General features: G+C 39.7%; 7 protein-coding genes across 10 annotated transcripts; 4 read left to right on the forward strand and 3 right to left on the reverse strand.

The window, feature by feature from the left end:
* The first annotated feature begins 855 nt into the window (after positions 1-855).
* Positions 856-53,474, forward strand: LOC134315272 (phospholipid-transporting ATPase VD-like). The gene is made up of 21 exons (XM_062996358.1): positions 856-1,217; positions 11,521-11,725; positions 11,838-11,923; positions 13,612-13,718; positions 14,067-14,198; positions 15,768-15,880; positions 17,482-17,734; positions 23,848-24,065; positions 25,463-25,639; positions 27,862-28,438; positions 29,850-29,947; positions 30,071-30,197; positions 30,355-30,539; positions 35,247-35,535; positions 37,012-37,088; positions 38,303-38,428; positions 40,016-40,216; positions 41,060-41,140; positions 41,278-41,382; positions 44,305-44,492; positions 52,292-53,474. The coding sequence occupies exons 1-21, from the start codon at positions 856-858 to the stop codon at positions 52,518-52,520; spliced, it is 3,936 nt and encodes a 1,311-aa protein (XP_062852428.1). The 3' UTR covers positions 52,521-53,474.
* A 4,294-nt stretch (positions 53,475-57,768) lies between these two features.
* dapp1 (dual adaptor of phosphotyrosine and 3-phosphoinositides) lies at positions 57,769-73,835 on the forward strand. Of its 2 annotated transcripts, XR_010012464.1 has the most exons (10): positions 57,769-57,848; positions 64,259-64,381; positions 66,730-66,863; positions 67,803-67,933; positions 68,942-68,989; positions 69,800-69,862; positions 69,948-70,033; positions 70,326-70,413; positions 73,001-73,119; positions 73,743-73,835. XR_010012464.1 is itself a non-coding variant. In XM_062996029.1 (9 exons), the coding sequence occupies exons 1-9, from the start codon at positions 57,787-57,789 to the stop codon at positions 73,022-73,024; spliced, it is 759 nt and encodes a 252-aa protein (XP_062852099.1). In that variant the 5' UTR covers positions 57,769-57,786; the 3' UTR covers positions 73,025-73,835. The 2 variants fall into 2 exon arrangements, 1 of the variants encoding a protein (XP_062852099.1); XM_062996029.1 differs by having other exon boundaries at positions 73,001-73,835.
* Positions 73,836-74,643: 808 nt separating this feature from the next.
* lamtor3 (late endosomal/lysosomal adaptor, MAPK and MTOR activator 3) lies at positions 74,644-82,585 on the reverse strand. Of its 2 annotated transcripts, none has more exons than XM_062996032.1 (7): positions 82,563-82,585; positions 78,791-78,837; positions 78,659-78,693; positions 76,756-76,814; positions 76,529-76,662; positions 76,376-76,439; positions 74,644-75,525 (listed from the first exon to the last, which is right to left on the reverse strand). In XM_062996032.1, exons 2-7 carry the CDS (start codon positions 78,797-78,799, stop codon positions 75,452-75,454), a joined length of 375 nt encoding a protein of 124 aa, XP_062852102.1. In that variant the 5' UTR covers positions 78,800-78,837; positions 82,563-82,585; the 3' UTR covers positions 74,644-75,451. The 2 variants fall into 2 exon arrangements, with proteins under 2 accessions (XP_062852102.1, XP_062852100.1); XM_062996030.1 differs by lacking the exon at positions 82,563-82,585 and adding an exon at positions 79,037-79,117.
* Positions 82,325-87,661, forward strand: rrh (retinal pigment epithelium-derived rhodopsin homolog). Its single transcript, XM_062996359.1, has 8 exons — positions 82,325-82,433; positions 83,815-83,877; positions 84,781-84,962; positions 85,478-85,577; positions 85,676-85,829; positions 86,261-86,429; positions 86,954-87,132; positions 87,340-87,661. The coding sequence occupies exons 1-8, from the start codon at positions 82,325-82,327 to the stop codon at positions 87,443-87,445; spliced, it is 1,062 nt and encodes a 353-aa protein (XP_062852429.1). The 3' UTR covers positions 87,446-87,661.
* Positions 87,662-89,579: 1,918 nt separating this feature from the next.
* On the reverse strand, positions 89,580-112,981 carry enpep (glutamyl aminopeptidase). The gene is made up of 20 exons (XM_062995070.1): positions 112,392-112,981; positions 108,031-108,172; positions 106,837-106,968; positions 106,620-106,740; positions 104,458-104,612; positions 103,528-103,641; positions 100,886-101,020; positions 100,626-100,691; positions 99,132-99,197; positions 98,891-99,051; positions 98,608-98,690; positions 97,353-97,489; positions 97,208-97,263; positions 96,869-97,019; positions 95,856-95,929; positions 95,655-95,759; positions 95,238-95,411; positions 93,718-93,858; positions 93,448-93,529; positions 89,580-89,787 (listed from the first exon to the last, which is right to left on the reverse strand). Exons 1-20 carry the CDS (start codon positions 112,979-112,981, stop codon positions 89,641-89,643), a joined length of 2,832 nt encoding a protein of 943 aa, XP_062851140.1. The 3' UTR covers positions 89,580-89,640.
* Positions 112,982-115,168: 2,187 nt separating this feature from the next.
* On the forward strand, positions 115,169-126,363 carry metap1 (methionyl aminopeptidase 1). 2 transcript variants are annotated; one of them, XM_062996033.1, is made up of 12 exons: positions 115,169-115,301; positions 119,020-119,071; positions 119,162-119,271; positions 119,360-119,420; positions 120,691-120,714; positions 121,062-121,153; positions 121,912-121,995; positions 122,642-122,780; positions 123,207-123,338; positions 123,483-123,626; positions 123,797-123,862; positions 125,682-126,363. In XM_062996033.1, the coding sequence occupies exons 1-12, from the start codon at positions 115,176-115,178 to the stop codon at positions 125,846-125,848; spliced, it is 1,197 nt and encodes a 398-aa protein (XP_062852103.1). In that variant the 5' UTR covers positions 115,169-115,175; the 3' UTR covers positions 125,849-126,363. The 2 variants fall into 2 exon arrangements, with proteins under 2 accessions (XP_062852103.1, XP_062852104.1); XM_062996034.1 differs by having other exon boundaries at positions 120,694-120,714.
* Positions 126,364-134,247: 7,884 nt separating this feature from the next.
* Positions 134,248-143,743, reverse strand: LOC134315094 (alcohol dehydrogenase 1-like). Its single transcript, XM_062996035.1, has 9 exons — positions 143,669-143,743; positions 141,426-141,527; positions 140,477-140,618; positions 140,277-140,364; positions 139,630-139,849; positions 136,452-136,712; positions 136,237-136,369; positions 134,814-134,952; positions 134,248-134,727 (listed from the first exon to the last, which is right to left on the reverse strand). Exons 1-9 carry the CDS (start codon positions 143,684-143,686, stop codon positions 134,697-134,699), a joined length of 1,134 nt encoding a protein of 377 aa, XP_062852105.1. The 5' UTR covers positions 143,687-143,743; the 3' UTR covers positions 134,248-134,696.
* Positions 143,744-144,179: the final 436 nt, after the last annotated feature.

The raw sequence follows: 144,179 nt of genomic DNA on the forward strand, positions 1-144,179 counted from the left end.
CTGGAGTAGTGCCACATGTTTGTGGGGTCTGTGTTCATACACTTTCTACCACCATGCTGAAAAAAAAATTAAGAAAAAAAAAAAGAAATAAGTATATGGTGAAAGGTACAGCATTGCAAAATGTGAGTTGTTGGCGAACCAGTCGTGGACCAGAACGAAAAATCTCATCTAAAAACAACACCAGTCGAGGAAGAAACAGGTATATCGTGTTTCATTTGAACGCAGCTCTGACTGTGAAGGAGCAAAGATTCCAAAACTCTTTTATGCTCTGACAAATGATTGAAGTGTTCTTCCAGTAAAGTTTGCAAAGTTGCAACATGAGACTGGTTGGTAATCAGCGTGTTGCATTTTGAAGGCCAGTGTTTCTAGGTGACAAGTGTGCTTAATAATACTGTACAGATTTGCAAAACTGTCAATTAGAATGATATTTAAGTGGGAACAAACGGACCTGGTTTGGAGTCATGTTGTTAATACATGAACTTGAGGTTCATAATTGTGTGCATAGTTGTATTTTTGTGTGTGTGTATATATAATGGGAGAAAACCAGTGCTTACCCTGATAACTCAGGTGAGAGGTGAAATTGTTTCACGTCATGATGAATTACTTCCTCGTTGCTATTAGCAAGCATGCCGTGTACACGTCTAATCAGGGTGTCACCACCTGTTTTTTATGACTGAATGATTTCCTGAATGAGGAACAGTCTTGTGTGTGACCGCTCTAAGCACAGACGAGCACACTTGTAGAAATGAAGACGGACAAACCTGACATGCGGACCAAAAGCTACATGTTTAAAGTAGCTTTATAGATATATATTTTTTATTTTATTTTTTGCATGACAAAACAAAGGAATCTACCATGAAGAGATCCAAGCCGGTGATGAAGAGGAGGGTGGTCATTCCGAACTGGATTTACAGTGAGGAGTTCCAGGTCCTGGCAAGGACATACTTAGGGAATAAAATCAGGACAAATAAGTATACATTTCTCTCCTTTATTCCCAAGAACCTGTTCGAGCAACTTCATCGTTTTGCCAATGTTTATTTTGTTTTTCTGGCTTTGCTTAATTTTGTCCCTATTGTGAACGCGTTCCAGCCAGAGATTGGAATTATACCCATTGTAACGGTAATGGCTTTTACTGCAATAAAAGATTTGTGGGAAGATCAGAGACGAAGAAAATCTGACCGGCAAGTCAACTTGCGGCTGTGTGACTTATATGACAGGTAAACAAATGTGTAAATAAAGCCACTTTATTAAGTAAACAAGAAGAATGTTACACATTTTCTTTTACGTTTAGGCGAATTCTTTAAGTTTAGAGAGTTACAGATTATTTATGGTATGTTTACAATGTGCAACTTTGGATGTAAAAGAAAAACAAATACTGCATGGAGCACCTTTAAGACTGATATGGATATATGCTTTTGTGGCACACATTGTTACTACAGCTGGTTGCAGACCTGACCTGAAATGTAGCCAATATTTGTTTTAGTAGTGTTGAATGGGATAGGGACGAAGTTCTGGTCAGGTCTGTCTTAGTACTTTTTATTATTTTCTTTTCATTTTTTTTTTATTTATTAATTTATTTTAGACCAAACTTAACAATCACATTCCATTATTAAACCTTGTGTGTGCTTAGGGGTCATTGTTAGATTAGATTAGATTAGATTAGATTCAACTTTATTGTCATTGTGCAGAGTAAGCAAGTACAAAGCCAACGAAATGCTGTAGCATCTAACCAGAAGTGCAAGATAGAGATTATATACATAGAATACAGTTACAGTGCAGAAGTTACCAGATAAGTGAAATGAGGAGACAATTGTATGCTGAGCATTAAGATTTTTCTTCCTTTCGCAATGTTTAGCTCTTGACAATACACCGATCAACCATAACATTAAAACCACCTTCTTGTTTCTACACTCACTGTCCATTTTATCAGCTCCACTTACCATATAGAATCACTTTGTAGTTCTACAGTTACTGAATGTAGTCCATCTGTTTCTCTGCATGCTTTGTTAGCCCCCTTTTATGCTGTTCTTCAATGGTCAGGACTCTCCCAGGATCACTACAGAGTAGGTATTATTTGGGTGGTGGATCATTCTCAGCACTGCAGTGACACTGACATGGTGGTGGTGTGTTAGTTTGTGTTTTGCTGGTATGAGTGGATCAGACACAGCAGCCCTGCTGGAGTTTTTAAAACACCTCACTGTCACTGCTGGACTGAGAATTGTCTACCAACCAAAAATATCCAGCCAACAGCGCCCCATGGGCAGCATCCTGTGACCACTGATGAACGTCTAGAAAATAAGAAAAATGACAGGTAAAGAAATGCGTAAATAAAGCCACTTTATTAAGTAAACAAGAAGAATGTTACACATTTTCTTTTACGTTTAGACGAATTCTAGAGAGTTACAGAGCATTGTTTACAATGTGCAACTTTGGATGTAAAAGAAAAACAAATACTGCATGGAGGACCTTTAAGACTGATATGGATATATGCTTTTGTGGCACACATTGTTACTACAGCTGGTTGCAGACATGACCAGAAATGTGAGGAAAGGTCTTCGCAAAGGACCCACTCCATATTAATGCTTCAAAATGAGATGTTTAACAAGAACGTACACACGGAATGTGTGGGTGGCGATGTGCTATAATTGTGTGGTAAAGACACTTGCTCCACAGGTCTCATGTGGCATAGTGTGCCATACACAAACACAGTTTCTTAAGAAGACTAGTCTTGCTGGTCTCATTTTTACCCAGTCAGGTATAACAATATCTTGTTTGTCATGATGTATCGCATTCCTAGCATGTATCACTTGGCATTTCACTCCTGAATAAGTAACAGGTATGCATGTGAGAGTTTGCTAAGCTTCAGCAGAAGTTTATTTTAGTGTTCACAACATATTCAGTTTGCTAAACTGTTCAGACATAGTGCCTGGCTTGTTTTAAATAACATAATGTTATTTCATGTCTGCTAACAGTGAAAGTACATGACAGGCTTTGTGCTGAATCAGAATTAATGGTTAACTTGCTGTACAGTCACTTTAAATGAATGATTGATCGATAGTTTGCGTGTGACCAGAGCTACAACACACCCTGTGTGCTATGTAATTCCTTGTGCTACTATGAGGAATGTCTCACTGTATTCTTAAAGCCAGACTGTATTGATGTATGATTTGGGAGTGTGCATGTGTGTACTGTGTATGCTGTATATACAAGACTTAGCTCAGCAGTCTGTGTTCAACACTGATTTTCCTATTCATCATGCTCCATACATTTTCAATAGGTCAATGTGAAAGACACACTTTGTGTCTATAAAGCCAGGCTGTTGTAGTTCATACAGAATGAGACCTGGCATCATCTTACTAAAAAAAATACCTTGATGGCAGTGCATGTCTCTCTAAAATCCGAATATACGCTTCAGCATCTGTGATACCTTCCCACATGCAGGTCACCCATGCTGTGTTTTTGCATGAACAACGATTGGCCTGTTGTTCAGATAGGGGCGGGATTAAGCCGGATGGGGACTCTCTCTCAGACTAGTGCGATTACGACCTTTGCGGGCTGGTTGGTGGCGCCTGCAGGGAGATGGGAAAGGAGTGCGGTAGAGGGTGTGGCTCTCCGTACACAGCGCTGTACTGCACTGCACTCGTCAAGTGTAGGTGATAAGATGTTCGATTCCTGTGCAAATGTCGGAGGGGGCGTGGAGCAGCCTCATCCTCCCCAATCAGGAGCAGGGACCAGCATTAGTGAGAGGATGATTGATGGGCAGAAATTGGATGCGCTAAAGTGGGAGAAAAGGTTTTAATTTTACCACGTATATAATGATGGTTTTGAGTACTGTAAGCTTTGCTTGACCCCAAAAAATGACACAATATATGATGGTATCAGTTCGCGTGAAAGAGTTAATATTTAAGTATTGTACAATTACCCTTAGCTCTCCCTTTAACAATTAAATGACGTTTGCAATCTCCACTGTACAACTTGACCACAGGTGGACGACTTTATACATCTCTGGAATCCATATCCAATGTTTTAATTACTGCTCTGAAAGCTTCTTTCTCGACTGTCTATAGAGGAATCGTGTCCTTGCATATGTGGATTGTTACTGCATCGTGATTGTTGTTTGCAACAGTCGTGGCTCGCATTAAGATTTTCCTCCTTCCGCAATGTTTAGGTCTTGGCAATATGATATACAGTCAGATGATGAGGAAAACATGTTTACAAATAGATGTTTAACTCAAGCATTGAAAATGCCACATAGGTTAAATATTAAAGCCGTTCAGTAAACTGGCGTAAACATTAATTGTTACAGTCATGGTGATCCTAGCCGTATATGCAACTGCTGAGTCATTAAGTTCAAGAGGTTTCTTTTAAACGTCAACTGAGGACACACTATTGTGCTGCAGGCGTTAACACTTCAGTGTGATTGGCCCAGTGCATTGTTACTGAGCTGTTGCTGCTCCTAGATGTTTTCATCTTACTCTAACATTACATACAGTTGATGGGACAGTTCTGGTCTGGCAGAACGTTAATGAACTGACGTTGTACTGCTGACGTTCGTCTATGGAGATTGCAGGCCGTGTGCTTGATTTTATGCACCTGTTAGCAAACCTGCTCATGGAAATAGCTGAACCCAAAATGACTGGAGAGAACCTGTTTTATCCAATTTTTACAGCTTACCTCAATCAGATATATTTGCCCTTGTTTGACATTTGAGCTGCACTAATGTTTAGTGCTAGTCACATGTAGTGCTTATAGATTAAACTAGATTTAGGTTACTGTTTGCCTTTCAGGGCCTTTTCCCTTTAGCAATCATTTGTTTGTAAAAGCAGCCACTGCATTTAGAGTAGTGCTGAAATGTGCGTCATTGTGAATGTCGTATGTTTGTGTTCTAAGCAGAAATAGATAAAGTAGCGATGTACTGGATTTTTAAGGTCTTTTTTTGGTGGTTTCCTTAGTCACTAGAGAATTTTTAATGCTGGAGTGGTGAGGCTAAAGTTTAGAAGCCATAAATAGCTTTTTTGATTGTGGTTGTGTAGCTGTTTACTCTATAAGATTTTATCTATATTTTTTCAATTCTAAACTGCTATTCTTAAAATTTTTCTTATTGGAATTAGCTCTTTAAATGAATAAAAACAAACGTTTCCTGGTTACAACCGTCCATAAAAACTAGCATTAAGCAGCACTGAGCGAAGGCTTCATGCAAATAACGGTCGAACCAGACGAACATTTTTGTTTACTGGAACAGAAAAGCATTGTGTTGACATGAAAGACTTTACCATGATGTTTTTAAGCTTCAAGTATCCAACACCATTTCATTTTTTAATGTTGTTGTGGATCGCCAGTTCTTTAATTTTCACAAACACATGCTAAACAATTCAAAGCATCAGTCTTACTTTTGTCATACTTGCATTGTAAATAAGAAATGCCCCAATTATGTTGTTTTTGTCTCTTCTCTAAAAAAGGATCATTTAAGATAAAGGATATTGAACCTCCAACTGTTAAAATGTGTTAGTTTTGTTCCTCATTTGGGTGCTTCCTCTTGTATACAGGAGAGCATGAGGCTTAGAGTGGTAGAAGAAGCTGAAAATATGCTCTTGAATCAATAAATGAATGATTCCTTTGGGCCACTCTCGTTAGAGGTCGCCATGGCGGCTCATTTGTCCACATATTTGATTTGGCACAATTTTTATGCTGAATACCTATCCTGACACAACACTCTTATTTATCTGTGCTTGGGACCTGCACTAAGGGTACATTGATATGTGCCCCCCAATGTTTATGTTATGCCACCCGCCTTCTGTATCCTTATGGATTCCGTTTCCAGTATTGTGTATTTTACCATCACACCACTCAAGCTCTCTTCCCCACCACTGCCAGATTGCCTCTGTTGAAGCCAGAGCAACATGCTTAACCCTCAACTCAAATGCTTGTATGGTATTCAGTCACAATTGCAAGTCGCTTCAAACGAAAAGCGCTTCCACTAAATGCTGTAAATGTAATGTTGTTGTTAGTACATGTCATATTGTAGGGACAGTGGTTAAGGTACTGGACTATTGATTAGAAGTAGGGCTGGACGATATGGCTAAAATTTATATCACGATATAACTCCTAATTTCGGTCAATACAATATAATTCCGATATCGATATGAATAATACAAATGTCAGAAAAACTGCCAAAAACTTGCTTAAATTGGTCAAAAACTCTGTTATATGGGTTCTGGTTTCATTCTGTGTGTTGCAGTATCATGTCCCCCTGTTCCTGGTATGATGCCCTACTTTTGGGTGTATTGTCCTCCTTTTTGTGACTATGAATGTGGCCACCCTAGGCTAGTGGCTGTTGATCCAGTAGTGTTTTGGTCACTCACTCATTTACCTATGGCAGTGAGTGCCATGTGGAATTACATCAAGCCCAGCATAATAAGCTTTTTATTTTTTCTCATTTTCCCTGTGAAAAACTAAAATATAGCCTATAACCTTAACAGAATTTTAAAGATATTCCTTTGCAATACTTCATCATTTGACTTCAAACTTGTGTGTACTGATGAGACTCATCTGAACCCCAGAACATGCTAGTGTGAATGCATGGAAAACCAATTTTAATTTTCTTTTAAGAATATGACACATTCTGACCAACACTATTAAGCTAAATCAGCATTGAAAATTGACTTTACTTTTATTAGCCTTCTACAATGTTGGGGCTTCTCAAAACTGAATATTCTATTTTCAATAGAAGTGTTATTTAAATGCTATTAAGTTGTTTTTGAAAATTTAGAGGAAAACCGCCCAATCTGGCAACACAGGAACGCGAATATCCCGTCGTCGAGCGCCACAACTAATAAGAAGTAGTAGTAATAACTGGTATTAGTACTCAGTAGTATTAGTATTCAGTAGTACTTCTTCTGTAATAGTGTTGGTGGTTGACATTTATGTTAAATGTGTTACTGCACTGTTTTGGTGGAGAACTACATGCTTGACGTGCGCTGTTGAATTGCGTCCCTGTGAGAACACCTGCGAGCAAAAATGCTTCCGCAAAAAAGTAACACCGGCAAAGCGGCCACCCCCGGCTCCGCCCCTGACTGTGGATGCTCGTTCACTCACAGCTGTTGAACTCATTTAGTCGCTAATATCCACCGTGTTGTAGCGGAGTGTAATCAGAGCGGTAACGCTGAGCACCGGCTTCGTGCCTGTGGCGTACGTCATCACGCACTGACGTAATGCATATCGATCGAATTTGTTTAAAAATCATATCACCGTTATTGAAACATTTTCTATCGCGATATATAGTCTATCGTACGGAGCCCCTTAGGGGTCACTAAGGAAAAAAAATATGTGAAGACAAAATCCGTACGCACGGTTTAGTAATCCGTACCCTCGGTTTAGTAATCCGTACCCTCGGTTTAGTAATCCGTACCCTCGGTTTAGTAATCCGTACCCTCGGTTTAGTAAACCGTACGCACGGATTGTCTGCGCTACAAGTTTTATTGTGCGCCCACACCCCGTTTTACGGTAATACAGTTGCGAAGCATTGAAGAGAATAAAGCATCTTTTTACAGCTGGGGTGATGGGATAGCAAACTTATTAAAAAGTCAAATCAAAATCTTATCAAATGCCACCCCACAATCATAAATAACACGAGTACCTAGCTTGTGATTTGAGAGTATTTTACCTTAGGAATTTAGAATAATAGGATTGCAAACTAACGTAAAGTGAAATGTACAGTATAAATGTCTGAGACTCATAAAGTCAGTAAGTAGAAGTATTCTTTAAGAGTCTGATGGGGTGATTTGATAATAATTTGATTTGCATTTTACTTTACGTTGGTTTGCAATCCTATTATTCTAAATTCCTAGGGTAAAATAGTCTCAAAATCACAAGATGAGTACTAGTGTTATTTATTGATTGATTTATTTATTGTTTATTTATTGTTATTGATTTGACTTTTTAATAAGCTTGCTATCCCATCACCCCAGATTACTACAGTAAAGATGTCTGAAATGTATTCCATTAATAAAAGAGTTAATGCTCTTAAAGAAAAAAGTGGAGTGCTCTGATAATAATTTGATTGGTCTTTCAAATTGGTCTGTAACAATTCCACTTGTTTTGATGGAATTTTAAAATTTTACATTTGAATAATTTTACCATGGTATGTCTTTTGTTGCCTCTATATATATATATATATATATATATATATATATATATATATATATATATATATATATACAGTATATATATATATACAGTGTATCACAAAAGTGAGTACACCCCTCACATTTCTGCAGATATTTAAGTATATCTTTTCATGGGACAACACTGACAAAATGACACTTTCACACAATGAAAAGTAGTCTGTGTGCAGCTTATATAACAGTGTAAATTTATTCTTCCCTCAAAATAACTCAATATACAGCCATTAATGTCTAAACCACCGGCAACAAAAGTGAGTACACCCCTAAGAGACTACACCCCTAAATGTCCAAATTGAGCACTGCTTGTCATTTTCCCTCCAAAATGTCATGTGATTTGTTAGTGTTACTAGGTCTCAGGTGTGCATAGGGAGCAGGTGTGTTCAATTTAGTAGTACAGCTCTCACACTCTCTCATACTGGTCACTGAAAGTTCCAACATGGCACCTCATGGCAAAGAACTCTCTGAGGATCTTAAAAGACGAATTGTTGCGCTACATGAAGATGGCCAAGGCTACAAGAAGATTGCCAACACCCTGAAACTGAGCTGCAGCACAGTGGCCAAGATCATCCAGCGTTTTAAAAGAGCAGGGTCCACTCAGAACAGACCTCGCGTTGGTCGTCCAAAGAAGCTGAGTGCACGTGCTCAGCGTCACATCCAACTGCTGTCTTTGAAAGATAGGCGCAGGAGTGCGGTCAGCATTGCTGCAGAGATTGAAAAGGTGGGGGGTCAGCCTGTCAGTGCTCAGACCATACGCCGCACACTACATCAAATTGGTCTGCATGGCTGTCACCCCAGAAGGAAGCCTTTTCTGAAGTGTCTACACAAGAAAGCCCGCAAACAGTTTGCTGAAGACATGTCAACAAAGGACATGGATTACCGGAACCATGTCCTATGGTCTGATGAGACCAAGATTAATTTGTTTGGTTCAGATGGTCTCAAGCATGTGTGGCGGCAATCAGGTGAGGAGTACAAAGAAAAGTGTGTCATGCCTACAGTCAAGCATGGTGGTGGGAATGCCATGGTCTGGGGCTGCATGAGTGCAGCAGGTGTTGGGGAGTTACATTTCATTGAGGGACACATGAACTCCAATATGTACTGTGAAATACTGAAGCAGAGCATGATCCCCTCCCTCCGGAAACTGGGTCGCAGGGCAGTGTTCCAGCATGATAATGACCCCAAACACACCTCTAAGATGACCACTGCTTTATTGAAGAGGCTGAGGGTAAAGGTGATGGACTGGCCAAGCATGTCTCCAGACCTAAACCCAATAGAACATCTTTGGGGCATCCTCAAGCGGAAGGTGGAGGAGCGCAAAGTCTCGAATATCCGCCAGCTCCGTGATGTCGTCATGGAGGAGTGGAAAAGCATTCCAGTGGCAACCTGTGAAGCTCTGGTAAACTCCATGCCCAGGAGAGTTAAGGCAGTTCTGGAAAATAATGGTGGCCACACAAAATATTGACACTTCAGGAACTTTCACTAAGGGGTGTACTCACTTTTGTTGCCGGTGGTTTAGACATTAATGGCTGTATATTGAGTTATTTTGAGGGAAGAATAAATGTACACTGTTATATAAGCTGCACACAGACTACTTTTCATTGTGTGAAAGTGTCATTTTGTCAGTGTTGTCCCATGAAAAGATATACTTAAATATCTGCAGAAATGTGAGGGGTGTACTCACTTTTGTGATACACTGTATATACAGTATATATATAGTTGCGAAGCATTGAAGAGGATAAAGCATCTTTTTGCAGCTTAATATACTATATATTAGATATAATAACACACACACACTCACACACACACACATATACTGTATATATATATATATATATATATATATATATATATATATATATATATATATATATATATATAGAGGCAACAAAAGACATACCATGGTAAAATTATTCAAATGTAAAATTTTAAAATTCCATTAAAACAAGTGGAATTGTTACAGACCAATTTGAAAGGTCTAAAATAAGCAAATCAAATTATTATCAGAGCACTCCACTTTTTTCTTTAAGAGCATTAACTCTTTTATTAATGGAATACATTTCAGACATCTTTACTGTAGTAATCTGGGGTGATGGGATAGCAAGCTTATTAAAAAGTCAAATCAATAACAATAAATAAACAATAAATAAATCAATCAATAAATAACACTAGTACTCATCTTGTGATTTTGAGACTATTTTACCCTAGGAATTTAGAATAATAGGATTGCAAACCAACGTAAAGTAAAATGCAAATCAAATTATTATCAAATCACCCCATCAGACTCTTAAAGAATACTTCTACTTACTGACTTTATGAGTCTCAGACATTTATACTGTACATTTCACTTTACGTTAGTTTGCAATCCTATTATTCTAAATTCCTAAGGTAAAATACTCTCAAATCACAAGCTAGGTACTCGTGTTATTTATGATTGTGGGGTGGCATTTGATAAGATTTTGATTTGACTTTTTAATAAGTTTGCTATCCCATCACCCCAGCTGTAAAAAGATGCTTTATTCTCTTCAATGCTTCGCAACTGTATTACCGTAAAACGGGGTGTGGGCGCACAATAAAACTTGTAGCGCAGACAATCCGTGCGTACGGTTTACTAAACCGAGGGTACGGATTACTAAACCGAGGGTACGGATTACTAAACCGAGGGTACGGATTACTAAACCGAGTGTACGGTTTACTAAACCGAGGGTACGGATTACTAAACCGAGGGTACGGATTACTAAACCGAGGGTACGGATTACTAAACCGAGTGTACGGTTTACTAAACCGAGGGTACGGTTTACTAAACCGAGGGTACGGATTACTAAACCGAGTGTACGGTTTACTAAACCGAGGGTACGGATTACTAAACCGAGGGTACGGTTTACTAAACCGAGGGTACGGATTACGCTCTTCATATATATTTTTTTCCTTAGTGACCGCTAAGGGGCTCCGTACTATCGCGACAGTCTTCTAGTGTAAATTAACATTTTCCTCTCACAAAGCTGAAAGGATTAAGGGCTTTGCTCTAGAACCCATCAGTTGCTTCATGGCCGAGCAGGGATTTGAACTCTTAATCTTTCAATTGATAGCCCAAAGCTCTACCCACTAGGTTACCACTGTACCACTGCTAGATTAAGATTGGCTTATCTTCTCACTTGTCTTGTAACCTATAATTGTAATATTATACAATTTCAGTACAACTCAACCGTGGTTATAGTGTTTTAGCATCTTTAGAAAGGCAGGGATTTTAGAAGACACTCATGGGTGGGATGGAGTACATACATATATTGTGGCTGTTATTGTAGCTTAGCAATCTGGCTTTAATGTGTTTTTTGTGTTGCAGTAAGCAGCGTCGCTATGTGGAACACCGCTGGGCCGAGGTCTGTGTGGGTGATGTGGTGCGTTTGTGCTGCAACGAGATCATTCCTGCTGACATGGTGCTGCTACACTCATCCGACCCCAACGGAGTGTGTCACATCGAGACCGCCAACCTGGACGGTGAAACCAACCTCAAACAGAGACAGGTGGTCCGAGACCTGCCCCGAAAAGTGAGCCTTAATTTAGCGTTTGTACATGTTTTTAGCTTCAGTGTCTTCATTAAAATCTTAAAATGAGTATTGTAAGTACATGAGGCATCTGTTTGTGTTTTATCTGTTGCAGGGATCAGAATTTACTCCGGAGAACTTTAGTAGTCGTATTGTGTGTGAAAATCCTAATAATGATCTGAGACGATTTAGAGGCTACATGTGAGTCTACATGGCTTATTATTTAAAAAAAAAATTTTGGTTTATAAAATACCTCTGAAATGAAATGTTGTTTAGAAGATTTAATGCCCAAGAATATCTAACTGCCACCTATTTTGCTGCTGGTAAGCTAGCTTGCACAGTTATAGGTGGAAACAATTGGAACTTTTTCATTCATCGTCTGTTTTACCACTGCTTTATCCTATTCAGGGTCACAGTGGGTTCACAACAGATCAATTGTCCACATATTTGATTTAGCACAGTTTTTATGCTGAATGCCCTTCCTGACGCAACCCTTCTAGTTATCCAGGCTTGGGACTGGCACTAATGGTGCACTGATATGTTTCCCCCCAATAACTAGGTTCATGTAAGGCCATGAGTCTTCTGTATTTATGAGCCCAGTCCAGAATTGTAACCCCCGGAACTCCAGCACTGTTGTGTTCAGCAGCTTGGATTTTACCATTATAGTGCACAAGCTCTCTTTCTTTCTAAATAACAACAGTAGGTAGGGCAGTGGTAGCTTAGTGCTTACTGGTCTAGTGATTAAAAGTTTACTGGTTGAAGCCCTACCACTGCCAGATTGCCACTGTTGAGGCTTGCATTGTATTCAGTCACAATTGCAAGTCACTTTAAACAAAACACATTTCCTTTTTGGGTGACAGTGGGTACTATTCACTGGGCGCGAAGGGCAGAAAACACCCCAGGTATGTCGCCAGTTCATCACAGGGAAAACACGCATTCACATCTAGGGCAATTTCTGTAGCTGTAAGTAACTTGACTGTATGTCTTTGGACCGTGTGAGGAAACCAGAACACTCAGTTGTAAACCCACACAGACACGGGAAGAACATGCAGACTCCAAACAGAAGGGACCCGGATCGCTCCACCTGGTAATTAATCCTGGGACCTTCTCGCTGTTGGGTGACAGCGCTACTCGGACCACTGTGCTGCCTCAGAATTTTTTCATCAAATTCTAAATTTGTATTTTTATCAGAAATGTGTTTATTATGGCCGCCCAGGTGGCGCAGCCACACCAGCTAGCACACCAGTGCCGAGATTCTGATCTCCTCGGTTTGAAACTCGGTGTTGCCACTGGTCAGCTGGGAACCATCTGGCGGGCATAATTGGCAGTGCCTGCAGCAAATACTAATTGGCCACCGTATCTGCTAGGGCAGCACGACTGGACTATGTGTGGGTGGGATCTTCATACGCTGTGTAAGGCCCCTGATTGGCGGAAGAGACACCTGTGCAGAATGCAGGGGCGAAAAGAGGCATGAGCAGCGACGTGCTCTCCTCGGATGCAGTTGGGTATCCCTCAGCAACGGAAGACAAAATGAGACAAAATGAATAAAAAAAGAAGACACATGTTTATTATTAGTCAGTATCACATAATAATTTGGGGTATTGTTAACAAATAGCTAAAGTCGTTAATAAGTAAATAAATGAATAAATAAATAAAATGAAATTAATTTTATGTTATAAAGATTAAAGCATGATGCTAGCTTAAACATTACACTCCCTTTTTTAGACTCAGTAGGTCTGAGTTTTCAATGAAATGATGTGCTGTGATGAATAATTAGCACCCTGTAATGTTCTTTATGAGTGTTTAGGTTTTTAGCTTTGGTAAATTGTATAATTTATAACTATATAATTGTATAATTGATATCTCTCTCTGCCCTGATTGTTTTTTAGGGAGCACCCCAATAAAGTACGGGTTGGATTACATAGTGAAAACTTACTGTTGAGGAGCTGTATAGTGAGGAACACAGAGACTGTCTTTGGCATTGTAGTCTATGCAGGTATGCGTGCAAATCATATACACCCAGTTCATAATTCCGCAACGGCACATTACACCAGGGTTTTTCAAATCCTGGGTTGTGACCCTTAGGTGGGCCGCAAGCCAAAAATAATGGGTCGCAGAGAAAAAGCCTCGTGGAGGCTTTATGATACCACAGCTTTATTATTACACACTTGTAAACCACAGAGAGAATAAGAAAGATGCATTGCTTGTGATGTCTGGGTCGTGTTAAAAGTCATGGACAAAATGTGGGTCACTTAAAAAAGAGTTTCTGTATCCTGCATTAGACAAACGGCAGAGAAAGCCTAAAAGGATGAGAGTGGTCGAATAAGCAAGTGTGTTTGTGCAGGTCATGAGACAAAAGCAATGCAGAATAACAGTGGTCCTCGCTACAAGCGCAGTAAACTGGAGTGCCGGCTAAACGTGGACGTCCTGTGGAGTGTAGTCTTACTGCTGCTCATGTGCTTTACTTCTGCTATAGGTAAGTATCTCACCAGCACCCAAAACCTCAGACTGAGGTCAAGTTCATTGTTCCTTATGATTTATGAAGCGTGAGGATATTAAATATCACTTCTCTACATTACAAGATCAGTAAGTTAGGTAATGTAATAATGCAGTATTTTTTGCAATATATTTACTTTACAATAGACGTTTTGTGTGTATTTTATATTGTTTTGTCACAGAGGCTAATTATAGGGCTGAACATACAGTTGTCACTAAGAGAGAAGTGGCAACTGTATTTTCGAACTGAAATGACTAATATAACGTTAGTCTTGTTACTTCTGAAGTTGAAGCATGACCCAGAGACCCTCAGACACACTTTCCCAAACCCCAGATAAGTTGTAGGAAAAATATAAACAATGGCTACTTAAACATGTAAAGACCAGAGCTATCTGTTATTCATCATTTTTAAATCATTATCCGTCCATCTGGAGGAGCTTCCACTAATTTAGATTTCTTGAGCCAAACCAAAATGCTTCACTATGCTCTAAGTGCTTTATAAAGAGTAGAAAAATGAATGTGAAGTATGAACTCTGGTTCCCAGGACCTTGGTGCTGTGCAGCAACCATCCCACCAGCTGTGCCACGGTGATGCCTAATTACACCAATAAACTGCTACATTTACATTTTCAGCATTTAGCAGATGCTTTTATCCAAAACTACTTACCGTACTGTCGCATTATATTGTCTCAGCAATTAAGGGGTAAGGGCATTGCTCAAGAGCCAAACAGTGGCAACCGGGCAGTAGTGGGGTTTGAACCAGTGACCTGTTGATTACTAGTTCAGTACCTTAACCACTAGACTACAACTGCTAGCCCACCACCCGACTGAGATTTGGGTTTGAATCTGTGTTGCTATCGGCCAGCCAGGTGTACACACAAACACGATTGGCTATGTCTGAAGGGGGAAGATTGGCTGAAGCCCTGTCCAGGGTATTCCTGCCTTTCAGCCAGTGTTTCCCAGTGGAACCCTGACCAGGATAAAGCAGTTAACGAAAAATGAAATGTAGGTTAATGTAATAAAAAGGTGTTTGTTAGTGGGACTCTACTTGGTTGAATTTTGTAACTACGTACAAGTTAGTAATTGTTGGTACCACTACTTTATAAGAATATGAATCAATGTTGCTTAGGAAGGTTAGATCAGTTAATAAATACAAGAGTCACATAGTTTTTCCACGAACGATTAATCAATGTGTTCTCAGTTAGAATGTGTTTGTCTAGCATTGGAATTTAAATAACTTTTTAATTTATGAAGAAACTTTAAAAACAGAATGCTAACTGGTCTACAAACTTTTTCCTGATTGCACCCTACAGAATGAACAGAATAATCTGACAACTAGAAAGATAAACACTTGTCTGTAATTTGATAAGAGTAGGTTAGCATGCACTTCAGTAATCTGATAATAACTCGGCAGGCTTTTTTCTATAAGGCATAAAAGTTACTTTAAACAAAAGTTGTTGATGTTGCATGAATAATAATGTCTTTAAGTGCGTATTTTGTACAGTTTCTTTCACTGCAGTTATGTTTTTTTTTCTTCTTCTTTGGATTAGGCCATGGTGTGTGGCTAGGCAGTATGAATAATCCTGTCTTCATTATCCCGGATGATACCCATCCAGCTCTGGCTGGCTTCTTCATGTTCTGGACTATGATCATAGTTCTGCAGGTGAGTTTGTCACCTGGACTTTTAGTGCTTTTAGATACATTATTATGTCACATCATTATGACCACTCCCTACTTTCGACAGCTACAGCACACAGCTCATGAAGGAATTCACGTTTCGTGAGCTGGCTTGGTAGGTATAAAGTTGTGCGATAGGCAGTCTGCACATATATCCCTTGTTGCTGTCATGGGTAAAAGGGGCAATTTATCAGAGTTGCAAAACGGGATGATTATTGGCTTTTGGGCCAAGGGTGGCAGTATTTCTTAAACTGAGCAGTCTGTGAACTGTTCGCGTGCTGCTGTGGTGAAAGTGTATCCTGAGTGGACAAATGGCACTATTGCAAATAAGCAACGTGGAAACTGCAGAGAACCACGTGCCATTGATGTAAGAGGTGAACGTCGTCTCCGAAGGTACACAAGGGTGGACAAACACGCTACAGTGGAGCAGCTCACCGGCAAAATGAACCAGGGGGCTACCAGACGTGTGTCTAAACAACAGTGCGGCGAAGACGGATGGTCACTGCACCTCTGCTAACAAAGTTGCGTTAGCAGAAAAGGCTTACATTTTCACTGCAGTATTGGAATTGGACCTCCGATGATTGGCAAAGGGTTGCCTTCTGATAAGTCATGTTTTCTGCTTTGTTGGTGTGTCAGGCGAGAAATATCAGAGAACAAACACCCTGCAACCAAAGCTGGAAGAACTCAAGCTGGTGGTGGCAGTGTTATGGTCTGGGGAATGTTTTTGTAGCATTCTCTGGGACCACCTTCATCATCATGTTCGCTCTATGGATCCTCCCTCAAGCACCCTCCAGTAGCTGTGGGATGCACTGCAGTCAGCATGGCTCCAGATACCTGTGACAAATGGCACCACCGCAAATAAGAAAAATGGAAACTGCAGAGCACCACGTGCCATTGATGTGAGAGGTGAACGTCGTCTACGAGGGTGCTCGAGGGCGGACCGACACGCTACGGTGGAGCAGCTCACCGCCAAAATGAACCAGGGGGCTACCAGATGTCTGTCTAAAACAACAGTTCAGCGAACCCTACTGTGTATGGGGCTCCGAAGCAGACAGATGGTCAAGCACCTCTGCTACTGAAGTTGCTTCAGCAAAAAAGGCTTCAATTTTCACTGCTGTATTGGAATTGAACCTCTGATTATTAGCGAAGGGTTGCCTTTTCTAACGAGTCATGTTTTCCGCCTTATCAAACGGATAGACGTTGGCGTATAAGGCAAGAAACATCAAACACCCTGCAACCATAGCTGGAAGAACACAAGCTAGGGGTGGTAGCGTTATGGTCTAGGGAATGTTTTCATGGTGTTCTGTGGGACCACCTTGATTGTCGCCACCTCTACGGATCCTCCCCCACACACCTTCCAGTAGCTGTGGGATGCACTGCAGTCAGCATGGCTCCAGATACCTGAACCAGAACCTTATTGAGTCACTCCAAGCCTGTCTAGCTGCTGTTCATGCTGCACACACCGGTTACTCTGGATATTAGCTGGTGGTCATAATAATGTGACTCGACAGTATATAGCTATTTAATCTGTCAGTTGCTTTCTGATAAAAGCTCTAACACTTCTTCTCTTTTGTCTGTACATTACAGGTGCTCATTCCCATCTCTCTCTATGTGTCTGTAGAAATAGTAAAGTTGGGCCAAATCTATTTTATTCAGAATGATCTGGATCTCTATGATGCCAGGCTGGATACTGGCGTGCAGTGCAGGGCACTGAATATTACAGAGGATCTGGGACAGATCCAGTACCTGTTCTCCGATAAGACAGGAACCCTGACTGAAAACCGCATGCTGTTCCGGCGCTGCACTATTGCTGGCACGGAGTACTCTCATGCTGACCATGGTGCGTGTTACCTTTCATTTCATTTTACCTGCCTGTGGCTGTTTTTGTGTCTGCCTTTACAACTTTATCTTACTGGTTTTTTGAATTAGTGTTCATTCATAAACAAACACTAACATCTAATAGCTGACATAAAATTGCACATTATTTATTGCAAATAATTGTTAGTAATATTCAGACTCAGCTTTATTGTCATTCAGCCACGTACTTAATAGAACGAAATACAGTTACCCAGGCCTCGGTGTGTGCGACATGAATAAAATAAGAATAAACTAAGAAAGTAGAAAAAGAACAAGTAAAAAGTATTTACATTTTAAAGTATTGCACAAGGACTGCAGCATGGAGAAAAGACCAAGTGTTTTACTGCTAAAGCCTAAACGGTTTCTATCACTGTAGCCACAACATTTCTGTTTATTGAAGTCAACTGAACTCGTCAGTGATGTGTACACATCACCAGTTAGTTTGTTGTGACTTACAGTAAAAATGCCATTAGCTTTATTTTGAAGTTTAAAACCAGATTCTTGGTTGCTTGTGGCTGTACATAAGAATGATGGCTGCTAGGCCTGACAGACCCATGGAGATAGGCCTGACAGACCCATGGAGAGCCAGTCATCCCTTTGATAAAGTTTTCTCATTCTTTTCGGGCGTCCATCATTCTTACTCTAGGATTGATTTTTTCCTTTTAGATAATAAATTGATCTCGCAGGTTACCTCACCTTCTTATCATCCCATAATCACCTCCGACCATGCACCAACATCAATTGACATTTGCTTTCCTATTAACAAGCCCTCACAGAGACAATGGAAATTTAGCTCATATATGCTGTCTGATAACGACTTTAGAAAGTTTATAATTTCTCAGATTGAGCTCTATTTTTCTTTTAATGACACCCCTGAGATTGGTATTCATTCGCTGTGGGAGGCCTTTAAAGCCCACATCCGGGGTCAGATCATCTCGTTCATCTCATACTCCAGAAAGTCAGACAAAAGACGGCTGTCGGAAATCTTGGAGGAACTGCACAGGGTAGACTCTGCTTATGCTGTGGGTGCCTCTCCCGCACTTTACAAAAAACGCCTCCAGCTTCACTCAGAATACGATCTTCTAACAACACAGAAAGTGGAAATTAAACTCAGACAATCCAAGCTACACTTCTTTGAACATGGTGACAAAGCAGGAAAGCTCCTAGCATACCAGGCCAGGTCTGTTGGTGCTTCCAGACTGATCCCAGTGATTAAGTCCTCGTCTGGCAACATGGTTTCTGATACTACTCTGATTAATCAGACTTTCTTAGAATATTACACTAATCTTTATACCTCAGAGTCTGACTCCTCTGTGCAGGAGACCTTTTCCACTCTTGATGCCCTGTCATTTCCTCAGATTACACCTGCACGCTCGGATGAGATGGGCTCCCCTATTGTCATTTCAGAGGTTCTGGAGGCTATTAGGTCACTACAGTGTGGTAAATCGCCGGGGCCGGACGGATTTACAACAGAATTTTACAAAGAATTTACTTCCCTTCTCGCTCCAATCTTGGTTAGGCTTTACAATGAATCCCTCCTTACAGGCTCCATACCCACTTCAATGTCGAATGCTACTATTTCTCTTTTGCTTAAAAAGGATAAAGACCCTACACTTTGTGGTAGCTACAGACCGATATCACTTCTTAATGTGGATCTTAAGATTTTGGCCAAGGTCCTTGCTAGTCGTCTTCAACTAGCGCTTCCAGACTTGATTGACCTAGACCAAACTGGGTTCATGCAAGGGAGACACTCCTTTTTTAATACCAGAAGGCTTCTCAATATTCTTTACTCCCACTCATCCGAATCCCCTGAGGTTGTGGTGTCTCTGGATGCTGAGAAGGCTTTCGACAGAGTGGAGTGGGACTATCTGTTTTACGTCTTGAATAAATTTGGCTGTGGTTCTAGATTTATATCCTGGGTCCGTCTTCTATATTCTGCTCCGACCGCCTCTATCCACACTAACGGTATTTTTTCACCTCCCTTCCCTCTCCAACGTGGCACACGTCAGGGCTGCCCTCTTTCCCCATTATTGTTCAATCTGGCCATTGAACCCCTGGCTATTTGGCTACGCCAACACCAAGGTTTTGAGGGGATCACACGATTCAATTCCATGCATAAACTCTCCCTATATGCTGATGACCTCCTCTTATATATTTCCAACCCCACTTCTTCCCTCCCGCCAATATTAGACATTTTACAACAGTTTGGCAACCTGTCGGGTTACAAACTAAATTTCCAAAAAAGTGAACTTTTTCCCGTTAACACGGCAGCATTGTCTCTACCTCCAACCTCCTTTCCTTTTAAATTAGCAGATACAAAGTTCAAATACTTGGGCATCATTTTTACCAATGCATTTACAGCTCTATTTGAAGAAAATTTTGCTCCCTTGTTTGATACAGTTGTATCCTATTTAGACAGATGGGCCGCCCTCCCCCTGTCTCTTATTGGACGCATTAATTTGATTAAAATGAAACTACTACCTAAATTTTTTTACATGTTCCAGCACATCCCGATCCAGTTAAATAAAGCATTTTTTAATAAATTGGACAGCATACTCACTTCTTTTATTTGGAGTAATAAACCTCCACGCCTGAAAAAAGCATCCCTTCAACTTCAAAAGTCAGATGGTGGATTGGCCCTACCAAACTTTCGCCATTACTACTGGGCTTGTAATATTCAAAAGCTTTTTTACTGGACCAAGGGTTATCCATCCAGTGATACCCCGCCGTGGATACAGCTTGAACTGTCTTCATCAAGACATTCCCTTCACGCTATATTTTGTTCCCAGCTTCCCATGCCGGCCAACTCTTTCCCCACTAACCCAGTGGTTCGGGACTCTATCAAAATCTGGCTCCAATTCAGGAACCATTTTGATTTCCGCGGGGGTGCAGTTTGTTCCCCTATTGTGGGTAATCGCCAGTTTTTGCCATCCTGCACAGATCATGCCTTTCGGACGTGGTCTGGGAAGGGCATTGCAACCATTGGCGACCTGTACTCAGAAGGAGTTTTTATGTCATTCCCAGATCTGATGACGAAGTTTGACCTACCTAAAAGCCATTTATTCCGTTTTTTTCAAATTAGACATTTTGTACAGCATCTTTTTCCCCACTTTCCCAATCGCCCACCCGAATCTAAAATCGATCACTTGCTTGCTTTGGACCCAACTCAGGCGAAGCTAATTTCAAACATTTGGCATACAATTGGCAATTTAAATAGTGGCCCTACTAACCCTTCAATAAATTCTTGGGAACAGGATCTAGGTATATCTATCACCAAGGGTCAGTGGGAGCTTATTTTAAAAAGGGTACACTCATCGTCCATATGTGCTAGACACTGCCTATTACAATTTAAAGTGGTACACAGGTTGCATTTCACTAATGCCAGGCTGGCAAGAATGTTCCCGGGTAGGTCTGATGCATGTCCCAGATGTGGCCACTCACCAGCCGACCATTCGCACATGTTTTGGTCCTGCTCCAAATTATCGTCCTTTTGGTCAGAAATTTTTAAAAAGCTTTGCCAGGCCCTAGAGATTACTTTAGACCTGTGTCCTACTGTGGCACTGTTTGGGGTCTCTTTAGAGCATCAGTTCCCAGCAATGAAGCAACGGGTAATAGCTTTTAGCACCCTACTGGCCAGACGTGCTATTCTTCTGAGATGGAAGCTCCCCTCTCCGCCAACACACAACTGGTGGCTCCAGGAGCTTTTGAGTAACATCAAACTGGAGAAGCTGCGTGCTTACAGATTGGGTTCACTACAAACCTTTCATAAAACATGGTCGCCTGTCCTTAATACCATTGCGGATTACTGCATCACCCCTGAGTAGAAGAGGGTGATTTTTTATGTTTATTTATCTATTTCTTTTAATTCTTTAATTACTTATTATTATTATTTTATTAAGTATGTGTGTATGTATATATATATATATATATGTATACATGTGTGTGTATGTATATATACAGGGGTTGGACAAAATAACTGAAACACCTGTCATTTTAGTGTGGTAGGTTTCATGGCTAAATTGGACCAGTCTGGTGGCCAATCTTCATTAATTGCACATTGCACCAGTAAGAGCAGAGTGTGAAGGTTCAATTAGCAGGGTAAGAGCACAGTTTTGCTCAAAATATTGCAATGCACACAACATTATGGGTGACATACCAGAGTTCAAAAGAGGACAAATTGTTGGTGCACGTCTTGCTGGCGCATCTGTGACCAAGACAGCAAGTCTTTGTGATGTATGAAGAGCCACGGTATCCAGGGTAATGTCAGCATACCACCAAGAAGGACAAACCACATCCAACAGGATTAACTGTGGATGCAAGAGGAAGCTGTCTGAAAGGGATGTTCGGGTGCTAACCCGGATTGTATCCAACATAAAACCACGGCTGCCCAAATCACGGCAGAATTAAATGTGCACCTCAACTCTCCTGTTTCCACCAGAACTGTCCGTCGGGAGCTCCACAGGGTCAATATACACGGCCGGGCTGCTATAGCCAAACCTTTGGTCACTCGTGCCAATGCCAAACGTCGGTTTCAATGGTGCAAGGAGCGCAAATCTTGGGCTGTGGACAATGTGAAACATGTATTGTTCTCTGATGAGTCCACCTTTACTGTTTTCCCCACATCCGGGAGAGTTACGGTGTGGAGAAGCCCCAAAGAAGCGTACCACCCAGACTGTTGCATGCCCAGAGTGAAGCATGGGGGTGGATCAGTGATGGTTTGGGCTGCCATATCATGGCATTCCCTTGGCCCAATACTTGGCATTCCCTTGGCACCAATGGGCGCGTCACTGCCAAGGACTACCGAACCATTCTGGAGGACCATGTGCATCCAATGGCGGTGCCGTGTATCAGGATGACAATGCACCAATACACACAGCAAGACTGGTGAAAGATTGGTTTGATGAACATGAAAGTGAAGTTGAACATCTCCCATGGCCTGTACAGTCACCAGATCTAAATATTATTGAGCCACTTTGGGGTGTTTTGGAGAAGCGAGTCAGGAAACGTTTTCCTCCACCAGCATCACGTAGTGACCTGGCCACTATCCTGCAAGAAGAATGGCTTAAAATCCCTCTGACCACTGTGCAGGACTTGTATATGTCATTTCCTAGACGAATTGACGCTGTATTGGCCGCAAAAGGAGGCCCTACACCATACTAATAAATTATTGTGGTCTAAAACCAGGTGTTTCAGTTATTTTGTCCAACCCTTGTATATGTGTCTGTATGTGTGTGTGTGTGTGTGTATATGTATGCAGGGTTGTTTTACTTTTCTACAGTCTCTGTTGTTGAATGAGCATATTGTCAATTTGTTTGTTATCTTTTGAAATGTACTGTATGCTTTGGTTTGACATAAGAAAATCTCAATAAAGCAAATGGTTACTAAGAATGATGGCTGCGGTCAGAGCGTAGGGTATTGTGGGGCTTGATAAAGCATGCAAACCCTCAACCTTTCATTCGATATCCCAAAGTCCTAACAACTTATAATACCCCTGCTTTATAAATTATGATAAGAGTCAGGTAACATTTAATTGTGTTTGGTCCAACAGTTAATCGACTGTACATATACATTTGGAATTGAAAATATTCAAGCAGACCTTATAATTCTTTAAATGAAGTATTTATCAGTTGTAAGTGCAAATGAACAAAGACAGTAAAGAATAAAACAGAATGCTTTTATTTGTCTTATATACATTTGCAGCTGTACAGTACAACAAAATTCATTCATCGCATATCCCAGCTTGTTTTGGGGCACATGTCCAAAAAGGTTGAAAACTTCTGCTATAGAGTGATGAATCAAGAAGGAAACAGCAGAATACTGTCCTCAAACATGGAGGTGGATCCGTGATGTGGGGATGTTGTTCTGCTGCAGGAACGGGCAGTCTTGACCGTGTGATTCAAAAAATAGAAATGTTATGATTTCTGTGGTTAAATTGAACCTTGGTGATAACTGGACTTTCCAGCAAGACAATGATCCCAAGTTGCACCAAGTGTGCCAGTAATTCTAAAGATTAATTCATTAAATGTACCAGAAATCACGAGAAGCATGTGCACGATCACTCATTCAGTTGGGTGTGTGTGTGTTTTCTTTTCTTAGCACTTGCTATGGAGCAGTTTGAGGAGCGGGACTCTGGGCGGCTCGATCATACACTCACTTTGAATTCTCGCTCCAGCAAGAGGTCTCTGAGCTGCAATCGTAGCTCTCTTTCCATTAATACTCCTGCTGCTGCTGCTGCTGCTGCTGCTGCTTCTGACACATACTCGCCACACAGCACACTTCAGAGACACCTATCTGGTGCTTTCAGCAGTGCCATGGTAAGTAAAGCAGTTACTTCTATATAAGCATCACTTCTCTTTCCATAGGTTTGAACACAGCTGGAATTCCATACATTTTTGATTTTTTACAGGAAACAAACAAGAGTACATTTTAATGCACAATATGCCAACAAAATCATATTGGGGAAAAAAACATTAAATGCGTGGGGGCACAACCTATGATCTAGTAATCATAAGGTTGCTGGTTCAAGCCCCACCACTGCCAGTTTGCACCTGTTGGGCCCTTGAGCAAGGCCCTTAACCCTCAATTGCTTAGGTAATATACTGTCACGGTACTGTTAGTCACTTTGGATAAAAGCATCTGCTGAATGCCAGAAATGTAAATGTAAACTCACGAGTTTGAATCTCAGCAGAGCCACCGATCTGGCCGCTGTGGTATACGATCTCCAGGACTGGTCAGGGAGGGTGTTTGTGTGAGTGGTGGGGAGTCACATAGAGCTTAGCATGGCTCTCAAGACACAACACGGCTCTGTGTGGGAACCCAAAAATGGTGGGGGGGGGGGGGGGGGGGGGGTTTGTCGTTAGAGGGGGCGTGTGGTGATCCGACTCTCCTTGATTAGATCGGGGCTTGTCCAAGTGCCAGCGGGTTAAAAGAAAAAGGGTTACTTTTGGAAATTACTAGATTGGGAGATAATTGGGGAAAGAAATGTGGCATGTGCAACAGTTAAAAAATGTTGTGTTTAATAATTTAGGTTTTGTTTTTCCAATTCAGCAAAAACAGAAAAAATGTGTAATTAGGCGCCCAGGTGGCGCAGCAGGATATTTTGCTAGCACGCCAGCGCTGAGATTCTGAACATCTCAGATAAAATCTTGGCTCTGATACCGGTCGCCTGGGCACCATCTAGCAGGCACAATTGGCAGCGCCTGCAGCAGACAAAATTGGCCAGCGGGTCTGCTGGATGGGAAAAGACCGAACTAAATGGGTTGGGGTGTTCATATGCTGTGCCGAGGCATGGGCGAAAAAGAAGGGGTTGAGGGACTGTGCATGTGTCGTATGGGGCGTGGAGCAGGCAGATATACCCTCCTTGAACGCCATCAGGATCCCCAGCAGCAGAAGACTAGTTGACTACGCTAAATCGGGAGAAAAAGGGAGAAAATGCATACATAAATGGGAAAAAAATGTGTAACAAAATGAAATGTAGATAAATATTAAGGTATAATAAGGTTTGTTTCCTGTACCGTCTTTCCTGTGTTTAATTATATTTAATTAATTTCATTTATTTAGTCTTGAGATCATAATTTTAATGCATTCATATAAACACTTACTTTGCACTCTGTCAGTATTTAAAAATCGTGTAATACTTTTAACAGCTTATGTGTGTGTGGTGGAAGATTTTGATACATATGTAAATGCTCTGTATGTAAATCTTCCTCAGGTGTGTGCAGTGGTTCCAGATGTGATGCTGCGTGAAAAGCTACAAGCACTCTCTTCTCCTCGTGACTCTTCTCTCAGACACGATGCTGCTGAACTTTCGCATATTCTGGACTTTTTCTTTGCCCTGGCCGTCTGTAACACTGTGGTAGTGTCCTCCCCCAGCCAGCCTCGTCACATGGTACCAATTACACAGTGGAACTTCTTTATTGTTCTCTGCTAGTTCAGCTCATCTTGTGTTACCTGTAATCCAATTTCACTCCCCTTGATTTGTTCAGGCTTACAGGGACCTGTTGCCTATTACAGCATAATAGATGCTTTCAGTAAAAGCTGCGCCTATGATGGCAGCAATCTGAGCAAGCAGAACAGGCAATGCAAATATTACATGGTGTGCCTGTACGCCCACAGGGGTGTGGATAATACAACATGCATAGTCACACAGGCCCACTTGTGTGCCTGTGCATGTTGTATTATCCACACCCCACTTCAAACAGTGTTATTGTACTTAACAAAAGACTTGTGAAATGAGATAATGTAATACATTAATTGCATCTCGGTCCAGCTAAAAGAGAGATTGCCAAACAGTTCCTGGCACTGAGAAAAGTTTGGCTTTTTCTTTCATGCCCTTGTGTGTTTGCTCCAGGTACTAAGGTTTCCCTCTACCTTTCAAAACATGCAGAATGATAATTTGCTACACTAAATTGCTCCCGGGTGTGAGTGATTAGAGGATGTGTACACCTCTACAGGGTGCATTTTTGCCTGGTGCTCAGTGTTTCTGGGTAGCACTTCTTTCACTGTGACAGGACCAGAACGAAACGGTTATTATGAGGGTTCTTCAAAAAGTTTCCGCACTTTTAAAACTCTATTTATTAAGAATTTCAAAAACAAATCACATCCATTTTCTATAGTCACCTTCCTATGCATTTTTCCCAGCATCAAACCAACTTTTTAATGCCATCAGCAAAATATATTTTTGATTGAGCTTGTAGCCACTGATGCACCTCTGCTTTCACATCATCACATGAAAATCTTCTTCCCCTTAAAGCTTCTTTGAGCGTCTAAAAAGGTGGAAATCAGATGGTGCTAAATCTGGACTATAAGCTCTCTCAGTCTCTCAGACATGACCAATTACTACTCCTCCCACCCTCACTGTTTCCAACAAAAATATAAAAGAATTAAAACCTATATACAGTATAGAATCAAACATGTTTTTGGAGCTGTGTAGTACCAAGACCATTTGCTGTGCCATGACACAGCCCCTGAAATATACAAAGGCCATTGTCAGAAAAGTTGGGATGTTTTGTATTATTCAGTAAAAGCAAGAATTTGTGGTGGTACTTCTCTTGAACCTTCATTAAACTGACAAAAGTACAAAGAAAAGATTTGCACTGTTTTCATTGGCCGACATGATTTAGAATTTGGTGCCTGCAACACACAGGGTCAAAACAAGAGAAAAAAAACTATAGATTATAAGCAGTTGAATTGGTAAAAGTGAGGGTATCATGATTGACAATTCTCTCACAGAATTTGGCATAATGTGAACCACAACCATATTTCCTTGCAAAGAATGAGCCTTTGTTGGATCCTTCTTTTTTACTCAATCAATGCAAATAATGTAAGTCTATTACTATCTACAATACATTATGTTGTAAAAAAAAATATCAGTGTGTCTAGAGCAATCTCAGTCAGTCCCTTAGATGAGCTTGAAGGTCATGCACATTTAATAGTAAGGGACTGTAATGCTACCATAATAATTATAGCCACGTGGGCTTAGGAGTACTTCAGAAAACTGTTAACTTTGCTCTTAATATAGTTTGACATACGTTAAATGCATAAAAGCTGCTGAGTTCTCTAAGCCTGGGCTTATCTCAGATGGACCAAAAGACACTGTTAATGTCTGCTGTGGTCAAATGAGTCCAGGTCTCCCATTGAAGTGTGTTGTAGGCCCATGGAAACATCAGAAATCTTTGTACTTTGTACAGGAATACCCGGACAGAGCGCTAATCCAGCTCAGGGCTTCAGCCATCCAGCCCCTAAACCCACCCCCAAGACATAGCCAATTACGACTGACAAATGGCACCGCTCAAATTCAAACTAGAATAGCCCAGACTAGTACTACACAGATGTGCCATCCAGGTGCAATTCCCCCTTTAAGTGTTTGAAATTCAGCCAAAGTACTTTCTGCTTGCAGTCCCTTATTGGCTTAAATGTTATTTTTAGTGGTTAGACATTATGCAGTGTCTAGTTGTTCCTGTATATTGACAAAAAGATAAAAATAAAAAATAAAAACCTTAAATCTACACAAAAACCAAGCTAAAATCATTCAAAACTTTATTTAAATACTTGATTACAGGCTATAATTAGAGCTAATGAACCAATTTGTGCTTGTGTTTTGCATTGCAGGTAAAAATGCCAGTGGCTCGCAATCCTCTGCGCACTCTGGAAGAGATGAAGGCCCTTCTGCAGAAACTGAGTCGCCCACGCTTCTCGATGTCCCCTGTTCAGGATGGTGACAACCCGCCGAGCCTCACCCGAAAAATATTTTCTCTCAGACGCTCAGCCGACTGCGAGCCCCCTTCCACCCCACCGTCATATACACCCCACCTTACTCTAACTCCCAGCCCTTCACCTACTCCACAGCAGCAGGTTCACAAAGAGCTGCTCAACGAAGAGGGTAATGAAGATCATGAAGATAACAAAGAAGAGGAGGAGCAGTTGCTATACGAGGCAGAGAGTCCGGATGAGGCAGCGCTGGTGCAGGCCGCCAAGGCATATGGATGCACTCTGCTGGGCAGGTCCCCAGAGCAGCTGCTAGTGTCGCTGCCAGGTACTGGGCCTATATCAGTACCTCTGCTTCACCTGCTGCCCTTCAATTCCACCCGCAAGAGGATGTCTGTAGTGGTGCACCATCCCCTTACTGGCCAGGTGGTGGTCTACACCAAAGGAGCTGATAATGTCATCATGGAACTGGCTGCGATAGGTATGTGATTTCTACAGCATTTCTAAGATCTGTGTACAAATACAAGCTTGGTCAAGCATTTTCTCATGTCCCCACTCTCTAACACTACAATGTACAATAAATATAATGAGTAAAATCCTTTTTTCCCCTTTTTTCAGAAATCCTTTTTTCCTTGTATTGTTCAGTGACTCCAAATCCCATCTATGTTTTTTAAAATGTATTTTTCATAACAAATTTTTAATAATGTGGTTAAAATCCATGTTTCAGTCCTGTTACCCCAACATGTTCATTCTTCTAAAAAATCTGGAAATTCTTATCTGTATCTACTGAAGGTCACTGGAAGACCAGAAGTTCTCCCTTTTTCCCCCTGTATGTTTGATAATATTGTAATTCTGACTGAGAAGATAAATTTCAACATACATTCCTGTTACCTACATTTTTTCTTACTTGTTACTTGTTTATTTAAAAAAAAAAAATTTCTCCGAATTTTCCCCCCAGTTTTCTACCCTAATCCAGTTGTATCCACCGATTACCTCCACCGATACAACCCTCCACTGCTGACTGAGGAGCTTCGCAACTGACACACGCCCCCTCCGACACGTGCTCAGTACCGATTGCATTTTTTCATCTGCACGAGGCGAGTTCATAAGGGGCTCAAGCCTTGTGCACGGAGAGCCACACCCTGATCAGCGTTATTCCCCAACTTTGCACAGGCACCATCAATCAGCCAGCAGAGGTCGTAATTGCACCGTTATGTGGAACTCTGGTCCAGCTTACCAATAGTTGTCCATGTGGCAGCCCAGCCGGACAGCAGAGCTGAGATTCGATACAATGTATTCAAGATCCCAGCTCTGGTGTGCTAGCGTGTTTTACTGCTGCACCACCTGACCGGCCCAAAAATAAAATGTTTTGATAAATCACTAGACTAGAACTCCATGCTGCTATATTTCATGTATTTACTAATTCTATGTTAAAAACTCAGTCCTGTTACTTTTAGTCCTGTACTCATATACAGCCATCTTCCACTTAGACACCATGTAAAAATTAAACTAAGTTGCTCGAGATTGACCAATGCACATTCTGAGTAGTTAAGTATGTGTGTTACTAGATTCAGTGTTGAACAAAGATAAAAAATTTCATCAAGTTACTACACACAAATGGCACCCATTCGGTGGAATGGCTCTTATTCTATTATATTTGGTTTGGTAATCACCTAACATTAAAAGATGTTGATTACTGTTACATTCTTTGCTGTTCCCCATGTTTTATGAATAGACAAGCAGTTGGTCTGTTGACTGCCTTTTTTATTGCCCACATAAGCAGTTAAAGTTTTCAAAGTGCTGAAACAGTTTTTTGCATAATGTACCTTGGATGAAAACCTGCTTGATGGTAATATTAAAATTTTTAACTGTGAGACTGTTTTTCATGGCAGCTGATGGTGATTGTTCCAAAGAGGTTATAGAGCGGACACAGCAACACCTAGACAACTATGCCAGAGAGGGCCTGCGTACACTCTGTGTTGCAAAAAGGGTGTGTTTTTCACTTTATCACTTCCTCTTTTACACACATTTAAAACATTTAAGCACGTTGCTATAAAAGAGAAGTGAGAGTGCCTGTAGCAACTAATGTGGGTATTTTGCTTGTGCTTGGCAGGTCCTGTCAGAGGCAGAGTACAAGGCCTGGCTAGACAAGCATACTTTCGCAGAAACCAGTATTGAAAACAGGGAGGAACTACTTCTAGATTCCGCACAGACACTGGAAACTAACCTTACATTATTAGGTGAGGCGGTAGACCGATAAAGAGGGATTAATTAAAGATGTTCCATATGATTCATAAACCTTCACACTTAATATGTGTTAATAAGAAATAGACTGATATTCCCCTCTCCTATCTTTTTTTTCTCTCTTGGCTCCATGACAACCGTTTTTGTTTCTAGGGGCAACAGGCATAGTCGACCGATTGCAAGAAGAGGTTCCAGAGACTATTGAAGCTTTACAAAAGGCCGGGATTAAAGTTTGGGTGCTTACAGGGGATAAACAGGAGACAGCAATTAACATTGCCTGTGCCTGTAAACTTCTGCGACCCACTGACCGTTTACTTACTGCAACCTGTGATAGCAAGGTAAGTGCATTTACATTTTCGGCATTTAGCATACACCTTTATTAAAAGCGACTTATAGTACTGTGACACAATACAGTCAGAGCAATTGTGGGTTAAGGGTTAAGGGCCTTGCTCAAGGGCTCAAGAGCAGCAACCTGGCAGTGGTGGGACTTGAACCTGCGATTTTCTAATTACTGGTCCAGTACCTTAACCACTAGGCTACAGCTGCTTACAAAAGTTGCTGCCGGTGTAAACGCAGGGTAACATCACTAAACAGCTGGCCTTCCCAGCCTCACTCTCTTCATTTACATTTGCAGTATTTAGCTGACACTTTTATCCAAAGCAACTTACAATTGCTCAACTTACGACTGCCCTTAGTAAATGGTCAAAGGTTTGTGGACTCCCAATACTCGGACATCAAGTATAAAACCAAAAACACTATCTAATTTTGTTGTTTCCTTAGCTCCTATATCACCCTTATCTATTCCAAGAATGCTTTTGACTAGATTTTTGAATGTGCCTGTAGGGGTTCATCTTTTAATCACAATAGTATTACTGAGGTCAGATCCCCAGTGTTGTCAATAAAGCATGGATTGTGGTCAGTGTTCGAATTGGGGGAGAAGAAGACAGCCTCCACGTGGCCTCCCCCGCAAGTAGCTGAAGAGTAGTTGCAAGGTTGCATGCCCTTCAAGCGAAACAAATGTCTTCACATCGTCCACTGACCACAGCCCCAGTGCTAGCACTTCTCCAGCTCAACATTGAAGGTCTTACCACTAACAAGATCGACGTCCTTGAGCAAATAGCCATCCAAAGTAATGTGACAGTGATCACCCTACAGGAGACCCATATGGAAAACAAGAACATCCTGAGGGTTTCTGGGTACACCTTGGCCGGTCACATCGCCAGTAAACATCACGGCATTGCCACATTTGTCCGCAAAGATATTGCCTGGTCAGCTGCTGGACAATCTCTGGAGGGTGCAGAGATAGAATGGTTAACAACGAAAGTGCATGACATCACCATCGTCAACATCTACAAACCACCATCCAGCAGACTGGTCCCATCGTCTCTGCCAGATGTCCCAGCCCCTGCTGTGTATGCTGGTGACTTTAATAGTCACCACACAGACTGGGGATACAGCAGCTCCAACAACGATGGTGACGCTCTGGTAAATTGGGCATCGACTGTAGATGCAACACTGTTATATGACCCAAAGGAGCCATGTACATTCTACTCTGCCCGATGGAACAGTACCACCAATCCAGACCTGGCATTTGCAAAATGGCATAGTAACCAGCCACTCCCGGTAAGACGCACCCTGGACATGTTTCCACGATCACACCATCGACCGTCGCTTATCGCTATTCCATCTCTGGTCCAGCCTGTGCAAGGGAAGGATGTCAAGAGGTGGAACTTTCGGAAAGCAAACTGGGCAGGCTTCACCAAACAAGTCAGCAAGGCAGTTGCCAGTCTACTACCCCCGTGCCCTTACAACCTAAACGATGCCTACGACTCGTACTGCAAGATGCTGCTGGCCGCTGCCAAGAATAACATCCCCCGTGGTGTGCGTAAGGCCTATGTTCCCTGCTGGGACAAAGAATGTGAAAACCTACTGCATGCCCATACAGAATCGCAGACCAGGGAAGACAGGGACAAAGCAGCAGATGATTTATTTTGTAGGTTAACCGAGAAGCGTAGGCAACGCTGGACTGAGACTGTGGAGTCAATTAACTTCACACACTCCAGCCGACGGGGGTGGCAGACCCTGAACAAGCTGACCGGTAGGTCAACAACTTCGGCACAATGTCCCATCACTGCAAACTCCATCGCGTCACTCCTGCTGAGTAATGGCCGCTTCCCCAATGCAGACAAGGACTCCGCTCGACAGATATCAGCAAGAGTCCATGAGCTGCTTAGGGCCCCAGGGTGTGATTCCGACCTATCTACTAACTTCACGACGCAAGAACTTGAACTGGCAATTCAATGCCTGAAGACTGGCAAGGCACCAGGCATAGACGGCATCCACCCCGAATACATAAAACACCAAGGCAAGAAGGTAACTGACTGGCTCCGTTCCTTCTTCTCTGTATGCCTTCAGTATTTAAAGCTGCCTAAAATCTGGCGTCGTGCGAAGGTGATAGCCCTGCCAAAGCCGAACAAGCCAAGCGATGACCCCAAAGGATACCGGCCCATCTCACTGCTGTGTGTACCATACAAGCTCCTCGAACGTCTCATCCTGGCACGCCTAACCCAAGTGATTGACCCACAGCTGCCCGACGAACAAGCTGGCTTTCGAAGTGGCAGATCTACAACAGACCAGGTGACCCTCCTGTGCCACGACATAGAGAACAGTTTCCAGGCAGGTGAGAAAGCTGGGGCCATCTTCCTGGATCTCACAGCTGCCTACGACACTGTCTGGCTGCGTGGGCTACATATGAAGCTTCTGGATACCATCCCAGACAAGCACATGGTGAGCTTCATTATGGAGATGCTGAGCAACCGCAGCTTCCGGCTATATACCAGCAACGGTCAAAGCAGCAGGGTGAAAAAGCTCAGGAACGGCGTCCCACAGGGTTCAGTGCTGGCACCAATGCTGTTCAACATCTATATCCACGATCTACCCATAACAACATCTCGGAAGTACAGCTACGCAGACGATCTGGCCATCTTACTCAGCAAGCCATCCTGGGAAGCAGTAGAGGAGGGCCTCTCCAAGGACATGGCCATCTTGTCCTCTTACCTGAAGAACTGGCGCCTCAAGCTCAGTGCCGATAAGACTGTAGCAACAATGTTCCACCTATACAACAAGGAAGCAACCCGCGAGATCAACATCATGGTTGACAATGTCCGGCTACAGTCCCAGCCCTCCCCGACGTACCTCGGTGTGAAGCTAGACAGAGCTCTGTCCTTTAAACAACACCTGGAGAGTGTCAAGGCAAAGACCACTGCCCGTGCTGCACTGATACGCTGTCTCGCTGGCACTACATGGGGAGCCAGCACAAAGACACTGCGCATCTCCACTGAGGCACTGGTGTTCCCCACCGCTGAGTATTGTGCCCCGGTCTGGTGCCGTAGCCCCCATGTAAAGAAGCTGGATGTGGCCCTCAACACTGCCCTGCGGACTGTCTCTGGATGCCTACGAGCCACCCCAACCTATCAACTGCCTGTCCTCGCTGGAATAGCCCCGGCAGAGGTCAGACGAGAAGCGGCCATGTTGGCCCTCGCTCGGAAGGCACAGATGAGCGAATCACACCTCCTCCACAAGATCATCACAGAGACACCACAGCGCATGCGCCTCAAGTCCCGACACCCCTTTGCCACACATGCCCAGGAACTGCTCCGCATAACACCAGCTTACATCTCCAAGGCTTCCTGGGTGACGGCAAGATGGAGGGACCAGTGGAAGGCAGCAGGGCCATCTATGCTTCATCACTATATTAAAGATCCAACAGATGTTCCTGGCCAGCACCTCACCCGTAAGGAGTGGACAACCCTTAATCGCCTGAGGACAGGGGTGGGACGCTTTGGAGCAGCGATGCAGAAATGGGGTCTTGCGGACAGTGCCCACTGTGAATGTGGGGACCCATTACAGACAGTGGAACATGTGATGACCAGCTGCCCCAAATTCCGGCCACCGAATGGCGCTCGTGGGTTAATGGATCTGGATGACAAAACACTAGACTGGCTAGCAACAACGGAGCTGAAGGTCTAAGGACATACGCCAGAAGAAGAAGAAGTGTTCGAATTCATTCCATAGGTGTTGAATGGGGTTGAGGTTGAAGCATCCAAGTTCCTTCACCCCAAACTATTAAACACCAAACCAACACCAAAACCATTTCTTTATACAACTTGTGGGTGGCACGGTGACTCAGTGGGTAGCACTGTTGCCTAACAGCAAGAAGGTCCTGGGTTTGATTCCCAGGTGGAGCAGTCCGGGTCCTTTCTGTGTGGAGTTTGCATGTTCTTCCTGTGTCTGCATGGGTTTCTTTTGGGAGCTCCGGTTTCCGCCCACAGTTCAAAACATGGAAGTGAGGTGAATTGGAGATACAAAATTGTTCATGACTGTCTTTGACATTAAAGACTTGAACTGATGAATCTTGTGTAACTACCTGTCCTGTCATGAATGTAACCAAAGAGTGTAAAACATGACGGCAAGGTCCTAATAAATTAATGCAATAAGCCACGTCTTTCCCCGTGATAAAATCATAGCAGTAACGCACGGTCTCGAGTGGCTTATTGCTTTTATAAAACGGCGGTCAACATAAAATATAATAAAATACAACAATGTTCAATTTATAAATGTTTTTATTTACAAAAACACTTACAAAAAGCATTCTTCCGCGACCCCAGGTAGTTCTTAACAGTGTTGCTATGCAACATGAGGGCGAACATAACATTCACTTTTTCTTTTCAGTGGCGTATTAATATGGAATGATGTGAGGTGGTCATAGGTGTGCGTTTATCAGTGATTTTGCAACGGCTTCGAACGCGGCTCAGCCAATCAGATTTTAGGACCGGAACTATCCGTTTTAATAAATATACAACTTGTTTGTGAACCAAAAGAGTTCAGGAAGATTTAAGCACACAGTCATCCACAATGCCATTGTATTAGAATTTTATCACTCAAACTAAGATATCTGGAACTGATTGTTGGAAAGCACGTCTTCCGTATGACCCATTCTACATAATTAAAATATGTATATGTTTTGTATGTGTGTGTTGTTCTAGGAAGCCTGTGAACTTCGGTTTTTGGAACTTCAGGAGGAAATCAGAGTTGCTTCAGAGGCTGGTTTCTTTGACTGTGGTGTATCTCCGGATGATACTGATGCACCTGGATTTACTCTGGTGGTTGATGGTCGCACGTTGGACTTCGCCCTGCAGAAGGAGTTAGAGAAAGTATTCCTGAATGTGACTGGCAACTGTCGATCGGTCATATGCTGCAGATCCACTCCCCTGCAGAAGAGTCAAGTGGTTCGGTTAGTTGGTGACTCACTTGGTGTCATGACCCTCGCTATAGGTCAGTGAAAGTATATTTTCTGTGCTTAATATACTTTTTTTTTGTTTGTGTGGTACCAATTAAGCCTGCCTTTTTTCTGACCTTACCAGTCAACATTTTGATTGAAGCATTTTATTGTGTTTAACTGCATTTTCTAATACAAACATAAAGTAGTGCTTTGTAAATGCCCTGTATTATAGTTAAACTGAAGACCAATTTAACTGATTTTAAATAGATTTTTATTAGAGAAGTGTAGCAGCCACTCTGAACACCTAGTAATGGTGTTGTAACGCAGGCAGGATGTGGTTTGGTCTGGTCATGTTGATCTAAGATTAGTTGTCCTGGGTTTTTGGACGTGGTTTACATATGGCTTCCTCTGTGCAACATGCAGCCATAACTTAGCTTTGTGGTTTGTTGCTGTGTTAAAAAACCTTAAATATCCTGGAGGACCCCACCAAGCCCCCTCTGCCTGCTTCCTGGACTCTGAGGAAACCAAACGTAATACGTAATATAGCAAAGTCCACGAAACAGAGTATGTCACCATTTTACTATCTTTCTTTATACAACACAACCAGACTCATTTTCCCAAAACACAGATTTATCTTTACGGACAGATCAAAAACAGAGACCCATGTGGGTGCTGCCTTTTTTACCAATGGCCACTGCAGCAGTATCCGTCTCCCTCATCATGCTGCAATATTTACGGCAGAGGCTCATGCACTCCTCTTGGCTGTCAGACATATATCTATTAGTCCCCATAAACTATATGTTATCTGTTCAGACTCAAAATCCTGCATACAAGCTCTTGAATCCATGAAGACAGACCACCCAATAATCAGAGAACTGCTCAATATGGACAAAGAACATTATAGCCAAGGTTTTTCCATCTTCTCCTGCTGGATTCCAGGTCACAGTGGCATAGAAGGAAGCAAAAAACCAAGACATTGCTTGGAAACACGTTCCCAAAACCCACAAATCAAAGTTTACTGCAGAGAGAAATGGCAAGAAGAGTGGTCCAGCAATCCGCAAAATAAACTACATGAAGTAACTCCCAACATTGGTATTTCACACAATCTAGACTTTTTAAAAAGACAAGACCAGATGATTATAACCCGTTGCCGAATAGGCCATACTGCCCTCACCCACCGACACCTCCTGGTTGGCGAGCAGGCACCAGTTTGTCAGTTCTGTGCTAACCCCCTAACAATTAAAAATATTTTATTAGAATGTGCTACGGTTCTACTATCAGAGAAATTTTTTACAGCGTCAAGAATATAAAAGTACTGTTTGAGAGGATTCCTTCAGTTAAAATTATACATTTTTTAGGAAGTCTAAATTTAAAACAAATGATATGAACATGTAATCTTTTACAGTTCAAATACCTGTCCTTGCCATAAAATAGCCAATATGTTGCTGATATGGCAATAAACCCAAACAAACAAACAAACAAAAGCTGTGTTAAAATGTGTGTTGGTGTGTGTGTGTTTATTTTTTTAGGTGATGGGGCAAATGATGTCAGTATGATTCAGGTGGCAAATGTGGGTGTCGGCATCTCAGGCCAAGAAGGCATGCAAGTATGACCATCCACTTCACTCCTCACTTCTTTCTTTCACCCCTGTTACAGGATTACTAGGGTGTCACATTCCAACAGTGAACTTTACGTCTATGAAGTCTAGGGCACTTCTTTTGAAGGATTGTGTGAAAAAAAAAAGGTTAAACACAAACCGCATTCTGAGAACTTGTAAACATTGGCGATTTAAACTACAGTGGCCTTACTGTCAGCTTAAAGCAGTCTGAACATTTTATTTTTGCAGGGAAAAGTTTCAAAACTTCGCAGTTTCCAGTGTTACATTGTTTCTGTCTCGAATTTTAGGAATTTGTTGCAGGCATCATCAAAAAGCACAAAAAAAGGCAAAACATTTTGCAATTTTTTCCCCTAATCTAGTTGTATCCAATTACCCTGATTGTGTTACGCTACCCCTCTATCAATACTACCCTCCACTGCTGACTGAGGACACACGCCCCCTCCAACACGTGTGCAGTACTGACTGCATCTTTTCACCTGCACGAGATGAGTTCATATGCGGATCAGCCTTTTTACGGAGAGCCACACCCTGATCAGCATTATTCTATAACTCTGCGCCATCAATCAGCCAGCAGATATCGTAATTGCACCAGTTATGAGGAACACTGGTCCGGCTCATCCCACCCTGAACAACAGTTAATCATTGTTCATGTAGCCACACAGCCCAGCCGGATGGCAGAGCTGAGGTTCAATATGATGTGTGTGCTAGTGTATTTTACCACTGCGCCACCTGAGTGGCTCAGTTAATACAAATGTGTGAATGTTTACTAGTCACTCCATGAAATTAGAGCCAGATTTAAATGTTAGTATCTTAAATTCAAGCATTTGGAATGGCGAACTAGTGTTTGTTTGTTTTTTTATTATAAAGTGTAACAAGACTATTTTGTCTTGGTATGTGGCTCAAAAGTTAAGTTGCTAATTAGCAATGCTTTGTGTGTTAATTATAGGTTTTCTATTTTTCAAACAATGTTTTTTAGCTGCTTTCATTGTTTTAAATGTGTTTAATTGATTACAATTATGCTGTTATTAAGAATTTTAATGGGTTTAAAATACTAAACATATAATATGGAGTATATAAATGGAATTAATTAAATTAGCGTTTTCTGTTAACAGACAATAAAACAAATGAAATGAGTAAGTATTACTTTCTCATTAAGGTGCAGGTAATGGAGTTAGTAATGGAACATTCTTTGCTCTGTCCAGGCTGTCATGTCCAGTGATTTTGCCATCTCCAGATTTAAACACTTGAGAAAGCTGCTGCTGGTTCATGGTCATTGGTGCTACACACGACTGGCTAACATGATTCTTTACTTTTTCTATAAGAATGTTGTAAGTACTGAATTGCACACATGTGCTTATTCCTCAGTTTATTATGTACATCTACATGTAGGAACATACAGTTACTGAGTGAAGTCCATCTGTTATCTCATGTTCTTTAAGTCACTAGTATGGCTTACCTGACCATCCCTTTAAAAGTCAAGTAATTTTTTCTTTTAATGACACCCAGATGATAGAATGAACTTCCCCTGGTTGTTTCAAGAGCTGAGCCTCTTGCTGTCTTTTTACTACCTAATTGTAACGGTTATGTGGACTAGACGGACAGGAGGGGCGGACACACACGCAGAGATGTAATAAACTAAACTATATTTATTAATAAACAAAAGACAGGCACACCAAGACAAGATAACACAGAGCTAACACATGGAGGTTAAACAAACAAAAGGCTAATGGACGGGCTAAACCAAGACTAAACAGGCTACACAGACTAAACAGGCTAACGGACAGGCTAAACCAAGACTAAACAGGCTACACAGACTAAACAGGCTAACGGACAGGCTAAACCAAGACTAAACAGGCTAAACCAAGACTAAACAGGCTAAACAAAGACTAAACAGGACTAAACAGGCTAACGGACAGGCTAAACAGGCTAAACAAGACTAAACAGGCTAACGGACAGGCTAAACAGGACTAAACAGACTAAACAGACTAACAGGGCTAACGGACAGGCTAACGGACAGGCTAAACAGGACTAAACAGACTAAACAGACTAACAGGGCTAACGGACAGGCTAAACAAAGACTAAACAGGACTAAACAGACTAACAGGGCTAACGGACAGGCTAACGGACAGGCTAAACAAAGACTAAACAGGACTAAACAGACTAACAGGGCTAACGGACAGGCTAAACAAAGACTAAACAGGACTAAACAGGCTAACGGACAGGCTAAACAAAGACTAAACAGGACTAAACAGACTAACAGGGCTAAACTGACTGGACAGGACTAAACAGACCGGATGAAACAGCAAGGAGCAAGGAGCAAGGAGCAAACAGTCACCAGAGCAAACAGAGTTACAATGAAAATAGTCTCCAACCAGCCTTTCTCTGAGCCTCTCCTAAATAGTAGCAGCTGGGGCTAATTAGCCCCAGCTAACCAATCAGGAGAGGGAGGCTGGCTGGAGACAGAGTGTGCTCATGGAGAGGGGGGCGTGGCACCTCAGGAGCACACACAGAGGCTCAAATCGTGACACTAATCAAACACTAACCTTTTTGTTTGGTTGGTTTTTTTTTTTTTACATAGGGTAAACATAGTATTTCACATAATAGTTTCCAACCACAGGTAGCCAGTTCCTAATATACAATATCAACCTGTACCAGCACCCACCAATGCATATAACTTTATAACATGTACAATATCAACCTGTACCAGCACCCACCAATGCATATAACTTTATAACATGTACAATATCAACCTGTACCAGCACCCACCAATGCATATAACTTTATAACATGTACAATATCAACCTGTACCAGCACCCACCAATGCATATAACTTACTATAACTTATTACACATACAATGTCAGTACTTTTTACTTTATTACATATACAATGTTCATACTTTTTCCTCTCTCTTTAGATGTATGTGAACCTGCTGTTCTGGTTCCAGTTCTTCTGTGGTTTCTCTGGCAGCACTATGACCAACTCATGGGTGCTGATCTTCTTTAATCTACTGTTTACATCGACTCCACCGCTGCTGTACGGAGTGCTGGATAAAAACATGCCTGCCAACAAGCTGTTGTTCAAGCCTCAGCTCTACAAAGTTGGACAGAATTCACAGGTGAAAATTTCTGCTGCTCCACTAAACATACTTCGGACGAAGGATTTCTGTTTGTTAATTTTAGTCATTAGGGTTACAACGGATTTCAACAATGAGATCTAGCTGATAACTCTTTGTGGAACATGGTTTTTACTGTAAGATGCAACTATGTAAATGTCAGGAAAATCCTGCTAAAATAGCTTAGCTTTATATGTTAGTCTATGGGAGTCCCTTAAATTTGTGGTTGAGGTTTGTACTGACTAGTATTTAACATAAGTTAGGATGTAAGGTGATTGGTTCATTCTAGACAGGGCCACATCCCCAGTTATAAGAGGGTGTGAAACCTTATTATTTTAGTTTTATAATTTAGTTTTTCCCCTCTAAATTATTTCAGTTTGTTTCAGTTGAATTGCACAGATTATAGGTCACATTATAAATCTAAAATTATTTATCTTGGTCTTGGCATTTTACCAGGGGTGTGTAGATCCTTTATATCCACTGTAAGTTAAAGCTAGTGCCTTTAATAATGTCTGATGTCTAACTAGAATCTTTAAAACAATCTGAAAATGTACAGAAAGCCAATCAAAAGAGGTCAGTATGGAGGGAAATATGCTCACACTTGCTTGCTTCTGTCAAATGACCAGCTGCAGCATTCTGGACTATAAGCGTCAAGGTATCCTGCAGTATAGCTCTTATGCTAGCCCACCACTGCTGAGATCCAGATTTGACTCTCAGCAGTGCTGTCAGCCGGATATGCGCCTACAGAGACATGATAGTCTATGGCTGATGGGGTTGAAATGGCCGAAGCCCTGCAGTGGTTTGGCACCCTTTAGAGTTCATTTAGAGTTTTTTCTTTAATTGCAGGCCTACCTTCCCTCCACCTTCTGGCTGACCTTGCTAGATGCTTTTTACCAGAGCCTGGTCTGCTTCTTCATTCCATACTTGGTGAGTTCTGGATTCTTCAGTTGCTGGTTATAAGTGTGATATAATGGGACAGAAATCTACTTGTTATTTATGTATTATTGAATTCTTTTGTTATTAATATGTGAAATTAAGGTTTGTGTGTGTTTTGTGTTTGACAGGCATATGCAGGCTCCGATGTTGATCTGTTCTCATTTGGATCTCCTATCAATAGCTCAGCTCTCCTGATCATACTCTTGCATCAGGTCATAGAGAGCCACACACTGGTATGTCAGTCAGCACTCCAAAACAAATAAGCAGAACATGCACAGTTAGCGGTGTAGAAAGCATTATTTCTAGGGCCCTACCAAATTCATTGTGGTTAATTTCACAAATCTCGTTTTTCAAAAATCACAGTTTTCACGGATTTTTATAGAAAAGTGACACATTTCACGGCAGTCATTAAATAACACTTATAAATTGAATTTCATTTTCGGCATTTAGCAGACGCTTTTATCCAAAGAGACTTACAATTATCATTGAATACAATTCGAGCAATTGGTGTTTGAGAGCCGTGCTTATGGACCCAACAGTGGCAACTTGGCGAGGTGGGACTTGAACCAGTAACCTTCTGATTACTAATCAGGTACCTTAACTGCTGAGCTACCACTGCCCTGAATGATTGAATGATAGAATAATAGAATAAATTAAAGCTGCAATACACAGCATAGCCTGCCTTAACGGTTGACAATAAATCCAGCAACGGTCTCAAAAACTTCTTGTTTGTGTTTTGACACCGGGTGACTCGGTGGGTAGCACTGTCACCTCCCAGCAAGAAGGTCCTGGTTTCGATCCCCAGGCGGGGCAGTCCGGGTCCTTTCTGTCTGGAGTTTGCATGTTCTCCCCATATTCTCCCCACTGAATTGCCCTATAGGTGAATGGGTGTGTGTATGTGTGTCTGCCCTGCGATGGACTGGCGCCCCGTCCAGGGTGTTACTGTGTGCCTTGCGCCCATTAAAAGGCTCGGATAGGCTCCAGCACCTCCCCGCGAGCCTAATTGGATAAGCGGTTAACAAAGTAAGTGTTTTGACACCCCCCTCTGCGACCATATATTTGTTGGAAGTTTTCTAAACTCAGTTACCTTAGTTTTTAGCTGCTTTACACATCGCCATCTTGAACATTTTGACTAAATGAATTGCCGTAGGATTGCAGGACCGCCTCATAGTGCAAATTAACCAGTAAACGTGAGGTACTTGAACTCTATAGCAAATTTCACATTACACGGTAAACAGCTCATTCACACTTAGAATCTGGTCAAAATATTTTTATTAGTGTTTCATTTTGTATAAAGATGTAATAAATGTAGTGTGTTTTTGTAGTTTGTAGAGTGTATGCTGTATTGCACAATTTTTTCTACCACCAGATGCCTGCCGTTTTGGCATTTTATGATTGTACATAATACACTGTTAAATATTCAAGTTCCAACATCCAAGATCTTACATTCAAACCTACAACAAATGTAATCTGTTGTCATGTCACTCCTGCTGTATAAAACTAATGTCTGCTAAAAGCATAGTGCATGTTATGTCATATAAGCAGGTTTTCCCCTGACATTATAAATTTATAGTGTTTTTGCTGTTTCCCCAAATGTAACATATTTTAGTTTCTTTAAAGCAACATCATTCTGCCTGAGTAAAACTGATGTTTACATGTAAAAAAAGTGGTGGCAATTTAACCTGGACATCATGCACCATGCAGGTTTAACTGTGTTCCCCTGTGATTAAATCAACTTGTCTTGCAACATTGGAGAAAGCCAGAGTACATCACAACATTGATGACTGTGAAAGAGAAATATTAATAGTTTAGCCTTGTCATTCATTTAACTTAAATATTAACCTTCAGGTCATTGGTCTCTGCCAGAGTAAAAGGTAAAGTTTACAAGGCAGTAGCGAGGCCTGTTGTGTTGTATGGATTGGAGGTGGTGGTACTGACTAAAAGACAGGAGAGAAAGATGGAGGTGGCAGAGATAAAGATGCTGAGATTGGACAGGAGATTAGGAAGGAGTTTATTAGAGTGACAGCACAGGTAGGATGTTTTGGAGACAAAGGTAGGGAGGACAGGTTGAGATGGTTGGAGAGTTATATGGGGAGATAGGTGCTGAGGAAGGAGTTGGCAGTCAAGAGGAGGAGAGGAAGTCTAGAGAGGAGGTTTATGGATGTAGTGATGGAAGACATGCAGGTGGTTGACCGAGGAGGATGTTTAGGACAGGGCAAGATGGAGACAAATGATTTGCTGTGGTGACCCCTAATGGAAGCGGCTGAAAGAAGAAGAAGAACATTGCAACAGCAATTTAAAAAAGCATTGTATTTAGTCAGCTGTTATCTTTTTAGGTGCATTATTATGCGTCTTAGACAGTATTATTGCTGCTTGAGTACATCACTTTTTTTGGATTCCATGCAGTGGTTCAGTATTGTGTTGACATACTGATTAACATATATAAAAAAATAATTGTAAAAATGGAAATTAAATCAGTTTCTGTGGCACTGCAGTTAAGGCAGCTGCTGTTTGAAATGGGTTTAGGTGCTCAGGTGGCACAGCAGTAAAACACGCTAGCACACCAGAGCTGACATCTCAAACCTGTGAGTTCAAATCTTAGCTCTGCTACCTGCAGGCTGGGTGCCTACACAGACTATGATTGGCTTGTTCATAGGGAGGGTGCCGGAGGGGATTCCTCATAACTGATGCAATTAGGACCTCTGCTGGCTGATTGATGGTGCCTGCACAGAGACGAGGGATAATAGAGATCAGTGCAAGACTCCCTGTGCGTAAAACTGAGCTATGTGCAGGTGAAAAGATGCAGTCGGCTACTGCACACGTTTTGGAAGGGGCGTGTGTTGGTCACGGCTCTCCTCGGTCAGGAGTGGAGGTCTGCATCAGTAGAGGGGAAGTGAAATGCAATTGGTTAATTGTATATGACTAGATTGTCATATAGATAAAGCTGCCATTTATGTTGCATGAAACAACCCATGAAGCATGTTAATGTAAAGTGAACACCAATATTATGTTTATTGATATAAATGTGTAATTAGTGGCACAGTCTGGGTACTTTTAAAGTTTTTGAATTTGTTTGTTTGGTATACTGACTTATAATGCTCTATGAAGTCACAATATTCCCCATAACCAGGTTTAATCTGTATGTTCTTTTGCAGACATGGATACATGCGCTGGTGCTTTTAGGCAGTGGAATCTTCTACTATGCCTTTGTTATTGTGTTCAGCATTGTGTGTGTGACATGTAACTCTCCCACAAACCCACTTGGTGTTGAGACCAAGGCAATGTCCCACGCGCTTTTCTACCTGGTGTGTGGACTAACTACTGTGCTTGCACTGGTGCCCAGGTAAACACACACACACACACACACACACACACACACACACACACACACAATTACTCACTTAAGTGTGTTCAGGCAGCATGAAATTACAAATCACAGTTGACCAAATCTCATTAGTCTGTTCAGACTGTAGTCACTTTTGATTGCATATTCAAATTGACTTATTTGATAATCACACAGGCATAAGTACACCAAACAGTGTGGGACAGGTACAAAAAATTATTTGTAAAAGAGATTACCCTTGGTATTGCCGTTAGCATATGTACTACATCGGACAGAGCGTCCATCAGTTTGGCTCATCCTCATTGCTTTACTAGAGACAGTTTTAGAGCAGCCAGTCCACATCTGGCATGTTGCTGGGAAATGGTTAAAAACCATCATGAAATAAACTTTGAGGATGTTAAAAGTCCAAAATAGGCCATGTTTACATTTTTTACAATTGTGACTGGGACGGCACGGTGGCTCAGTGGGTAGCACTGTCACCTCACCGCAAGAAGGTCCTGGGTTCAATCCCCATGTGTGGAGTTTGCATGTTCTCCACGTGTCTGCGTGGGTTTCCTCCGAGAGCTCCGGTTTCCTCCCACAGTACAAAAATATGCAAGTGCAGAGAATTGGAGATTGACTGTGTTTGACGTTAAACTGTGAACTGATGAACCTTAATGAGTAACTACCTGTCATGAATGTAATCAAAGTGTAAAACATGACGTTAAAATCATAATTAACAAATAAACAAACAATTGTGACTGAATACAATTAGCGCAGTCGGTGGTTAAGGGCCAATACTCAGGGGCTGAACAGTGGCAGCTTGGCAGTAGTGGGGTCTGAACCCACAATGGGACAACCTTCTGATTACTAGTCCAGTATCTTAACCGCTGAGCTACCACTGTTTAAACCCTGGTCCCCAGGACCCTGGGTTTGTTAAGGACCCACACGACCTGCCATGATGCTGTGGCTCTTTCAACTCAATTTAGTTATACCATCAGTAATATTTTGTTTTAATAACATATTATTAATATATTATTCATTTAAAAAAAATACATTGGGTGCCCAGGTGGCGCAGCGGGATATTCCACTAGCACACAACTGGGCGTCATCTAGCAGGCACCATGTCTGCTGGGTGGGGAAATAAATGGACCAAGTGGGTGGGGTCTTCAAACGCTGTGCAGGGACCCTGGTTAGCAGGCCGAGGCGCCTGTGCAGAAACACGGGTGTAAAAGAAGGGGGCTAGGGTTGTCACGCATCGCGGAGGGCCTCCTCGAATGCAATCAGGGATCCACAGCAGCGGAAGACACATTGACTCTGCTAAATTGGGAGAAAAAGGGAGAAAATGCATAAATAAATAGAAAAAAATACATTGATTTATTATGTGCTGGGTTAAATGACAGCTCACTGTCATCTCACTGTTGTTACTTTCTTGCTAAAGTTTTTGGCTCTAAATTATGCTAAAATAAGCAGATTTAAACTACCTGTCTGAACATAACAAAGCCTAACACATTCTACACTTGCTAAACTTGTTAGGGTGCCTGCGACGTCTGGTGAACGTAACACCAGTTCCCAGCGTTGCAGGCGTTACAGAACAAAGAACAGCATGGCCTCAAATAGGAGGCCAGCTGATTAGGGCGAACGACCTGCAGCTGCGAGCTCCCTATTTAAGGGGGCGTTGCTAGACTGCAGGTGTCGCACCTTTTGTCTTTGTTTGGTGGGTTATGCTGCACTGCACCAGCCTGTACCTTTATCAGGGCCAGTTCGGTTACCCCCGGCGCTAAAAGGGCGCAAGGGTGTGTAGATCGCAAGGTCGAGGTATTGAGGTTTTTATTTCTCTTTATAGGGAAAGACGGTGCGATCGGTGCAGCCCGCGAGCTGCGGTTTGTTTTTAGCGTTGCTAGGCGCCCGGCTAACGTGAGTAGCATCGGGCTTATGCTAGACGCTTCGCTGCAACTACCTCAGCCCCTTAAGGCATTAAGCGGATTCTGGTTTCAGCTGTGCCAGTTTGGCTCAGCGGTTTGAACGCCGTGTTAGCATCGGCACAACCCCGGTTCGAATCCGCGCCTCACCTCTTTTCTCTCTTTTAGTTAGATCGGCTCCTTCCCAGAGCGTTGTTGGTGACACAGCCGATTATTTACGCTTTAAAAGGCGTTTTACCTTATTCTGCGCGATTTCTTCGGACAGTGTCTGAGGTTTCGCTTTCCTTAAACGCTCCTTATAAGGCGTAGGCGCAGCGTCACTCTCAGCTACGGGATAGCGAGGTGAGATACGCATTCGCTTTGCGAGTAAGCGACCAGGGTTCGCGCCTCGCATAGGTAGATTGTTTCTTTTGTGTTTGTACTGTTCTTTTTCTCTTTTTCAGTTGCCAGCAAGCCAGCGGCTCCGTTCGGGCTTTCCCGAATTGGTTTTCTGTTTTGCCAGTTTCCGTTTTTTTATTTTCATTATTATCATTTGTCTTGTAAAAATTATTATTTATTGTAAATAAATATAATTTTTCTCTGCATCCTTGGGTCCTAAAGCCTCTCTTTATAACAGAAAGGTGCGACCATAGATGGACCCAGCAGAGACTCCTCCCATGGTTGACGTCCTTCGTCACCAGGGGGTCGCACTGGGGAGACACGAACTGGCGCTGTCAGAGCTGACACAGCGGGTGACTGAAATCGCCCAGCTGTTGCCGACTCTGGCAGTCGGTTCGGGTAGCCTCAGCCACTCTCCCGCTCCCCCAGCACCTCCTGTAGGAGGCGAAACCTCCATTCCGCCCCCCGAGCGTTTTTCAGGGGAGGCGAAGAAATGTCGAGGCTTCCTCCTACAATGCTCCCTCACATTCGAGCTACAGCTGTCCCGCTTCCCTTCTGAGCGCTCCAAGGTTGCGTTTATTATATCTCTACTTACCGGCAAAGCCTTGGAGTGGGCTACTGCCCTGTGGGAACAGAACGCTCCGGAGTGTTCTTCAGAGTCCTCTTTTAAGGAGGCTCTGAGGGACACTTTCTTTCATCCCACAGGGGGAAGGGAGGCGGGCCCGCGCTTGCTCGAGCTGTCCCAAGGGGGGCGCTCAGTCGCCGACTACGTCATCGAGTTTCGCACTCTGGCGGCTGAGTGCGGTTGGGACGAGGGGGCATTAGTTGCCATTTTTCACCGTGGTCTAGGAGAGAGAATTAAAGATGAGTTGGCCACTCGAGAACTTCCCACTTCTCTTAAGGCCTTCTATCTCCTAGCTACCTCAATTGATACCAGACTCCGACAACGTTCCCGGGAGCGAGGGTCTCACCCGCCCTTTTGTCGGCCTCAAGGCCAGCCCCGGCCCGCGTCGCGAGATCAGGACCCAGAACCCATGCAACTGGGATCGACTCGGGGGGGCGCCCCATTACCATCCGACTCCGCCTCGAGGGCCCGACCTCGGTTGAAACGAGTAGGCCGCTCCCGTGGCAGGGAGTCGAGGGCGAGCTGTTCCATCATCCCTGAGCAGGGTCTTTTTCTCAGGGCGTCGTTGCGTTGGGATTCTGGGAATACTGATCTCAAAGTCTGTGTCGATTCAGGCGCGGTGGAGAATTTCATAGATCGCCATCTGGTACATGGGTTGGGGATTGAGCTTCAACCCTTACGAGTTCCCATTGTGGTTCATGCCGTGGACGACCGGGCGGTGGCCGGGAGTCCAATCACGCATCAAACGCCTCCTCTCACGATGCGTTTGGGGAGTCATGAGGAGAGGATCACATTCTTAGTGACCCAGGTTCCCCAACTCCAAGTGGTTTTGGGACACTCGTGGTTGAGGAAGCACAATCCCCAAATTGATTGGCAAACCGGGTCAATCTATGCATGGGGAACACGGTGCCAAGATGCATGTCTGCTGCCAGTGAGCATGTCATCGGCGCCATCATCGCTTGAGGCGATGACCCCTGACTTGGCCCGGGTGCCCCCCGTGTACCATGACCTGCAGGAGGTATTTAGCAAGTCCCGGGCGCGGGACTTGCCCCCACACAGACCTTTCGATTGTGCGATCAACTTGCTTTCTGGCACTTCTCCTCCTAGGGGGCGCCTCTTCTCCCTGTCGGGACCGGAGAGGATCGCCATGGAGGAGTATGTAAAGGAGGCACTCGATCAGGGGTTCATCCGACCATCGTCCTCCCCAGCTGGGGCAGGATTCTTCTTTGTGGGAAAGAAGGATGGAACCTTGCGCCCCTGCATCGATTATCGAGGTCTGAACGCAATAACGGTTAAGGATCGTTATCCGCTGCTGCTGATGGCCACGGCTTTCGAAGCCCTTCAGCGGGCTTCAATTTTTACGAAGCTTGACTTACGCAGCGCGTATAATTTGATCCGTATCCGGCGAGGGGATGAATGGAAGACTGCATTCATTACGCCCACGGGACACTATGAGTATCTAGTGATGCCCTTTGGGTTAATGAATGCCCCCGCGGTCTTCCAACGCTTTATCAATGAGGCTTTGCGGGAAGCCCTTGATAGATACGTCTATGTTTACCTAGACGATATCCTAATATTTAGCCGGTCCATCGAAGAACATGTGAGGCATGTTCGCCGGGTTCTCCAGCTTCTGCTCGACCATCATTTGTTCGTCAAGCTGGAGAAGTCCATTTTCCATACCCCATCAGTTTCCTTTTTGGGGTTTATAATTTCACAAGGTGCCCTGCGAATGGATCCGGCAAAAATCAAATCTGTGGAGGACTGGCCAACTCCAAGTTCCGTACGCCATGTGCAAAGATTTCTGGGCTTTGCAAACTTTTTTAGGCGATTCATTCGGAACTTCAGTACGGTTGCCGCTCCTTTGACGGCTCTCACAGGTAAGGGTCCGTTTAAATGGACGGTGCAGGCCCAGCAAGCCTTCAATAGGCTTAAGTCTCTCTTAACAACTGCTCCTGTATTGCAGTTGCCCGACCCAGAGGAACCTTTCATAGTGGAAGTGGATGCCTCTGACGTCGGGGTTGGGGCGGTATTGTCCCAGAGAGTGGGTCCAGAAAAGAAGCTCCACCCATGTGCTTTCTTTTCACACCGTCTAACTCCTGCCGAGCGTAACTACCCGGTAGGAGATAAGGAGCTTTTGGCCATTAAGCTAGCGCTTGATGAGTGGCGACATTGGCTCGAGGGGGCAAAACATCCCTTCCTTGTTTGGACAGACCACAAAAATCTGTCGTTTATCCAACAAGCGAAGCGGATGAATTCCCGTCAGGCTCGGTGGTCACTTTTTTTTGGTCGGTTTTGTTTCACCCTGTCTTCTAGACCAGGGTCGAAAAACGTTAAGCCCGATGCTTTGTCCAGGCAGTGGGAGCCGACCAGACCTGAGACTGAGCCTGACCTTATCATCCCCCTGAGTCAAATTGCTGCCCCAGTAACGTGGGGCATATTTAAGACGATTCGGGACGCTCAAGCGGTTGAGCCCGACCCAGGTGGAGGTCCACCTGACCGGCTGTTTGTACCATCAACAGTCCGTCGTCAGGTGTTTGAATGGGCTCACGCGTCCTCATTTGCGGCTCACCCAGGAGTCTCTAAGACCCTGGTGTTCTTGCGCCGAAGGTTTTGGTGGCCGGGGATGGAGAGTCAGGTCAAGGACTTTGTTCGAACCTGCGCTGTCTGTGCAACCAACAAAAGCACAAGAGAGCGTCCTCGTGGGCTCCTCCATCCATTACCAGTACCCTCAAGACCGTGGTCACACCTGGCGCTGGATTTTGTCACAGGATTGCCAAAATCCAGGGGATTCACGGTGGTACTGGTGATTGTGGACCGGTTCACTAAATCTTGCCTTTTCGTTCCGATGCCCAAGCTCCCGTCCGCCATGGCTACCGCACAGGCTGTTCTGCAACATGTGGTGAGAGCACATGGGGTCCCGTCCGACATTGTGTCGGATCGGGGTCCGCAGTTCATTAGCCAGTGCTGGCGAGCCTTTTGCCAACTTCTTGGCGCGACGGCTAGCTTATCCTCGGGATATCATCCCGAGTCCAACGGGCAATCGGAACGGGTCATTCAAGATCTGGGCAAGATGCTTCGGTGCCTGACTGCAGGTAATCCAGCCACTTGGGCGGATAAGTTGTTGTGGGCTGAATTTGCCCACAATACCCTGCACCACGCCGCATTGGGTATGTCACCATTTGAGGCACAGTTTGGCTATCCCCCTCCGCTGTTTCCTGATCAGGAACAAGAGGTTGCGGTGCCGACTGTGCAGCAACATATCCGTCGCTGCCGCGCTGCCTGGCGGAAGGCAAGACAGGCCCTCTTGGCCTCTCAGCGCTCCATGAAGCGCAATGCTGACCGTAGGCGGCAGCCGGCTCTAACGTTCCGGCCGGGCCAACGTGTCCTCTTATCGACGAGGGATCTCCCCGTCAAAGGTACCACTCACAAGCTGGTACCGAGGTACATTGGTCCGTTCAAGGTAGTTAGACGGATAAACCCGGTGACATATAGGTTGGAGCTGCCTCCCAGGATGAAGGCGCATCCAACCTTCCATGTCTCCCAACTTCGCCCGTTCGCGAGCGGGGGAGCTTTACCCCCCCCACAACCTCCCGCCCCTCGTATCATCCAGGGTGCCCCTGCATTTACGGTTCGCCGCCTCCTGGATAGCAGGAGAGTGCAGGGCAGCACCCAATACCTGGTGGATTGGGAAGGTTACGGCCCCGAGGAACGTTCATGGGTACCGGCTCGACGCATCCTGGACCCTGAACTGATCCGTGAGTACCGAAGGAACCGGTCTGCGTGTCTTGGGACCTCGGGAGCTGTCCCTAGAGGGGGGGGTCCTGTTAGGGTGCCTGCGACGTCTGGTGAACGTAACACCAGTTCCCAGCGTTGCAGGCGTTACAGAACAAAGAACAGCATGGCCTCAAATAGGAGGCCAGCTGATTAGGGCGAACGACCTGCAGCTGCGAGCTCCCTATTTAAGGGGGCGTTGCTAGACTGCAGGTGTCGCACCTTTTGTCTTTGTTTGGTGGGTTATGCTGCACTGCACCAGCCTGTACCTTTATCAGGGCCAGTTCGGTTACCCCCGGCGCTAAAAGGGCGCAAGGGTGTGTAGATCGCAAGGTCGAGGTATTGAGGTTTTTATTTCTCTTTATAGGGAAAGACGGTGCGATCGGTGCAGCCCGCGAGCTGCGGTTTGTTTTTAGCGTTGCTAGGCGCCCGGCTAACGTGAGTAGCATCGGGCTTATGCTAGACGCTTCGCTGCAACTACCTCAGCCCCTTAAGGCATTAAGCGGATTCTGGTTTCAGCTGTGCCAGTTTGGCTCAGCGGTTTGAACGCCGTGTTAGCATCGGCACAACCCCGGTTCGAATCCGCGCCTCACCTCTTTTCTCTCTTTTAGTTAGATCGGCTCCTTCCCAGAGCGTTGTTGGTGACACAGCCGATTATTTACGCTTTAAAAGGCGTTTTACCTTATTCTGCGCGATTTCTTCGGACAGTGTCTGAGGTTTCGCTTTCCTTAAACACTCCTTATAAGGCGTAGGCGCAGCGTCACTCTCAGCTACGGGATAGCGAGGTGAGATACGCATTCGCTTTGCGAGTGAGCGACCAGGGTTCGCGCCTCGCATAGGTAGATTGTTTCTTTTGTGTTTGTACTGTTCTTTTTCTCTTTTTCAGTTGCCAGCAAGCCAGCGGCTCCGTTCGGGCTTTCCCGAATTGGTTTTCTGTTTTGCCAGTTTCCGTTTTTTATTTTCATTATTATCATTTGTCTTGTAAAAATTATTATTTATTGTAAATAAATGTAATTTTTCTCTGCATCCTTGGGTCCTAAAGCCTCTCTTTATAACAAAACTGTGCTTAGTTTCTTTTTTTTTTGGATTATTTAACATTTCACATATGCTTTCTCTCTTTTTAGGGTGTTATGCTGTGCCCTTTCCCAGTCCTTCTGTCCATCTGGCTTGATGGCAGCACGAAAACTGGACAGATTCTCTATAGGCCAGTATTGTACTTACTGTAAAAAAAGAAAGGACAAATCTCCCAGGCAAAACGTAAACTCCAAACACAAACCCCAGAACCTGAATGTTAATGCTGACATATTTCACTGTGAAAACTGCAGCTCAGAAGCAGGTGCTGTCCTGTCCTGATCCAGATGAGCAAAGAATGTCTTTAATGCTGTGTTTACCTGAAAGATTGGCTAAACCAGTCACATTTCAAATCAGACTTTAAACAAATGTGTGACAGTGTTTAGTTTTGAGACATGACTTACTAAACCCTGACCAGCACAAGCGATACTGCCACGACTTTCCTCAGAAATCATGTTATCAGATCATGGGCTGCAAGTTGGTGTTGCATGTGATATATCAGAGCCAAGGATTAAAGTACATTCTGGAGACACATTTCATTAACTTATTAATAATCAGTGGTTTATTTTACTTTTAGTGTTTTGTTCTTGTTTTAGCCTTTTATGTGCTACAGATGTTTTGCTGAATCCACGTTTTATAGCAGCAAGGAGGTGAGCTTGGTGTTACAGAAGCAGTTCTTCTTGAATTTTACCTTATTTCTTCTTGAAACCCTTATTTATCAAAGCTACTTGAAACAAGTACAATACATCATATAAAACATTAAGAGCTCTTTTGCATTCTTCTGCCTTCTGCGTTATCAGTATTGCAGCAACCAAAATTGTGGTAGCAACTTACTATTATGCTTTGCTGCCCCTAAGGCTAAAATATGCAGTTTATTGAATTGTTTACATGTTTTCCCATAGTTATGTTTCTCATACCTCCTAAAAGCCTAATTTTACTCTGTGAATTTGATCTGTTATAAAGGAATGTAAGATGTTTTTAGAAATACCGTGCTTTGTATGTAAAGACTGAACCGTGAATAAAAGATACTATTATTTATATGGCTGGACCACAAAACCGACTTTTGCTTGTTTGATGCAGTCAGAGTGCCTTTGTACAAACATAACCTAATGTAAAATTATGTAACTAATATTGTGTTTTGTGTGTAAGCTTATTTTTCATAAGATACAAACAAAAACATGTAAAGCGCTGTTGTGTTTATAACTTTTTTAAACTGTTTTGTATATAATAAAAAATTGAGCAAACATTTTTACTTAAAGATTTTTCTTTCTGCTCTTTTAGTATTTATATTTCATTTACAGGGAAGGCACGGTCAAACCGCGTTAGAGTTCTTAGAACCTTGGTTCAAAACCTAACTCCAGGTGCTTTCTGTAAGAAGTTGGGCAAGTTTTTCCCCATACCTACAGTAGTGTTCAAAAAAATAGCAGTGATTTAAAAAAAAGTGAATAAAGCACAAAATCATTATAATAACTTTTATTTCCATAAATGCAAATGCACTGAAAATACTACACTTTTAATTCTAAATCAAAACATTAACAACATTTAGCCAGTTTGTGTTCATCCTTTACAGAAAGTTAAGAAAAATCAATATTAGGCTGTTCAAAATAATAGCAGTGCCAGCATTTTTCATTAAAAACTCAAAAGAATTATCTATAACATGAAAAAATGTTTGAGGTTTCACTTAACCTTAAATTACTGAACTAATATTTAGTGGCAAAACAATTGAGATCTGTGTTGTATGGAGTCGACCAACTTCTGGCACCTCTGAACAGGTATTCCAGTCCAGGATGATTAAACTACATTCCACAGTTCTTCTGCAATTTTGGGTTTTGCCTCAAAAAAACGCGCTTCAGATGTCAGCCCACAAGTTCTCTATGGTATTAAAGTCAGGGGATTGGGCTGGCCACTCTATTACCTAAATCTTGTTTGTCTGTAACCAAGATGTTTTGGGTCATTGTCATGTTGAAACACCCATTTTAAGGACATTTCTTCTTCGACATAGGGCAACATGATCTCCTCAAGTATTCTGATATATTTAATCTCGTATGTGATAAATAGGCGTAACACCATGGTATGAAAAACATCCCATATCATCATTTTGTACCACCATGCTTTACTGTCTTCACAGTGCACTTTGGCTTGAATTCAGTGCTCGATGGTCGTCTGACATACTGTGTACAGCCACTAGACCCAAAAAGAACAATTTTGCTTTCACCAGTCCACAAAATGTTGAGCCGTTTCTCTTTGGACCAGTCAATGTGTTCTTGGCAAATGTTAACCCATTCAGGACATGTCTTTTTCTTAACAACAGGACTTTGCAAGGAGTTCTTGCTGGTAAATTGGCTTCACGTAATCATCTTCTGTACTCACTGGTAACTTCAGATGTTCCTAATTCTTTCTGGAGGTGATCACTGGCTGAGTATTTGCCATTCTGGCTATTCTTTGATCCATTTGAACAGTAGTTCCACGCTTCCTTCTGCATCTTTCAGGTGTTGGTTGTCACTTCAAGGCATTTGAGATCATTTTAGCTGAGCAGCCAATAATTTGCTGCACTTCTCTGTGTGTTTTTTCCCTCTACAATCAACTTTTTAATCAAAGTACGCTGTTCATCAGAACAATGTCTGGAACAACCCATTTTACCCAGTATTTCAGAAGGAAACGCGCTATGACCAAGCTGTGCAACATTTGCCCCCCGCCTACCTTAAATAAGGGCTAAATTTGACACCCGTTCTTCTGCAGAATGAATGATTTCACCAAATGAACTCCTCGCTGCTATTATTTTGAACAAGCCCCTTTCAATCAATGCTTCAATTACTCAGAATGAGTGGCATGCATGTCCTAATTGTTGGGTTTGTTTTGTTTTCATTACTCTACTACACTTTCAAGTAAATTATTTGCTATGTAGAAATAGCATCTCTACTAAAAACAGTGATTCATCAGGTTAATGGTGTTGGACTGCTATTTTTTTGAACACCACTGTATATGTTTACTTAAAGTACTCTTAAGGTGGTTGTCTCCTACCTCTTGCACACCAGGTGCTGTGTGGTATCCACTGTATATGCTGTGCTACTGTGTCAGTCATTATTATTGATTTGTGTCATTTTACTAATCATCTTTGTTAGGGGCAGTGCCACTCAGGAATACATCCTATACTCACACCCAGGGGCTAAGAGTAGCCAAACCACTCTGTACTTTTGGCAAATTGTAAAAAGCCAATGTACCTTTAGGTAACCCAAACTAGTGGCACGGTGGCTTGGTGGGTAGCACTGTCGCGTCACAGCAAGAAGGTCCTGGGTTCGATTTCCATGTGGAGCGGTCCGAGTCCTTTTTGTGTGGAGTTTGTGTGGCGTATGTTCTTCCCGTGTCTGTGTGGGTTTCCCCCGGGAGCTCCGGTTTCCTCCCACAGTCCAAAGACATGTGAGGTGAATTGGAGATATTAAATTGTCCATGACTGTGTTCGATATAACCTTGTGAACTGATGAACCTTGTGTGTAATGAGTAACTACCGTTCCTGTCATGAATGTAACCAAAGTGTAAAACATGACATTAAAATCCTAGTAAACAAACAGACTGTGCTACTGTGCCGGTCATTATTATTGATTTGTGTCATTTTACTAATTATATTTGACACTAAGCGCAAGGCAGGAATACATCCTATACTCACATCCAGGGGCAAAGAGTAGCCAAACCACTCTGTACTTTTGGTAAACTGGAGAAAGCCAGAGTACCTTTGGGTAGCCCACACCAGTCGCATGGTGGCTTGGTGGGTAGCACTGTCGCCTCACAGCAAGAAGGTCCTGGGTTCGATTTCCAGGTTGATCAGTCAGGGTCCTTTCTGTGTGGAGTTTGCATGTTGTCCCTGTGTCTGTGTGACTTTTCTCTGGGAGCTCTGGTTTCCTCCCACTGTCCAAAGACATGCAAGTGAGGTGAATTGGTGATACTAAATTGTCCATGAATATGTTTGACATTAAACTTGTGAACTGATTAATCTTGTGTAACGAGTGGCTACCGTTTCTGTCATGAATGTAACCAAAGTGTGTAAAACATGATGTTAAAATCCTAATAAATAAATAAATCCTCTGGGAGCTACAGTTTTCTCCCACAGTCCAAAGGTTAATTGGAGATACAAAATTGTCCATGACTCTGTTTGTCATTAAGACTTGAAATGTTGAATCTAGTGTAACCAGTAATTACCTGTCCTGTCATGAATGTAACCAAAGTGTGTAAAACATGATGTTAAAATGCTAATAAATAAATAATTAAGGTAGCCCACACAGACACAGGGTTTGCATGAGAAATTCTTTCATTTACACTAGCCTCTTCAGGGTCGTGATGGGTTCTGCGCCACCTGGAAACACAAGAGAAGGCGTTCAGCCTTCTTACACCTAAAGTCAGTTGAGTGTAGCCAGTTCAACTATGGGCATGGTTTTAGGAACTGGGGGAAAACAAAACCCCATTTGGAGCTCCGGTTTCCTCCCACAGTCCAAAGGTGAATTGGAGATACAAAATTGTCCATGACTGTTTGACATTAAAAGACTTAAACTGATGAATCTTGTGTAACCAGTAATTACCTGTCCTGCCATGAATGTTACCAATGTGTGTAAAATAAATAAATAAGGTAGACCACACAGGGTATGCTGAAGAAATTCTTTCATTTACACTAGCCTCTTCAGGGTCGTGATGGGTTCTGCACCACCTGGAAACACTGGACAAGGTGTTCAGCCTTCTCACACCGAAAGTCAACTGAGTGTAGCCAATACAAGTATTGGCATGTTTTAGGAACTGGGGGAAAACAAAACCCCATTTGGAGTTCGGTTTCCTCCCACAGTCCAAAGGTGAATTGGAGATACAAAATTGCCCTGACTGTGTTTGACATTAAAAAACTTGAACTGATAAATAACTGTAACCAGTAATTACCTGTCCTGTCATGAATGTAAACAAAGTCTGTAAAATAAATAAGGTATCCCACACAGGCACAGGGTATGCTTGGGTAATTCGTTCATTCACACTAGCCGCTTTATGGTCCTGATGGATTCTGCGCCACCTGGAAACACTAGAGAAGGCGTTCAGCCTTCTTACGCCTAAAGTCAGTTAAGTGTAGCCAGTTCAACTATGGGCATGGTTTTAGTAGGTGTGGGGGAAACAAAGCACCCAGGGGAACCCATGCAGACATGGGAAGATAAGGCATACATCCTTGTAGGCAGGAGCCATGTTGCTGTGAGGCACCCACTTGCTGCAGATAAAATGTAAGCAAAAGTTTACAATTAGGAATAAAACACCAGGTTAACAAAGATCTTAGTGAGCACCATGGTGAGATAAGGGGTCCAATGAGTAGCATTTAAGAGGAATTTTCTGAGTATTCCTAGCTACACTACACTCCTCTTTCTCAACAGCATTGTGGGCGTGTCCACGAGCGAGTACGTAACTGCGTGGGCGTGTCAGTTCAGTTTCCTCTTTACAGCTGTCAGGTTTGCACCGCAGTTGTACCACACAGGTTCTATTCTGAGCTATTTAGCGTGGAGTCTATTTTAATCTCATTAAAGAAGAAATGAGCGTTTGCAGTTCCACACGCAATGACTCGGACGATATGGACGAGCTGCAGACAGTTGGGTGAGTTGTGCATTTTATAAATAAATATTAATGATACAAATAACAAAACGTCAAGCTGTTAAAGTTTTAGGTTCTGATCTACATTTATAGGAATGTAGCCAGACTGGATTCTGCTGTGGTTTAGTAAGAGCTTTATTCTGCTTAGGGTTGCACTGGGTTTAACGCTACAGGTTATATCCTGGACAGGGTGCCAAGTTAACACATGGCAAAACACACTCACGAATTCATTCACTTACTCTCACTCACAGCTTACACCAGCCAATCCATCTTCTGCATGTTTTTACATTTACATTTGCGGCATTTAGCAGACGCTTTTTTTTATCCAAAGCCAATTACAGTTGTGACAGTATACAATCTAAGCAATTGAGGGTTAAGGGCCTTGCTCAAGGGCCCAACAGTGACAACCTGACAGAGATGGGGCTTGAACCAGCAACCTTCTGATTACTAGTCCAGTACCTTAACCACTAGGCTACAGCTGCCCCCTAAAGAGTTGGAGGCAACTATAGTACACACATAAAACCCACACTGATTAGGGAGAACACTAAAATTAAGTATCAAACCACTTTATCGTGGCAAAAAGAGAAATTAAACAGAAGTAAAAATAATAATGCAAATAGGCTGTTATGGAAAGTGGGCATTTTGTTGGCATGGCTTGGATCTACTTAGGATATATTTTGATTTATTTTAAAGCCATAGTCATAATAAAATTACCTGTTATATTACAATATGTTACAGAATTAGAATAAGAATAAGTTTCTTCATTGTGGGAGCATTTTGTTTTTCTGGTCAAATTTGCACCAGATATTTCCTTGTCTTTTTTTACTTAGACTCTGTATCCAGTAAAATTAGACCTTTACATGTGTAACATGTATTTTAGATGTACACTTAAATTATTTTCTTTGCAATTACACATAAAGCTAAACATTTTAAATGTGTTTATTAAGTTTATCATTTTTAGGGTGGAGACATGGTATGTAGCCTACAATTACAGCTGCCATGATTTATTAAAATCTGTGGACCATATGTAAATACAAGGGATGAACTTAAAATAAATGTAACCCATAATAATAATTAACTCTTATGGAAATGGACCGCCCTGGGCCTCATTAAATGCTTTAAATTGTTTAGATTGCTGCCATGTGTTTTTCAAATCCTGATCTTTTTAACGAACACTCTATATCCAGGAAAATTAGATCAACCAGAGGCTTTCACATGTGTAATATGTATTTTAGATGTCAAATGAAATGTTTTTCTTTGCAATCACACATAAAGCTAATACATTTTGTGTGTTTAATGTGTTTATCAAGTTTGTCATCTCTTAAGTGGAGACATGGTATGTAGCCTACAGTTACTGCTGCCAGGATTTATTAAAACACAAAATAAATAAAACCCATAATGATATAATAGTGAGTAACCATTGAGGAGATGAACAATTTACCTCATTAAAGGCTTTAAATTGTTTAGATTTCTGCCATGTGTTTTTCAAGAGCAAAACCTTATGTTAGATTAAGAGTTAAAAAGGGACAAATATATACTTCTGTCTGCACTAAGGTTTTACATTTAATTCTTATTTACGAATAACGGCCACTCCTTTAACTGTAGTGAATGAAGAGTGGTTATGAGACTGTAAGGAAAAGGATGGAAACGGAGAATATTTGGCTGTTGGCTTCCTGTTTGTGGTGGCAGTCGAACCCCCCCTTTTTTATTTGTTAATTTAGGAAAACCAAAATGTGAAGAGCAGTGGAGGAAATGGGGAGAAGGTGAGTGCAAGGATTCATCAAGGAGGAGAAAAGAAAATGATAGGCAGTCATTTAGGAGTTCCAGCCATGTCCTTTCTTTCTTCTATACCTAAGTTATTCCATAAGTCTATTTATTGGGAGTCTATAAAAGCTGCTTGACTTGAACATTGTGTTAATTAAGGGTCTAGTGATGGTTTCGTATTGCCTATTAGCAGCCAACGAATATGAGGCAGTTTACATGACCAGGTGCACTTTACAGTGCAAACACTGATGTTCTCATATTCCAGGAAACGAATTCCACCATAAATACTGCACAAAAGGCCTCTCTAATTTTTGGGCAAAGTTGAATGCTTTGGAAGACCTTTGTCATTACACACAGTTTTTTGCTGCATAAACAAATGCAAGTTAAAAGTCTAGTACACAGAGTGGAAATTACATATTAACAACATTTAAAAATAAACTTCTTTGGGTTTAAACTGAAATGGACTGATGCAAAGTGCAAACGTGCTGTGGTCTGACGAGTCCACATTTCAAAGTGTGGAAGAGGAAAAGCGTCATCTCATTTGTTTAAAAAAAGTTCTAAATTCAGTTCCTGTCATGGTATGGGGTTGTGCTAGTGCCATAGGTAATTTGCACATTAGTGATGGCCCCAATAATGCTGAGGGGTACATATGCTGCCATCAAGATACTTTTTAAGAGACAGCTATGCTTGTTTTAAAATAGAAACACCAACCCACATTCTGCACAGGTAACAACAGCATGGCTTCATAGGAAGAGAGTACAGACTGTCTAGACCAGCCTCCCACTGAAATGTGTGGCATATTATGTAAGAAATATATGACAAAGGAGACCCTGTACTGTTGAGGAGCTGAAATGTAATACTAAGCAGGAATGGGAGAAAATCCACTTTCCAAACAGAGCACAAAAGTAATGTAGAAAGAAAAGTATCTAAAAAATAAAAAATCAAGCTGCTAGTTCATAGTCAGTAACTGCTTTATCATACTGATGGTTACAATGGGTCCAGAGCCTGTCCTAAAAACAATTCATTCATGACTGGCATCCACTCTAAATTGGGTTTAAAAGTTCACTGCAGTGAATCACGACTGCAATTTAAATTAGTTGACCTACTGGCAGGTTTTTGGGAAGTGAGTGAATGAGTAACTGGAAGAAACCCACACAGTGGAGGAAGGTATTAAAACTGTTAAGATTGCTTTTTATTTCACACTACAAAGGAGATTGTCCAGTGTCACTGTTACAACTGTCGCTTGGATGAAGACCAATTCTAACAAATGTACAGTGTATCACAAAAGTGAGTACACCCCTCACATTTCTGCAAATATTTCATTATATCTTTTCATGGGACAACACTATAGACATGAAACTTGGATATAACTTAGAGTAGTCAGTGTACAGCTTGTATAGCAGTGTAGATTTACTGTCTTCTGAAAATAACTCAACACACAGCCATCAACATAAGTGAGTACACCCCACAGTGAACATGTCCAAATTGTGCCCAAAGTGTCAATATTTTGTGTGACCACCATTATTATCCAGCACTGCCTTAACCCTCCTGGGCATGGAATTCACCAGAGCTGCACAGGTTGCTACTGGAATCCTCTTCCACTCCTCCATGATGACATCACGGAGCTGGTGGATGTTAGACACCTTGAACTCCTCCACCTTCCACTTGAGGATGCGACACAGGTGCTCAATTGGGTTTAGTCCATCACCTTTACCTTCAGCTTCCTCAGCAAGGCAGTTGTCATCTTGGAGGTTGTGTTTGGGGTCGTTATCCTGTTGTAAAACTGCCATGAGGCCCAGTTTTCGAAGGGAGGGGATCATGCTCTGTTTCAGAATGTCACAGTACATGTTGGAATTCATGTTTCCCTCAATGAACTGCAGCTCTCCAGTGCCAGCAACACTCATGCAGCCCAAGACCATGATGCTACCACCACCATGCTTGACTGTAGGCATGATACAGTTGTCTTGGTACTTCTCACCAGGGCGCCGCCACACATGCTGGACACCATCTGAGCCAAACAAGTTTATCTTGGTCTCGTCAGACCACAGGGCATTCCCGTAATCCATGTTCTTGGACTGCTTGTCTTCAGCAAACTGTTTGCGGGCTTTCTTGTGCGTCAGCTTCCTTCTGGGATGACGACCATGCAGACCGAGTTGATGCAGTGTGCGGCGTATGGTCTGAGCACTGACAGGCTGACCTCCCAAGTCTTCAACCTCTGCAGCAATGCTGGCAGCACTCATGTGTCTATTTTTTAAAGCCAACCTCTGGATATGACGCCGAACACGTGGACTCAACTTCTTTGGTCGACCCTGGCGAAGCCTGTTCCGAGTGGAACCTGTCCTGGAAAACCGCTGTATGACCTTGGCCACCATGCTGTAGCTAAGTTTCAGGGTGTTAGCAATCTTCTTATAGCCCAGGCCATCTTTGTGGAGAGCAACAATTCTATTTCTCACATCCTCAGCCATGTTGAATATCCAGTGGCCAGTATGAGAGAATTGTACCCAAAACACCAAATTTAACAGCCCTGCTCCCCATTTACACCTGGGACCTTGACACATGACACCAGGGAGGGACAACGACACATTTGGGCACAATTTGGACATGTTCACTGTGGGGTGTACTCACTTATGTTGCCAGCTATTTAGACATTAATGGCTGTGTGTTGAGTTATTTTCAGAAGACAGTAAATCTACACTGCTATACAAGCTGTACACTGACTACTCTAAGTTATATCCAAGTTTCATGTCTATAGTGTTGTCCCATGAAAAGATATAATGAAATATTTGCAGAAATGTGAGGGGTGTACTCACTTTTGTGATACACTGTATGTACTTACACTTTGAGTGTATGATAAAAGAGAACATGTACATGTCTGCTAATCTACATATTTTGTCTGGTAATGTAGTGTACATGGTCTGCTACCAAAAATGTGAAAAAAAAGGACATGGATATTTAAATGCCAGGCTAATAAGTGTCAGTGTTGCTTTGTATCTATTAACGGTTGATGTGGAAAACCCCCTGTTCTATAGAGCTGCTTATTAAAACTATGAGGAAATAAGGCTCAGTTCAGATATGCTAGAATGCACAAAGATGCAAACACTGAATGTTCTGAAGCCAGACCGGCCAAATCTCAAACACTCTTTGTTTGTTGTAAGCTCTTGTATTTGTACTTTGGCATAACTGGCATGAGCAGGTTTTTGTTTTTCTAAAAGAAGGTTAGTTTACGGTGTTGGTGAAGGAAATAGCCTGGATCCACTATCACAGTTTGTCATTTTGTATTATGGTCCTAGTACATGTCACCATGTTAGTAGTACATGTCATCATGTATAATGCTTTTGTTAAAAAAAAAAGATAAACATGTTTGTATAAAAATTGCTTTCTGCTGGGTGCCAGAACCCTTATTGTGTGTATTTGGATCAAGAACACATGAAATCTCTTATCTTGTTTAGCAAACTTCCTCATTTCTATCAAATGAAAAGATCTGTTTTGAATAAGAGAGCAGTGATACTGTGATCTTTCTGCTACAAAAATGTCATGTCAGGCAGGTATTTTTGTGTGTAGAAATGTACTGATGCACTGTTAAAGGGTGAGAGGATAAACACATCAACACCTGTACACATGCCAAAAATGTTGTGAATTCGAACAGTGTCAATAAATGTACACAGTGTAGTCAAGTTTCACAATAACACCATGGTGTTATTACTGTGTGGACATGCACTATATTTACATTTACATTACATTTTCAGCATTTAGCAGACGCTTTTATCCAAAGCGACTTACACAATGAGCGGAACACGATGAGCAATTGAGGGTTAAGGGCCTTGCTCAGGGACCCAACAGTGGCAACTTGGTGGTGGCGGGGCTTGAACCGGCAACCTTCTGTTTACTAGTCCAGTACCTTAACCACTGAGCTATACCCTCCTAATTATTACTTTGAGTTCAAGTTTCCAGTATGACTATACACCTGTTCACAAAAGTTTATAAAAAACATGGTTTGAATTTGGTGTAGAGGAACTCCAGCGCCCCGCATACAGTCCTGACCTAACACATTAAATATGTTTAGCATTAATTTGGCACCAAGCCAGACATTGTAGTCCAATATTGGTGCTCTTTTGAATAAATGGACCCAAAATCCCACAGAAACATTCCAAAACATGTAGCGCATTCCAAATGGGGAGGGGGCAACTTTATATAAATGCCCACAATAGTACATTTACATTTTCAGTATTTAGCAGATCCTTTATCCAAAGCGACCTACAGTACTGTGACAGTATATTGTCTAAGCAATTGAGGGTTAATGGTCTTGCTCAAGGGCCCAACAGTTGCAACCTGGCAGTGGTGGGGCTTGAACCAGCGACTTTTCAATTACATTGTATAGGGCAGTAGTATGTGCATATGGTTAAGTGCCCACGTACTTTAGGACATTTAATGTACATGTCTTACAAGTGTATGTAAACTCCAAACTGTAAGGTGCTTATCAGTGGAAGATTAGTGATACCACAAGAAATACACAACACTCAGGTCTGGCTTAGATGTAATCTGTTGGGCAAAACATTCCTTAATGCAACACTGGAGTAATCTCTCAGTTTAATGTGTAGTAAACCTCAGTTAAGATTAAGATTAGATTTCTCTCTCTTTATTTCCTTCAGTTGGTACCACTACGATTTGTCTCGACATGCAGCTGAGGCTCTGCTCATGTCCAACGGTATAGATGGAAGTTTTCTGCTCAGAAACAGTAACAAGGGACCTGAATACTTTGCCCTCTCTGTAAGGTTGGTTGTTCTTTTATTCTTACTCCCAAAGACCAACATGTTTACCTAATATTTGCTCAGTTTACTCAGTATATCATCTGATAAACATGTAATCTTACTTGCTGACATTTCTGACATTCCAGGCCACATTTCAGTGATGATAGATCTTTTGATAGCTAGGTCTTTTGTTGATCTTGAGGTAAAACAATGACCAGCAAAGTCATTTAAATAAATAAAACCATAGTACATAGGCAAACATGCTCATCCAAATAATCGAATTACTTGAATCTTATATTTATTTATTATGTAGCATTTTACTCATAACACAACATAAAATGTGATTTAGCAAATGCACTGTAAATAAAGGCATTAATTATTTCAAACTTGTATTAACACACTGTTTATAGCAGACTGTCTAGGAAAAGCACTGCTTATAAAAAAGTTACTTAATTTTGAAGGCACAATTACATTTACAAACACATCTGTGTAGGAGAGTTACACAAGGTTGATTATTAATTACCACCATGAATCAGTTATGTTTGATATGTACAGTGGTGTTCAAAAAAATAGCAGTCCAACACCATTAACCTGATGAATCACTGTTTTTAGTAGAAGTGATATTTCTACATAGCAAATAATTTACTTGAAAGTGTAATAGAGTAATGAAAACAAAACAAACCCAACAATTAGGACATGCATCCCACTCATTCTGAGTAATCAAAGCATTGATTGAAAGGGGCTTGTTCAAAATAATAGCAGTGAGGAGTTCAATTGGTGAAGTCATTCATTCTGCAGAAGAATTGGTGTCAATTTTGTCCCTTATTTAAGGTAGGAGGGGGGCAAATGTTGCACAGGTTGGTCATAGCGCATTTCCTTCTGAAATACTGGGTAAAATGGGTTGTTCCAGACATTGTTCTGATTAACAGCGTACTTTGATTAAAAAGTTGGTTGTAGAGGGAAAAAACATACAGAGAAGTGCAGCAAATGATAGGCTGCTCAGCTAAAATGATCTCAAATGCCTTGAAGTGACAACCAACACCTGAAAGACGCAGAAGGAAGCGTGGAACTACTGTTCGAAAGGATTGAAGAATAGCCAAAATGGCAAATACTCAGTCAATGATCATCTCCAGAAAGATCAAGGAACATCTGAAGTTCCCAGTGAGTACAGAAGATGATTAAGTGAAGCCAATTTACCAGCAAGAACTCCTTGCAAAGTCCCGTTGTTAAGAAAAAGACCTGAATGGGTTCAAATTTGCCAAGGAACACATTGACTGGTCCAAAGAGAAATGGCTCAACATTTTGTGCACTGGTGAAAGCAAAATTGTTCTTTTTGGGTCCAGTGGACGTAGACAGTATGTCAGACGACCCCCGAGCACTGAATTCAAGCCAAAGTTCACTGTGAAGACAGTAAAGCATGGTGGTACAAAATGATGATATGGGGATGTTTTTCATACCATGGTGTTACGCCTATTTATCACATACGAGGGATCATGGATCAGTTTAAATATATCAGAATACTTGAGGAGATCATGTTGCCCTATGTCGAAGAAGAAATGATCTTAAAATGGGTGTTTCAACATGACAATGACCCAAAACATCTTGGTTACAGACAAACAAGATTGAGGTAATAGAGTGGCCAGCCCAATCCCCTGACTTCAATCCCATAGAGAACTTGTGGGCTGATATCTGAAACGTGTTTTTTTGAGGCAAAACCCAAAACTGTGGAATGTAGTCTAATCATCCTGGACTGGAATACCTGTTCAGAGGTGCCAGAAGTTGGTCGACTCCATACAACACAGATCTCGGAAACAATTGTTCTGCCACTAAATATTAGTTCAGTAATTTAAAGTAAAGTGAAACCTCAAACATTTTTTTCAGTTTATACATACATTTTTTGAGTTTTTAAAGAAAAAAAAAAACTTGCTATTTTTAACACATCTGTATCAGAACTATAACTTGCAGGCTGATGTGCAAAGACTGATGTGTACTTTCTATTAGTTGCGCTCTTTATATAGAATGCAGTGTAAACCTTTAGTGCACTACATGTTTTAGGGAATGCTATTTAAGCAGATACTGCCTCAAGATAACAAGATGTAGGTGGATGAATGGAAAATTTCACAGAATTAAAGTACATCTGGTACTGAGCAAAAGTTTTTTTATGTCTTTCATTTTAAATCGGTTTCAGTTCCTTCTTCTCATTTACAGTCAGTGTTTTTAATATGATTTAAATATTGCTCATAGGTTTTTATATTACACATTAGACTGTGTAATTGCAGTCAATAGTTTACTAATAATTCTAAGGAGGCCTGTAGCTTCTAGGTTTGTGCAGTTTCACCATTTACTGGTGTGTATTTCATTTTTATTCACAGAGCAAAGGACTCGGTGAAACACTTTAATGTGCAGAGGCACCACGGCAGGTATTCCTTTGGATTCAATGATTTCCCCTCTCTCCAGGATTTCACCAGTCACCTAGCCAATCAGCCTCTACTAGGGAGTGAGACAGGTTTGTTACATGCACAAATACAAAGGATGTGATGCACTAAGCCTTTTGTTTTAGAATTCAGGTGCAGTTTGACTAAATTCTGTCTTGCGTATCTGTAATCATCTGTGTTTTGTCAGTTCGCCTTCATCTGGTTGGCTGCACAGATGGGTCAGCTTTCTCCAGTGGCCTCTGTCTCATGTTGTTTTAGGCACACTTTCCTTTGATAATGCAGTTTATGCCTGGATGCTGTATAGTCGTCTATAAAACTGGCACATAAGCCTTAACATTCAATGCTGTGTTGTTGGCAGCACACAACTTTTACTCTGTTCATTATACATACATAAATAAGGGAGTATTGTGCAAAACGTGAAGATACTGCATGTCTAATAAATGTACTAAAATCGTTTTTTTTTTCAGGAGGCATGCGGTCAAGGGAGGTGGTTATTATGAAAACTAAAAAAAAAAAATAATAATAATTAAATAATAATAAAAGAAAATATATAAAAAAAAATTTCCACTGATCTGTGCTTATTGGCCAAAAAGGGGGTGTATGAATGTAGTGAGGGAGGACATGCAGGTGTTTGTTGTGACAGAGGAGGATGTTAAGGACAGGGTGAAATAGAGATGAATTATCTGCTGTGGTGAGCTCTAATGGGAGCAGAAGACAAACCTAGAGTAAATCCTGGGCAATTTATGATGTGTTAACACATGTATTTCTTTCATTTCCTGTTTCGTCACCATGCTCTAACATTGATTTTTTTCTTTGTTATAGCCATTTTTATTTTACTTACTTTTTAATTAATTAGTAGGCAGTAGCAGGCATTAGTTATAGCCTTAGTTAACTAATTATAAGTTAGTTTTAGAATTGTGGTGGCATTAATGCATGCTATTAATGCACTGTGCCTTTTTATCCATGTACTTGATGGCAATTTTTCTGTCTCTGTTGTGATATCTGCATAGGTAACCTGATAGTGCTGCGGTTCCCGTACCCTCGGCAGGTGGAGGAGCCATCCATTTATGAGTCTGTATGTGTGCACACTGCTATGCAGACGGGCCGGCGTGAATGTGATCTGGTTCTTAGTGCTCCATCAGTATGTTACTAACATCTCACATACACCATTAACATAACATACCATTTAAATAACTGCTTTGTTCTGTACATGAGCCTTACTGAATTAGGTAATAATGTAACGTTTTAAACGTTAAAACTACCAGGTGAATTACTTTAAAATTACGGCAATTCACCCAGTAGTAATAACAGTCAAACTCATTCTGTCTAACTAATAATGTAATTATTAATTTACAGCTTTTCTAAATCTAAGACACATTAAGCTAGAAAACCATTCAAAAGTTTTGCTAGAGATCTACAATTAGAGGAAATGCAGTAGAGTTGCTACACTCTAAAAAAAAAAAGGTGTCCTGCAAAAATCACACCTAGAGCACAAGATGCAGTGCTGACATTGGTGAGGAGAACCCACGTGTAACAGTAAAAATAATCAACTTGTGTAAGTCCACTATAAGAAAGAAATACAAATTGACTGTTTATACTGTTAATGAAAGAAGTCTCAGAGTGGTTGTCCTCCTTCTCAGATGTATGCATGTTTGTTTAGAAGCTGTTAAAGGAGGTTCTACCAGATATTAACCTCTTTCATATCTTACGGCCAGTGGGGGGACATATTTATCCATAGGCCTTTGCTGCCGGTCCATTCCGATCAATAATCATAAATTGTGTCCTCTCTGTTGCTGTTAATAGACTTTTTTTTGGTAATTTACTGGGACTTCTGTGGGTGAGCATAATTTTTTAATTGGATGGATAAAGGTTAAATACAAGCTTTCAAATACTTTTTTGCCTGGACTGTAAGTAATAAATAAATGTATTCACTGAAGTCATGAAAAGGAAAAATGTTGTGTTAGTTTAAGCAGAATGTGTGTCTGTTATTATGGTGTGGAGGAGACAACAGGAACCCAAACATGTACATTGTATTTTACATTTAAAACTGTATTTCCAATTAAATAATCGACTTAGGAATAAGCATTTCAGATGAATATAACATAGATTTTGGAAATATAATTTATGTTTACTGTGTATATTTCTGCAGCTAGGAACAAAAGAAGGCTATCTAGTGAAGCAAGGAGCTATTGTAAAGGTGAGCTGACCCATTGTGAAGTTTTTACTTGCTTACATTGTACACCTGTGGTTTCCAAACTGACATACCTGTCATTATAGCCAAAAATTTTATAATACTTTTAATTAAGTATATTTTAATACTGTTCTAGATCATTATCACTAGTGTTGTTATTATTGTTCTTGTTTAGATTACCTATAAAGTTATATGGTTGGAAGTATACTATGTGGCCCAAATTATTAAGACACCTGACCATGGGTTTGTTGGACATCCCATTTCTAAAACAGAGTGATCTTTTTAGCTATAACAGCAGCCACTCTTCTTAGAAGGCCTCTCCCATGATGCTGAAGTATGTCTGTGGGAAAGCCTTAACTGATGTTCCAGTTCATTCAAAAGCTGTTCAGTGGTGCTGAGGTCAGGGCTCTGTGCAGGCCACTGGAAATTCTTTAAGCCAAGCTTTTCTTTATGTCTGTACAGATATTGCTTTGCCCACAAGGGTACATTTATGCTGGAACAGGAAATTACATTGCCTAAACTGTTGCTGCAATGTTGGAAGCATATAATGTTCTTTATATTATTAATTTATATCACCTGTTGACCATGACCATGTCAAGCTTTATGATTCCTTTTTCCTTTAGTGGTGCTGTGAACAGAGGAATTAATTTTTGGGAAGCCCCACACATTAAAATTGGGAACCTCAGGCACCCAGGTGGCGCAGCGGGATGTTCCGCTAACACACCAACTCCAAGTTAATTTACTGGTGGTAAATGATTAATGGTGAGAAGATCCCAGTTTTGGTTTATTGATTGATTGTTTTTAATGTTTTCTCAGAACTGGAAACAAAGATGGTTCACCCTAAACAGATATGAGCTGAAGTACTTCAAAGACAGAATGGTGAGTTTAAGAAGATTTTGCACTATGTTTTAATGTATGCAGTGTCAAATTAATAATGCCATTTTGTCCCTTTTCTTTTGATCAGTTTTCTGAGCCTATTCGGACCCTGAATCTAACCGCATGCTCAGCAGTTCAGTTTGATTACAGTCAGGAGAGAGTGAACTGCTTTTGGTGAGGGCACTAATTTACACAGTACTTTGAATAAATAATTGCTATGAGTTGTGTGTGTGGGGGGTTATTCCTGTCTGCCAGACTGTGAAATAGGAATTGAAACTAGAAGCACTTAAACACAGGCAGAAAGGGCAGCTGGCACTAATCTTTCCATACCACCCAAACACCATTAAAACTACACATTACAGCCCACCTTATAGACATTCACCACACATTCTTACCATAGTTTACGGCAACTTTTAAAAAATAAACTTTTGACACTATTCCTTGTTTCTCTGATTTCGTTTGGCAGTCTAGTGTTCCCTGAGAGGACCTATTATCTGTGTGCAAAGTCTGGTGTAGAAGCTGATGAATGGATTAAGATATTACGGTGGAAATTGGTAAGGATATCACCAGGAAAATAAAACTTTTCGCTGGTTAATAAAATGTTGCTGTATTATCAGAGGTGCAGTTCCAGTAATATATGGTGGCATAATATATGGTCTTTTTACATTATGGTAACAATATAAATCTGATCAGCCATAACTTAAAACCACCTGCCTACTATGATTTATGTCCCCCCTTCTACCAGCAAAACATATCTGACCCTTGAGGCATGAAATTCACAAGACCATGTAAGCTGTCCTGTGGTATTTGGCACCAATATGTTAGCAGCAGATCCTGTAAGTCCTGTAAGTTCTGAGGTGTGGCCCCATGAACACGACTTGTTTGTCCAGCACATCCCACAGATGCTCTGATGCACAGATGACACAGATGGCCACTTCAACAATAAACTTTATATTCCTCAAACCATTTCTAAACACTTTTTGCAGTGTTAGGGTGCTTTAACCTGCTAAATGAGGCTGCAGACATCAGGAAATATCATTATTATTAATGTATGTACTCTCAATGTTTAAGTAGCCCCACTGCTGGCCATTGTTGGCCCCCTGAGTAAGGCCCTTAACTCCCAATGTATTTAATTAGTCATTTAAAATAAAATCATCTGCTAAATGCTGCAAATGTAAATGGTATGTATCAAAGTAACACTGCCCATTTTTCCTACTTCCAAAACATCAACTTTGAGAACTGACTCTTCATTTGCTGCCAAATTTATCCCACCTTTCATGAGATAATCAGTGTTATACACTTTGCTTGTCAGTGGTTTTCTTTCACTTTTATAAAGTGGGTATATGATAAACATTTGATATAAATATAAACAAAAAAGTATTTAATTATAAGTATAAACACAAATTCATAACGCTGGTACATCGTTACAAAGTCATTGTTGGCAATTACACCTTTGCTTATGGTAAATAGTTAGCCTTTTTTAAGTTTGAGACATTTGTCTTTGCCCATTGTTTTTATTTAAAGGTTATAAGGTTCCCTCTAAAAGACACATTTAGGAATCAGGTCAGAAGATACCTTGTACTTATTTATTAGACCAGATCAACTTCTTGTTTTGTTGCTGATGAAACATCCAGGTTTCATGTCATGATAAAATCTAGTATGTCTCAGTACAATTAACCATTTGTGATGTCTTGATTTTGTGTAAAACCCTTAAACCGTAAGCAGAGAAGCTGTCCATCATGATGCTTCCTCTTTCATACTTCATTGTGGGTATGGTGTTCTTTATATGCCAAACCCTACTTTTTTCAAGCTAGACAAGATGAATAGTTGCCAAAGAGTTCTGTTGTTTTTAAACAAAGATTATTTTTTATTTGACCAGAGTACTTTCTTATGTGAGTATAGGCTTGTGTGTAAATTTTAGTTGGCCATCTTTGTGTGTGTGGAAATGGAGATAATGGGGGTGAAATTACTTGCTTGGCAACATCTTTTATAATAAAACCAGGTGCAATTAGTGAAATGAAGATGTAGAATTTGCCGCACCCAATATGTATATGTATATGTAAATTTCCCTATGTGAGGGGAACCACAGGCTAGGACACGCATCCTCTGACACATGTGAAGCAGCTAGACAAAGATGTGCAAAAGAAAAGATTTAGGCTGGTGTCCTAAACTAGTTGAGTCCAGTAGTGGTGGGCTGGAGTGCTAAATTGCTGCACCAGCTGGTAAATTGATTAATACAAAGTTAAATGACATTGCAAAGTTGCACTAAAGGAATATATAGTTTTTTAATCAATAAATGTTTAAACATGTTTTTTAGTCACCACTTCTGCTTAATTTTAACTGCATCTCCCACAATGCATGCCGATTTTGTGACCCGCAAAGTGACCGCATACCACCACTAGATGGCAGTATTTCCACATCAGCTTTTAACTGAGGCGGTTTTCCAACAAGTGATGTTGAGAAATATTTACAAATAATCCCAAAATGTACAAGAAGAGAAAACTGAAGCAGAAGGAAGATAATTTAATAAAAGATGAGAAAGTTAATACAAGTTTGTGCTTCAAGAAGAACCAGTACGTCTGTTGTGTTATGAGGCTGTGTCTGTGATAAAGGAGTACAATATAAATGTAGATATACATTATAAATATACAGTATAAATTTGGCATTTTGACACCAAACACAAAATGTAGTCTTTAAGAAAAACAAGAAGACTTCAAAAGCAGACTGCAATCACAGCAGGATACGTTACAATCAGCCCTTTGAGGGCCACCATAATGCAGATGTGACCCTTTGGTGAAAATAAGTTTGACACCCCTGTTTTAAAGCAATCAATGACATGTTAACCATCCACCTGTTGTCAGGTTTACGTGTCAAGTATTCATCACAAGCTTGGTTTGTATGTAGCTGAAGTAGTATGTAGTGTCACAAAAGCACACACCTGTTCGTAACAGCACTGCAAAAGTAGAATAAATGCTGATTGCCAAGCCCCCATTATTAAAACTTTTGAAAAATGATTAATACATCATGTGAATAAATAGTTGTAATGGAAAACATGGTCTAATAGGTCAGACATTTATAGGCATCATGCTGCTTGTCACTTTTTGCTGCTTCCTGTTTGTCATCTCACCCACTTTGTTCCAGGCCCAGATAAGAAAAGGAAGATGATGGTCCGAATGGGGAGAAAATAGAGGAGGAACAACTGACTGTGTAAACTGTGAAAACAGGAATGATATAATGAGATGAGCTTAGCTAAGACTGAGGTTAGTAGCTGGTTATGATCTGCATTTGTTTCCATTGCCTCACTAATCTGGTGTCATAGTTAGCTGTGTGCCTGATAAGTCTTGTGTGGTGTGCCAATGAAGTAAAATACAGACATCAGATATAGAAAAAGAAGGAAGCAGTTAGAAATGGTGGTTTTAAAAAGCAGTGTAATATATATGTGGTAAAGCTGTGTGGTGTCTGAATCGCACTGTAGCGTTAAGTAAAAATTTATTGCAATGCAGCAAAACACCAGATGAAGAAAATATCAAATTATAAATGTATGAATTTGATCTGCTAGCCTGGTTAGTTTCTCATTTATAGGAAAGAAGGAAAAACTGTTAAAAGGCCTGAAACACAGACTTAAAAACTTTCACAACACAATGCACACTGAACATTTTGTTTCACTTCACACCCTGAACAGGACACCAATCCATCATGGCACGTTGAACATTTCTAAATACACTTAGTATTCATTAAGCTGAAAAAAGTAGTAAACTAAAGGATTTCAGACACCGACTTTATAGTTTCTTTCCACCATTAAAAAGACTTGAAATCTGTTGGCCCTGTGTTTATTACAAATAATAATTGGCGTGTTCTTTTTTCTGCATTGTCCATGGTTTAGCTACACACGAGTGTAGATCTGGAAATCAGACGACTGACTGCTACTTGCCCCACTTTAATTTTATAGCAAATATGACAGGCAGGGTTACTATATTTGTACATGTATTTAGCATAGGCTGTTTTGTTTTTATTTGTTTAATTTCAGTAATATATCTAACATTACAGTGAAACATGCAAAAGATAAACAAGTTGTTTTGTGTTAATATTAAATGTTGAAAAACCTACAAAACTCATCATCAAGCTAAAACGCAATTTCTTAAAGCACCTTTTCTCAGAAAGATTGTGTCTTAATTATCCAACTTCTTATATTCTGAATGCTGGCTCTAAATATAGAAAAAATTGCAGGATGTCTTATACATTTTTTATTTTCATTTAATATTAACTAATGCAGCAGTAAAGTATTTATTACCTTACAGCAGGGGTGCCCATACTTTCATGGCTTGAGATCTACTATTTCAGTCGACAGGTCATCGCAATCTACTTTTAAAGGTTGGCCTCATCGTTTTTCAAAAAACGCTTTGAAGCTTTTTTAAATGCACTTCAGTTGCCTATATTGATATTCAGCATTACAGGGCAAGCAGCACACTAACCTTATTCTGATGATTTGCACTGAATTGTGCCAGGCAGGTTTATGTAGTCTGGACAATAGCTGCTGAATTCTCAAGCAGCTTTCAAGTGTTCAGCACTAAGAGTGGGCTGATATTAGACTTAATTATTTTCATGTATGAAAGGCTGATTCACACAAGTAGGTTGAACCAAAAATTATGTTTAGATATTTTTCCTTAGCCAGCAAGTTACAAAACTGTCCAGCAGAAGCCCTTGACTTCATATGAATGTCAGATAAGGTTAAAATTTCTCCAGCTTCTTCCACGTATGAACGAAACAGTCGTCTTTGCAGCGTTCTTGCCCAGATTAAAACTTTTTTTTTATTTTTTAGCTTGGTTGCACACTCATCTTCACAAACAGTGTAGGTTACAAAAGAAAAATGCAAAAATGGCACAAACTATTTACTGAATGAATGAAAACGTTCTAGATCAGCAGTGCTTTGGGCGGACTGGCGTAGCTATGGTAACAAATTGCAAATTAAAGAAACAGTGGCCACATTTCATGTCAATCACGTTGACCTGTTTGAATGAGGCACGTTTAATTGGCGTATTGGGCACCCCTGCCTTACAGGATAAAGCCAAGATAGGTGCCAATATGGCTGTACATCCTGTATTTTGTATTACTGTTGTAGGTAGTACAGCTTTTATTTCTGTGTTAATAATGTTTCCTAAGAAGTTTAATAAATGTATCTGCTTTATCTGCTGTAATATGTAAAAACTGTGAACTGTGAGCTGAATATATCAGGCCAGTATATTAAATGACCTGAATAGAGGAAACTGTACCTGTCCTTTCTGGATAACAGATTTATCTGTGTAAAAATGTAAATGTTAAATAAATTTCTATTTTTGTAACCAAAGTCTTACACAGATTTATTAATGACATTAAGACAAACATATAAACAAATGGGTTACTTACATTCATAAGATAAACATACAGCCGACATGACATTTAAGTTCACAATCAACATCATAAAAGTGAGTGTGAATGAACACAAGAAAAATGATAACAATGTCCAAGGTGCATAATGGATTTGTGTGTGGCTCTTTGAATGAATTCAGATGTGTGATGTAGCAGTAGTTGTAAAGCTGTAAAGCTGGGTGACTTCTATGCGACCTCCACCACCTGCCTTAATTCCTCAATCAATGGAACAAGCTCCTTCTCCAAACTGATGATCAAACCTAAAAATAAAAGCTGCTCATCAACTCATTCACAGATGCAAAAATCAGTGTGCCTTAAAATGTGTGTGAGAACTAATATAAGATTGTTTTGGGTGATTGTTTAGGGACCACAATGGAAATAAGTCTATGGACTTTTTGTGTTATCCCTGACTGTTTCAGTTTTTTATAGGAGGTATTGTATCTATTTATAAAATATGAAATGGTTCAATAAAATCAAATCAAATCAAATTAAAAAAATACAGTACACTTTCATCAATGCAAATAATTTGAATTTGGTTTTCTCATGAACACTGCTCCTGATCAGGGCACATTTAAATGTACTGAATGTATTAAATCAAATCTTTTTTTGCATTTTTCTCAATTTTCCTCCCAATCTAGTCATATCCAATTACCCGATTGCATTATGCTTCCTCTCTACTGATGCTGATCTCTATTTCTGATTGAGGTGAGCGAGACAGACACAAGCCCCCTCCAATGCGTGTGCAGCAGCCGACTGCGAGTTCATATGCGGATCAGCTTTGTGTACGGAGGGCCACACCCTGATCAGCGAATTATTCCTCGACTCTGTGCAGGCACCATCAACCAGCCAGCAGATTATCAATTATGAGGTCAACAACAAGCCATTCGTTGTTTATGTAGCCACCCAGCCCAACGAGTTCGAAATGTCAGCTCTGGTGTACTAGCGTGTTTTTACCGCTGTGCCACCTGAGTGGCATAAATAAAATCTTTTTGTTTCTTTTTTTAAAACCAATGTGGTTCTTAAAGCAATGAGTGTTCAGAAAAAAAACAAGTTTTATCACACAAGCTCACATCATTTACTGAGTAAAATCACTCATTCACTCACACTCACCTGTGTTGGCGTTACTACTTGCAATAAAGCTGATCACTAATGGTAACCGGTTAAACTGCACAATCTAAACAAAGAACAAACATAAATTATAAGACAGAAGCTACTTAACAACCAGATTAACCACATATATTTTGAGCTTGTGGAGCACAGTACCTGGTAGGTGTTGTAATAGCAGATAATGCTCTTATTTTTGGACAGCCCCAGTTTGCTGCCCTGATCAGTGGCCAGGGCAAAGGTGGAGAGAAAACCTGGCCGCAGTGCATATTCAGGAGCGTTGTCATTGGCAACTACAAGAAAACCATGACATATTCAAAAACACATAGTAATAGGGAACCAACGCAAGCAGTATTTTAATTATTAGAACCACATTACTTAATTACCTTTGACTACAGGAACTCCATCTCTGTCGCTTACTACTATTGCATGAAGGCCTTCAACTCTGGTAAAAGAAAATATAGCTGATAATAGGTATGATAAATCAGTATACAAATACTGTAATATTTTAACATCAAGTGACACTTTTCTATTCTTTCTCACTGCATGTTATTAGACTTCAATGGTTATAGCCAATCATTCCATTTTTCTTTCCCCTTCCTGTTAATGCTATGCCTTTAAATGTTGGATACATTAAGGTCACGGTGGGTCTGTTTCCACTGGTAAACATGGCGCAAGGCTGAAATATCCTGGAAATACCAAGCCATCCCTATCCACCCCCAGGTCGTTTCCTGCCTTTAGTCACTGTCTGTGTGGGTTTTCTTTTGTTCGTCATCCACAACACAAACATGCAAGTTAGTGGACAGGCAATTCTAATCTACCCACAGGTGTAAATAAATCAATCAATGAGTGAGTGATGACCTATAATGGACTGCTGAGCCTTTAAATTAGGGATGTTTAGGTGAAATAGACAATCCGTGAAGATGAGAAAAGACCACAGTTCCCCTAAAGTTGTATAACACTAACACTATATGCTGCACCATTACAACATTATTTATTAGAATTTTAATTTCATGTTTTACACACTGGTTACATTCATGACAGGACAGGTAATTACTGATTACACACGATTCATCAGTTCAGGTCTTTTAATGTCAAACACAGTCATAGACAATTTTGTATCTACAATTCACCTCACTTGTATGTCTTTGGACTGTGGGAGGAAACCGGAGCACCCAGAAAAAACCCACGCAGACACGAGGCGAACATGCAAACTACACACAGAAAGGACCCGGACCCCTTGATTGGAAATACCACTACAGCTTTCAAACTACTAAACTTATGTCCCAGTTATACACTGATCAACCATAACAATAAAACCACCTCCTTGTTTCTACACTCACTGTCCATTTTATCAGCTCCACTTACCATATAGAAGCACTTTGAAGTTCTACAATTACTGACTGTAGTCCAACTGTTTCTCTACATACTTTTTTTGCCTACTTTTACCCTGTTCTGCAATGATCAGGACCCCTACAGGGCCACAGGTATTACTTAGATGGTGGATTATTCTCAGCACTGCAGTGACAATGACATGTTGGTGGTGGTGGTGTGTTAGTGTATGTTGTGCTGGTATGAGTAGATCAGACACAGCAGCGCTGCTGGAGTTTTAAAATACCGTGTCCACTCACTGTCCACTCTATTAGACACTCCTACCTAGTTGGTCCACCTTGTAGTGTCTGATCCACTCATACCAGCACAACACACACTAACACACCACCACCATGTCAGTGTCACTGCAGTGCTGAGAATGATCCACCACCTAAATAATACCTGCTCTGTAGTGGTCCTGGGAGAGTCCAGACCACAAAGTGCTTCTGTATGGTAAGTGGAACTGATAAAATGGACAGTGAGTGTAGAAACAAGGTGGTTTTAATGTTATGGTTGATCGGTGTATGTTTCTATTAGTGTTCTGATTCCAGTGTCAAAGTTTCCATACAAAAAACAAGTCGTCTCACGAATGAGTCACAGCAAAGAAAGATGAAAAATGTTCAAAATAGACAGAATATTTCATGTGCTTTTAGTTTTCTGAGATCATAAGAAACACCTCCATTATGTCTGTCAACATTACACCTGCTCACAGTATAAAACTGAGCTGCATCATACAAATCTGACAAATCGGCTCCAATACCAGTTTAATATTTGGGCTGGTACTGGCACAGATACTCAATGGGTTTGATCAGGACATTCTTACATTTGCAATAATGATTGGGTTGTGGGAAAGACATGATCTGCTGCTGAAGCGAAATGTACCCCATACACCCTTAACTGAACATCAAGAGTACTTACGTGGGGAGCTGTTTGTACAGATACCTCTTTATATCCTGCAATCATGAAATTAAATGAAACATATGCTTAGTTCAGTTTATATTACACTACAGAGCACACTACTGCTTTATATTAACACAAAACATTACTCACGTCTGCCATGGTGAGGAACAGCTTACTGTGAGAAGTATATAGGCTTCCTGTAATAAAGAACTCATTAACTAATGTTAACATGAAATCTTATCAGCATGTGAATACAGCACAATTTTCTACTAAACACACAAACACGGTTTTATCTTACTAATGAGACAACAATAAGGTAACCTACATGTACACAGAGAGATACATCACTGCAGTAATAATGTACACTAATATTAGAGTGTAAATATGTGTTCATACCTTTATTTTTCTTATTCACACCTAAAGTCGCTCTCTGTTGCTTATTTTACAAATCACATGACACAAACTTGTACACTTCCACAAACGTAATATCCGGCCGCTGGGAAATCGTGTCAGCGCGCCATCATGTGGTGTAGCGGCATATTTCATTCTTTTATTCAGTGCATGTTTTACCACCGCTTTATCCTATTCAGGGTCGCGGTGGGTCCGATTCTCAAATAGAAAGGCAGGAAATAGCTCGGGCAGGTCGCCAATCCATCACAGGGCAAACACACACACACACACACACTTTTAGTATCTCCAGTTAACCTGATTGCATGTGTTTGAACACAGGCACGGGGAGAACATGCAAACACACAGAAAGAACCATCCCAGGACCTACTCACCGAGAACTTGATCTGACTCACAAACCTAACTAAATATGATACATAAAACTAACTAAATCTAGGGTGATGATATTTTGGTTTTCAAAAAAGAGGACAAAATAGGGGTTTAAGCCGCTCAGGTGGCACAGTCATAAAAACACGCTAGCACACCAGAGCTGACATTTGGAACTCATCTGCCATCCGGCTGGGCTGGGCGCCTACATGAACAATGATTGGCTTGTTGTTCATACAGGGTGGGAAGCTGAATAGAGACCTCATAACTGATGAAATTACGACCTCTGCTGGCTGATTGATTCCGTCAGTCGAGGAATAATGTGTTGATCACTGTGTGACTCTCCGTACACAAAGCTGATCCGCATATGAACTCACCTAGTGAAGGTGAAAAGATGCAGTCGGCTACTGCACACATGTCGGAGGGGGCGTGTGTCAGTCTCGCTCTCTTCAATCAGTAGTGAACATCAGCATCAGCACATGGGAAGCGTAATGCAATCTGGTAGTTGGACACTACTACATTAAGAGGAAAATTGGGAAAAAACGCACAAAAAAAAAATAGGGGTTTAAATATTTGACAAATGCATCAATAACCATGCAACTATGATATTGAACTTTATTAAATAAACAACTATTTTTAAAAAGACAACTAACAAATGCATTTATGATCAGATAATATTACTACTTTCTATTCAGCATATAGCCCTAAACAATAATAGCAAACAAATAAAGTAGTTCATCAGTAGAGCTAATTCTACACTCATCAGTGGTGTTATCACGACGTTACAATAACCTCTATCTTAGTGCTTTCTAGGGATCCCGAACGAGACAAAAACACAGATTTTTTTGTCTGGACTGGACTGAACAAAAAAGAAGACTTAATCTGACATGCAAGGTAAATTTACACACACGGTCAAAAAAGTTGGGAACGAGGCAAAATAAGAGTAAAAGGTTAGAACATAGTCAAGTTAGAACATTTTGTACTCCACAATAAGAAGGTGAACTGGTAACAGGTGATGAAATCATAATTGGGTATAAAAGGAGGACTCACCAAAGGCTCAGTCTTTGCAAGCAGAAATGAGTCATGTCTCACCATTTTGTTCCAAAGAACATTTCCCAATGCAGGATATAATTTATCTATTATACATAATAGTATATACTGATTCAGAGAATCCAGATAACTTTCAGTCTGTTTAGAGCAAGGCCATAAACCACCGTTGGATGTGTTTGACCTTCGAGCTCTCTGATGCCATTGCATGAAAAACCACCATGCTGCTATAATAATTATAAGCACATGGACTTACAGCTGAGAAATGCAACCAGAAGCTCTTTTATGTGAAGAAAAAGCTGTTCATCATTCTATGCAAAAACACAGCTGAGTTTTCTGGTTCATAGCTCATCTTAGATAGAAAGAAAAACAGTGAATATGTCTGCTCTGCTCAGATGAGCCCATGTTTCAGCTCGTTTTTGAGAAAAATGGACATCGATTTCTCTGGGAGGTTTGTGGGAGTGTACAAGTTTGTGTCATGTGACTTGTAAAATAAGCAACAGAGAGCGACTTTAGGTGTGAATAAGAAAAATAAAGGTATGAACACTTATTCACACTTTAGAGCTTGAGAGGGACCATCCAGACTGTTATCAGCAAAGGTGCAAAAGACAAAATTAGTCATGGTATGGGGGCCGCATGACCCATGACAAGGGTGACATGCATATGTGTGAATATACCATTGACTTGGAGGCGTATATTGGGATTTTGAAGAGACACATGCTGCCTTCATGGTGATTTTCTGAGAGGACCATGGTTAATTTAGCAGGAAAATATCAGGCATCATTTATCACATGCTACAACAGCTTGGCTCCATATACATATAGTGTGTGTGTTGACAGCCTCCAGTCTAGCGTTATCTCCTACTGTAAATGTTTGGTACATCATGGGCAAATCTGACAACAGGGACCACAGACTGTTTAGCAGCTGAAGTCTTTTATCAAGCAATAGTCAAACATTCTGTTATGTAATACAGTGGTAAACATGCCTATGTCCCAACTTTTTTGAGTTTGTTACAGGCGTCAAATTCTAAATTTGCTTATATTTACAAAATACTGATAAGTTGGTCAGTGAAATCATTAGGGGTGAGGTAAATAAAAGTTAAAGAGAATTAATGAATTAACATTTTTTACTGCATTTTACAAAATTTCCCAACATTTTTCTAAAAAAATAGAGGTTGTAAAATTTTTTTTACTAATGATATAAACTAAATAAAATAATAATAATAAAAAAGCCTGTTCATGCTTCGTAACTAATCCACAGTTTTAAATTTAAAAGAATGCCTAAGGTTTAGTGTATGTGAATACTAGTCTGATGCTGAATTAATTATTTTAAATATAAATGATTATAATGTTAATTTGAGTCAGTAAAGTTATGGTAAGTCATGCTTGCGACTCGCATGCATTATTCTGGTGTTCTGAGTTTTCTTGGTTTAGTGTTCACTCATTTTATGCAGGTCTCGTTCTTCACACTGAAAGCCTGAATGTGAGGATTAGATCAGAAACAATGAGTGCCTCAGTATTCACAAACCAGCCAAAAATCCTCTTTTTGACATTATCTCATCAACTATCCACATCCACAGTCGCCTAGGCAACTCAGAAGGCCTACATTTTCTCATCATACCCAACAAACTCTCTCTCTCTCATTTTCTCTTACTCTCTCTCTCTCTCTCTCTTATTCTCTCTCTCTCTGTTTTCTATCCCCTCATTAAAACTGCTGTGAGAGGGGTCACTCTACTCCATGCATTCATGTGATTTAGGGTAAACAGTAAGAAAAAAATCATCTGACTAGAGTGTTTGGTGAGAGTTTTTGGGCTATTTTTTGTTTGTTTTTGTTTTCTTGTTGTTGTTTTTTTGTTTTTTTAACATGGGACCTGGATTACTAAATGTCTCAGCTGAAGCTGCCGGCTTGGAAGGAAAAAGTGCCTTCTCGCAAATGGAACACAACATAGTTGCTGGATACTTGATCGCTGCATGTAAAGAGCAGTATCTGTCTGTTTGTCTGTCACTTTGTATGTGTGATACATTGTAATGCAAGGAAACATGCTTATACATTCTCATCACTACCTGATTCTGCAAATGTACTGTAGTATTTAAAACATTACCTTCATATCATACTTCTCCTTGTGTTGCTGTGTGTCATGTTTCCTGTCTGTATGGCTCGTTTCATTGTTCTGTGTTTTGCAAATTGCAAGTGTCTTTGAGTTACTGAAAAGCACTATGTATAAATAATGAATTATTGTTACAATTGCTTCTCATATATATTTGCAGGACCCCTGGGAATACCTGTAATTTCTCATGTATTAGTTATATGTTGACTTATTAACATTGAATTAATAGAACAGACAAATAAGTTCTGTCTTAATAATAACATTTTCTGTAGCTGCTGTACAGACTTGGTGAGAAGGAAGTTTAGAGCATTATCGGAATCGTAGGGTTTTTTTATTTTTAATTTATTTATTAGGATTTTAATATCATGTTTTACACACTTTGGTTACATTCATGACAGGACAGGTAGTTACTGGTTACACAAGGTTCATCAGTTCACAAGGTTAATGTCAAACACAATCATGGACAATTTTGTGTCTCCAATTCACCTCACTTGCATGTCTTTGGACTGTGGGAGGAACCCGGAGCTCCCGGAGGAAACCCATGCAGACACGGGGAGAACATGCAAACTCCACACAGAAGGGACCTGGACCTCCCTCCCTGGGGATCGAACTCAGGACCTTCTTGCTGTAAGGTGACAGTGCTACCCACTGAGCCACCGTGCCGCCTGACAAATATGTTCTGTCTTAACTTATTACATACTGCTGTTCAGACTTGGTTCGAGCATTCTAGGAATCCTAGGTTGATTAAATTGCCCTTTTCAGTTCATTCGGCAGTACCTCGGTTAAATTAAGGCCTGGACACTGAGATTCTTATACAGTTTTTTGTGTATTTGTTTTTTTATTTAACATTTGTGTTTGTCTACATCCTCTAATTTCTATAAGGCATCAGGTGACAGACAGCTGCTTTGACATATTCTTGTATAATACAATTTTAAATTCACTTTTTCTCAACGATAGCAAGCTGTCCTGGCAGCAAAGGAGCACTTAGTCATCATGCTTCCTCCATCACGCTTTACACAGATTTCAATACATTTTTAGCCTAGACTGTGAATGTTTAATTGAAAAATTGTAAATTTTAATGATAGAACATTGTACCATATTGTATTAGCTTTGATTGCAAAAACAAAACTAACCACTTGGGTACTTACTGAGCAGTTAATTCCTATATTTTCTGTTTAGTTCTGTTCAAATGTGTCTGGATGTATTTGTCAAGTGTAATGACCATTTTGCTTTTCTTTTTGTGCAGGTGTGATCAGTTTGTCCAGTAACCTTGTGGTGCTGATAATGTTTGTAAAATTCAAAGAGTTACGTAATGTCACGTGGGAAGAAAGGGACACAAATGCAGAAGTAAAATTATAAAAAGATATTTTATTTAATTAATAAGGACAACAGAAAAGGTAAACAGCTAACATAAGATAAAACAAAACCCAATCGGAAACTCCGACGGAAGCTGACAAACACCGATCTGAAAAGGAGAAAAACAAAAGAGAAAGGTTACACAACGGTAAGGCGTGGATTCGAACCGGGGATGCTGGCGTGACTGCCGATTACTTTCCGGAGTTGCCACCCAGCGGTTACAGAATCCAATGTTCCGTTTAACTAAAGGCACTGATGCCGAAATTACCACCAACGCTAAAACAGCGCGGAGTGAAAGCCGCTAATGCTAATGTTAGCGTTTTAAAGAGACAGCGATAAGGAGTCTGCCCAGCAACTGCACGAGAGCTGGGCAGCTGTAGAGAGTGTGGATTCGAACCGGGGATGTTGGCGTGACTACCGAGTACTTTCCGGAGTCGCCACCCAGCGGTTGGAGAATCCAATGTTCTGTTTGACTGAAGGCACTGATGCCTAGGATATAACCAGCGCTGCTAGAGCACTGAGTGAGACCGCTAAGCTAAAGCTAGCGCTGAAACAAACAGCAGTTCGAGGACTGCGCGGCGTCGCACCACACTATTTCTAAGAGGACGAAAGAAAACCCTCATACCTCAAACCTTGCGGTTTTACTTACCCTAATGGCCTAGCGCCACCAGGGCTACCACCTATAGCTAAACAACAGTGTGGACGAGCTGCCACAAGAGACCACAAAACAAACAAAGGTGCGACACCCACTGCTGTGTAGAGCTGGCTTAAATAGCCAGCCCCACAGCTGTGGGTGATCAGCACTAATTGGGAGGTCTGGTATAAGAACCCTTTGTTTGCTGAGCTCTGTAACGTCTGTTTCGCTGGGAACCCGGGGCACGTTCACCAGCTACCACAGACCTCGTTATACGTAATGCCACAAATGCCATCATTATTAATCTAGCTTTCACTGATGTTGGAGTGGCAGGAATAGGTTATCCCATGTCTGCTGCTTCTGACCTACACGGCAGCTGGAAATTCGGCTATACTGGTTGCCAGGTTTGTTCTGAACATACACTCGTAGTATGTAAATATGTGTGTAAAAGCTGCTTTGTTAGTCCTTTAACAAAAAAGAGAAAGTAAAACATAAGCCCAAATATTGGGTAGACTTGTACAACAAATTACCAGGTCAAGTTGTTTTTATTACCTGGGCTTGTATGAAGCAACAGCATAAATAATGAAAGATAAAGATGCATGATATAAAAGTATACCTATAATGTCATGGGATATGGGAGTAAAAGGATCTAGAAAATTTTCATCACAAGCTTATATATTCGTTCTTTTTGCCAGCTTTGCTTGTGTACGCTTGAGTGAGCACAAAACAGCATGGCATGTGAGCCTAATCTGCTTGTTAATAATGAGCTTATTATGTAAGAAATTAGGCCGACTGTTATGCACAGAACACTGACCAGTAAAACAGTCAAATAAGGACAGTTTTAAATGGTCTATTAATGTATTTTTAAGTAAAAATGTTTGTGTGATTTTCATATTTCAAGATTTCTTCTATCCTGTAGATCTATGCAGCTCTAAATATATTCTTTGGGATGGCCAGCATTGGGCTGCTGACTGTGGTGGCTATTGACAGATATATAAGTATCTGCAGACCTGATATAGGTATACCTGAATACTTCTGCTCAAACAGAGTACATGAATTGTTTATGAAGTTTATGCTTATAGAATGTCTGGAATATCTACATATCTGTTGCATGTAGGCCTGAAGATGACAGCACTGTCATATACTTTGTTGATCATGGCTGCGTGGCTGAATGCAGTGTTCTGGTCTGCCATGCCCATTGTGGGTTGGGCTGGATATGCCCCTGATCCAACTGGAGCTACATGCACAATTAACTGGAGAAACAATGATGTGTGAGTCCCACTTAAACAGCCATCAGCTTAAAAATGACTTCTATCCTTATACCCAATCTCTAACCAGCTTTTTAGTCTGCTATTTGCTTTTTCTTAATGCCAGAATTGTCTTTTCTTGCTGACTTGTTTCTTTTACATGTTCATGTTATAATAAAATACTAGGATTTATATGTTTTTACATTGATTTGTTGTGTAAATATTGCTAAATAAAAATAACTAATGAAAAACATGCATTTAGACTAAAATGTTGCTAGGGAAAATATATGTAAGTCTGCAGGCAAACAAGGCTAATTTATTTCTTTTTTTCCTTTTAAAAAAAAAAAAAAGTGTAAATAATGTGGTTTTAAGCTTTGGTAGTATGCAGCATATGTTGTTATTATTAATCAAGCAGCAGTGCATTTGTTAATACATTTTCTTCTGATCTCCTTCAGGTCCTTCATCTCTTACACCATGGCTGTGATTTCTGTTAACTTCATCATACCACTGTCGGTCATGTTCTACTGCTATTATAATGTCTCAGTCACCATGAAAATGTACAAGACTGGTAACTGCCTGAATAGCATCAACATTGACTGGTCAGACCAAATAGACGTAACCAAGGTAAGTGTTTCTTTATTAGTTCTAAAATAGAAATAGAATTAAGGTGAGTTTAGTTGGTGGTAGGTCACCGGTGTCTGGAGTCTTCTTGTTCCTCAGCCTTTGTCCCGTTTTCGGTTACGGGGTTGGCATTTCCGACTTCTTCCCATTAGGGGTCATCGGCGGGATTTGGCACAGTTTCTTATGCCGGATGCCCTTCCTGACACAACCCTCCCTATTTATCTGGGCTTGGGACCGGCACTACAATGCACTGGTCTGTGCATCCCAGCGGCTAGGTAACTATGGGACAATTCAGTGTCTCCAATTAGCCTAGCGGCATGTCTTTGAACTGTGGGAGGAAACCGGAGCACCCGGAAGAAACCTACGCAGACACAGGGAGAACATGCAAACTCCGCACAGAAAGGACCCGGACTGCCCCACCCGGATCGAACCCAGGACCTTCTCGCTGTGAGGCGACAGTGCTACCCACTTGTCACCGGTGTCTGGAGTAATAATAATAAAGTAAGATATTTTGCTATGGTTTGCAGATGTCTATCGTGATGATTATGATGTTCTTGGTGGCCTGGTCTCCATACTCTATCGTTTGTCTTTGGGCATCGTTCGGTGATCCAAAACAAATTCCCGCAGCAATGGCCATCATCGCCCCACTCTTTGCAAAGTCTTCCACCTTTTACAACCCTTGCATTTACGTTATCGCCAACAGGAAGTAATGCTTTTTTTTTTTCTTAAATACACTACATGGCTAAAAGTATGTGAACAACTGACCATATGCTTGTTGGACATCCCATTTCAATAATTAAGGGGATAGTGTCCACATACTTTTAGCCATTTAGTACCTATAATGTCAGAATAATGAACTATGATTTTCTTTTTTCTTTTTATGTCATTTTTGTATCCGCTTGGTTTGTTTTAGATTCAGGAGAGCTATCATGGGGTTGCTGCGATGCCAGACCCGACGACATGTCACCATCAACAACCAATATCCTATGACCATCTCTCAGTTGCCTTTAAATCAATAGATAATGGCAGATAATAGTGATGACCAATCAGATGCCATCATGCCCTCTGCTCAGAACTGCATATTATCTTGCATTTCTGTCAGTCTCACTTGGATTAAAATACCACTACATTATTTGCCTTATTGTAAAATAAATATTACTTTGTGTTTGTAGATATTTTTTTGACCTTGTATGACAATATAAAAATACCCTCTGCATTAAATAGTTATAAAGATATAGTAGGATTTGTCTCTATTTTGTGTAAAGTACCACATACATTGTTTTACAAGGTTAACATCTCTCAGATTGCTGTTTTCAGCTGGTATCTGTTTTCAAATTCATTACCACAGCATAAATTTGTCAGTTTCATTGTGTGATCTTATCTAGCAATGTCATTTGGAGAGAACACACTGACAGCCATAAGAATAACTATAGAGATTAGATAATGTAATAATAAGATTATGTAAAGATACAACATGCATAGGCCTTGTGAATAAAATGCAGTGTCAAAGTAAAATAAAAAAGGTATACCTGTACAGTGATACCTTGTAACTCAATGTCCCCTAAACTTGTGTTCAGTTTCTTTTTTAAAACAATTATTTATTTAATTTCAAATCAACAATAACCAGCTGCTTTGTTCAGTGCTTGAGCGGTGCAGTAAAACGTCATCAAAGTGTGCATATGAGACGAATCTGCATTTGTGTGGAATAACTATCAAATCCACTCTGAAAGCTCCACATGTATCTGTGTTTAGCTGGATTTTCCTCCTGTTTCACTTTTAAACTTGTGTTATAGCTCGGGGTTCTGAGAAATTGTGAGAATCAGCTTTTTTCGAGAGAGTCTAAAATGCTTATCGTTAAAAAGCAGCGCAAAAGCTAATGTGCCGCTTCTCATGTGAATGCACCTTTAATAAATGGAATACAGCATTCCAAGATCAAGCATCTCCAAGATTAAGAAGCATAAGAAAATAAGAAGTAAAGGTAAAGTGCAGGTTTAATTGTATTTTTTATTGATTTTTAACAGTTTTTTAAATTGTATTTCAGTGTTTTTATATTCCATTTGTGTTATTTTCAGTGTATAAGTGTCAAAAACAACCCCATTATTTTACATAAGCCTAAAATATATGCAGTTCCACGGGACCATGGGACGCACTAACAGGTTTTCCATACATTCTTATGGGAAAAATACCTTAAAACTCGACACCTTTTAAACTCAACAACTCGGTGGCAACGCCGAGTTTCGAACCAAAGGGTTCAGAAAATTTTTATTTAAAGATAAGATAGATAAAAGAAAAGACTGTATTGTCATTGTAGTTATACAGTGAAACTTTGGTAGCTCTCAGTGAGACCAGCAGCAATAATAATAATAACAAAAACAACAATTATTATTATTGGTAGAAATAAAACACAGGCCATGTAATAAATGCATTTATTTATCACTGGTATTTCTTTTAAAATTGGGATAATTGTGAAGAAATCTTAGACCATTCTGTTTAATTTTCAAGGTTTTCTTTAAGATCCTTTTGTCTGCTCCTGTATTCAGTGGTTGCCACAGCAGATCTGGTCTGTATACCTGACTTTCATGCCAAATGCCCTTCCTGATCCAAGCCCCATTTTCACGCTGAATGCCTTTTCTTAATCCAAGCCTTTAATTTTTATCTGGGCTTTATCTGAGAGCGCACTGACAAGTGCACCTCCCATTGCCTAGGCTGTTTGGACCATTCTGCAACACCACCTGCCCCCCACCAGCCCTCAGACATTAGTCAATATGCCAATATACTTGTATATTTTTCCTCTGCACTACCTGAGTGTCTCTGTCTTTCTCTCAGGTAAAAAAAAAAAACATAATAAGCAATATTTTATTAAAAATTCATTTTCAATGCTTAACATGAACATTGTAAGTGAAACAAATTATAACCCAGAATTTTTACAGATTTAATGCTTAAATACAAAATGTCAAATGCACAGTTTATATTCTACCACCAAGTGGTCAGGTTAACTTAGAATTAATATAAAAACGTTTAAACTACACAGCTCTAGCTTATCTTTACTATTACAGCTTGTTGTGCAGTTACCAGATACAAAAAAAATCTTGATGAATTATATCCACTGATTTATGAGTTCAGTGTCTTTTTACCTCATTGCATTGCACTGGAATAAAGAATTGTGGGAGGTGGGAGTGTTTTGATGAACCGTGTGCTTGAAATGTTGAAATGTTTAGGGCATATTGCTGTCCAACCAGAGCTTGATTTCATCTTTGTTGCGCTTTACCCACTCAATGTTGCTTTTTACTCTTTCCAGAGCTTGCTTTCTGGGTGTTTCTCCTGCTCCAGCATTCGGGTGAAGGGCAAAAAAGTGTTCCATCTAAACAATTTAGCAAGAAAATAAAAGCATGGTGTATTTTATTAGCAGAAATTAGCATTAGAAGCTAAAACTTCAAAGAGGAGTATTAAATAAAGGACCACTAACCACTGGTCATGTTAAATCATAAAATAATCAACTTAACAGGTTTAATAGTTTGGAATGCAAAGGAAATGCAGTATGCAGCATTTACTTTGTTCATTTACTATTAGCAGACTGGCTAGCTAACTGCTAATTAACTATATTAGCTCACATTTTCAGAGATGAGCAGGATTAAAGTATTTGACTCTTACTGTTAAGTTTTCAGTGATTTATTTAATAGTAACATGCCCAGCATGTAAGTGCAAAAGCATTTATATTTATGATATTTACAGTGGGGCCAAAAAGTATTTAGTCAGCCACTGATTGTGCAAGTTCTTCTACTTAGAAAGATGAGAGAGGTCTGTAATTTTCATCATAGGTACACTTCAACTATGAGAGACAAAATGAGAAAAAAAAAAATCCAGGAAATCACATTGTAGGATTTTTAAAGAATTTATTTGTAAATTATGGTGGAAAATAAGTATTTGGTCACCCACAAACAAGCACGATTTCTGGCTCTCACAGACCTGTAACTTCTTCTTTAAGAAGCTCTTCTGTCCTCCACTCGTTACCTGTATTAATGGCACCTGTTTGACATTGTTATCTGTATAAAAGACACCTGTCCACAGCCTCAAACAGTCAGACTCCAAACTCAACCATGGCCAAGACCAAAGAGCTGTCAAAGGACACCAGGAAGAAAATTGTACACCTGCACCTGGCTGAAAAGAGTGAATCTACAATAGGCAAGCAGGTTGGTGTGAATAAATCAACTGTGGGAGCAATTGTAAGAAAATGGAAGACATACAAGACCATTGATAATCTCCCGTGGTGTCAAAATGATCATGAGAACGGTGAGCAAAAATCCCAGAACTACACGGAGGGACCTGATGAATGACCTGCAGAGAGCTGGGACCAAAGTAACAAAGGCTACCATCAGTAACACACTACGCAGAGAGAGACTCAAATCCTGCAGTGCCAGGTGTGTCCCCCTGCTTAAGCCAGTACATGTCCAGGGCCGTCTGAAGTTTGCCAGAGAGCATATGGATGATCCAGAACAGGATTGGGAGAATATCATGTGGTCAGATGAAACCAAAATGGAACTTTTTGGTAAAAACTCAACTCGTCGTGTTTGGAGGAAGAAGAATGCTGAGTTGCATCCCAAGAACACCATACCTACTGTGAAGCATGGGGGTGGAAACATCATGATTTTGGGCTGTTTTTCTGCAAAGGGGACAGGACGACTGATCCGTGTTAAGGGAAGAATGAACGGGGCCATGTATCGTGAGATTTTAAGCCAAAACCTCCCTCCATCAGTGAGAGCATTGAAGATGGAACGTGGCTGGGTCTTCCAGCATGACAGTGATCCCAAACACACCGCTCGGGCAACGAAGGAGTGGCTCCGTAAAAAGCATTTCAAGGTCCTGGAGTGGCCTAGCCAGTCTCCAGACCTCAACCTGTGAGTCCGTGTTGCCCAGCGACAGCCCCAAAACATCACTACTCTAGAGGAGATCTGCATGGAGGAATGGGCCAAAATACCAGCTACAGTGTGTGCAAACCTGGTGAAGACTTACAGGACACGTTTGACCTCTGTCATTGCCAACAAAGGTTATGTTACAAAGTATTGAGTTGAACTTTTGTTATTGACCAAATACTTATTTTCCACCATAATTTACAAATACATTCTTTAAAAATCCTACAATGTGATTTCCTGGATTTTTTTTTCTCATTTTGTCTCTCATAGTTGAAGTGTACCTATGATGAAAATTACAGACCTCTCTCATCTTTCTAAGTAGGAGAACTTGCACAATCAGTGGCTGACTAAATACTTTTTGGCCCCACTGTATGAACTCCAGTGCAAACAGAGTGCCTAAAATTCTGTTCTAAACCAGAACATGAATTTTAGCTGCATCCCAAACCAAATACAACTACTCTATATAATATAACAATTAATTCACTACCAGTGGTGTTGTTGGCATCTTAATATTTGATGTACTATGTGCAGTATTTGTGCCTTAAATCACTATTAACAGATTGGCTTGTTGAGTAACTACTAATAAAGTAGACCATAGTAGTCATGTTTATTGGTAAGGGATACAGCTAAACACTTATTAAGGTTTTACTTTTATATCAGTGTTAGATAATGCATTAGAGTAATGTAAAAGGTAGTGACGTGTACAGCTTTGTTGGAGTCTAAAGTTCTGCTACTGTGCTTCCCGATTTCTCTTACAAGGAAATTATATTAACAATTCCTGTGTAGTCTATTTAAGATAAGCACTGTTTTCTGATTATTTACAGCACAGTAATTGTTTAATTGTTTAACTAATTTATTATCAGACTGTGTAATACATCATCGAGCGCTAGCCATGTGTGGAAAAATTTGGAATTTAACTATAGTCACATGTGCTAAAATGTAACAACAATTTTACTGAAGTAACATAGAAACAAAGCTAACACTCTGTCTAGGCATGCTAACATATTGCATTAGAAATGGGTAGGAGCAACATGATTTCAGCATTAAAATATCAATTTACTTTATTTATTAAGAATTTCAAAAACAAATGACATCACTTTTCTACACAGTCACCTTCCGATGCATTTTTCCCAGCATCATACCAACTATGTAATGCCAAAAAATATTTTTGGTTGAGTCTGTAGCCACTGATGCACCACTGCTTTCACATCATCATAACATGAAAATCTTCTTCCCCTTAAAGCTTCTTCGAGTGGTCCAAAAAAGTGGGAATCAGATGGTGCTAAATCAGAACTATAAGCTCTCTCTCAGTCTTTCAGACAGGACCAATTACTACTCCTCCAGTCCTCACCGTTTTCAACCAAAATATAAAAGTGCGGAAACTTTTTAAAGATCCCTCGTGTAATGTATTTAATAATAGACAAAAGGTCAAAAAGGTTAAGATTTACTATAATAATCACAATTCTATGTAAGTAAGCACATCTTGCAGGCTAGATAACATATTAGCCAAATAGTCAAACTCCCCAATAATTAAAAAAAATTTATTTTTGTCTATGCATTTTCTCCCCTTTTTCTCCCTTTTTAGCACATCCAATTGCCCGATTGTGTCATGCTTTCTCTCCACCAATGCCAATCCCCACTCTGATTGAGGAGAAAAAGCTAACCCATGTCCCCTCCAACACGTGGGCAGCATGCCGTATGCATGCATCTTGTCACCTACACTTTGACGAGTGCAGTGCAGCTCAGCACTGTGTACGGAGAGACACACCCTGACAGCACTCTTTTCTCATCTCTGTGCAGGCGCCATCAATCAGCCAGCAGAGGTCGTAATTGCATTAGTTATGAGTGAGAGACCCTATCCGGCTTAATCCGACCCATATCTGAACAGAGTGGCTGCTCTGCAGATTCGATACAATGTATTCGAGATCCCAGCTCTGCTTCCAGCGTGTGTTTTTACCGCTGCATCACCTGAGCGGCAACTCCCCAATAATTTTAATACTTAGTCCACCCTATTTAAAAATCACTAATCCCTACTTTAGTACCTGACACCATAACACCTGACAGAGGTTATGATTTGTTACTCAGTTACTCAGTTGGTGTATGTGTTTTACCTTCCATAACTGTAGCTCTGTGTTGTATGACGTACTGATCCTGGAAAGTAAACGCCCCAGATTCCTGTCTGTAATAGTATATCTGTAACAGATAATATAACACTAATAACAGATAACAACATCTACTGATAGCTTATCTTTCTAGTGTTACCTATACAAGACACCACTAATTTATAGCTTGCGGTAACACTTAATCAGCTGTTAAAAGAACTAGAAATTAAGCTTGGCTCCTTCTTGATACCTAACAGGAAATCTATTGGACACACTCACCTTTTTACTAAGTATTCCCAGTTAAGAGTAACCCAGTCCCAAGCCATGCTTTCGCCATACTTATTTAGGGACACATATCGCACCAGGGTGAACAGGTCTTGACTCCTTATAATGCTCTCATTCTTCGACGCCTCCAGCAACCTGTCAGAAAACAGGTATAATTATTAAACAGGCATATTATTCTCCTGGTTGCCCATTTGGTTACTTAATCAACAAGTTCACCATCTCTAACTGCTAATTTATTTTAGCTCATAACACACAAATAGACTTGTTTACAGCAATTCCTGCTTATTTTAAACACTGACTCAATCTGAGGACATTCCACAAGCCTGGAAAGTGTTACAAATTCATTTATTAAGCCAATAATCTCCAAGTGGAAGAAAACTATTGTAGATCTACCCAGAAGTGGCCAGCTTGCCAAAACATCTACTACTTCAGCTACTTATTGAAAACTCATTCATGATGTCAAAAGATCAAAAAACACCTGAAGAACATCTGTCATCTCTAATCTTAGCTAAGATCAGTGTTCATGACTTCCCAGTACGTAACAGACAACAAAACTGGGTTAACTGAAGGTAGTAAGGGGGAAACCACTGCTAACCTACTAAAAACATCAATGCTCATTTCTGAACAACAATACGTCTGACAAAAAGCAAATACATTTTGTACAAACTTTATAGTAAGTACACTGTTTCACCTGTCAAACATATAGCAATGGTGGTCTGATGATGTGAGTCTGCCTATCTGCATCAGAGTCAACTTGTCAAAATTGCAAATTTTACTCATCAGAAAATTTGAAACTAAAGCTAAGTAAGGCATATGTAAGTTTTGAAGCAGGAAAATGATCCAAAATACAAACAACACACTTAATTAAATCAATCAAGTGTCAGCAATTTATCAGCCAATGGAAATGCTGTTCTTAAATTTTTAGCACAGCAAAAGTCAAAACTACTGGCAACTTTTTGTTTATCAACATTGACAACATATAAGACTATGACCTAAACAATTTTGCATCTTTTTCTTTAAAAAAATAATTGTTGGCAAGTTTAGGGCTGGTTCTTAAAGGGGCATATGTACAGTATATGCATACACAGTACGTGTTACATAGTGTAGATGTGGGTAGAATTGGCTGTGCATTGCTGGGCAGAGGTGTGTATTTTAGATTTTCACTCTATATGATGAAATGTTATCACATTTTTCTTGTAAAAGAGATTTTAAATGTAAACCTTGCTTACTAACTCAGCCAAAAGCTTGGAAAGGCCAGCTGGGTCAATCTTACCCAGACTGTCAGTGTGCTCTGGGCAAGGTTCTGTGGTATATGCACAATAAAGCCCATTTGGTCAGCAGTTATAGAAAAACAGTCACATCTGAAGTGGCAGTGTCAGGGCTGCATTACCCTACCATTGACTATTTTCGTGCACCATCATGCATTTTTCATTGTTGTCCTTAACATATATATAATTTTAAAAATATATATAAAAACATTTTAAAATGTCAAGTAGTTTTTCAACTAAATGTACCTGCTTAGAAGAGAGACATTTTCTATGGACGCCAGGCCGTAGAGCAGCTTGTCTTTTTCCTGAGCAAGTGTGGCACTGAGATATCTCTCAAACATTATCTCCCAGCTATCAGCTGTTCCTGCATTCTTCATACCATATCGGTACACCAGTAGCCTCAGATTTACTGGTACACTGCTGCACTCACAGAGACAGAAATTCTACTTTACTTAAAACTGCTGGTTGAATTAGATTAAATCATTTTTACACAGGTAATGTTTAATAACTGAACTAATTTTAAATAACCTCTAATAGGGTTTATTGAATGTATTAGTTTAACAGATATATAGTTATCTGTTTATTATTAATATAAAACCTAGTGTCGTTTAAGGTACAGAATACTGTGATTTTTTTGTGTGAAAGAATTTGTATTTATAATACCTGATGGCTCCAGTAATCCACTGTTTAAAAATAACAGAAGCCTCATCTAGAATCTCTTTATCACCCATTTGGCAGGCAATGCCAAGCACTGTCTCCCTCAGCAGCCTAGCCAAAAACACAAGGTTAGTTTAATTTAATAAGGATGAAATAAAACAGAAAAAGATCCAATGCTGCAGGACAAGCCTGCCAAGTACAACACACCGTTCTGTTTGGCTGCCCACATCATCCCAGCCTAGTTCTCTGGAAATCTTCTGCACAAAATCACTGAAAAGTTTCTAAACATGGGGAAGATGCCATTAGTTTGAAACCTACTATATTTACACTGTTGCAATCCTCATAAAGCTATCAGTGTACTTTAAAAGCATTGCTATTGACTCCCTTAAGCATCATGTAATAAAGTCAGTCAGAATGAAAAAAAGATAAATCATTATTTCTCCTATTTATAATATAATTTTTATAAATGTTTAAATAGTTTTTGGATTCATATGAATCTTTTTAGGTGTCTTTTTAGGTAGTAAAATACACTGCAACTGCTATGCTATTTAAGACAGGGCTTTGGCTGGGAGACTTGCCCCAAAGTCACTTCAGTGGCCAACTACAGATGGTCATGATACTCAAAGCCTTATACATATTTTTTATATCCTTGCCCTAATTTATGATCTGCCACAATTTAACTGCAGTGATCCACAGTTCCCAGTTCATGGTCGATTTTTGTTCTGTTAATAGATTGTAAATTGTGCGCCTTTCCATACTATGTCTAATCAAATAAATTGCAATCAATGGACTCCAAGTGAGTTCTAAACACATCTCAAGCATAATTAAAGTAAATAGGATTCACCTGATCCCAATTTAAATCACCACAAAAAAGAATATGATTACTTTTGTGAATAAAAGATTTCAGATTTTAATTTAATAATTTTTTGAAAAACTCCAAAAACAACTTTACTTTGTCAACATGGCTGATTAAATGTAGATTCATGGGTAAAATGGCATTTATAGTCTTTCAAATCCACAACACTCTAAAGAGCATAAAACTTAAGGGGTGTGAATATATTGTTTAAAGAATGACTGATACTAATGTGTGATAATTTATCAACGAACACTAAATGAATCTGTACACTATTTATTTTCTATACAATTTACTTATACTTCTTTTCTATACATTCTTTCATATACATTTTCTCTTTAGCAGATACTGCAGATGGAAGGCTTACCTGAAATTTGGGATAAACTGCAGAGTCACTTGCTAGCATGTCCCTCACATAGGCTATTGAAGATGCAACCCGTTCCCACACAATGTATTCTGTCTCATTGGTCAAGTACTTAGTCAGGTTTAAGGCAGTCCCATAATCAACAGTATCTGCCCTGTGTACATACATTTTAAAATATTATATAAGACTACATTATGAGAGCATTGTCTGACAAATGATCATTTTAGTAGTTTCTTTGTATTCAAGTATTCATTAAGTAAACATTGACAAAACATGGTAGGAGTACTGATATGTACAGTGGCTGTGTTTAGGCTCACAGGAATTAGGTTTAAACAACAATACCTTGCCAAAGCAAATACATCATCAATATAACCACTTCTGTCTGCTGCATTAAGCACCTGCAACAAACAAACTGGCATTATGAACAGTAAAAGAAATAACATTTTAGAGCTATAATCATTAAAAAGAAAAGGTGTAAACTGAGTACCAGGTGGTTTTCAAGCAGCTGCTGGCTGATGTCATCCCACATGTAGTCAGGATGATTGACGCGGTAGAAGCCCATGTGATCATTGTTCACTTTGATAAGTCCATCAGTTGAAAGGTTGTAGTTTGTAATAATTAACTCTTAAAAAGCACACAGTGTAAATGTTAGACTTTTCTTTCAATTTCATTACATCAGCTTTAATTTTTCAAGTCATGCTTACAAATTTATACCTCTACCAAATCTGTAGCTTTGTATAGAAAAACAGTCGTTAGGGGAATTAACATGATAAACATGTATAATTTTTTTTTTAATAAAGATTAAAGGACTACTTTTTAACGTAAGCTATTATATGACTACTTTATGCAATATAAGAAATGTACAGTATTATCAACATGCACATATTCACTATGCAAAGATTCCTTTATTGTCATTGCACAGGGTACAATTCAATTAAGTTAAATTAAATTAATAAAACCTAAGACTGTAAAGACTGTAACTGGGTCAATGACAAACAAAATGGTATATATTTCCAATGTTTTTACTGCTTTTTAAATGCTATACATTTAATTTTAATTCATCAACAAAATAATACATTTCACAGTCTATATTATGTTAGATGACACAGTAATAAATATATTTCAAACTTTAAGCCCAGAAGAGTTGAAATGTTATGTAACGTGCAAATAAAACCAAAACAGTGATTTGTAAATTTACTATAACCTGTACTGAAATAAAACAAGAGCAAATATGAAATATTGTTCAGCATCAACATTATTCAACATTATTTATTTATTTATTTTAATATTACACAAGGTCCAAATACTTATTAAAATATTGCACAAGTGTTTACAATTTGGATATAGTAAAAAAAAACGTGCCCACATTTTATGTCTAATTAAAGGTCCTTTATTATAATAATAATAATTATTATTATTATTATTATTATTATTCATGCATATATTTATTTATGTTTGGATGTTTTAAACATGTATTAAAAAACAAAAACAACAAAAACTGAAACTGAAATTAGTAAATTTTACATTAAATTAACTAAATGTAAATTTGTACTATTGCATTATTTTATTTTATTTAGTCAATTTAAAGTATGGCTTTTTGCAGTGTACATTTACTTTATAAGTGTTTTGCTGTAATTTCTTAGTACATGACAATATTGGTAGTCACACATATACATGTAAGGTAGATATAGAATTAAAAAAAACTATTTTTGTCATTTTTTGTGAAATAATATTATATATACCTGACTCTTCTAGATTAAACACAATTGTGCCATTTTTATTGGTGGTAAGTGAATGCCACTGCACAGGAATATTCCATTTATATCTGTAAGAAAAATAAATCATTAATTGTCTCTAAACATGACATTGTATAAAACTAGGTCCAAGAAGCTGAATATTTACACCCTAGTTAGAATTATATTTGAAGGCAGGATTAGCAATCAGATAATGAACATTAAAGGTGAATTTGGACAAAATAAATAGCAGGTGTAAAAGACCAAAGATAAACAGTTTATGCAGAATTACCTGAAAGGAGAGCTAGGCTGAGAGGGATCTGCAGTAGGATCCAGAAGAAACCTTTTCTGGGTGAGCCCAGTCTCTGTAGCTGTGGTGGTGAGGCTCAACGCTGGATAACCCATCTGCTTGGTCCACGTGTCCATGACATCTGCTACAGGCAACCCGCTTACCTAATATAAATCCATACGTTTATTTATGTTACACTAATATTTTGCTTTCAAAGCCCTGAAAACGTGAGACAACTGTGTACCTCAGCCTGAGCTCTCCAAAAATCAGATGTCTTGGCATTCTGGAAGGGGAAGTTTTTGAGATATTTCTGTGGAAAAAATAAAGCACTTTTACATAACCTGGAAATGTAGCTGAAAATAGTACAGTGACAATAGGAAATACTGAACCCCTTTCACCTGAAAAGGCTTTATGATGATGTGTATAGAATTAAATGATAATATACATCAGATAAACAGAGCAAGAATATTTATTGATACATACAAACAATTTAGCAGAACACAAATTGACATAATTTTTGAGTTTTCATCTTGGTATTTCAGTGAATCCATGATGCGAGTCACACAGATTGCCAGTTCCTGCTAGAGAAAAACAGCCCCACATAATCACTGACCCACCTCCATGCTTGACTGTGTGGATTGTATTCTTCCAGACAAATTGCTGATCCATATGGCCAAACAGTTGCAATTTTGATTAATCACACCATAGGACTGTCCCAGAACTCATCAGGGCTATCCAAATTCCTTGATATTCCAGTTGACCCTTTCTGTGCTTTTTGGTCAAGAGTGGTGTGCGTCATTGAGTTTGGCAATGGAGTTCTTGCTTGTTAGGTCATCTTTTTCTAATTGTCACTGCCACTTTTGTCCTAGTCTTCATTAAGTCATTCTGTAAGTCTTCTGCAGTAACACAGCATCGTCCTGATGAGATTGCTAAGGTCTCTGAAGCAAATTTGTGGCTTTTTTTTAATGGTCACTTCTGGTCACTATTCCTTATGGTGTCTTTTGGAATGTTCCAGGTCTTCTCATACCCATTGCCCTTTAGGTGAAATATAATGATCTCCTCTCTCGGGCGGCGCGGTGGCTTAGTGGGTAGCACTGTCGCCTCACAGCAAGAAGGTCCTGGGTTTGATCCCCAGGTGGGGCGGTCCGGGTCCTTTCTGTGTGGAGTTTGCATGTTCTCCCTGTGTCTGCGTGGGTTTACTCCGGGTGCTCCGGTTTCCTCCCACAGTCCAAAGACATGCAAGTGAGGTGAATTGGAGATACAAAATTGTCCATGACTGTTTTTGATATAACCTTGTGAACTGATGAATCTTGTGTAATGAGTAACTATTGTTTCTGTCATGAATGTAACCAAAGTGTAAAACATGACGTTAAACAAACAAACAAATCTCCTCTCTCAGCTTTTGTGCCAGTTCCTTGAACACATCTCTGGGTGGTGTTTATAAAACACAGCATTACTGAGGACAATTAGGAGTCATTTTTGGGTTCCCAAGATCATCGGTATTATGTGGGGGTTGAATAATAATGACATGGCAGTATTTCTGCTACTCATAACAAAATATACTGTTACTCTATAATGCTACATCTTATATGTGCTTTGTTCAGCTGTATCATTAATAAAGGCTTCATTTAAAGCAAAATCAAGCTCTGCAGAATTGATTACTTAAAATCCTCTGTAGATTGCAGCTGTAGATAACAATAAAATTTTCATAAAATATGCTTTTCACGTCTTTGCTCACCCGACAGCCATCTCTAAATTTGTCACGACCCATCCAGTCCTCTAACATCCTTAAAATAGATGCTCCCTAAAAACAGAGGCAGCACAATGACATAAGAACAATTATTTCTCTGAACTGTATTTAACAAGCAAGTGCATAACAAATCTAAGAAACAGCCTGAAACCTGGTACAAAAAGAAAAAGGTGATAACACCTTTTAACACATAATTAATTAAAAGTTCTGTAGACAATAACAGCTGTAAGGTCATGTAAGAGACGCACCTTGCTGTATGAGATAGCATCAAACACAGACGTGATCTCAGATGGGGTGGACACATTCACAATAATGGGGTGAGAGGAAAGAAGTGCATCATCCACCAAGACAGGAAATACATCATCAATGAGCATGATGTCACGCTAGTCAGAGAAAAGAATACAATAACATACAGTTTAAACCTTTCATGCATCTTCAACCACACTTGTGGAGTTAATTTTTTTTGCTTATTCTTTTAACTTGCTTATAACTTTTAATGTTTTTAAATCATTTGAAATAATTTATGCATATATGCCACTAAACAAAAAATGAGACAAATACTACATTTTAATCGGTTTAATTAAACTCAGATGATAGTGTTGTTCTAAAGAATCTTGATAAAGCAGAGCAACAATCATTATATAATAAATGTCTGTGGAGTATTATCTAAAATGTAGATAAACTACATAAAGTGGTAAACACAGTGGCTAAATACACAGTTCTGCCGGTCAGGTGGCGCAGTGGTAAAGTGCACGCTGTTCACCAGAGCTGAGACCTTGAATACATCGTATTGAATCTCGGCTCTGCCTTGCCGGCTGAGGCTGAGTGGCTACATGAACAACGATTGGCCTTTTGTTCAGATAGGGGCGGGATTAAGCCAGATAGGGACTCTCTCTAAGACTAGTGCGATTACGACCTCTGCTGGCTGGTTGGTGGCGCCTGCACGGAGATGGGGAAGGAGTGCGGTAGAGGGTGTGGCCCTCCGTGCACAGCGCTGTACCGCACTGCGCTCGTCAAGTGTGGGTGATAAGATGTTTGATTGCTGTGCACGTTTCGGAGGGGGCGTGGAGGAGCCTCGTCCTCCCCAATCAGGAGCAGGGATCAGCATAAGTGAGAGGATGATTGACAGGTAGAAATTGGATGCGCTAAAGTGGGAGAAAAAGGGGTTTAAAAAAAACAAAAAACCCAGAGTTCTTGTTTAGTGTTCTTGTCTACCTTAAAAATGTCATTTTAATGTTTTAAAATATAATGCTTAAAAAGCTCATGTGTCCACTTTTGTCAGTGTATAATGTACACTGCAACTTATTACATTACTTATTTGGTGGTAAAAATTTCTATTAATTAACTATTAATGATCGCAGTTTGGTGACTTCTTTTTGTCCATATAAATAGGGCTAGTTTGACTGCAAAAATTAGACTGAGCCACAAGCAAATTGGAAAATAAAATAGGAAAGTTTGGAAGCTCTGTAAAGATCTTATAAAGGGGTCAAAGGTTTTAACACACCAGGAATTTCACTTCAATTCACAGAATTTTAAGCATCTGTAAGTTCTTAGATCAACTGTATAAAAATTATCACTAAGTACAAAGTACAAATAATATTTGTCTCTTTGCCAAAGCTGAAAATAAAACCCAAACTTTATGCAACAATGAAATGTGTCTAATCCAAGAACTATCAAAAAGCAGGTCTGGAAAAACAGTGTCAGTGGCCACAGTTAAGCAAGCTTTAAATTGTTATATGTGTAGAGGCTGCTGTACAACAAGAGAGCCCCTGTTTAAAATTAGCACCTTACAAGTTTGACTGATATTTGTTGCTGATTAGATGGACAAAGAAATGTTGAGGAGAATTTTTAAGTCAGGTGAAACAAACTTCATTAATTCAGCTACAGTAACCAGAAGAAAAGGTCAGTCATGCAAACCCAACAACACTGTACCTACTAACAAAAAGAAAAGCACTTTAGAGTATCAGCATGAGAATTATTTAAAACACACATCAGGACTGGTTTTGGAATAGCTAAATGGGCTTCATAAAGTCCAGACCTCAACTTAATGAGGAATATATTGATAGTGCCGTGTTTGTATAGTAATTAAGCTCGCTAAAGCAGATAATTAAACTAAAATGAGTCTGTATGTATAGACGTCAGATGCTTTTCTTGACATCATAAAGGTTTTTGAACAAATAAATATTTCCCAGTCATTGAATTACAGAGAAAAACATCCTTATCCCTTAAAATTGTATCTCAACTTTTAACTCTTGCTGTGTGTCTATGTTTATTTGAGATTCATTTTTTAAAATGTATTGATCATAAACTAAAATACAAATATTACTTCTCTGTCTTCGATTTTTTAGAAACTGTGTGACCCGAATAATAAACATTAGGGATGTGTCCGTCAGATATTATAAATGTCAGTATTGTTTTCATCAGTACATTTTTACTAAAGCTAAACAGGCCTAAATCCTTTAACCCTTTAATGGTCTCACCAAGAAAATAATGTTTAAAAAATATTTCTTTGCATTTCTTAGTATCTTGGGACTATACCAACAACAAACAATTCATATTTGTACTAGTATTTACACAGTATTTTTTAATGAGCCTCTACTAAACAGTTGAGATGATTACAAAAATGACACAACTTTCAAAGATGATTTTTAGCTGCTAGCTTCAAGTTGACATATAGGTTAGAAATGCTATTTTCTTAAAACCCTCTACCAATATTTTTTTGTTTAACACGTTAACCAAGGAACAGATACTGCCCAAACAAGATTATTTAAATAAACGTTATTTTTACCCAAGTATTTAGACTCAAAGTAAGCTCAACTAAATGGTTGGACCATTAAAGGGTTGACTGACAGTTACATTATATGTACTTCATAAAAGTGTTCATGCTCACCATTCCCCATAGAGGTTCAGCTTTCTCCACACCCACATATTCAAAGAAGCTGGCAAATCCTTCATTCAGCCACAAGTCATCCCACCAGTCCATTGTAACAATGTTGCCAAACCACTGCAGGTAGATTGCAGACAATTATGTAATAAAGATTTTAACTGTATGGAAATATAACACATATCACATACCCATCTTTTTTTTATTTCCCTTTTGAAGTGATCTGGAAACACAGATTAACAGGAATGGTCTTTGCACAATGTATAATCATATAAATATACAGACATCACACTGCTGGTTTATTACATTGTAAGGAAATAAGATCTGTTTCGACATGCTGGTGCTGCTGTATTGTGTTTCAGTTAAACATTGCTGTTATATTTTCATGATGAAAAGATAATATCAGTTCCATCTCTAAAAATCTGATTGTTTTATTGATGCCATCCCAGGACAACCTTGGACCTGTTCAAAGCATAAAATCTGTTTGTCAATGATATTTATCAGTATTGTGGTATAAAACAAAGGTCATGACCAAGGGCTTTGCTCATCACATTACACACAGTAGGCTTTTTTCCTTGTAAAAGGATGTAATAAGTAACTGATTAAGTTAAATTGTGAATCCTTGTTCTGGCTGTTTATGTACCAGACAAAATGGGCAAAATATTACATAAAGGAAAATGCAACATTTAGAATTTTGGACTTACAAATTTTGGATTTACAGCCATATATTCAATGTTATTTATGTGGCAAATCTGAGTTATGACCCAGAGAACTAGGAGCATACATTTTTTTTATTTGTACTAAAATCTAGTTACCCAGTAACCAGATTATAGATACAACGGCTAACCTGTGGGTTTGTCATGCTGGTGATGATGTAAGTGAACATCAAGACCTTCTAAAATGTTTTAAAGGTTATGTAGTAGGTAAGGTATTAACCTGGTGCACAAGCTCATGGGATATGACACTGGCCACACGCTGCTTATTGTACGAAGATGACTCGTTCATATCATACAGTAGGTTGCTTTCTCGGTAGGTGATTAGACCCCAGTTTTCCATCGCTCCTGTTCCGAAGTCTGGAATTGCTATTTTATCTGTAATGTAATGAAAATTACATTAGCTTCCTTGTTTTTTTTTATTTTCTGATATCTATCACAAAAGTTGGTCTAAATTAAATAGTGCATACAAAAGTTGTGTCACTTATACGTTTGGTAGCAAATGTGAACACTTTGAAATTACCTACATTTTTGCATTATATTATGACATACAGGGTTAGTCAAATGATGTTAACACTTGAATGGTGGAAACCATTTATTTACAAAACATACTTCACATGTGTAAGATGATTTACAGGTCTCAACACACAAAAACCAGTGAGCAACAGTACCATTTAAAGCCTGGACACACATTTCACAGGGAATAGATCCATTAGTGTTAACATCATTTTGACTCGCCCTGTATATAATTAAGGTTGTTAAATCTTTATCACTTTCTACCTTCATTAAAAAGAGTGATTGATTCTAAATAGTCCAGACCTAGCAAAATGTGTAAACTGCTGGCCTAACAGCTTCTCCTGAAGCAGCTTTTTATTGAGAAAATGAATAAGTTAAATACTAGGTTTGGTTTCTAGAGATGCCTCTTCTATGAAAAAGATTATGCCAAATAAAATACATTGTTTACAAATGTATAGAAATTCTATACTTTGTAGCGCCCAGGTGGCGCAGTGGAATATTCCACTAGCACACCAGCGCCGAGATTCTGAACACCCCGATTCGACTCTCGGCTCTGCTACCAGCCGGCTGGGCACCATCAAGCGGGCACAATTGTCAGTGCCTGCAGCAGACAAAATTGCCCACTGTGTCTGCTGGGTGGGAAAATGAGTGGGTGGGGTCTTCAAAAACGCTGTGCAAGGACCCTGGTTAGCAGATAGAGGCGTCTGTGCAGAAGTACGGGCGTAAAGAAGGGGTAAGGTAGGACACGGGTTGGAGGAGGCGTGAGCAGCAATATACCCCCCTCAAACACAATCAGGGATCCACAGCAGCGAAAGACAAATTGAATATGCTAAATTGTGAGAAAAAAGAAAGAAAACTGAGAAATTCTATACTTTGCTATACTTTTCTTTCTTTTTCTCATGATTTAGCATATTCAATTTGTCTTCCACTGCTGTGCATCCCTGATTGCGTTTGAGGAGGGTATTGCTGCTCACGCCTCCTCCGACCCGTGTTGTATCCTACACAGAGCACACCAAGAGCACAAAGTGCAATTCTGAAGTTCTCAAGAGTAATATACGTTAAGCCTCTGTTTATGTCTAGGGGCCAGTGATAGCTCAGTGGTTAAGGTACTGGACTAATAAACAGAAGGTTGCCGGTTCAAGCCCCATTACCACCAAGTTGCCACTGTTGGGTCCCTGAGCAAGGCCCTTAACCCTCAATTGCTCATTGTGTAAGTAAAAGCGTCTGCTAAATGCTGAAAATGTAAATGTCTCCAATATCAGCTAAATACACGAGAAAACCACTGCTTTACAAACCAAACATTACTGCACAATTAAAGTTGTACAACACTTTGATGTTTTACAGTGTTTTTGGTATAATGTTTGGACTATAGATGAGACAACAGGGAGGAAAATGGCCCAGCACCTAACACAAGCATCTCATCACAACTGTGAAGCCAGGTTGAGGTAGTATTATAGTTTAGGCCTGAACAGCATGCAGTCATTGAGACAGTGAATTTAAAAATCAAAAGGTGTATAAACTAAAGCTTGAAGAAGCTGGATAATTCAACAGACACAAGAGTGACTAAACTACTCAGCTTGACTCAGCTTAAATATACTGTGCTTCTACAGTCTCTCCAAGCCAAACCTCAGTTTAACTTAGAAACTGTGACATGACCTGAACATGGCTGTTCATGTAAAAATATTAAATTGGTGCAGAATGATCATAATGCAGGTCAGATCAGCACTTAAAGGAAACAATACTGCTACTGGTCTGCCAGGATCAAACTAGCAAGTAAGTAATGCAGAAATCCAGGTAATCTCAAAAGATTCACAAACTTTTTCTTGCAACTGTAGCTAGAAGAACATGGAATTTTAAAAAAAGTATTACCAAGCTTTGCTATGGAGTACGGCATGTCAAAATATTCTTCAAAATAGTCGAATATGATCTTAGTGACATCTGCAGCATATTCAGCAGTGTGGATCTGTGAAGGCTGGGCGTAGATCCTTAGCTGTGAGGCAAGAACACAACTGAATCTCTACTCATAAGTAAGCTTTACTTTAGCATAGACATTTACTCATGTAACTGGAGAAAAGTGTGTACTTACCGGAATGTTACTGTTAGACTTTCGCTCTACATAAGCAAACCGGTGCACTGCAAAACACACCAAGTAAGTGCTCATCTTAACTGAGGTTAAAAAATACGTTTTTATCTTGTCACCAGGAAGAGCCTCTGACCCCTGTTTGAAAGAATAAATAGTCAGTTTCAGAATATTTGACACATGGTTATTTGCTTAATCTTACTCTGAAATTATGAAAGTAATTTAACCTTAAACTTATTTTTTTAAAGTATACAGTGTCTTTTTAGTTACAGTATACCTGTGTCTGTAAACGAAGTAAAGTCCATTTATGGTTTGTGTTTGGTATGGAGGAACTGGTGACCTACACAGATTCCTAACCTCAACCTGACTGTACACCTTTAAAATGATCTGGACAATTTAAAGTGAGCCTAGCCTACTCGTCTAATAACCGTGCCAGATCTCAAAAATGCTATCTTGATTAAATGGGCACAGATTTCCAGAGACACAACCCAAAATCTTGTGGAATTAAATCATATACACAGATCAGGTATAACATTATGACCACCTTCCTAACTAACTGGTCTGCGGCTATGCAGCCCCATACACAACAAACTGCGATGCACTGTGTATTCTGACACCTTTCTATCAGAACCAGCATTAACTTCTTCAGCAATTTGAGCTACAGTAGCTCGTCTGTTGGATCGGACCACATGGGCCAGCCTTCTCTCCCCACGTGCATCAATGAGCCTTGGTTGCTCGTGAACCGGTCGCCGGTTTACCACAGTTCCTTCCTTGGACCACTTTTGATAGATACTGACCACTGCAGGAACACCCCACAAGAGCTGCAGTTTTGGAGATGCTCTGACCCAGTCGTCTAGCCATCACATTTTGGCCCTTGTCAAACTCGCTCGAATCCTTACGCTTGCCCATTTTTCCTGCTTTTAACACATCAACTTTGAGGATAAAATGTTCACGTGCTGCCTAATATATCCCCCCACTAACAGGTGCCGTGATGAGATAATCAGTGTTATTCACTTCACCTGTCAGTGGTCATAATGTTATGCCTCGTCGATGTACATGCATCCATAATATACAGTATAAGTACATTAGTATTGTGTTCTTTAAAAATAAACATGAATTGTTTTCTTTTCTTTTTTAAAAGGTAAGAAAAGAGAAATTCAGACAAAGTAAGTATGTTATGAGTATGCTCATCATACCTACCTCCACTGGCATGTTGGACAAAGCATTATAAACCTTGTCATGGGTGATGGAAATTTTGTATGTGGCTTTTTTATTTGGCTCATCAAAACAGGGGAATGATTTACGTGCATCGGTGGGTTCATGGTCTGTGGCTGCAATTTTTCTGGAAAAAGAGTTGAGGAATTGTAAAACCTGATACTTGTTTACATTTTTCTTTACAGCTAAGTGTGAAAAGCATTAACAAAATGCCCCTTTGTTATTTTACTCTAATGAAGATTAATTGGGATTATATTAAACCCAGTGGCTGAGCAGCAGAATGTATTTATAAGGTTTCACACAAAAATTTTTAATTTTTTGTAGACACTTCGTTTACTCTGACCTTTACAGTGTACATGATCATGCACAGTATTAACCAGCCTGTAAATTTATTGTTGCATTGGCAGGTATTTCTACCTTATATTGATGAAATATATGTTAAGGAAAGAAATTATTTAAACAGTAAATTGACCAATCAATCCAAAGCAACTTAGAGTATACTGTCTAAGCAATTGAGTGTTAAGGGCCTTGCTAATAATGTAAACTGCTAATGTTCACCACAGGATGTTGAATAAAAATAATTCAAGGCTAAAAGGCTTAACTTACGATGGCATATTAGGGCTACTTTAAAGAAAAATATTTTTTAAAGTTTCAATTTCAAGAATAAAGTTAAAAGTCGTATAAGTTTCGATTTCAAGAATAACGTCGAAATTATTTCGAGAATAAAGTCGAAATTATTTCAAAAATAAAGTCGTATAAGTTTCGATTTCGAGAATAAAGTCGAAATTATTTTGAGAATAAAGTCGTATAAATTTCGAGAATAAAGTCGAAATTATTTCAAGAATAAAGTCGTATAAGTTTCGATTTCGAGAATAAAGTTGAAATTATTTCAAGAATAAAGTCATATAAGTTTCGATTTTGAGAATAAAGTCAAAATTATTTTGAGAATAAATTCGAAATTATTTCGAGAATAAAGTCGAAATTATTTCAAGAATAAAGTCATATAAGTTTCAATTTTGAGAATAAAGTCGAAATTCTTTCGAGAATAAAGTCATATAAGTTTGAGGGTTAAGGGCCTTGCTCAAGGGCCCAACAGCGACAACTTGGCAGTGGTGGGGCTTAAACCAGTGACCTTTTGATTACTAGTCAAGTACCTTAACCGCTAGGCTACAACTGCCCTAGCAGTTACATTAGCAGTTTATATAACCCAAAGATTGCCAGACTGCTGAAAGTGTGTTATGGTGTGTGTATGTGTGCATTCATTAGAATTGCATTGCCTCACAATATTAGATTTAGTTAGCAGCCCCTCCTGCTTAAAACATCTTTTTGCCCTCCTGTCCATGGAATGTTTCTGTTTTGCAGCCTTACTCAAGTAAACAATGGTAAAATAACATAACCAGTGTTTATAATCCTCAAATAACACAGTGTAAGAAATAATACAACACTGTATGTGTCAGTTCAGCTCTGGGGATGTCTGTTTGGGCAACACCCCTTCTTGTTTAGAAATGTGTAGCACTGTCAGAACACAAAAATGTGTTGGCCAGTGAACAGTAGCAGTTTCCTTCTACACTATACAGTGTTGGTTTGATTCATGCTCCCGGTGATTAATTTGTGTACTTTTGTTTGGCCACCCACATTAGTGTAGCTAATCTTAACTTTTTGGCTTCTTTTAGTTCTGATTCTGTTCAGTCACTGCACTTGGGTCCAGACTTTTAAGGTGGGGAGTCTGCGGTGGCAGCCGACCTTAACCACTTAGTTAGAACTGGACTGAATAGACTTTAAAAAATGCTGTATTCTAAATACTTATTTTGAACCCTTGGAGTCTGTTACTTCCCTGCCATTAAAATAGATAACTGTTTAGACTGTTAAGAAAAAATTATAGACAGGAGGCCAACTTTATAACAGTTGCCTTTTTAGGAACCAGGCCCAATAACAGATGTCCATATACATCTCTGCTCAGTCCTCACTAGAAACAGGTTTGAGCAACATTTTCATGGATATTTTCCATGAAAATATGGCATATTTCCCTTCAGCCTTACTGTTTTGTTGTATCCTACGGTACGGTGATAAAATGCTACACAATTTCCTAAAACCAGATGGATTTTAGGTTTTAGGCACAGCTTGCCTACATTCCCACTTTGAAATCCCCTATAGTAATCATGTTTCTTGTATTATTTTGTGATTTTAAATCATGCTCCCCCCAGCCAGTTCCTGTCTGTGAAACTGATCAAATTTAAAAAAAACTAGACAACTACTGTGGAATGATTAACTGGGCCAATTTGCTGTCAGTGGCATTCCCACTGGAGCCTATAACTTGTGCCTCTGTCTTTCATGCATAGCCCATGCTGTGATCTGCACTCTGATCTCTCCTCCTACACATTAATAATCTTGAATGCAGAGACCATCCTTAAGCAGTTGCACAGACGAGTACTCAACATAACACAGGATGTTGAATTAAAATAATTCAAGCCTAAAAGTCTTAACTTACAACTGTGTAACGTATTAGGGCCACTTTAAAAAAAAAAATTTATTTTGAGAATAAAGTCGAAATTATTTCGAAAATAAAGTCGTATATGTTTTGATTTTGAGAATAAAGTTGTATAAGTTTTGATTTCGAGAATAAAGTCGGATAAGTTTTGATTTCGAAAATAGTTGAAATTATTTTGAGAATAAAGTTGTATAAGTTTCGATTTCGAGAATAAAGTCATATAAGTTTTGATTTCGAGAATAAAGTCGGATAAGTTTTGATTTCGAAAATAGTTGAAATTATTTTGAGAATAAAGTTGTATAAGTTTCGATTTCGAGAATAAAGTCGTATAAGTTTCGATTTCGAAAATAGTTGAAATTATTTTGAGAATAAAGTTGTATAAGTTTTGATTTCGAGAATAAAGTCGTATAAGTTTCGATTTCGAAAATAAAGTCGAATTATTTTGAGAATAAAGTCGTATAAGTTTCGATTTCAAGATTAAATTTCGAAATGATTTTGAAATTAAAGTGGAAAAATTATGGCTATAGCAACCTCCTTGTGTTAAATGAGGGATGTTGATGATTTGGTAAAGTTATTCTTTCGTATCGATTTCACAAGTAAAGAAATCTCCCAATCTCCTGCACATCAGCACCAGTTTGTTTTTAGTGTAAGGATGATGCTTTGTGATAAACTGTGTGTATTTAGAAGAACGTGTGCCACCGGTGCGCTCGGCATCTGCGTCGTCGACAGTACTTCAACCGAGCCTTATGGACTCGTACGATAAACTAAAGCCGTATGGCATCGTTATAAATGGTTGCATTGACGGGTTTAGTTGTCATGTTATGTGGATGGAAGCGTACAATACAAACAACAACCCAAAAAAAAGTAATCGCAAGTTACTGGATAACCACAGTAACACTCATTATAGGCTGTCCCTTGGCGCTTGCGTGCCAATCCAGGTACTGAGACCGGTGCTTTTCTGAACTGACAAGCCCACAACGGCTGCACACTCTTTGTCCATAATATTTTGACTTTATTCGCATAATCATTTTGACCTTAATCTCGAAATAATTTCGACTTTATTCTCATAATCATTTTGACTTTAATCTCAAAGTAATTTCGACTTTATTCTCATAATCATTTTGACTTTAATCTCGAAATAATTTCAACTTTATTCTCATAATCATTTTAACTTTAATCTCGAAATAATTTCGACTTTATTCTCATAATAATTTTGACTTTAATCTCAAAATAATTTCGACTTTATTCTCATAATCATTTTGACTTTTATTCTCAAAATCGAAACTTATACGACTTTATTCTCAAAATCAAAACACAAAAATATTTTTTTTACAGTGGCCCTAATACACCGTCGTATTAACTTCAGTCTGAATACTGAATACTTTTTTTTTCTATAAACTTTGACTTAGGTAACATTTTAATATCACTATTTAATAGGAATAAATATTTATTGAATTTATTTATATTAATACATATTTAGCACTTTGACTTGTGTAAAGTATTTGAAAAGTATTTAGTCATTGGTCCTCCATTATACTGTTTTTGTAATGTTTGAGTCTAGCTGCCATTTAGTGATTTATTGATGTATTTTTGTGAGCACCACTCATTAGTGGCACACATTAAAACTGTTGTATCTATTTAATTCATCCAACTCATTAGCAAAATGGGCATTATGCTTAATTAATAACAGGTACGGACATTTAACATGTTTGACAGCTGCTTTACTATTACATAAACAGGATATTTATACTTTTTGTTTCATGCATGTTTTTTAATGCTTTTTATAGTTACATACACTGACAAACACTGGCAGAATGATTTAGCAATTCAACAGCAGAGGCACAAAAAAGTCACTCACCTAACCTCTCCATTCTCGACATAGGTAGTCTTATAAAAGCCAACCAGAGAGCCATTGAGCCAGCCCTGAAAGTGCAGCGTGAGGATATAGTGCTCATGAACGCCGGTGACCTTAAGCTCCTCTTTGGCCTCTATTACCACATACTCCTGAGGAGTGTACTCAAAGCACCCCTTCACTCCAATGGTGCTTGTGCCAGCTGGGCCACTGAGATGCAGAACAGGTACAGCAGAGACAAACGTCTCACGAATGTGTAGCCATAGGTGTGTACTGGGCTTGCTAAGATTCAGGTGGATGGCCACAGTGCCTGTGTACACATCTGTGTCCAGGTTAGGCTCCAGATGCAGGTCATAGTGAAATGGTTTGATGTAGTCAGGTAGGCGAAAGTTGGTCCAGTCCCCTTTGGTATTGTTTGAGACCTGGCAATACTGAAGAGGTTTAGTGTCCTCATGGGTAGAGGAGGTCTTCTGACTCAGGCCCACCCCAAGCCCAACTGCAATGATAATTATTATTACAGCCAAGCAGATGAGAACGATATGCTTCCTACGAAGGCAGCAGCTCTTGTCTTTTTTCTCCAGATCAAATCCTTTCATGGTGAACAGCAGCTACTGCCCTGAACTCACACACGTTTCTCTGCTATACAGTCACACTCTTCACAGATATACACACACCCTCTCACACACTGCCCTTTAACTTCAGCTTCCTAATCCCTCCCAAAAGAGCAAGCAGCTGTGATTGGGTATCTCAAAGTTCCAGATGCGTAAAGTACACACGCTCAAACTCATTCATCAAAATCTGCTTGCAGAATTTGCATATTACAGAATAGCAATTTGGGAGATTACAGAAACAGCACAGTTCAGAATCAAAAGTATTTAGCAAACATTTGCTTTGATCCAAATGTCCAAATAAGACAAGGTCAGTCAATAAAGGGTAGTCTAAAAGCAGTGACAAACACACCTAGGAACACTGTAATTTATACCATCTTCATGTTAAGTCATCAGTCTATGCTGGTTAATCAGCAATTTAGTGGAGTATTCACACAGCAGCCTTTAGAGAGAGATCAACAGTCAAATAATTTCAAAGAATAAATAGGGTAGCCAACATAATGTGACCTGAGTCCCAGAGATTTGTTTGGACAATGTTTATTATAGAGCAAAAATACTTTTTGACATAAGGTTCATCATTGTGTTTTTGTAGCTTTCTGTTACACCCAACACACACACACACACACACACACACACACACATCCATCGCCTGCAGTTGGTTTAAACTTCACACAAAAACTCTAAAAACTCTCATATAAAGACAGTTTTACCTCATTGGTTAAGGTATTGGATTAGTAATCCAAAGGTCACTAGTTCAAGCCCCACCACAGTAATGTTGCCACTCTTGGAACGGAGGAAGTCCCATAACCCTGAGTTGTTCATATTGTATTCAGTCACAATTGTAGTTCACTTTTATCAAACTTGTCTGCTAAATGCCATGGAAGTAAATTAATGTCATATCACAGAATGTATCCTACCTGAACATTTCTGTTCATTTCAAAGTCTGGCATTTATTAAACTCCTAAATACTGAGGCTAAATACTTATTTTGTTGGCTGATTCAGAAGTTTGTGAAAAATATGCCAAACCCAACCTGACAGCTGCCACAAATAAGTTTTATTTTCTTTACTGACATGCATTGCTGGTTTTTAACAATAGATAATTGAACACAACTCCAAAATACTTATATAATATTTTTTTTAATTAGAGACATAAAATCAAGATGTTTGAAAAGTAAAACCACTGAAGAAACAGAAATTAAAAAAGACAAAGAGACTGAGATCAAAGATCAAACCATGACCCATGTTACTGGGTGGCACTCACTCTACTGGCTGAACCACTGTGACAGTCCAGCCTTGTCGCAGCAGCTTTTTAATCAGGATGAACCTGTTTGTTTGGTGGTTCTTGGATTACGTCTAACCATCCTTTCAAATGATCTCTAGTGCTTAATTAATACTCGAATTTGAATTTGTGAACGTATTTTAGACAAGAAGTCTATTGTATTAAATGCACGTTTATTAAAAGTGGATGTAAACTTTTTGACTTCAAATGTAAAATAAAAAGATGTTATGAATAACAAGACTTTAAACAAAATCATTGAAGGACGAGTGCTGGGATGGCCCAGCAGTACATTACTCTAGACCACTACCACTGGGATTTAGAGTTCAAATCTCTGAATGCTACTGGGCAGTCAGGCATCTACATAGAGGAATGATTGGCAATGTCTTAGGGGTGTAGCCTCTTGATGGATTGCAGTCTGTTCGCGGTGTGTTGCTGCGTTGCGCTCAATGATTCTGAGGCAGGGGGGTTGGGGGGACCTGACCAGGATAAAGCGGTGGTAAAAACATGCAATGAAATGAAATGATATTAAGGGGTAACCTCACTGCCAGTGGCTAAAGACCTTGATAACTTACGTATTGCAGTTATTAGGGTAACTCTTCACTGACAGTGGAACTTTACTGCCCCCTGTCGCCCCTCTCGAGTCAAGTTCATTCAATTCAAATCAATAGTGCTTTATTAGCATGAGAAATACTTACACTTTGATTGCTAAAGCTTTGATGAAAAAATAGCATGTTAAATCAAAAGGTTAAATAGATTATAAAATCATGTATCAGCAAATAGCAGGTAGGAATCATTTTATTATATTACATAATATAATAATAATAATAAAACTATGGATGACCCCCTACCCTCCCCCCCTCCCTCTCTCTCTCTCTCTCTCTCTCTCTCTCTCGACTGAAAGCATGGCGGCGGCGGCGGCGGTGGTGGCGACACGGGAATGTGAGACCGACGGCTGCAATAAAGAAGCCAAACTGCAGTGTCCCACCTGTATTAAACTCGGAATACAAGGTTCATATTTCTGCTCTCAGGTACTTTCCAACTTCACCCAGGCAATAATTGTTCGGTTGTAATTAGCCAGTTAGCACGTTGCTAAAATCTGCTCCTCCAGTTACTGCTTTAGCCACTTAGCTAACTGAGCTATAGGGGACACAGTAAGCGGGATGTGGTCACAATTTAATGGCGTCTTCATGCGTTTTCAATAATGGTTGTCATAAAAATGTACAAATTATTAACCAGCTATCTCGCTTGAGATGTAGCAGTGGTGGCTTGTTTTGTAAATACTGGTTTAGGAAGACGGTTTGACAGTAAGTCCTGTTAGCACGACAGCACTGATACACCATCATACTGGTGTGGTTCTGGTGTGGTTTCAAGCTGTCAATTCAAATTAGGATGCATAATATATACTCTTAATTGTCTATATATAGATAAAGTTATAGAACCGATAGTTAGCTACACCACAGGCATTGACTGGTAGAATTGCAGATTATTGTGGGTTGAATTTAGTGTGCAGGTTGTGTATACAGGTTTACTTTAAACAGTTTGTGTACTTTGTTTAAAATCCTTTTAGGAACTGATGGCTTAATGCTTATCTCAGATTCATTATGTATTAACTTATAAAGTTAGTTTCTATAATCCACCACCTGTTGCAAGTATGCAGAAGGGGTTTTGCCATGCCCCTCACACTATCCTGCTAAGTATGTAAACTAATATGTATCCAAAAATACTGGCATGCTCTGACTATAGTAGGCCTGGATGATGGGGTGATATGATTTTGTGATAAAATGTCCTGATACACTGGTATCAATAAATCAACCACACAGACCTGCTTTATTACTTATTATAAAAAGATCACTTTGTACAATTGCAATCAAAATCATTTAACCCTCTATTGCACATTACAGCTGTTTGCGTTAAGCCTATTAAACAACAACAATTTAAATAGATCCATGTACCTAACAAGTGGTCTTCAAATTCATTATCAAATCCCATTTAATGACTTCTGCAGTCTCAAAATAATTCAGCCTATCTGAATAGAATTCCTCATTAGAGCACACATTTGTCATTAAGGTGTTGTCTCAAGCACACCTGATTCAACTAGTCAAGGGCCTCATTAAAACACATCAAATACTTGGACTGGGTAGTGGTTTGTTGGCTGGTGTTTGATTGCATGTTATATGGCTAAGTCAAAGAAAGTCATCCAAAACGTTAAGAGAAGAGGTAATCGCTCTGCACAAACAAGAAGAAAGGATTAAAAAAAAGATACCAAAGGCACTGAATGTTCCAAGAGATACAGTTAGAGGCATAGTTTGCAGGTTCAAAGTTAAAGGTACATTGGCTACACTACTTGGATGTGGCAGAAAAAGTGGTAAATATTAAGCAGGACTGCTAGCAAGAATGTGTTAATAAATTATACTCATCACCATGCTTTTGGGGTTCAAAATAATTGACAAGCCCTCATTTATATTTAAAAAGGTTTAATAAGTCTTACCTGATTATTAATAAAAAGCACTGTAAATGTACCACTTTTAATGTGTAACTTATGTACACCGATCAGCCATAACATTAAAACCACCTCCTCATTTCTACACTCACTGTCCATTTTATCAGCTCCACTTACGATATAGAAGCACTTTGTAGTTGTACAATTACTGACTGTAGTCAATCTGTTTCTCTGCATGCTTTGTTAGCTCCCTTTCATGCTGTTCTTCATTGGTCAGGACTCTCACAGGACCACTACAGAGAAGGTATTATTTGGGTGGTGGGTCATTCTCAGCACTGCAGTGACACTGACATGGTGGTGGTGTGTTAGTGTGTGTTGTACACACTGGTACATTTACATTTTCATTTTCAGCATTTAGCAGACGCTTTTATCCAAAGCGACTTACACAATGAGCGGAACACAATGAGCAATTGAGGGTTAAGGCGGCGGCGGCGGCCTTAACTCAGGGCCTTGCTCAGGGACCCAACAGTGGCAACTTGGTGGTGGCGGGGCTTGAACCGGCAACCTTCTGCTTACTAGTCCAGTACCTTAACCACCAAGCTATCACTGGCTATCACTGGTATGAGTGGATAAGACACAGCAGTGCTGATGAAGTTTTTAAACACCTTACTGTCACTGCTGGACTGAGAATAGTCCACCAACCAAAAATATATACAGCCAACAGCGCCCCGTGGGCAGCGTCCTGTGACCACTGATGAAGGTCTAGAACAGCCTTTCTCAACCTGGCTTCGTCAAAGGTGCTGTCAAAAATATTCTGACGTTACTGATATTAAAAATGAAATAAATTTAAAATACAAAAAAGTCAACTTATCATGAAAATGTAGACCATTAGCCACCTCAAACATCAAAACTTGTCTCACACGCCCCTTTCCCCATGCTACAACATCAACGCGGGTTGCGTGCGTTGCCTATAGTGATGGGTCGTTCGCGAACGATCCGATTCTATTGAACGGCTCTTTAAAATGAACAAAAGGAACCGAGTCGTGCCTCTGGGAGCCGTTATAATATATATTTATATTTCTGTGCAGTTCTTATAGGCTGTAATTCAACCATTCCGCTTCCATCAGTAGAGGGAATTAATCAGTCATAATAAGAGCTGTTTATTATCGATATTCAAATCACTTTCAGTATCGCGGAGAGAGCAAGCGACACACACACACACACACAGAGAGAGAGAGAGAGGTAATTACCTAATTAATGTAAATATTATAATTTTTATTGTTATTATTTTGCACTGTTTTATTAATATTTTATTCTATTTTATCTTTTTGCACATGTAACTGTTTTGTATATATTTATTTTTTTATTGTTATTTTTATTATTTCTCTCTAACCTGCTTTGGCAATACGAATGTCCTTATTTGTCATGCCAATAAAGATTTTTTTGAGTTTAAGTTTGAGAGCCGTAACCGAGCTACAGACAAAACATGCAGACAATGAGCAGTGCTAGTGGTATAATGACAAATAATTGAGAAATAAACTATAAACTTGTTTAATGATGTTAAATCTGATTGGTTCATGGCGCGTATGTTTTAAAGCAGAAACAAACACAGGCTCATCTCTGCACAAAAGAGGATTTTATGCAACTTAATGCAATGCAACCACAGTACGTCTCTTCCCTGTTTTTGTGTGTTAGCAGTCCGAGGGATGCAGAGTGTAAGTTTTTTTAATGCATTTTAGACTGGGGTGACTTGAGATTTTGAAAACTTTTAAAGGGTGCTGTGACTGAAAAAAGGTTCAGAAACACTGGTCTAGAAGATGAGCAACTCAAACAGCAGAAATAGATGAGCGATCGTCTCTGACTTAACATCTACAAGGTGGACCAACTAGGTAGGAGTGTCTAATAGAATGGACAGTGAGTGGACACAGTATTTAAAAACTCCAGCAGCGCTGCTGTGTCTGATCCACTTATACCAGTACCATGTCAGTGTCACTGCAGTGCTGAGAATGATCCACCACCTAAATAATACCTGCTCTGAAGTGGTCCTGTGGGGGTCCTGACCATTGAAGAACAGGGTGAAAGCAGGCTAAAAAAAGAATTTGAGAAACAGATGGACTACAGTCAGTAATTGTAGAACTTAAAAGTGCTTCTATATGGTAAGTGGAGCTGATAAAATGGACAGTGAGTGTAGAAACATGGAGGTAGTTTTAATGTTATGGCTGATCAGTGTAAAATTGGGATTGTATACACTTAAAATAACAAGCTGGCCAGCAATTAATAACTCCCTAAACCTAACTGTGTTTTAGGAATGTTTCAAAGGCAGCTGGGGTACTCACAAACTGCTCCACAAGAAAGCAAGTATGTTAAAACTTGACAACTCAATTTTTACTGGTGTTATGTAAAACAACTATTTAATTACATTTTTTATGTTATTGCTTATTTGCTCAGAGGAGGACAAGACAAAGGATGAGGAAAAGAACTGTGTGGAGAAGGAGGTCAACACAGATCCCTGGTCTGGATACAAATACTCGGGCAAACTGCGACCTCACTACCCTCTGGTATGAGCACAGCATATGAGCACTAACAATTCAACAGCCACTGAATTCAGAAAGACATTTCTTAAAAAATAATGTTGTGCTTTAACAGACACCCATGCGGCCTGTACCAGGAACCATCCAGAGACCAGACTATGCTGATCACCAACTGGGTAATACTACTGCTAGTGTATAATTGCACAAACAAAACTACATTTAAACATAACCAAATAACCATAGATAACCCTAAAGTTTTGGTTTAAGTCAGTCAGTCCAAACAATTTCAGTTTTGATTTGTCACTCCATAGAACAGTGTCTGATAACTGCTGGGATATCCCAATTCCTTCTAGTGTATTCCAGTCCACCCTTACTGAACTTCTTGGATAAAAGTGGCATAAGTCGTGGAGTCTCACGCCGAAGTTCTTAGTTGTTAGGTGATCATCTTGTGGTTGCTAATGACACATTGGTTGCGTTCTTTATCCTTTAGTCAGTTATACAGACTAGCAGTATGTTTTAGGAGCAGTAGTATTATGTAGGGGTTAAATAATTGTGACATAACTGTACTAACAAAATATCCTGCTAATCTAATATACTTTATTATTCATTTTCCTTGTTGCTGATAAAGACTTCATTTATAGCATATCACAAAATATACTTGTTTTAAGAATATAATATCAGCGCCCGGGTGGCGCAGCAGGATATTCCGCTAGCACGCCAGCGCTGAGATTCTGAACTTCTTGGCTTAAATTTTGGCATTGCTACCAGTCGGCTGGGCGCCATCTAGCAGTGGAAGACAAATTGACTACAGTAAATTAGGAGAAAAATGCATAAATAAAATAGAAAAAAAAAATTAATATAATATCAAGCATTACAGATAAGCCCATGGTCAAGAACACAAAGAAAGATCAAGTGGTCAAAAAATGTAAATGCTCAGAAAATTTCTGTGGTAATTATATTAATAATGGGACATCATAAGAGAGTTCTACTTACACAATTTATACACTTACTACACAGTTACATGGTACTGCATTGTATTTTCTTTACACAATGTAAACAGTTCTGGACGTTGTTTTTTCATAGCGGATTTTGATTAGTGTAACACAATCGTAATGTAATTAAATCTACACACTAAATGTGATTGCATGGAAATATGTTTTATTTTTTCCTGATCAAAAGCAGCAGAGTCCACCTGTAAGTATTAATAAAGCATAGCATTAACCTTAGGCTAATTCCTTAGCGTTGCTTCACTATAAGCAGAGTCTTTAAATGCTGTCATTAGTCACTAGTTTCGTGAGTTTCTGCCCATGTGTGCATATTTAATTCCTACAGTGTGCGCTAACCCACACAACCCCTGTTCTGTTTGTATGTATGGTTGAGTAAGAACCGTATATATATGTTTGCCACTGCTATGTTTGTCTGAAGCTTTTCTTTTGCTCACTGCAGCAGATAAGGTTGGTTTGCTGGCAGGTATGAGGCCAATCGCCTGATGTGATTAAATGTCTTAAGAGTTTCCAAAAGACACAAGATATTTTTATTTGCACTGTGTTTGTGAGAGAGAAACATTGTGAAAGGAAATACAGAGATTTTAATTTGTTGTAGCATGTGTGTTTTTGCATGGCTGGTTTTGTTCTGTTAAATGTTAGTACACATTTGTAAACATTGTTTATATGAGGCTTTCATGAGTAATATAATGAATGAGTGGCAATAGAGTAGTTGGTCTAATAGCTGATGTAAATACTTAGACAGGTATAATTGTTCAAAAAGTAGAATTGGTTTAGAGAGTTTGACTGACTGATGGATTTGTTGGTTGGTAGGGATGTCTGAGACTGAACAGACCCTTAAGGGGACGTCCCAGATTAAGATCCTTACCCCTGAAGAGACAGAGGGCATGAGAACTGTCTGCAAGGTAAATTCAGTAATCTTTATTTTTTTTAATTTTTTTAATCAGATCTTTGTGTATATTCATATCTGTTTTTATGCATAAGTGTATAATTGTATTTTACGTCCTGTTGCATGAAAGGGACTTAAGTAGGGCTACAGTAGGGCTGTGCAAACAATATTTTAAGCATAAGCTATTTTTTCCTACTTACTTTAAACAAGTGTCTGCAGTAGTGCTAAATTTAACCAAGTTACCTAACTGGCAGAAATAAGATTCTGTTGTTTTTGTATACAATTATAAACTGGTTACATTTTCAGCATTTAGAAGACACATTTATCAATAGCAACTTACAATTGTGACCATATCCAGGCAATTGAGGGTTAAGGACCTTGCTCAAGGGCTCAACAGTGAAAACCTGCCATTAGTGTGGCTTGATTACTACTTTATTACCCTAACTGCTGAATTACCACTGCCTGTTTGTCTACAGTCTATTTGCTTTTACATTATTTGCTGATTTGTTTCACAGCTGTATTAGTTGAAGGTATCATTATGCATTCAAATGTTTCTATAGAACAAACTAACTTTACTTAACAATACTCTGTAGTGTACTCTGATATAAAAGTATAATTATTTATTATTGTGTAGCACTAAATCAGTGGGTTTGAATCAGAAGGGATACTACACTATATGTAAGAACTGGAACACAATCAGGCAGCCTGGTGTGTTGAGCTGGTTTATTGAAATCTTAGACTGGATCAGGTGCTAATTGGATCATTCTTTTGTAGCTGGCACGAGAGGTTCTCGATATTGCTGCCATGATGGTGAAACCTGGAGTTACAACAGAGGAGATCGATCATGCTGTACATTTGGTAATCCTCCTTTCTTTCCCTTTCATTCTCACTTCCCTCTAAACATTACTCGCACACAACGGTTCCTGTCATCTACATACAAAAGCATACGAGAAATTAGCATTTTTATGCATTTGGGTGGAATATTCAACCAAACCCAAATATATGATTTTATGAAGAACACAAAACTGGTACAAAAATATACAAAACATATTTAGAACCGTCATCATAGTCAAAACATGAGTAAATCAACAACAATTAACGAGTCTCATCTGACAGTGTTCGATATTGAACCTGAATTGATGAATCGTGTAACCTGTAACTTTCTGTCCTGTCTTAATTGTAACCAAATATGATGGGTATGTTTTCATTAGGCCTCATTAACAAAAGTTAGTATTTGGGACATAATGAGTACCTAAAACATGAAGACTCAGGAATTTAGGAGGTACTGAAAAGGGAAAACATCTGCTGTTTGGAGGCAAGTTGTCACAGGTTATCAAAATGACTAATGCCTTTTGTAATTAATTCTTATTAACTACATCAGTTTTTATTCAACTTTTACATACTTTCCTAGTCAAGTCTAACAAATGGTTAATCATTAAGATGTTACTATCAATGGATTTCTTTTTTTTTTGAAGTAAAAATGTTCCATTTCTCCGGTATGCAGGCATGCGTTGCACGGAATTGCTATCCCTCGCCTCTCAACTACTACAACTTTCCAAAGTCCTGCTGTACATCAGTCAATGAGGTCATCTGCCATGGTATACCTGACCGCCGTGCCCTTCAAGAGGACGACATACTTAACGGTAATTACACACATGAACTATTCAATCTGAATTCAAAGGTAGTATCTAATAAGAAGCTGCCAGTCTAAATATATGTTTCTTAATAATATAGTCTATATTATTGTATATTGTATATCATGAAAGGCTGACACGGCTGCTGGTTTCATACCAACCAGGCACAAGCTTTACCTGAAATTTGCTCTTTAAACAACTGGTCAGTTATATTATGTGTGTAACTAGAAAAAACGTTTGGTAGAGTTATATAAATTGCTACTTCTTCTGTAAAATCTGTAAATAAGCCTGACGCAGCTTTGTTTAGCTTTATAGTAAATATTGGACGACTTGTGTTAATAGAGGTTAATCTTTACACCATAGAAGGCAATAAAGTGAAGTGCAGTGTAAGCACTGGATTACTAATCTTTACTAACATGAGTGCTCTTATTTCAGTGGACATAACTGTATACCACAACGGTTACCATGGTGACCTGAATGAAACGTTTTTTGTGGGTGAAGTGGACGAAGGAGCAAAAAGACTGGTGCAGACTACATATGAATGTCTTATGCAAGCTATTGATGCTGGTAAATAGGAGACATTTTATTCACCCTAACATTGTAAACAAGCCTTGTTTTGTTAGTATGAAATTGTGCTTTACATATGCACAATGACCTCCAGGGGTCAGTGTGGTACTGTGCACTAATTGGAAGTGTTGCTTGTTTCTCCAGTAAAGCCTGGTGTGCGCTATCGGGAGCTGGGGAACATAATCCAGAAACATGCGCAGGCTAGTGGATTCTCCGTGGTGCGAAGTTACTGTGGCCATGGCATTCACAAACTTTTTCACACCGCGCCTAATGTGCCACATTATGCAAGTGGGTATCTATGCACAATCATGTACGCATGCATAAATATATACTGACCGATTTAAATAATGAGCTTGTGGAGCACAAGTTGCATGTTGCCAACGAAACATCTGCAGTCCTGTAGACATTTCGGTTTCCTGTTCTGACCTAATACCAAGCTGTTGTGTATTTGTGTACAGAGAATAAAGCTGTCGGAGTAATGAAACCTGGTCACGTCTTTACGATTGAACCCATGATTTGTGAAGGTAAGAATGATGTTATTGAATCCTTGTGGATTCAACCGATCATTTGTCCAAATTAGAGATGCATGAGTACCGATACTGGTATCGGGTATTTGCCCGATACCGCGCTCATTAACTTGTACTCGTACTCGCAAACGAGGCTCCGGTACTAAACATCCGTTACCGTGTGCCTAGTGCACGTTGCTGCGTTATGCCTAGTTCACACTACACGATTTTTGCCCTGATTTGTGCTCGCCGACCGGATCGAGTTTTCTAGCACGTCAGATATCTGATCTGAGATGTGCGACTGGGAATGAGTGACATGTCGAACAGCCAATGAGAACGCAGGATACGGTGTGAGGGGAAACGCAGGAGAGGAGTGTAAACAGGTGGGACAGGGGGATGATATAGTTTATATCAGAATACACCAGCACACACACGTTTTACAGTATTTCTGATTTGATCGTTCTCTACAAAACATAACAACAAAACACCAACATTGCAAAAATATTTATTAACCTCCAACTCACTACAGAACAATCCATGCTATTCGTGTTGCCAAATCCACTCAGATTCATTTATTTTTTCTCCTTGATTTCATCACATCAGCGCACAAACACTTTGATCACTCGCTACTTGTTGACGTGCATTTTTGGACATGGTATCATTAAACCCTTCGTCACTTCTCACGTGTGTTTTTGTTTAAAAAAAAAACGGTATTCTAAATAGGTGTTGGTATCGGTATCGGCAAGTACAAAACTGCATGTACTTGTACTTGTACTCGGTTGGGAAAAAATTGTATTGATGCGTCCCTAGTCCAAATGTTTGATTTGGCCATGTGCCCTTATTCACTTAACCCTCCTATTTATTTGTGCTTGGGACTGGCACTAAGAGTGCACAGATACTGGGTCCCCCCAGTGCCTAGGTTCACGTAACACCATGCGCCTTCTGTAGGAATGTAATTAATAAGTAATTGCATTCATAAACCTCACACTTACGTCACTATTAGTCTTTCTTGAACACACTAACCTAAATAAATTACCCAGTAATAGTAACAGTAATAGCTTTCAGGCTGCTGGTTAAGCCAAATTTTTCCTGTTCCAACTGGCTTTAACTGCAAGGTTATGGCCCTTCCCTCTAAGCAGATACTTCATGTACATATCTAATGCAGGTGTGCACGTCTTGTCTAGTCTAATGCAGGCCAATCTGTGACGTCTTTGTCATAGCATGCCATAAATCAGGCTTGTGATCCACAATTATGATTTTGTAAGAATTAAGAAGCAGTGGTTTCATAAATTGAGCAATTTGCAAAATACATTCTCATTCTGTCTGTAATTATTTCTCAGGTTAGACTGCATATTCTGAAAGGAAATTATGCTTTACTATAAGCTCCTAAATAAATGATGTCTTGTCATGAGTAGTATTGATTTTAGTCTAATGTAAATTTTACTTTTCACCTTATTAGAACTTATAACTAAAATTCCAATACATATTATGTATACAATGTATACAATATTTTTATTCATTTATTTTCATGTTTATAGCTAGTTTATCTTGGTCAAGGTCACGGTCACTGAGTGCAGTGCAGTAATGCATTCCAGACAGAATGCCAATCTCTCGCGGAATATCACAATACTTTGCTCAGCTGAATTTTTGTTTTGCAGAATATCATGTATCAGTGCAATGGGGCATTAGTAGGAGGTCCAAATATTGTTTGATTGTAAGATATTAAAAACTAAGTCATTGTTGATCCCCCCTCCCCAACCATTACTTGTAACATTGCAGCATGTCAGTCACTGTTATGAAAGTATTGACGTCCAATTTCTGATCTTCCCCCGTTTAGGTGGTTGGCAGGACGAGACCTGGCCAGATGGCTGGACAGCGGTTACTCGAGATGGTAAACGTTCTGCTCAGTTTGAACACACACTCCTGGTGACTGAAACAGGTTGTGAAATCCTAACACGCCGACTTGAAGACAATGGCCGAGCTCACTTCCTGACGCAGATGTAGCGTGGCCAAGTGAAAACACAGGTCCTCAGTGGAGGGCACATCCGCTCCGCCCTTGTCATTGATCAGTCAAACGCACTGTGGTTCTCTGTTGGGCAGGAGAGAAATGGTCAAGCGACCATGGTAATGTAGTGTCTAATTGGGTGAAATGTGGCGATTATTATTATTTTTTTGGATGTGATCAGACTGAAGGGCACTGACCTTTGACCTGCTTACAGTGCCATCACCTTCCGGAGGCAGATGGGAGTGTTTGTGTGTGTGGGGGGGGTATGTGTTGTCTGATTTTGGCTCGTGTGTTGTAATAAGTGTTTGTGTGCTGGACAGTGGGTGTGGGTGTGTCTGAGCATGAATGGTACGCATGTGTGAAAGTGAATTTCCAAATGATACCAAACGGACTGATAAAAAAAAAAAATCTGTCTTTCACTTTTTGGTAAATCCCATGCGTAACTTTTGGTCTCTGCCTTCTGTTTACAAATGAGTGCCTCACAACATTAAAAAAAAACAATGTTTTGAAGTTCTGTCCGGGTGCATCAGTCTCTTTTTGTTATGTTTTGGTTGGAAATATGTTTTTCAGTTGAAAAAGAGCCTGTCATTTGCTGATGCATTGTCAGAGTAAAGTTTAGCGAGATCGATCTAACGATAGGATAGGATTTTGGTCATTGATGCTTTTCCTGTCTGAAACCCAATCAAATCATTGTCATTGATCTGCATTCAAGCTGTATTAAAACATATTCTTCTGGTGGATAATCTCTAGGTGTTTTTTCATTGATATTTAAAATCTCCTACCAGCATTGAGATCTATACTTAGATTAGACCTGTTACAGATATGCTCTTTTTATAATCTCAAATGCATTGTTGATTTTTATTTTTTATTTTGATAGAGATTTATGTATCGTGCTTTACTTCATACCTATCCAATACTTGCATTCATGCAGTAACCAAGCTGATTCTGATGATTGAGTATGCAATTCTGTGTAGCGATACTCAATGGATTGATCAGTACTTTCCTTATGCTTATTAGGGAGAATTTCCTTCAATCAATAACATTTTATGTACATTTTATGAAGGGTGGGGACCTGGGTTTAATTATCACTAGCCCTGGTTGCTGTCTAGGAGCTTGGCATGTTCTCCCTGTGTTGTCTGATTTCCTCAGGTACTCTGGATTGCCCTGTGATAGATCTGTGCCCTGCTCAGGATGTATTCCTACAATGAACTAAATGAATGAATAAATCCAATAAATGATTTTGATCAGGCTTTCAAATAACACAATTTGCGGACAATTTTAGGGTAAGGAGCCATGCACAAAAGCTTAATAGTGGTGGTTAGGCTGCACTGGGAATGAATTTGTAAAAGTGCATCAGAATAATAAAAAAAAGAATACTTGAATCTCACATGGGATTGCAATAAACAAAATATTGAAGTTGCAAATTTTTACTTATATAAATTGTAAATTTTTACCGATATACACCGATCAACCATAACATTAAAACCACCTTCTTGTTTCTACACTCACTGTCCATTTTATCAGCTCGACTTACCATATAGAAGCACTTTGTAGTTCTACAATTACTGACTGTAGTCCATCTGTTTCTCTGCATGCTTTGTTAGCCCCCTTTCATGCTGTTCTTCAATGGTTAGGACTCTCCCAGGACCACTACAGAGTATGTATTACTTGGGTGGTGGGTCATTCTCAGCACTGCAGTGACACTGACATGGTGGTGGTGTGTTTTTGTGTGTTGTGCTGGTATGAGTGGATAAGATACAGCAGCGCTGCTGGAGTTTTTAAACACCTCACTGTCACTGCTGGACTGAGAATAGTCCACCAGCAGTATCCTGTGACCACTGATGAAGGTCTAGAAGATGAGCAACTCAGACAGCAGCAATAGATGAGCGATCGTCTCTGACTTACATCTACAAGGTGGATCAACTAGGTAGGAGTGTTTAATAGAGTGGACAGTGAGTGGACACAGTATTTAAAAACTCCAGCAGCGCTGCTGTGTCTGATCCACTCATACCAGCACAACACACACTAACACATCACCACCATGTCATTGTTACTGCAGTGCTGAGAATGATCCACCACCCAAATAACAAAGCATGCAGAGAAACAGATGGACTACAGTCAGTAATTGTAGAACTACAAAGTGATTTTATATGGTAAGTGGAGCTGATAAAATGGACAGTGAGTGTAGAAACGAGGTGGTTTTAATGTTATGTCTGATCGGTGTAAATTGTCATTGCAGAACAAAATTATTTAACAATAGTCACTGGAAACTGAAATCATTAACCCACTGAGGCCGGAATTAAAAAAAAAAATCAAAGTAAAAAAATTAAATCAGAGGCTGATTTAATTTGAGTGAATTTCATCACAGAAACTCCTAATGTGATTCAGTATGAATGGCTCCCATGTGCCTGTATGCACTTCTAACAATGTCTGGTCATGCAGACCTGGATCAGAGCGTCAGTGAGATTCTGGACAGTCTGTGGTGCCATCTGATGCACTGATATACAATGTATCCTGGAAGAGCTGAACTACCTGGGCTCCAGGTACCATCTCATGGTACCAACAGTGACAAGGACACTAGCAAAACTAGAGAATAATTCTCTCTGGCCACCACCTTCGAAACCATTCCCTTTTTAGTGGTTGTCTTACTTTTGCCTCTCCAGTGCACCTGTTGTCACTTTTATTTGTACCAAAGCAGGTGAAATTGATTCGCAAATGTTTATGCTTCTTAACTGGACAGATTGATACTCCTAAAGTTTAATTGACTTGCTGTTATACTGTGTTACTTTAATTTTTTAGCAGCTTATATTCACAAAAGAGATTTGGAGTGCTTAAATACTTAATAAGGATTGAATCCTCTGTAATAAAATCTCGTTGATCTGTCACAAAATTCATTTCATTTCATTTTCATGTTCTAAGACTTGTCCTAAGATTTATCCTGGGCATCAGTGTTTCCAGATTCTCTGGAAGCCGTGGGCGCATCCTCCAACTTTCAGACATAACCAATCATGTCTGTACGTAGATGCCAGACCTGCTGACAACACCCCTGTGGATTTGAATGCTGGAACCCAGCGGTAGTGGGCTTGCGTAATTTACTACTGCATCATCCGAGCACCTGACTGCACCAGTATGTGACAGGTTACAGCATAGTTGTAATGATTTAGCTCTTTCACCGTATAAAGTGAAAGAAAAAAACAATGTATACCAGAAGATACTTGCATACACTGATGAGCCAAACCTCAGGACAAGTCTCAAAATGTGCATGGCAATGTCTATTTCATAACAGTTGTGAATGCCCTGGTTAGGGATATATTAAATGTTGAGCTGATGGTAGTAACTTGTAGTACACATGTTGGTTGCAGCACATATGGGTGACATAAAGACCTGAGTGACTTTGATAAGGATCAGTACAGTCAGATAACTAGGGTAAAGTATCTCTGTAAAAGCAAGTGTTGAGAACCCACCAACAATGGTCTGACTGGGACAAGACACAAACCGCAGACAGGTTGTTAGACAGCCGAGACTTACTGATTCCAGTGGACTTACAGAGGTTGAAGGACCTGCTGGAAATGTTCATGTCTTGGCAGTCCCTAACCCATACAACCATGCTCAATTACAAACAATAATTACAGACAGTTTATCAACAACAATAAATAAAGGAAGTTACACTGGAATGTATGAGTGTTACAGGGTACTTAATAATATATTTTTGCCCTTATAGCTGACCATTATTGGTCAATTTAATTGCAAATCCCTCCTCAAAATAGTTTGCTTGCTACTTGTACAGTTTATTTGAGGACATGTTTATTCAAATGTTTGGCAGTTGGTGCTAGGACTGCCAGATGAGTACGTGACTGGATACAGTTCAATATTTCTAAAGTTTTATGTTGTGTAAGGCAGATGCATGACACAAATTTGGAAAGGTCGTCTGCACAGTGAAAATAAACAGATGTTTTTGGTTTACAGTTTAATACAGTGGTTGCCAAACGTTGTGAAGTTAAGAATGTGTTTTACTCCCCACTCTGAAACACATGTACATGTCTTTTGCCTCCAGAAGAGTTGTAATTCATACAAAACTACAACTTCAAAACAAAAAGTGAGAAATTTCATGCATTATGTATCTTCAATGTGTACTGCGTAACACTATAATGGAATGCTATGAAAATGTAAAGCAGGACTATATTCAGATAATACTGTTATACATTATAAAATACACATTAGATATATCCTATTTGGGAAATCTGATCTGAATCAGGGATGTTAATCAATTAACCAATAACTGACAAAGAAGTTGTCGTTTCATTAATGCTGTTGGTTAAAATAGTCATTTTAAATCATTTTCAACAGCTGACCCTTTATTTAAACTGTGTGTGAAGCTACAGATCTCTACCCACTCAAGAGCTCAGACTTATTGATGCACATCCTCTGTGTACGTGGCAGATTCTTTCAGACAATGTGTGCTGCCAACAAATTATTTTGTACTCATTTAAAATTACAAACAGAAGCTGTTTTCTGTCAATATGTAGTCCAACCGCATCAGTGCTAAATCTCTCTCTATGTACGGTAACAGAAATAACGTGGCCGTTTTGCATCATGTCCCAGTATAAAGGTAGAAACTGTTTACCATCTTATAGAAACTACACTTTACATGAAAAGCTTTAATATACTGATTGCATCTTTATACTTTGATTATCATGTTTAGTTAGTGTTTGTAATAAACTTTTTGCTACCAGGTATGGCTTAAAATCTACATTTTGCATGCTAAATGTATTTTGCTTATAGTGTTCATGTTCATTCTACTGTTCTGTCATCCCACCACATTTTGCCTACAGAGGAATTTATTTTAAACATTGTAATCCATACAAAACTACAACTTCAAAACAAAAAGTGAGAAATTTCATGCATTATGTATCTTCAATGTGTACTGCGTAACTCTATAATGGAATACTATAAAAATGTAACGCAGGACTATATTCACATAATACTGTTTTATAAAATAAACAGTTAAAATCTTGCATTATATGTTAGGCAGAACAGGAATTTTCAGCCACTATAGGTCCACTTGAAATTTGATTTATGGATGTTAATTGGTTAACCAATAACTTCCAAAGAAGTTGTTGTTTCATTAATGCTGTTGGTTAAAACAGTCTTTTTAATCATTTTAACAGCTGACAGTTTATTTAAACTGTGTGTGAAGCTTCAGATCTCTAACCACTCAAGAGCTCAGACTTATTGATGCACATCCTCTGTGTACGTGGCAGATTCTTTCAGAGAATGTGTGCTGCCAACAATTATTTTTTATTCTTTTAAAATTACAAACAGAAGCTGTTTTCTGTCAATATGTAGTCCAACCACATCGGTGCTAAATCTCTCTCTATGTAAGTTTTTTACAGGAATAATGTGGATGTCCCAGAGTAAAGGTAGAAACCGCTTACTGTCTTATAAAAACTATATACTGATTGCATCTTTATACTCCGGAGCTCCGGTTTCCTCCCACAGTCCAAAAACATGCAAGTGAGGTGAATTGGAGATACAAAATTGTCCAGGATTGTGTTTGATATAACCTTGTGAACTGATGAATCTTGTGTAATGCGTAACTACCGTTCCTGTCATTAATGTAACCAAAGTGTGTAAAATATGACGTTAAAATCTTAGTAAACAACCAAACATTATACTTTACTCAGCATGTTTAGTTAGTGTTTGTAATGAACTTAAAATCTACATTTTGCATGCTACATTTACTCTGCTGATAGTGCTCATGTTTATTTTACTGTTCTGCCATACCATCACATTCAATATGTTAAGTTGTTTTCATCAAGTTATGCCTAGTTCACACTACACGATTTTAGCCCTGATTTTCGCTCGCAGACTGGTCGGCGCTAGATTTGCCGGCTCGGGAGCAACTCGGCGTTCACTCGGCAATCAAAACTCGGCAATCAAATTGTTGTGTGTGAACTACTCAACAACTCGATCTGAGCGGCTCGCCGAAGAGAGATATCTAGCATGTCATATACAGTGGTGTTAAAAAAAAATAGCAGTGATTTAAAAAAAGTGAATAAAGCACAAAATCATTATAATAACTTTTATTTTCATAAATGCAAATGCACTGAAAATACTACACTTTCAATTCTAAATCAAAACATTAACAAAATGTAGCCAGTTTGTGTTCATCCTTTACAGAAAGTTAAGGAAAATGAATATTAGGCTGTTCAAAATAATAGCAGTGCCAGCATTTTTCTTTAAAAACTCAAAAAATGTATCTATAAACTAAAAACAATGTTTGAGGTTTCACTTTACTTTAAATTACTGAACTAATATTTAGTGGCATAACAATTGTTTCCGAGATCTGTGTTGCACGGAGTCGACCAACTTCTGGCACCTCTGAACAGGTATTCCAGTCCAGGATGATTAGACTACATTCCACAGTTCTTCTGCAATTTTGGGTTTTGCCTCAAAAAAATGTGTTTCAGATATCAGAACACAAGTTCTCTATGGGATTGAAGTCAGGGGATTAGGCTGGCCACTCTATTACCTTAATCTTGTTTGTCTGTAACCAAGATGCTTTGGGTCATTGTCATGTTGAAACACCCATTTTAAGGACATTTCTTCTTCGACATAGGGCAACATGATCTCCTCAAGTATTCTGATATATTTAAACTGATCCATGATCCCTCGTATGTGATAAATAGACGTAACACCATGGTATGAAAAACATCCCCATATCATCATTTTGTACCACCATGCTTTACTGTCTTCACAGTGAACTTTGGCTTGAATTCAGTGCTCGAGGGTCGTCTGACATACTGTCTACAACCACTAGACCCAAAAAGAACAATTTTGCTTTCACCAGTCCACAAAATGTTGAGCCATTTCTCTTTGGACCAGTCAATGTGTTCTTTGGGAAATTTGAACCCATTCAGGACGTGTCTTTTTCATAACAACGGGACTTTGCAAGGAGTTCTTGCTGGTAAATTGGCTTCACTTAATCATCTTCTGTACTCACTGGGAACTTCAGATGTTCCTTGATCTTTCTGGAGGTGATCATTGGCTGAGTATTTGCCATTTTGGCTATTTTTCGATTCTTTCAAACAGTAGTTCCACGCTTCCTTCTGCGTCTTTCAGATTTTGGTTGTCACTTCAAGGCATTTGAGATCATTTTAGCTGAGCAGCTTATAATTTGCTGCACTTCTCTGTATGTTTTTTCCCTCTACAATCAACTTTTTAATCAAAGTACGCTGTTCATCAGAACAATGTCTGGAACGACCCATTTAACCCAGTATTTCAAAAGGAAATGTGCTATGACCAACCTGTGCAACATTTGCCACCCTCCTACATTAAATAAGGGCAAAAATTGACACCTGTTCTTCTGAGGAATGAATGACTTCACCAATTGAACTCCTCACTACTATTATTTTGAACAAGCCCCTTTAAATCAATGCTTCGATTACTCAGAATGAGTGGGATGCATGTCCTAATTGTTGGGTTTGTTTTGTTTTCATTACTCTACCACACTTTCAAGTAATTTTTTGCTATGTAGAAATAGCATTTCTACTAAAAACAGTGATTTATCAGATTAATGATGTTGGACTGCTATTTTTTTGAACACCACTGTATATGGATCTGAGTCGCACAACTGGCAATGAGTTCTATGTCGAACAGCCAGTGAGAATGCAAGATACGGGGTGAGAGGAAACGCTGAGGTGGAATTGTAAAAACGTGGGACAGTGGGATAGTTTATATCAGAATACATCGGTACACACAAGTTTTACAGTATTTCTGACCTTATCGTTCTCTACAAAACATAACACCCACGCTGCATTGCTAAAAATATTTATTACCCTCCAACTCACTACAGAACAATCCAAGCTGGTCGCCTAACCAAATCCACTCAGATTCATTAATTTTTTCTCCTTGATTTTATGCTGCACATCAGCGCACAAACTTTGATTGCTCGCTACTTGTTGGCGTGCATTTTTGGACAAGGTGTCATTAAACCCCTCGTCACTTCTCGTGCGTGTTTTCGTGACAAAACGTAGTTTGGGAGACCAGAGAAGCTCGGCTGCGATTCCAGTAGGTGATAGATCATACAGTGTGAAACCCCCTATCGCTGATCAGTCGTGTAGTGTGAAAGCCACACTGACTTGAAAGACTCCCGATTACAAGAGATCCAGTTGTGTAGAGTTAACTGTACAGCGACCTGATGACTTGGAAAGTCGTGTAGTGTGAACTTGGCATAAACTATAAAGACTTGGTTGGTATGAAACTCAGTGATTTATATTCTATATTTTAATGGAATACTAAAGCTTGTAGGTAATTTGCATCCCTAGTAGTCTGATTAATAGGATAAAGTATGTGGTGATGTTTAAAACTGAAAAACAAGTCAGCAAAAGAAAGATAATTTGTTTTAGTTCCAACTTTAGTAAATATGCTTTTTAATTAAACACAAGGTGTCCAGGTGGTGCCCACTGATTTCTCCTGAGAGCAGGACAGTCCAGTGATTGAGAAACCCTGGACTAGAACATCTAATTACATACACTTCAGTAAATATTATGTGGTTTAAAGGTTAGAAATGCCATTTTGGTATAACAAACTCATTGAGTAATAGGCTAGTAGAAATACATTGTCAAACAGATTACTGAAGCATTAGTACAAAGTATTGTTAGATTTTATAGCATTCTCTTTATAATGAATAGTAAATTGTGTTAGTGGTTAGAAATGTACTACTGAATACTAAAATGAATACTAAATTATTTAGTCATGAAATAATTATTTGCATAAAGGCATAACAAAGGCAGTAATTTGTGTCTAATGTAGCCCTGCCATTCCACGCTGTCCATGTCATGATTTTCATTTTCCCACGTTCAGAATGGTACGAATACTGTAAAACAAAAAACGAGTTATATACTTCATATATATATATATATACTGTTAAAACCCAAGATAATGCTAAATAACAATGCATACCATCCTCCAGATTTCATTAGCTCAATGGCATCATTGACCTGCTCCAGAGTCATAGTGTGGGTCACAAATTCATCCAGCTTTATATGCCCAGCCATGTAATCCAGGACTAGTTTTGGAACCGAGTCCTTACTCTTAAACCCTGAGACAAAGTTATGGTTGTAGACACTTTTGTTAGTGAAGGTACTTGCAAGAAATACTTTTTGAACAACAATACAGTGCATATAGACTGATCTTTATCTTAAACTAAACACACCATTTTTTTTTTCTCTTGTTCTCCGATTTCTCCCCCCAATTTTCTCCCCTAATCTAGTCGTAACCAATTACCCTGATTGCGTTACGCTTCACCTCGGATACAACCCTCCACTGCTGCAGTGCTGACTGAGGAGCTTCGCAACTGACACACGCCCCCTCCGACACGTGTGCAGTACCGACTGCATCTTTTCACCTGCACGAGAAGAGTTCATATGCGGATCAGCCTTGTGCACAGAGAGCCACACCCTGATCAGCATTATTCCCCAACTCTGCGCAGGCGCCATTAATCAGCCAGCAGTTATTGCACTTATTAGTTATTATATTATTAGTAATTGCACCAGTTAGGAGGAACCCTGTTCTGGCTCATCCCAGCCAACTGTTGTTCATGTGGCCAGAGCTGAGATTCTTTAAAATTCAGCTCTGGTGTGCTAGCGTATTTTCCCACTGCGCCACCTGAGCGGCCTACACACCATTGCACTTTTAATGTATTTATTAGCATGTGTATGAAGGTGAACCGCTAAGACAATTACTCTCAATGTCAAATATGATTAGAGGTATAAGTTATAGAGCTGTCCTGCTCTAAAACAAAACAGCAGATAGCTAAAAAGGTCCTTTAAAGATTAATTTGTTTAGGTCATGTTTCACGTTAACTGAGTTGTCTTGAAAATAGCAGATTTAAAAGAGTAATGAAGCAGAAATGTAACTTTTAAAGACCTGATCGTTCATCAAAAAGACAAGTCTACAAATGGAGGCAAATTAGTTATTGGCTGCTACTCTGTAGAAGCGCTATATTGTGAGTAGTCTGCCAAGATAATACAATAACTACAACTTGCTGAGAGAAATGAGAAAGAACTCAAGAAAAAACCCCAAATGAAAGCTCTAGAATTTGCTAAAAATGGAGATAATGGAAAGACAAAACAGGTAAAACTACAACTGTGTATTGGTTTATTAGTGTATTAGGCAGAACATGTATTTGTCATTACTTGTATAAAGATCAGGCTACATTTAATGTAGCAGACATTAAAACAACATTCAATTAATTTAATATTTACAAGCTAAATTAATGGAAAAAAAATATATAAGAGGTCAGTTTTTGCTTGCAAACGTCTACACTGTAAATCTAAATTGCCCTTCACCTGGCTTTAGTTTGTGTAATTTAATGCCAGTGTACCTCCAAACAGGGATCCTTTCCAGGTCTTCCCAGAAATGAGCTGAATTGGCCTCGAAGAGAAGTCATCAAGGTCTGTCCAGCCTACGAGGGTACTGACACCCCAACCTTTAACACATGACTCCAGTGCACTTCTCTTCAGAGATACAGGGAAAGATTTACTCATGTAGAACCATGTCACAGAAAACATTATCATCAATTACAATATCACAGCTTACCATGACAGTCACATTGCCCACGCACTCCAGTGAGAAGTCCACCCCTCCGTTAGTCATCTCTATCAGGACCTCACTGATTGGCTTTTTGTGGGATTTAGGGTTCACAAACTCAGTGGCACCGAAGACCTTCGCCTTTTCGAACTTTTGTTCGTTTATGTCCACAGCGATGATCCTGGAGGCTCCTGCATTCTTGCAGCCCATGACTGCAGCAAGGCCTACTGCACCCAGTCCGAACACTGCACACACTGAGCCCGGCTCTACCTGTACCCATGTAGTCACAGTCACAAACACGCAGAGCATTGAGACACTTATAGACTACATACAATTTGTCAATAAACGTATTTAGCCACTAAACTAATTGAATGTTATTGTATCAGTTAAAATACTGTACAGTAAATAAGCGTTTTTTTATAGGTCATTTGAATATATTCCAATGACTTTCAAGAATCCATTTACACTATATGGTCAAAAGAATCTGGACATGCCTCCTGATTACTGAATTTAAGTGTTTTAGCCACAGCCATTGCTCACAAGTGTACAAAACCAGTTGGGAAAAGTTTATAAAGACGTTTTCTAATGCATTTTCCCCTTTTTCTCCCGATCTTTAGTGCTTTCAATCTTTACCGAATTGTGTTATGCTTCCTCTCTACTGATATTGATCCCTGCCCCGATTGAGGAGAGTGAACTGACACACGCACCCTCCGACACGTGTGCAGTAGCCGAATGCATCTTTTCACCAGTACAAGGCGAGTTCATATGCGGATCAGCTTTGTGTATGGAGAGCCACACCCTGATAAGCATTATTTCTCAACTCAATCATCCATCAATCAGCCAGCAGAGGTCATAATTGCATCAGTTATGAGGAGTCCCTATCCTGCTCCCTCCCTGTATGAACAACAGCCAATCGTTGTTCATGTAGCCGCCCAGCCCAGTAGCACGGCAGAGCTAAGTTTTGAAGCGACAAGTTCGAAATGTCAGCTCTGGTGTGTTAGCGTGCTTTACCGCTGTGCTACCTGAGCGGAAAGACATGGTTTAATGGGTGTGTCGTAGAGGAACTCCACTTATCTGGACAAAACCCTGACCTCAGTACTATTGAACATTTTGGGAGGAGTTGAAATGTCGGTTGTAAGCCAGGCATTTGTATTCATCAGTGCTTGACTTCAAAAATGCTATTTTAACTGAATTGGCAGAGATTCCAACAGACTTAAACCTTGTATACAGCTTTCGCAGTAGAGTGGTATAGTTGCAAAAGTGGGTCAACTTAGCTTGAATTCTAAATTAGGGCCGGGCGATATGCTTTTGAGAAGTAGCGATATACAATATGATATAATGTAAACTTAAATCTATATCTGTGTGTTGTTTCATTAGGGATATAATCCAATTTTTTGTAAATGTTTTCCTTCATGTTTCCAGAATTTTGTTGTTCTCTCGGCTTTCGCGGTTAAAAGCTGAAACTGGTAATCCGTTAACTAAGCTGTCACTTATACCTCTACAACCAATAGTTTTTCATTGCCAGCTCACTTAAATGACACATACTGGACAAATGCAAAAAATTGCATATATTGCTTTAGATTAGAATCTAATCTAAAGCAGTATATGAAAGCAATAATACAGTAGAATCTAATCTAAAGCAATTTCTCATAGCGTTTCTCAAAGTGTGGGGCACGTCTGTAAAATAAACAAACCGTGCTTTTAGGTTAGAAGTATTAATTCTGACAGAGTCTAGATCGGGGGTGCTCAATATGTCGATCGCGATCTACCAGTCGATCGCACTGTGCATGCTGGTACATCGCGCCTCATATGAAACAAGCCACATAAATTACAAATATAGAAAATTAAAACTAAATTTCTACAACTCTTCATGAAAAGGTGCTGTAACCATGAAAGAATTAGATAGCATCAATTTTGGAACTTCCACATATTTGACTGCCAAATATTTGACAGCTTTTTCAGATCAACCTACTTGAGTGAATCGACCTTTTCCCACATGAAAATGATGAAGTGTAAATATTGGTCCACCCTTACTGATGAACACCTGAAAAACTGCTTGAGAATCAGTATCAGCAGCTCCTGTCCAGACCACATAAACCTGACTGATACCATTCAGAGCAAATCATCAGAATAAGGTCAGTGTGAATATTCAGTCACTTGCCCTGTAAAGCTGAATATTAATACAGGAACTGAAGCGCATTTAAAAAGCTTCAAAGCTTTTTTGAAAAATGATGAGGCCGACCTTAAAAAGTAGATGGTGATGACCTGTGGACTGAAACAGTAGATCTCAAGCCACGAAAGTGTGTAAACCCCTGGTCTAGATTTACAGAAAATAAATGTGGATGTGGATACAGAGGTATTTGACAGGGATGAAAAGAAAAACAGCCACTAATACAGTGATAAGACCTGAACTCTCACAAATCACGTTTTTGGCACAGATTCAACTTTATCTTTTCTGCAGTGTTTGCAAAATGTATTTAATTTTTTTATATACAGCTGTTTTTCAAGGCCTAAACCTTGACTGATTCACTGAAACACATGCTCACTGATCCATGGAGTTGTTTACACATGACACCGTAATGAAATAGAGTGAGCAACTCAAATGAATCTTTACCATAGATAAGAGCACAGCTCCCTGATTCGATTTCAATGAGTAATTCGTTTAAAAAGAGTCCTTTTCTGACTCGTTTTAAACATTCTCAAATGGTAACCTGTGTATCCTAGGCATACTCGATATAACGAATATGGTCATTTTCAGTATCGTGTAAAAAGTAATATCGAATATATATCGATATTTGCGATATACCGCCCAGCCCTAATTCTAATACCTTGCTAACTCACTTTACATTTTGTGAGTGTGCCACATTTATGGATCAGCCTTTCTTGATAACATTCATTTCATGATAAATTCCACCTCAAAGGCTTAATTTAGTCCATCATAAAAAAAAAAAAAAGGAGAAAATTTAAGTACGGTCAAAGTCTTGATCAGGCTGCCCCTCTAAACTTATTGACTATAAGTTAAAAGAGCAATCATTCGAATGGCTATTGACCCTGACACCAAATGTCAACAAACGTCACTCGAGTTGCAGAAATCAAGGACCGGGACTGCAAATAATGTTCATGGCCTACAAAAATAATAATAATGACCCAAAACTTTTTTATTATTTAGCTGCAGTGCTGCTCATACCTTGGCAGTGTTGATTGCTGCTCCATATCCAGTGGAAATTCCACAGCCAAGCAAGCAAACACGGTCAAGTCGGGCATCATCGTGGACCTTTGCTACAGCAATCTGGTTAATGACTGTGTACTCAGAGAAGGTGCTGGTGCCCATAAATTGCAGGATTGGGCGTCCACGACAGGACATGCGCGTGGTGGTATCTGACATCTGACAATAGCGATCAACAGACCTGCAAATGTTTTAGCAATCGGGTAAATGGATACGACTAGATTGGAAGGAAAATTGGGAAAAAATGCAAAAATAAATAAATAAATGAATTAATTCTCTCTGAAATGTATTAATTCCACTGAATAAACTGAATAAAATATTTGTGCTATTATATTTTTAGTTATTATGTAATATTAACTTGTGTCATGTCTATTTGTTCATTTGTCCAAAGAATTAAAGGTACAAAAAATGAGTACATGTTATGTTTTATCTTCAGTTCTCTGTAGGTGTGAGTGAGAGGGTGTTTAAGGCCCAGTGATAAACTGGCATCATTTTCAGAATCTATTACAACCTTGTGCTTAGTGTTTTTGAGAGAGGCTCTGGAACCAAGATTAAGTAGTTACCTTAGATGAATGAATAATTAATGAATGTATATTTATATATCTTACCAGCCATGCTCACACTGGTTCGTCTTTGGATTCTTACAAAACCTGCATTCTTTACACTGAGAGATGAAAAGGGGAATGACCTTATCACCTGCAAAGCATCAATAACCTCAGGCTGGCAAATTACAACAGGCAACTAGTAAAGATATGAAGTAGACATAAACATGGACAGAGACAGTAGTAAATGTGGTAGGTGTTAAGACCTGGTTTGAACTCAGTGACTCCAGGTCCGATGCTTTCCACCACTCCAGCTCCCTCATGGCCGAGCACAGCAGGAAAGCCCTCCTTATGCTTTCCCTCGAACAAATGATACAGGTCAGTGTGACACACACCTGTAGCAATAACCTACAGCACAGGACAGAATCATTAAGCACAGTGAAAGCTGACTGGTGTAAAGTTTGTAAACTCGGGGGTTTTGGATTTTAGCTATTAATTGCTCATAAAAAAGAGTGTGATTTTTTATGTATGTCACAATAAACAATCTGGTTAAACTAATAACACAAACAGTTGTAATTGTACTTTTTAACTTAAACACATGAATTAACAATTTACAGTCCAGGGAATATGTAAAAATTTGTTGAGCGTTACAGAGGTGCCTCTTCCTATATATAAAAGATATAGGTCTATATAAGATATATTTAATATACACCGATCAGCCATAACATTAAAATGTTATGGCTGATGAGATAATATCAAATATTAAGTAAATCATAATGTAAGATGAATAAAACAATACAATGAGCAATGCCTAATGAAGGTTTAACAACAGCATAACAGTAGCAGCAGTGAAAGTCTTTAAAACTTACTAAAATCTCTGTGTATTCGTATTAATGTGTTTAAGCTCTACCCATTATAATACACTACCAGCCTGAATTGTGAATTAATATTCATAATTTTCAACAGAAATAGAATGTCTGTTTGTCTTAAAGCTGATATTTTAACTTTCTTGTGACTCCTTTTTGTAACCTGGACAAGCAAAATACTAGATTTTAAAATAAATAAATGCAGAAATCCAGGCAATTCCGACAATAAAGTCATTCTTATGGGGGAAATACCAAGTTAATAGCACTGGATTTACAGTTAAATAAAATAAAACCTATTTTATACAATATTTCTTATCAAATAATAATAACATAGAGAAAAAAATTCAACCTTGATTCTGATTTCATTCTTTTGGGGTGGAGCCACTTCAATCTCTTCCATCATCAGTGGAGCGTTGGGCTCCCAGGCAACTGCGGCCCGACATTTAATAACCTAAAACACACACACACACACACACACAGATTTATAGGTGAATTAAGATCCTGCTACTTACAGTGTATCACAAAAGTGAGTACACCCCTCACATTTCTGCAAATATTTCATTATATCTTTTCATGGGACAACACTATAGACATGAAACTTGGATATAACTTAGAGTAGTCAGTGTACAGCTTGTATAGCAGTGTAGATTTACTGTCTTCTGAAAATAACTCAACACACAGCCATTAATGTCTAAATAGCTGGCAACATAAGTGAGTACACCCCACAGTGAACATGTCCAAATTGTGCCCAAATGTGTCGTTGTCCCTCCCTGGTGTCATGTGTCAAGGTCCCAGGTGTATAAGGCCATACACCATACACCGCACACTGCATCAACTCGGTCTGCATGGTCGTCATCCCAGAAGGAAGCTGACACACAAGAAAGCCCGCAAACAGTTTGCTGAAGACAAGCAGTCCAAGAACATGGATTACTGGAATGCCCTGTGGTCTGACGAGACCAAGATAAACTTGTTTGGCTCAGATGGTGTCCAGCATGTGTGGCGGCGCCCTGGTGAGAAGTACCAAGACAACTGTATCTTGCCTACAGTCAAGCATGGTGGTGGTAGCATCATGGTCTTGGGCTGCATGAGTGTTGCTGGCACTGGGGAGCTGCAGTTCATTGAGGGAAACATGAATTCCAACATGTACTGTGACATTCTGAAACAGAGCATGATCCCCTCCCTTCGAAAACTGGGCCTCATGGCAGTTTTCCAACAGGATAACGACCCCAAACACAACCTCCAAGATGACAACTGCCTTGCTGAGGAAGCTGAAGGTAAAGGTGATGGACTAAACCCAATTGAGCACCTGTGGCGCATCCTCAGGTGGAAGGTGGAGGAGTTCAAGGTGTCTAACATCCACCAGCTCCGTGATGTCATCATGGAGGAGTGGAAGAGGATTCCAGTAGCAACCTGTGCAGCTCTGGTGAATTCCATGCCCAGGAGGGTTAAGGCAGTGCTGGATAATAATGGTGGTCACACAAAATATTGACACTTTGGGCACAATTTGGACATGTTCAGTGTGGGGTGTACTCACTTATGTTGCCAGCTATTTAGACATTAATGGCTGTGTGTTGAGTTATTTTCAGAAGACAGTAAATCTACACTGCTATACAAGTTGTACACTGACTACTCTAAGTTATATCCAAGTTTTATTTCTATAGTGTTGTCCCATGAAAAGATATAATAAAATATTTGCAGAAATGTGAGGGGTGTACTCACTTTTGTGATACACTGTATGTGAATAGTGCTGGATGGTTATGAGATCTGCAGATCCACTGATCTCTGACTAAACCCTAATCTTTTCCAACCATCTGTTGGAATCATTTCTCTGTTGAGCAATGTTTGCCTACAGTGCAGGGAATAAGAGGAATTAACAACCCCAGTAAATGTTTGATCAGAATATCGATTAGTATAAAGGTTTTTATATAAGTTCTGTAATTTGTTTATGGGACTCCAGTCTGCATATAGTGAAGATGGAAGTGATAGGATTAGGATTCTAAAGAACTCAGATATTTATCTAGTGTACCTAATGGGTTATATGGTAGTGACTGCTACATTAGTCACCTAAGTAATCAAAAAGATAGACTATTCATCAGAAAAACATCCAATGCTACAATAACCACTTTTTAATAAAAAAAAAAAGCACAAAATAGCATAAAATATTACATACCCTACTTACCCCACTGTAGAACCCAGTGAATGCAAGAAGTATTCACCCACTTTTGTTCTCTTAAACATTTCTCTACAACTGTTTTGATTATCCGATTTGAAGTCATATTGCTTGTGCAGCACCCACTTTACAAGTTGTGCCACCATGCCAAGAAGAATGAACAAACAAAGATATTACCTGTGGTTTATCTGCTTTAATGATCATACAGTTACATCACTTCTGTTTTTGAACTTTGTGAGGCAAACATGCTTAAATAATATTTCTTTTGATGCACTGAAGACATGTTCAGGTCAAGTAAAAAGCTACTAAAGCTTCTAAAGTGACTGTGCCTTACTAATAAACCAGCTTTATGTGGTAAATTAAAAAAAAGTGTATATTGTACATTAGTTAACTGTATAAACAGAAAACGGGGAGATACATACCTTTCCTGCAGTGGTCATGTCTTGTTGCGGTCAATTGCAAAGAGAGTAAACTAAATATTTGGCACTTGTTTATATACTCATTCCCCAAAATGTGGATACAGACACAAAACTTCTCTCTCTTTTTGGGGAGGAGCTGTAGATTTTGTAAGAGTGCAGTTAAGGCCAGGCTAACATATCATACAAAGGACTTGTTAACCAGAAAGGAGCTACATATCTTTACTGCAAGACAAACAGTTGTTAAATTTATAAGCTGGAGTCCTGCCACCACCCTGCAATGTTTATTAAAGCTGACAAACAGTTTTTATAAACTGTCTTTCCTGTTTCCAGTAACTCCTTAAGTCCTTCATTTCTGCTGTGATTTTCTGAGAGGCATGTAAACATGTAAACTCCACACAGAAAGGACCTGGACCACCCAACCTGGGGATCGAACCCAGGACCTTCTTGCTGTGAGGTGAGAGTGCTACCCACTGAGCCACCGTGCCACCTGTTGGACTATTTTAAAACCATGGGC

The sequence above is a fragment of the Trichomycterus rosablanca genome, chromosome 5 (assembly GCF_030014385.1).
Source record: "Trichomycterus rosablanca isolate fTriRos1 chromosome 5, fTriRos1.hap1, whole genome shotgun sequence".
NCBI lineage: Eukaryota > Metazoa > Chordata > Actinopteri > Siluriformes > Trichomycteridae > Trichomycterus > Trichomycterus rosablanca.

What these genes read in the sequence shown, in the direction of transcription:
- LOC134315272 (XM_062996358.1), top strand. Translation starts at nt 856, where the DNA reads ATGAAGAGATCCAAGCCGGTGATGAAGAGGAGGGTGGTCATTCCGAAC. An exon ending in GTACTCTCATGCTGACCATG is followed by an intron (nt 17,735 to 23,847) that starts GTGCGTGTTACC and finishes TTCTTTTCTTAG; the next exon opens with CACTTGCTATGGAGCAGTTT. An exon ending in AAGTTGGACAGAATTCACAG is followed by an intron (nt 40,217 to 41,059) that starts GTGAAAATTTCT and finishes CTTTAATTGCAG; the next exon opens with GCCTACCTTCCCTCCACCTT.
- dapp1 (XM_062996029.1), top strand. Translation starts at nt 57,787, where the DNA reads ATGAGCGTTTGCAGTTCCACACGCAATGACTCGGACGATATGGACGAG. An exon ending in TGGTTCTTAGTGCTCCATCA is followed by an intron (nt 67,934 to 68,941) that starts GTATGTTACTAA and finishes ATATTTCTGCAG; the next exon opens with CTAGGAACAAAAGAAGGCTA. An exon ending in AGATATTACGGTGGAAATTG is followed by an intron (nt 70,414 to 73,000) that starts GTAAGGATATCA and finishes ACTTTGTTCCAG; the next exon opens with GCCCAGATAAGAAAAGGAAG.
- lamtor3 (XM_062996032.1), bottom strand. An exon ending in TGGAGTTCCTGTAGTCAAAG is followed by an intron (nt 76,663 to 76,755) that starts GTAATTAAGTAA and finishes GTTTTCTTGTAG; the next exon opens with TTGCCAATGACAACGCTCCT. An exon ending in GCTATTACAACACCTACCAG is followed by an intron (nt 76,440 to 76,528) that starts GTACTGTGCTCC and finishes TTCTTTGTTTAG; the next exon opens with ATTGTGCAGTTTAACCGGTT.
- metap1 (XM_062996033.1), top strand. Translation starts at nt 115,176, where the DNA reads ATGGCGGCGGCGGCGGCGGTGGTGGCGACACGGGAATGTGAGACCGAC. An exon ending in GTTCATATTTCTGCTCTCAG is followed by an intron (nt 115,302 to 119,019) that starts GTACTTTCCAAC and finishes ACTGTGTTTTAG; the next exon opens with GAATGTTTCAAAGGCAGCTG. An exon ending in GCATGAGAACTGTCTGCAAG is followed by an intron (nt 121,154 to 121,911) that starts GTAAATTCAGTA and finishes ATTCTTTTGTAG; the next exon opens with CTGGCACGAGAGGTTCTCGA.
- enpep (XM_062995070.1), bottom strand. Translation starts at nt 112,981, where the DNA reads ATGAAAGGATTTGATCTGGAGAAAAAAGACAAGAGCTGCTGCCTTCGT. An exon ending in GTCGAGAATGGAGAGGTTAG is followed by an intron (nt 108,173 to 112,391) that starts GTGAGTGACTTT and finishes CTCTTTTTCCAG; the next exon opens with AAAAATTGCAGCCACAGACC. An exon ending in ATGCTATCTCATACAGCAAG is followed by an intron (nt 100,692 to 100,885) that starts GTGCGTCTCTTA and finishes CTCTGTTTTTAG; the next exon opens with GGAGCATCTATTTTAAGGAT.
- LOC134315094 (XM_062996035.1), bottom strand. An exon ending in AGAATGAAATCAGAATCAAG is followed by an intron (nt 140,619 to 141,425) that starts GTTGAATTTTTT and finishes CCTGTGCTGTAG; the next exon opens with GTTATTGCTACAGGTGTGTG. An exon ending in AACCAGTGTGAGCATGGCTG is followed by an intron (nt 139,850 to 140,276) that starts GTAAGATATATA and finishes AAACATTTGCAG; the next exon opens with GTCTGTTGATCGCTATTGTC.
- rrh (XM_062996359.1), top strand. Translation starts at nt 82,325, where the DNA reads ATGGGACCTGGATTACTAAATGTCTCAGCTGAAGCTGCCGGCTTGGAA. An exon ending in ACCAAATAGACGTAACCAAG is followed by an intron (nt 86,430 to 86,953) that starts GTAAGTGTTTCT and finishes TATGGTTTGCAG; the next exon opens with ATGTCTATCGTGATGATTAT. An exon ending in TACGTTATCGCCAACAGGAA is followed by an intron (nt 87,133 to 87,339) that starts GTAATGCTTTTT and finishes GGTTTGTTTTAG; the next exon opens with ATTCAGGAGAGCTATCATGG.